General features: G+C 40.0%; 1 protein-coding gene across 1 annotated transcript; it reads right to left on the reverse strand.

Annotated features, from left to right (window-relative positions):
- Nucleotides 1–2,714: 2,714 nt before the first annotated feature.
- LOC136864860 (carboxypeptidase B) lies at nucleotides 2,715–103,073 on the reverse strand. Its single transcript, XM_067142292.2, has 9 exons — nucleotides 102,977–103,073; nucleotides 99,559–99,768; nucleotides 69,427–69,514; nucleotides 63,707–64,012; nucleotides 40,517–40,607; nucleotides 23,323–23,468; nucleotides 17,944–18,000; nucleotides 12,565–12,649; nucleotides 2,715–3,288 (listed from the first exon to the last, which is right to left on the reverse strand). The coding sequence occupies exons 1-9, from the start codon at nucleotides 103,060–103,062 to the stop codon at nucleotides 3,104–3,106; spliced, it is 1,254 nt and encodes a 417-aa protein (XP_066998393.2). The 5' UTR covers nucleotides 103,063–103,073; the 3' UTR covers nucleotides 2,715–3,103.
- Between the last annotated feature and the right edge of the window lie 21,887 nt (nucleotides 103,074–124,960).

A 124,960-nucleotide genomic window follows, 5' to 3' on the forward strand; every position in this document is an offset into this window, starting at 1 on the left:
AAATAACTCAATAAATAAGAATATTACATGCTAAATGAACAGTAAAATCATGTATTTTGTCATTAGAATTTTGTTTTATGATTTTATAAGCAAGCTTGACACCATGGAGTTTTATTTTTAAGACGTGGGAGTGGATTGCCCACAATTGCATAATTTGGCTCAATATGACGACTCATCATTACCAAAGATGACATACGGAGGACCAGATACAGACCGCAAGGATCGCATGTAGCAGCTAAGTAGAAGAAGAAGCCAACTCAGAGGGAAGAATGTAGAGAATATTTATTACAGCTCAATTGTCAGTCACATATAAACCAAGTGCCAAACATGACCGACAGAACTGATTTATTTCATATAAACTGACGAATGATATTTGTGCTAGTCTAAATATATTTGTGTAGGAAGTGACATTGTTTTGAGTGAATTATAACCTCAGCGATAGTTTTGTTAATGCCATAAGAGAGAGTATTACGTATAGATATAAGATTCCAAATCACACGGAAGGGCTATGTTGTTATAATTCAAAGAGTATTGGGAAGAATGCATAATAACGATAGACATGATGACGGCTATATAATGTAAAGAAGACATAGATCCTATGTAAGTTATGGGCAAATGCAGAAGCAATTACGTCGAGGGAGTTGTATTATATGATGAAAAAGAGGTTATTAAGAGGATATGAAATAAGCAGCGATTACGCGGTTATAGAATTGAATTGAATATTTATGGGAATATAAAAGATATGAAGGTGCATGCGTCGGGAATTACTAAGAAAGAACAAGGTATTGTGAAATTAAATGGCACATGAGATAGGATCGTATTGAATAATAATTGTATGGCAAGGTTTATGTCCAGAAGAGAATATACAAGTATGATCACAGCGTATTCCCATCTTAGATAAAAACTCATAGTGATGTACCATAGTCAGCTGATAGCTTCCATTTGGAAACAGATGTTGATATAAGGGAGTGTAATAGGATTAATCGACACATGTAGTTTCCCCTTCCCAAATCAAGTTAAGACTGAGGTCATGATGCAATTCAGTAAATGGCATAACAGAATACCCATATAGGTCAGTTTATAACATAACCAAGGAAGAAAGCACAGTACATATTAGTACATATTTTAATTCTATTAATGTAAGATAGGTCTGGTATATTGGAGTTTACTAGTGTGACATATTAATTTAACATATAAATGATAGGTGTAAATATATTTCATTTGCCAATAATAATTTGATGACAGTAAATAGTGGTTGTATACGAGGAACTTATTGAGCATTCCGAAACCCAAGAAGTCAACGGAGATCATAATAAGATTCCAAATAATAAGATTCCAGATTATGAGATTCCAAATAATAAAATTCAAAATAATAGGATACCAGATAACAAAATTGTCAGATAATAAAAATGTAAAATATTGAAATTCAGCAGTAAACTTCAATCTAGATAATGTAGATCAGATTGTGTTCAGATTGGTCAATCCAAACAGTTTATACCTTAGGTAGGACGATATTCTAATGATGTTAAACTCCAATTTTTCCGATAGAGGAGTAGACCAAAGATTGAATGTGGAAAATAGGTTTAGAGAGTTGAGAATTGTCAGGTTTAAATGATAACTAACCAGTTTAACTGATATGAACGAATATTAAATTAAAAAGAACCTATTTCAATTATGATTATGAAGGAGATAGAATGTAAAATACGTAGGATTATTGTAGAGATGAACAGCCAGCGTTTCAATGATTGTTTATATTATCAAAGAAACTGACTTGTACAGGACTACATTGATCTCTTCCTATATATTTTTTCTTCGAATTATTATGTTTAATAAATAAGTAGAAATAATGATTAACTGGATCTATTATTTTATAAGAATTATGATAGAATAAGATAGATAGAAATAAGGTTTTGCATGTATGGTTTTGATCATTCCCAACGTGTGCCAGATGGAGACGTCCAACGGCAGGATTGTGATTGATGATGTTGTATTCGATACGTCAGGAAGTTGATCTTTCTCGGATCCCACGTGAAATCGAATCAAAGTAGGATATTCCCTGAGAATATGGCTGGGAATCCTTTACGTCGGCCTGGACGCAGGTGGAGTAAACGCCCATGGTTCGAATTTCGGCCAATACTCGTGGGATTTCCAAAATAAAGTAAAAATGTCCTTGCAGTCCGAATTCCTGTAAAAATGGAGATCCAGTGACTACCAAACGTCACTTAAAACTACAAGACTTGCAGAAATGATGCTTAAATTTTACGTCCGTACAAATGTTGCCGTTGGTATAATTTAATTTCATATCCTTTTTTGGTATTCCTGGTCCTGTATTTACTCTAAAATAGCTTGAGAGTTTACTCATAAGGTTGCAAGTGTTGTGAATAATAAAACTAATAATAATAATTGTCATCATCATCATTAGGAGAGGAAAAATGGTAAGTCTGATTAGTTCCTTGCTTTCTTCCAATTTAATTGGTTTCATTTATAGTAAGGATATTGTAGTGACTAATGTTCCAATAGCGTGACTAAAGCCCTGTATACATTTATAGTGCGAAGAATAAGCTACACTAGTAATCATTGTACACAACGTTGTAATGCTGGATATATATATCTTTAATTTAATACAAATGTTCTATTATCAGCAGCTTGAGACCAGAATCATTCATCGGGACAGGACTTACACAGGTCACGAAACAAAAATTGAAGTAATGATACAGTTCTACATAACCTACAAGTAATTGGGAGAAATAGCAATGCTCAACAACGAAACTGCCCACTTTTCATTTCTAATTCATTGGTAGTATCTCCTGTATCAAAGTTCCATATGCTTCACTTTGAAACAGACTGGTAATTTCCAGCAATACACGACACTAATAACCAATAAAATATGTCCCTTCAAGATAAAGTATCAAGGGGATGACCACAATTGTAACTCGTGTATTGCGTGGAATTGCCGAACACATAGTTTAAATTATTAAAGAAGATCGGCAAGTCTGTTCAATTTAAATTCAATGGACAACCAGTAATGTCGACTGACAAATACATAGAAGGAATCGACTTTAGTCCATAGTTCATCAAGGAATAAAATGAAATCTGAGAAGTTTTATCCGTATTGCTTCGCGACGTGTTGCCCAAAGACACGGATGGCTTCGAAGATGGGTACAACGAGTTTTGCAATTTTCTCTTTTGGCATTGTGAAGTCGGTGCCTGGCATCTCAAGGGTATAGGCGTATGTAAGATTTAACGTTGCCTTCATCCAGTCATCACTGCCTCCAGAAGCAATATCATCTGAAAAAAAAAACAAAGAAACTGTTTATATGTAGAATCGTACTCCACATATCTTCGTAATAACAGCAAGATATGAACAGTGTCACAATGTAGAGGTTTATTTATGTTCTGAAGGTGTGTAGAATACCACCGGTGTGTTTCTTTTATATATATATTCATAATTTAGAGATTTTCAGAAACAAATCTTTCTGCAGAAAACTAACCGCTGTCACGTAGAGTTTTGACCTGCATATTCGCTGAGGAAATCTCATCTAATTCAGCTTATTTTTAACGTCATTCATTTTTAATCTACATTCTTGATTTTTAGCTTGACTTCCATCAGCCCACTGGTAACGCATATCAGTTCTGAGCTTTATAGCTTTTACATGTTTAATTTGACTATTGTACACTCTGCCCATTGTTGGCACCCCGTACATTCGGAAAGTTGATGGTTTAATAAATATCTCTTATACCAAGTTCAAGTAGCGCTCTAAGTGAATGTTACTTGAAAATGCTTGTAGAGGAGAGATATGTTCATCATCAATGCTGGAATCCCATCACCCCGCCCGTAGAAGAAAGTTACTTTCATAACCAAACACTGAAATATTCCGGCAATACCCACAAATTTCCTCTGAATACTTACTACCATTGGATACATTTTATGAACATGGCGCGCTCCCATAATTCAATGCCGTTACACGTAACTCTGCCTCCTGAATGTACAGGTACTGCCTTCGTGATATACAGGCCGTACTGTAGCTCTGATGATGTCACGCTTTGGGTGGGACTTGATAGCGAAACGCATCCGCTTCGCTTGAATAACACACTCGTTTAAATCACTTAAGAAACTGTTTAAACCTTATAAAGCCAAAGCTATTCATAAATGTTTGTTGATTCTTACATACAGTGCATATCCTTCCCCGTAACGTTCTATTTTCCGCGTATATCCGTTCGTTTCCGTGACTACAGGCTAACACTTTGAGACATATTCTTCCGATTTCTATCCATTTTCTAGTCAACTGGAACACTGACATCATACACAGTGAGAGAAAACCTGCAACCAATTACCAATACGATATACTACAAATGTACAATATGTCTGTACCACCAATTCACTACCTACATCATAAAATTCAGTTATTGTTAAAAAAATAGATTTTCAAACATCAAATAATGCCTATACAATTATTTTTTTGTTAAATTTTCATGAAATACTCCTGTTCCATTGCCTATGATATGTTGATCAGAAAAATCTCAGCAGACTCATTTCACAATACATTTCTAAATTTCATAAATTGGACTTGAATGTTCAAATAAATAGAATTTAAATAAGCTGTAAGTCTGATTACATAAAAATTTACCTAATATTACCCATGTTTCGACATAATAATAAATGTCAATTCCCCATTTGGGCGAGATACTCTTATTTCCCGCAGGATTTAATCTTCAGGAAAGTGGTTGATACACGGAACTGTGAGGTAATTAACTGTGAATTTCTTCCTAGGAATAGCCTTCTTCCATAACCTAACTCTCTCTTCATCAGAAGGAAATACAAATACTGGAATTCACTTTCCTCGTCTATAATTAGCTTTGCAACAGGCACACAGCAACTCTTAGCATCATGATTTCTCTCACTGATAACATCAGCTCGATTATATACACATCGAGGTTGATTATAAGACACTGAATGCACTAACTCAATGATTTTTACACTGTGGATATAACATTACACAAATAAACTACAAAAACTAGAATACTGCAGAGCGATATCCTTAACCTATAGCCTCACATGAATACACACTCACGCTAAGTTTTCTTCATTAATTAAGGACTTTTCACTTAATAATGCAGTCGATGACGACTCAGCGTCATATATATCTGAGTAAACATGCGGACAAAGTTTAAAGTCAATAAAAAAACGAAGATTTGGCATGTAACTCAACTAACTCACTTGCTGAACTTCGCCCCTAACGATAAGCTGATTGCTTTCCCGCGCTCGCTACAGTACGGCCTGTACATCACGAAGCCAGTGGCACAGGTCACCTTGCAGTTCAGATGACGTCACGCAAAGAGGCAAACTGTTTCCTCCGTCCGACCAGAACAATGCAAAGAAATGATACGTCTGTGCCTTGTAGTTACGAAATATTCACAAATGTTCCATTAATGTTACAGGTTGGGATTTTTATCTTACGTAAATATACCCTGCCGTCATTCAAAGGAAATGAAAACATTAGTGTGTAGTTTCCTGTATAGTTGTATTTTAGTCGCGGTACACACAACTTCTTATTATTGTGACAATTGCGAACTTTCACACACACTGTATTTACACTCACAACACATTTGATATCCCCCCAAAACGTGCTATAAGGTTACAATTCAGTGAATAAATTTCACGAGAAGAATTATGTCTGCTGAATTTACCTTACTTATCAATTGAAGGTAACATACCTAACCTAACTTAAACAGATGTTTACCTAAATCCTGATTATATAAATTTAGAGAACAAGCATGCAATTTATTTTAAAATAAAGGTTTGTCGTTCAACAGCCATAGTTACCCAAAGAATGCTTCCAAATCTTATCTATCAAATTCACAAGTACAAGTCGTAACATTCGTTTAATTCACCTCACCTGATGGGCTTGACGCACTTTCCACAGTACGGCCTCTACACGTAATAGCCAACTTCGCATCGCTAATTTAGTCAAAGTTAACCGTCACGTGAGCCAATAATGTGTGCTGATGACTGACATGGAACAGAGCTCATGTTATGATAGGGTCACTCCCTTCGGCACATTTTCTTTTTTTAACATCCCTGATATGTTAGACCTGTGGTTTTCGTTACTATCCAGGACGTGCGCAAAACCAGTCAAGAAAAGCTGTAAACAAATACAATAAACCACAGCCGATTTGATGCGTCGCTCTAGGTAGGGAACGCAGCGAGGGATCCAGTCGGCCGTGAATAAACATGCATTTACTTCAGCAGTTCGTAGCACACAACGACACTACCTATCGGCATTCTGCTGAATTAACTACGCTCCGATACGGCCGACTGAATCCCTCGCTGCGCTCCTTATACAGGCCTTGACAATCGCTTGTGAAGTTCAGCAAAAAGCTATAATTGGGAAGTTTCTTTATAAGGCCGCTGGAGCGTTGGCGACCTAAGTCACCGACAGGAAGCTGTATACCGCAAATAATCACATTTCCAGTTTCATTTTATATTATTTTGCTGTTGTAAGTGTTGATAATGTGTTCGTAATTAGGTGTTTGTTGGCTTGTTATTGAGAGTTGATAGTTATGCGCAAATTAGTGTATTTTTTATCGTGTAGTGAAGCGATTTGATTTTTTTTAATGTTTTACAAATCTTGGAATATGTGATATTGTTGTGCGCCTTTTTGGCCTTCGAACAGAAATTTGTAAACAAGAAGAAATAATGAGTGGCTCAAAGTGATTTTTGCCGTAACTTCGTCCTAATCAAGAATTCTAATTTATGCGCTAGTTCGTCTATTTTAATTATGTAGTGTAGTGATTTATATTTCTTTAAGTGTATTTGCAAATATTCGAACATGGATTTCTGTGTACCTTTTTGTACTTCAAACAGGAAAAAGAGCAAAGGAAAACTATTATTTCACGAATTCCCTGTTGCCCAGGACAAAACTAAGGAGTGGCTCAAAGCCATTTCTAGCGATAAATTTGTTCTGTTTCTGTTTTGCTGTTATGTTCTGTTTCTTCTGTTGTCTGTAGCCTTCATTTTAAATAGCATGATTATTCATCAGTAGGAAAAAGTACAAGAGTATTGAAGAAAGTTTCTGTACCATCAGTGTTGCCTAACTATCCTATGGCTCATTCCATGTTAAGAAAACAGTATTGCTCTTCCGGACCTACAACGAGTGAACATGCCCCCTCTGAGACACCCATAATTCCTCGCGATTAAAGGATAGTATACTGTACTTTGTAATGCATTATGAAAGATAGATAAAAAGGATGAGGCAGTTTTGCCCGTGAGATATTAAAATAACTATATAACATCGTAGGGATGAAGTACAATGGCGGGAACAGCCATCGCTTCGTTGCCTCGCTTCATTTGCCTTCTATGTTGCTCTGGTACAAGCATCTGTGAACCGCGGGCAGTTCACTTCTGTAGTGAAGTCACGTAGAATGTTTACTTATTGCATGCGTGTTTTTAGGCTGTATATCAGTGCGTTCTTGTCTTGTGTTGAGTGATAGTTATGAGATAAGCCTATGTGTGTAATTTCTTTCTTTAACAGTAATACTGTGGTCTTTTGTAGAGTCATCTACGGTATTCATTTGTTGTGCCTGTTTTCTGGCCTTTATATCAGTGCGTACTTGTCTTATGTTGAGTGAGTGTTATGTGATTAATTAGCCTACTTGTGTGATTTCTTTCTTTTAAAATTAATACCGTGATTTCTTTTGTACAGATGTCGTTTACGGTACTTATTTGTTGCGTGTGTTTTTTAGCCTTTATATCAGTGTAGAGGCCTAATTGTAATCTGGTGAGTGAGTTTCATGTGATTAGCCTACGTATGTGATTTCTTTCTTTTAACATTAATAGTGATTTATTTGCGTTATGGGTAAGAACGTCCATAACAATAAACAGGGAGAGATACTTAGGAAGAAACAAAAGCAAACCATGCTTAACGTACTAAATTACCTTTCTCGAAAGAATCCAGATAAAAGTCTCAGCTGGGTGGTTAAAGAAACTGCTGAACTAACAGGAATTTCTTAGAGGACTGTTTATAAAGTGCGATCAGCAGCCACTACAGGACCTTTGGTTTCTCCGATTAAAACAAGAGAACGTAAAGCACCACAGAAAGACAGCAGGTCAGCCATGTTCAATTTTGTTCACAGTGGTGTAAGGCGTAAGGTGCAGGATATTTTCCTTAAAAAGCAACCTCCAACCTTGCAGCAAGTCCTACAGTCTGTGAAGAATGATAAAGACCTTCCCGAGTTCAAAAGAACAACTTTGTATCGTTTGTTGAGAGACATGGGTTTCCAGTACGAAAAGAAAGGAAATTCGGCTCGGTTGACGGAAAGAGAGGACATTATATCTTGGCGTCACAAGTATCTGTCAACAGTTAAGAAATATCGAGACGAGGGAAGGAACATCTTTTACACTGATGAGTCATGGGTTAACACAGGGCACGCTGTTGGGAAAGAATGGAAAGATAAGAACATTTCAACTCCACGAGATGCTTTTCTGTTAGGACTCTCTTGCGGTCTGAAGTCACCTACAGGTCGTGGTCCACGGTTCGCTGTAGTTCATGCCGGTAATGAGAATGGGTTCGTGCCAGGGGCGAAGTACGTATTTCAGTGCATGAAGATGCTCACGACGAAATGGACGGTGATTGTTATGAGGAGTATTTTAAAGAACGTCTACTACCGAACCTGCCGCCAAACTCTGTCATTGTTCTTGACAATGTCTCCTATCATAGCCGCAAGAAAGAAGCTCTGCCTACGAAGACATGGAAAAAAGAGAACCTGCGGTCATGGCTTCGAGAACGTGGTGTAGTGCATGATGAGAACATGCTGAAAGCAAACTTGATGGCCCTCGTAAACAGTGTGCGATGGAAATACGATCGTCACAGAATCGATGAAATGGCAAGAGAAAGTGGTGTCACGTTTCTTCGCTTACCACCATACCATTGTGAGCTGGACCCTATTGAACTTGTTTGGGCGCAAGTGAAGCACTATGTTGCTATGAACAACACCACGTTCAAAACAAAGGAGATGGAAAGACTAATCGATGAAGGTTTCCTACGCGTGTCTATTGAAAACTGGGCGAACTACGTGAAACACGTGAAAAATACTGAAGCGGACATGTGGAAATCTGATTTGATTCAGGACGAAATGGAGCCCTTCATCATTGCTGTCGGCAGTGAATCTTCGTCCGATTCAGAATGATAGAGGACTTCAGCCTGCAGCGGCAAGGAAGTAACATTCGGTGAGTACCATAAAGTTGTTGTCTAATGGCAGATATTTTACTTTGGTTGTATATTGCATAGTATTTGTGTGTGTTCTGTTATTTTCGTACTGTACAGAAGTTCTTACTGAAGATTTTGATGCTGTGGTGTGCAGCAATATGTCGTGGCATAACTTGTGCCGATACAAAAATTTGCCATTGTTTTGTATGTGCTTGGTTTTGTTATTTAGCTGTTCTTTCTTAAGCGCATTTTAATTACCTCTGTTTTCTTTAAGACCGCAGTTAATTTTTACTATTGTCTTTTGTTAAGCGATACGACAGCACAGTAGAACCCCGCGTTGCCTGGGGAAATTTAATAATAATTGCTGCTTTACGTCCCATTAACTACTTTTACGGATTTTGGAGACGCCAAGGTGCCGAAATTTAGTCCCGCAGGAGTTCTTTTACGTGCCAGTAAATCTACCGATACGAGGCTAACGTATTTGAGCACCTTCAAATACCACCGGACTGAGCCAGGGTCGAACCTGCCTGATTGGAGTCAGAAGGCCAGCGCTTCAACAGTCTGAGCCACTCAGCCCGTCTGAGGAAATTTATGAAATGCAGTTAAATGCATCCTTCACCCTTCGAGGCCATAAAAATATTATTTGTATATTTTCTCCGCCGATTTACCTTACACTTCAATGCTAAGGTTTTTTATGTGCCATAGTTAACCTCTGATTCTGTACAAACCATAAATAGCCCCTGTAAATTCACCGTCCCCTTTAGTTCATACAAATAATTCGCAGCTTAGTTTATTCCGCTTGTTATCTTGAAGTTAAATATTGACTTTCACGGATGTATGTGCCGCCGTTACCCCGTGATAGTGTTGCGCAGAATCGTTCAATATGGCAACTCTGTTGTCATAAGAGCAATATTGTTTTCTTAACGTGGAATGAACCGAAGTTATAAGGTGACTAGTACAAAGAGTCCTAGAAGACAAATTACTAGAACCGCACTACCCTCACTCAAGAAACGCAGAAGAGTTGAAACTGCTCACCTTTTTCAAAATTCTGATGCAAGCTGTTCAACAGCTAATAACGAATGTAAAGGAAATTTTTCAAATGCCACTGTAGAACAACTAGCATAAAGTGAAGATATGCCTGAAGCAGAAATGACATTACAAGTACAAGTATGACTGAAACACCTAAGTTTATATTATAGCTTCCTACAGCACCCTTGAATTATCATTTTCATCTTAGTTTTCCGTTCTATTTTCGGGCATTAATTACCCGTAAATTTTCTTTCATTGAACAATCCTTTAGGTGGAGTCATATTTGCCACATGACAGCAACACAACACATTTTTATCCAAGGGAATCTGAACTTTAACATTTAAAAACTGATAAGTAGGAATCATTACTGCTGTGGCAGTAAGGCCAACATATGAAGTTAAGTATTATCTGGGCAAAAAACAGTTTACCAAGTATTTACTTAAAATACTTCCCTCTCACTGAATTTTTATTGAAAATTCTAGTGCAATGTATGAATGAAATTCATTCTGAAACTCTCTCTCTCTCTCTCTCTCTCTCTCTCTCTCTCTCTCTCTATATATATATATATATATATATATATATATATATATATATAGATATAAATTAAAATTTAAACACGTTCGAGTCAAAATATTTATGTTATCCATACATCTAATATTTAGGTAGAAAAAATAAGACCTTTATGTTTTGACCACGCCTTCTTCCTGACAGCGGCACATGAAGAATTTTAAACTCTAACTGAACAATGGCTCTTAATCTTAAGATTAACATCAGAAGACACAAGTACTGTGGTAAGTTCTGCAATGTTTATCAATGCTATGGATAATAAAAGTGAATTCCTCACAGTTAAGGAACGTCAGTTGGACTACTCCATCTCTCCGCAGTTTCACTTCACGACGTTATTTTGGCAAATAACAACGAAATTAGCCTTTAATGTTAATCATCTTAACAGTATTAGTCAATGTAACATACTGCTTCATTCCTCTAAATTAAGATAAATTGGCAATAAGAGTCAATATCAGAACGTCGGCTGGTCTACTCCATCTCTCCGTAGTTTCATTTCAGGACATTATTTTGGAAAATATCAATGAAAGTAGCCTTTAAGATTAATCATGTTTAACAGTATTAACCTATGTAACATCGGCAATCGAAGTCAATATATTTTCCATAGAGAAGTAGGCCCTATGCATTTCTACTGCAAACTTAGGCCGTCAGCGCCACGTGTTGAGCTGTAAAACCACTCCGATTACAGTGCGTGGACCCGATTGTCAGGGCCAGTAAGGAGCTAGCTAGAGCGACGTATCAAGTCGACCGTGGCTCACATGAAGTAACAACGAAGGAGCATCACCTTCCGGCGGCCCTCGTCCTAGAGTTAACCGCCCTGCGGTACGATAAATGAACGTAAATATCAAGCAGTGCTTTTGTTGGTATCACTGGTTTCTTGCAATTCCGAACCCGAAGTGAGAATGTTCACTGGTAATGGAATCTGAGTCAAGGTTCAGTAAAGCTATTGTAGTGAGCTCCCAGCTGCGGTCAACGGAAATCTTAAGCAAGATGTAATTTCTGGGAAGAAACTATCCTTACATCGATCTGCTTTCAGATCGACTTTGCAGTACGGGAGTAAAGTCTGGATGAACTCAGGCTATGTTACTCGTACGTTAGAAGTAACCAACTGACATAAAAGTAGCGAGAAGGATCGCTGGTACAAACACGTGAAAACAATGACAGAAGGCTGCTCGGAATTAAGGTTTAGTTAAGGCTTCGGCGGTGCGGCCATGTGAAGCGAATGGAAGAGGATAGGTTGTCTGGTAGAATAATGGAAGATAAGGGAAGCACGACGACGATGATTAAACACGAATTTAAATTGAAAGAGTTGTGGAAGTAAACGAGGATTCAGAGCTAGTTGTAAATTGGATTATTGTAGAGTCGCTTAGTTAATCCATAGGGGCTTGTGGACAGAAAGCTGAAAGGCATAATAGTCCTTAAAGATGTATGTATGCTATTTGTTTGTTCGTTTATGTACCTAACGTATACATTAGCTGTGTTCATATGATAATACATCGAGTTTATCATGCAAACTTGTCAGTAAGTTACTAAAACAACAAGATCGTAAGATTCTTGGTTTGGGGGAGATTGAGGACCTTTCGTAGAAATAATTGGAAGGAAAATATTTCTGATTGTTATCTGGAAAAATGTGTTGAGCTCCAAATGCCAGGAATGGCCCTGATGAATGTCATTAATTTACAATACCTATCCTTACAGAGTGAATATCTCTTTAACATTAATTTTGAAATTCATATGTATCTGAAGATTATAATATGTCACCCACCTAGTATCTCATGACAATTGCCCGCCTCTAGACGAGAACCACCAGCGGCGACGTTGGCAGCACTTGCAGCTTCAGCCAGTTTTTTCTGAAACAAGAAACACGTTACCAATCAAATGAAATGTACCTCAGTTCCTGATGATTATGATGATGGTGATGATGTTTGTTGTTTAAAGGGGCCTAACATCTAAGGTCATCGGCCCATGCCTCAGTCCCATCAATAGAAACTTGTGTAAGAACATTTATCCATTTATTTATTTATTTGAATATCCTATATTACCAGTACTTTTCAAGTTCAAAGGCCTCCTACTTGCACCAAAACTCTGAAACGTCTGTTACCCTGCATAGTGTGCAGCTGTATACCGGCAGCTGCTGCAAGGATTCTATAGGGGTCTGTCATCACCACCGAAAATCTGCTGATAGAAGAGCAGCACGACCGGAGAACGTGCGGGCTCGAAGAGTGTCCTTCGGCGCTTGGAAGATTCAAAAACTGCTTGATGCACTGTCAGCCGAGTAAAAAACATGGAAAATAACTACGAAGTTGTTGTTGTGGTGAAGGAACCTCTGGATAATAAGTTCCGGTTGAGGCGTAATATCTAGGGAGATAACTAGCTATTAATGAATAAAATTTGTGTATATTATATTTTATGAGAACTAGTATCTAAACGAATCTTCATTTTACTTTAATAATAAAATGACACTTAATTGTAAACGTATCGCGTGCTGTTATGATTTTTTTGCGTGATTGAATAAATATTCTTTATTTAAAGAGAGTTTACCAAGGATTCTGATTAAAGACACAACAAACACAACAGTTATGAATAAAATTATTTGATGGTATATTTCTTATGTTAGTGACAAATTGATATTTAATAACAAAGTGTTTCTGTATTTGTATTTAAATTTCCGAAAAAACTTGGACTCTTAAAATACACTTCCAGTTATTTTCAATGATTATGACTAATGGGGGAAGGGGGGTGATCTCATGTCATCATTTATAAAATGAGCACTACACTGGAAGTGTATATTTCAGTATTTTATTAAATTATGGCGTTAATGCGTGTCCCAGTGCGCGCGCGCAGCCGCTGGCCTCTATCGGGTGCTAGAGTAAGATACTGTTTCGGGTCGGAAAAGGAGTCGGCTATGTTCGGCTGTGCGTGAAGTCAAAAATGGTGCTAGATGGTGGTGAATCTAAGGCCTCCCAAGAAACCTACAAAGACAGTCAACACGTTGCCTACATGACATACAAGGCCTGGAAATGCTGGCCAGATGATGGGATCGCGGAGAGTTTCAAAATACGCCGCTAGATGTCATCTTTATGGGCTGACCTACACAATGCTCTTAAATGGGAAAGAACACAAGTATGTTGATATTCACCTGATAAACTAATTAAAACGCTCTAAGGAATGGAATTTTCCAAAAATAAATCGGTTTAAATGTGTGGCGACATTTCTAGAAAATAGAACTCAGATAATTAGAGTAGGCGAAGCTTTATCTGACCCTGTAATAATTAAGAGGGGAATTCCTCAAGGCAGTATTATTAGACCTTTGTGTTTTCTTACATACCAGGTGGCTCCCGAACGCCGTACTTCCTACATATAAATGTCCCGCATGCACAAATGATGAATGGGATATCTACCAACTGATTTTCACAGGGGAACTACTGCCAGCGGACAGGTTACGTCAGAATATGAAGAGATAAGAAACGGAGTGTCGCTCGCTGCACGTTACTCAGCGCCACCGGTCTAATGCACTCCTTGCATTAGTAAACTTCGTTTTCCACTGCATACTTCTAGGCTGTTGTGTGGTACAGCCGCACTACATTTGCTGTCTGCATATCGATACTGACTAGTGTGTTCAGCAGCGATGAATAAACAGAGATTATTTTAAACTGGACAACTTGGTCGGAATGGAACAGAAGCTCCAAACAGACGTAGGCCTTCTACACAAGTATTTCGCCGAACAGTGGTTTTGTTTCATACAATCAACTCTTTTATCGAGTGGAATGTCTACACGTGTATAAATTAATAAGTTTTTAAATTTCTTTTACTGCATCTTTGGCGCGTCTACAAACAGTAGCGGCGATGAGGCGGTGGGGCGAGAAGGGACAGTCGCCCCCACCCACTATGTAGAGTAAACATTAAATTTTTATTCCACTTCAGCCAGCTGGAACTAGGAATCATTTAAAAAACCTCGTTGTACAAGCCTTGTTCTCTTATATGCTAAATCTTTCCTTTATTTTCTTTAATTAACATAATTATTGGCGGAAATACGCACAAAACGCCGTTTGTCGCGGCTAACCGATTTGCATAGCGCTACGGCAAGTAGTGGAGACTTTGCACGTGCTGTGAGGAAGGGTAGTAGGGGTACATATTTGTTTGCCAAGGTCGTGGCCAGTGAGTTATAATTCACCCGCTTGCCGCGCGCATTCGTCAGTCTGGCAGTCTCTTTAGTGTCTATTAGTTTCTTAGTGTGTATTCAAATACTAAATGATTTTAATTGCATAATCATGCCGTACTTCTATGTAATTGTACCGGGCGAACTGGCCGTGGGGTTACGGGCGCACAGCTGTGAGCTTGCACTCGGGAGATAGTGGCTTCGAATCCCACTGTCGGCAGCCCTGAAAATGGTTTTCCGTGGTTTCCAGTTTTCATACCAGGCAAATGCTGGGGCTGTACCTTAATTAAGGCCACGGCCACTTCCTTCCCATAAGTTTTATCTGTGTCGGTGCGACTTAAAGTCAATTGTAAAAATAGATATATTTAATTATAATTGTAATTTCAGCGCGAGAGAATACCAACTTTACTTTCACTGGACTAAATTCTTTCGTTTGTATTATGTTATTTTATATGTAAATCTAATTAACCTTCCCCGTGGGTTATTCGTAGTAATATATATATTTTTTTTTTTTTGAGATGTGGATTCACCAGGTCTCACAAACATACTACGGGGAAGGTTAAATACATTTACTTAATAAATAACATAACACAAAGAAATAATTTAGTCCAATGAAAGGAACGTTGGTATTATCTCCCGTTGAAGTACAATTACAACTGAATATTTTTAATTGGCTTTATGTCGCACCGACATATATAGTATTTATGGCGACGATGAGACAGGAAAGGGCTACGCGTGGATAGGAAGCGACCGTGGCATTAAATAAGGTACAGTCCCAGCACTTGCCTGGTGTGAAAATGGGAAACCACGGAAACCATCTTCAAGGCTGCCGACAGTGGGATTCGATACCACTATCTCCCAAGTGCAAGCTCACAGCTGCGCGCCCGTAACCCCACGGCCACCTCGCCCGGTACAATCAAATAGAAGTATGGCATGATAAATAAATAAAAAGTCATTTAGTATTTAAATACACACTAAGAAACTAACGGACACTAAAGAGACTGCCAGACTGATGAATGCGCGCGTCAAGCGGGCGAATTATAACTCCGTGGCCACGACCTTGGCAAAGTAATACGTACCCTTACTACCCTTCCTCACAGCATATGCAAAATCTCCACTACTTGTCGCAGTGCTATACAAATTGATTAGCCGCGACGAACAGCATTTTGTGCGTATTTCCGTCAATAATTATGTTAATAATTAAAGAAAATTAACGAAGAAATAAGCAGATAAGATAACAAGGTTTGTACAAACCGATTTTCTAAAATAATTCCTAGTTCTAGCTGGCTAAACTGGAATAAATTTGTAATGTTTACTCCACAAATCGCCACTACTGTTTGTAGACACGCCAAAGATGCAGAAAAGGAAATCTAATAACTTATTAATTTATACACGTGTAGACATTCCACTCGATAAAAGAGTTGCTTGTATGAAACAGAAACTAATACTGTTCGGTGAAGTACGTGTGTAGAAGGCATATATCTGTTTATAGCTTCTGTTGCATTCCGATCAGATTAACCAGATTAAAATAACGTCTGTGCATTCGTCGCTGCTGAACACACTAGCCATTGCCGATATGCAGACAGCAAATACAGTGTGGCTGTACCATACACCAGCGTAGAACTATGCGGTCGAAAACGATGTTTACTAATGCAAGGGATGCATTAGATCGGTAGCGCTGAGTAACACGCTGCGATCGACATTCCGGTTCTTATATCATATTCTGACGTAACCTGCCCGCTGGCAGTAGCTCCCCTGTGAAAATCAGTTGGTAGACATCCCATTCACCATTTATGCATGCGGGTCATTTATAAGTAGAAAGTACGGCGTTCGGGAGCCACCTGGTATATATCAATGATACGAGAAACGAAGTGAAATCAGATTAAGGCTTTTTGCAGATGATGTTATTCTGTACAGAGAACTAAATGTTACAAGATTGTGAGCAACTGCAAAATGACCTCGATAATGTTGTGAGATGGACATTAGGTAATGATATGATGATAAACGGGGTTAAAAGTCAGGTTGTGAGCTTCACAAATAGGGAAAACCCTTAGTTTTAATTACTGCGTTGATGGAGTTATAAGTTCGTTTTCGGGATCATTTAAGTAGCTAGTTGTTAATATAAGGAAAGATCTTCATTGGGCTAATAACATAAATATGATTGTAATTAAAGGGTACAGATCTCTGCACATGGTTGTGGGGGTATGTAGGGGTTGTACTAAGGATGTAACTCAGAGGGCATCTAAGTCTCTGGTAAGACGCCATCTAGAGTATAGTTCCAGTGTTTGGAACCCTCACCAGGATAATTTGATTCATGAACTGGAAAACAAATTGAAATAAGAGCAGCTCGATTCGTTCTGGGTGATTTCCGACAGAAGAGTAGCATTACAAAAATGTTGCAAAGTTTGGGCTGGGCAGACTTGGGGGAAAGGAGACGAGCTGCTCGACAAAGTGGTATGTTCCGAGCTGTCAGTGGAGAGATGACGTGGAATGACATTAATAGACGAATACGTTTGAATGGTGTCTTTAAAAGCAGTAATGATCACAATATGAAGATAAAGCTGGAATTCAAGTGGACTCGACGTAGACGTTTGAGGCCAACCATCCTATAGTGCAGTAGCAGCTATTTAGATGACACGGTAGTTCCATCCAAATTTCTTTCTTTTATTGTGTATTTGTTCCCGTTCTACCTTTGTCTTTGACTTTGTTAGTTTGTTGAGAAATCTGGCTCAGCCGTAAATGCTATTGATTGTGCTTAAATACCTTGAGAAAAATCTACGTGACTCATATGCGATCAAGGATACTACCCAAAATGTTTGTATGTTTTAAAACCATTCTAAGTGTTAATTATTTTACTGGTGTTTTCAATACTACGGTGTAATATTAAAACATCAGTTTATTCGCACTGTATGCTAATATCTGAAAGAAAACTTAAACGTTAGATTTGTATATGTAGTTCTTAAAAAAACTGTTAGGATTGCTCACCATTTCTGCAGCATCAGAAGCAGATTCCTTTGTATAGCCCCAAGGGTAGATGAATGCCTGTCAACAAATATCAGATTTGTGCGTATATTATTACATGTACTATTTGCTCGGCGAATCTGAAAGAAAGAATCCTCAGACACATATAGCCTATTAACTCAGGTTATGCTCAATACCAGACATCACCAAACACGCAGCGTCATTGCTCAAACCCTGCGAAATTCCGGGCGCAGTTTGTACATGGAAGTACGTGGTTTGCCGGTCAACGGTAACCGATCACGTCAGGTCCAGCATTCCCTCTAATTCCTCCCGCCCACTTCTTACAGAGAGTTTAAGAAAAGGCTCCCTATCGAAAGAATACAAGTTAATTTAAAATGGGAGGGTTATCGTGTATAAAAGAGAAGTTTATAACTCTTAGGTTCCTCAGTTTGCCAAAACTAATTTTGAATCTGAAAAACGAAACATATGGTAGCAAAATTATTCCTGAAAAAGAATCAAATTAATTAAAATAGAATGACATGTTTAATTCCTGAAAGAGCATCATCAGATTCTGTCAAATCACACCAAAAAACCAAACCCCTTGGCACTACAGCCCTTGAAGGGCCTTGGCCTACCAAGCGACCGCTGCTCAGCCCGAAGCCCTGCAGATTACGAGGTGCCGTGTGGTCAGCAGGACGCATCCTCTCAGCCGTTATTCTTGGCTTTCTAGACCGGCGCCGCTATCTCACCGTCAGATAGCTCCTCAATTCTAATCACGTAGGCTGAGTGGACCTCGAACCAGCCCTCAGGTCCAGGTGAAAATCCCAGACATGGCCGGGAATCGAACCCGGAGCCTCCGGGTAAGAGGCAGGCACGCTACCCCTACACCACGGGGCCGGTTCTGTCAAACCACACTCAAATATATTTAGAAATATACATCATTTATGATTTACTATTTAAATCCTTAAAAACTTAAATTTTGGAATCTATCCTAATGAAATCCTCACTGCTCTACACTCTAGCATAGAATGGCAGTGGTTGCAATACTGTTACTCTGCCATTGGCGTGATTGCAGCTGTCTAGTCAGTCCGTTGACCTTCCGCCATGCCGCGCCCTCCGCCCTGGCTAGGTCAATGACACGCTGAAGTTTACTCATAGGTGTTTTATTTTTGGCGCCCCCTAATTCTTCTTCTTCTTATTTTTATTATTATCGTAAATAAAGTTTCTATCGTTGTACGTTTAGGAGAGCACTAAAAGTAAGACACTACAGCGTGTCATTGACCTAGCCAAGGCGGGTGGGGGGCAGTTCTGAAGCCTACCCATAGGTATCACTGACTTGTTTGAGGTTGCCACCTAGGAGTCTATACTGGAACTTCCCTTAGAGAGAAATGTAATGGGGTTAAAGGTTAGCACTTCTTGTTATGTCACTGCTAAGGTTTTCCCATACTTTTTTCTATAACCAGTCAAAAGCCTGACTACCATTATAGAAGGGACTGGCTAATGCCTGCTAAAGATTTTCTTGACTCTTGGATCCTCGGCTGAGTTTCGCATCTCGTATTTAAGGCAGCTGGTGCACTGGGGCAACCGGTAAGATGGGCTTCTGCACCCCAAATATGTAGCTCCAGAAACTTCCAGTGGCTGACGAAAATACTTATTCTCCAGCATGTAAAGTTTAGGGTTACCTTGTCCGATTTTAATGTAGGGATTTGCAAATTTGATTATTTTGGCATCATGTAGTTTTTCAACCAACGTATGTAGCATCCCTAATGGGTGGATGTCTTAAAGGAACCATGATTCTGGACCCTCGTTCACCTTTCCGCAGTCGTGTTTCTTGTGGCTATGATTTCTAAGTTTAACTGTTTCTTTCCTCTTCTCGGCTGTTATACTAATTGTCACAAAGTAGTATGGGGTTATGTTCTATTTCTCTGGGCCTCGTGCCCCATTAGGTATTACAATAAAGTAATGTCATGGGATCGCTTCGTTGGTTTCAGCATCTCCTTTCTCTTTTGTGTTGGCCCATTTTCTAAATTTCATTACTGGTCTTTCTTCAGAGTTTCATTTACTCTTGACCTACACTGTAGTATGAACTTAGCTCGTGTTTACTTAGGATTTCTCACCCCGTTCTTGTAATGGCATTTTGTTACGTTCCTTTGCAAATAAAAGTGCAGCAAGTATTCAACTGTTTCTATACTGGTATTTTAGGTGCGTAGGCCTTCAAAAATGGAAACTGGAATTTCTCTGGTGATTAGTGAGGCTCTGACAGCACTAAACCTGTTATAAAGTGTGCAAAACGTGTTCAGTGTGTTAGGTAAAGTGATCGATCACTCACCATTGTTATCTAATTTCACTTTTTGTCAATAGGAAGGAAAAAAATAGAAACAAAAGACAGAAAGAAAACAGGAGAGAAATAATAAATATATTAGAGTTTTGCTTTATGTGGTCATTTTATTTGTTCATTCCTACGGCCCTGACACCTCTTTCCCCACCACCTGTGGTCCGCCTTAACAATAATAACAAAATATTAATGTCCCGTTAATGTGTATACTGTATACAATACTGTAATTTTGTCTGAAAGGATTTTATGAATGTACCTAGAACACATCTATCATTTATTTCTCAATTAAATACTTCCAAATATCTCACGGTACTGAGACTCGATCCCACAACCATAAGTGAAAATATTCAACTGACTGGTATTAATCCCCATAAACAGGGGTTGAAATTAAGCACGTGATAGAATCTTTCAAATACAATTCGATAATAATAATAATAATAATAATAATAATAATAATAATAATAAAATTAATAATAATAATGTTTGTAGGGGCCGATGACCTTCGATGTTAGGCTCCTTAAAACAACAAGCATCATCATCATCATCATCATCATCATCATCATCATCATCATCATCATCAATAATGTTTGACAAACCTTTAGTCCCGTTTTCTGATACGGGGTGGGGGGAGTGAGATAAGATGAAATTATGCAGCATGTTTTTACCGCCGGATGTCCTTCCTGACCCCAACTTCAGTTGAGGAGCTAATGAAGATGAAATGAATGATAGTGAATGACATTTGGTAAGGAAGTGGAAGGAATCATCTGTGGCATAAATAATGATAATAATAATAATAATAATAATAATAATAATAATAATAATAATAATAATAATAGAGAGAAGTGGACAATTTGGCAGTAATGTAACAATTATGTTGGTTTTGCACTTACGTAAACTTAAATATTTGTCACCTCCATTCAACATATCCTCATAACAATCAAGGTTTTCAGACAAAGGTAAATAGAAAACAAGACTCATTAATTAAACCAAATAGGCAAAGTGTCTTGGGAAGTTCGGCAATAGTATTCGATTAATTTGACAATAGCATTGTTATTTTATCTTGACCACATTTAAACTAAGAATCTGTTGATATTGATTTATGTTTTTGTTTATTAATTTCTTCTTGTACTCATTGCAGTTGAAAATCCATCGGAATCGTTTGACCCCTAGACAAATGTCATGATACCAGTGAAGATATAGTGTACACTGAATTCAGGATTCGCCACGAAAGAAAATCCTGTCTAATCCAGGTTCCACAGCCGACTTCACTGGTTCTTAAAACTTAAGCTTCACTAATATTTTCTCTAACATGTCATAAAATTTCCCAGTAGTTTTCCTTTGCTAGCTGGATCTATAATTACTGAAAAGCGAGTCGTAGCGTTGCTTGAAAGCTACCCATTAACTCCATCCTGCAAATTATTCTTCAGCGTTGAATGGATTCTTACCGTCTCTTTGGTGACCAAGTCACAGGATTCTTTTCGGTCGTCAGGAGCGGACAATCCAAAGCCAGTACCTTGCTGTTCTTTGGTTGAAGTAAGAACCCTTCTTACCGAGCTCGATGGCTACAGTCGCTTAAGTGCGGCCAGTAACCAGTAATCGGGAGATAGTGGATTCGAGCCTCACTGTCGGCAGCCCTGAAGATGGTTTTCCGTGGTTTCCCATTTTCACACCAGGCAAATGCCGGGGCTGTACCTTAATTAAGGCCACGGCCGCTTCCTTCCAATTCCTAGGCCTTCCCTACCCCATCGTCGCCATAAGACATATCTGTGTCGGTGCGACGTAAATGAAAAAAAAATCCTTCTTTATTTCTGGGACATTGTGTGGTCAGGAAGGAACAGTCAGATATTTCTTTAAGGTGTTCAAAGTAATATTGTGCTCTTTTGACTATCAGTAGACTGACCAACCATCAGCTGCCACGTTTCCGACGGCAGATTTTATCTGCCTGAGAATATTTAGAGCAGCATGACTTGCGTTCGTCTGGCATATCTGCCGCACATCATACACCACAATAGCCATTAAGATGTGTTATGTTTACAACAACCAAAGTATTAATCCCTTACAGCACGTGTTCTGGCCCGTAGGTGGCAGGTAATAACAGACTGCATAAATATGGTCTTGGAGCACACAGACAGAAGTGCACCACGCTCTTAAGACAAGTCATATTTATGTGAGGCTCTTATTTCTCTCAGGCACAATTATTAATCTACAAATATTTTGATTTTACTTTGTATCAGATGTGTAATCTCCAAAATGATGTATAAATCACTTCTGCAAAGCTGCTAGCAGCACTACTATTTCAAAAATCACACAAATATTACAAACACCAATTTTGCTTTCAGCCTACTAGGTACCCAAACAGCCACTATAGTTCTCGGAACGCTTCGCAAATAAAAAGACCTACGGTGTTTGAGAGATAGACTACTGTGCTATATTAGTACATACTTCAAACATACAAAATGGGCCGGGAAGATTGGAAATAAATTAAAGCGTAAAATATTGCCGAATTACCCGTACAGACAAATTATTGTTATTTAATAATAATAATAATAATAATAATAATAATAATAATAATAATAATAATAATATGCGTCGAGCTTGATATTGCATGGAAGTGTAACATGGACAATAACACCTACAGAAAGAAAGAAAGAAAGAAAGAAAGAAACAATAGAGGCTTTTGCAGCGTGGGTTATAGAAGAATGCTGAGGTAAGATAGATATATTGGATCACAAATTAAGATAATTAGTGAGAGGAGATTGATTTAGTGAAATCTGACCAGAAGGGAGAGAGAGAGAGATTAATGGGACACGTCTTGAGATACCCAGTTAGTTTTTGAAGGAAGCGCAGGACGCAAGAACAGCCAGCAGGGATAGACCTAGGCATGGATACGACAAACAGATTAGATTAAAATATATACGATGCAGTAACGAAAAAAATGAAATGGTTAGTGCAGGAAAGGATGGCATGGACAGCTTTATCAACTCAGTCCATGGTATGATAACCCAAACAACCATCAATAAGCATGAAGACTGTTACTTACAAGAGTAGAGAGTGCTAGGCATACTCACCCCAGCATAGCTGTGTATCGTCAGGTAGAATTTCACACGATCTTTGTTATGCAAGGCGTAGTCCCGCAGTGCTACAGTTTCAGGCTCGGAGAACGCAGTTGGCCCCAGGTATATTTCACTGCACGGATGTTTGCTGACTCCAATAGCTGCAATATATACGTTGATTAAGTTCTGATGCCGCTCTTTCGCACAACTTAGTGGGGTTGTGTGTTCGAACTGTGTTCTATGGCCGGATGACCTTCTTAACGCCAACACTATGAGGAGGGGTGTATTCACTAGGTGATTGGTAGTGTGGTGTACTGTGTGAATGTGAAGAGGAATGTGTTGAGAAAAATACACCAACACCCAGCTCACGAATCAGAGCATTTAAGCAGACAGGATTAGAATCACCTACCTGATCTGGAATCGAAGCCGGAGCCCTCTAAACCATAGGCGTCAACGTTGATCATTCGGCCAAGGAGACAGAATAAGATAATCATTGATTAAGGAACAGCATTCAAAACCACAGTGATGGCAGTTCTCCAAGCGGTGAGAGAAACGATGCAGGGCAAGTACAGTAAGAGTGTGAATCCACTGATTCAAACAGAGAGTGGTGGTTATTGTTTTAAGAGGTTATAAAGCGTGGCAATAATCCTATTTTAAAAGTAAAACGTGATAGGCCTACGGAGCGCGTGAAAATTAAATCTTTCCTCGGCCTCGCAAACCTAATACCGTCAGGGAGGTCTGATAGGGTAGATGAAAGTGAGGAGCAATACCAGACTCAGCTAGGTGAACCATGGTCGCCAACTCTGCCCCTGAGATCCTCTTTAGTTGCATATTTGGACAGGCAGGATAAATCGTAAATGTATTCTACCAAAGCCACCCTCAAGCGGATTCATACAGAGAGCGGTTGCGACAGCGTCCTTGATTCACCCTGAAGGACATGGGTTCCATTCCCCGCCTGGAAGTCGAAAACATTTAGAAACGAGACTCCCTGTATCTTCCCATACGCCTGGAATTTACTCAGCCTACACTAAAAATGAGTAACTGGACATTTCTAGACACAAGGTGGCCGGGTATAGAGCTAAACGTATGCCGTCTCCTCACAGAATATTGCCGACCTTTGGTGACCACCATAGAGTAATTTTTTCCTTTTTTTTTTCTTTTTTTCCGTATCAGAGTTGCCGTGCCGTAGATGTTGAACGTCTGTCAGAGGTTTTGTGTCCCACGTGCACGCCTTCCTTTCATGATCAGTTATATCCGAATATGTGGTAGTACAGATTGCTTCACATGATTTCCCTGCTCGTGGAGTATGTGGACCCTGAAGATTTTGAAAATTTTGCAGAACTCCTCTTTTCAAAGGTGTACAGGTGGCTCAATGACGATACCTTCCACACTGCATCTGTCTCTTGGAACAGGCCAGGATAAAATATAGCTTCCACCGTAGTCCCAGTGTAATTTATGGCTGTGACAGTATGATATTCGGAACACGGCAGTACATCTGGATGTTATGAAAGCCGCTACACTGAGGGCCAGTTGCGGTGCGCCTGGCCAAGCGAGGAAAGCAATAACAAATCACCTCTCTCCTCAACCTGTATAGTACGCCTCATAATGGTGATACCATCGGTTTTTGCGTTTTTCCCATAACTGCATAAACTTTGGTGGTGCTGTTTGAGGACACAACCAACCTCAGGCTGAAGACTTAATACTCTTTTACAATATATTCAGGTATTATGCCAGCTCGTAACTGAGCTACTTACCTTCATTTTATTCCATTACTTTAGAATAGTACTTCTCAGTAGTGTAATGATTAATACTACTAGCTACCTTCCTAGATGGCCTGGGTTCAATTCCTGGTACTCACAGATATGTAAGAATGGAAGGAGGGCTGGGATGTGGTTAAATTGGAACAGGCAATTCACCTCCTTTCGGGGTGAGCCTGAAAAGAGTTGCACCACCTCGAGACGAGCACACGAGTTCACTTTAAAATATGTAATGCAGTGTATGTGATTTGTTTGTTATTGTGAATAATTTCTTTCATATGGACCATTACTAATGGATGGAGAATCACGCGCCCAAAAGCATATTTGCAACTTAATCGCGGTAGCTTCCTGTATTAAAAATATATAATCAGCTCAATATTTTCATCAAGAATTGTACTTCAGTCGTGGAAATGTCTAACACCAGTCTGATTCTGGGAGAAATGGCCGCCGGGTAAACAACTAACCACTCCATCCGACTTACGAATACCTACAACTTCTCCATAGAGCCTTCTGTCCCTGACTAGACAGAGTACTCCCAGCGAACTTCGTATGACGGGTGGAGACAAGTTTCATGAGGTAATTCTACTCATTCTTAGGCTGTAGCAAGTTAAAAAGCTTTCGGAGGACTGGAAAGTGGCAGTGGTCTGCTCAATTTTCAAGGAGGAGGGCAAAACGCACTGATTGAACTACCGGGGTACCTCTTTGCTTTGCAATGTGTATCAGATCCTTTCCAGTATCCTACTACAGTCTGTCTCACCATGTTTGAGAATCGAGGAAACAACCGCAAGCACGTGTATTTTGAAATACTACTTGTTCCAAAAAAAAAAAACATGCTAGTTGTTTAACGTCGCACCGACACAGATAAGTCTTACGGCGACGATGGGACAGGAAAGGGCTAGGAGTTGGAAGGAAGCGGCCGTGGCCTTAATTAAGGTACAGCCCCAGCATTTGCCTGGTGTGAAAATGGGAAACCACGGAAAACCATTTTCAGGGCTGCCGACAGTGGGGTTCGAACCTACTATCTCCCGAATACTGGATACTGGCCGCACTTAAGCGACTGCAGCTATCGAGCTCGGTCCAAAAAAAAAATTATCTTTCGTTCATTTACTCTTTCGCCTGAACAACAATACTCATTACTAAGACTTCTTTAATCATATAGGATTTAGAACAATTCGATTTTCCACTGTAAGGTTTATAGTAGAGAGACTGAAGGTAAGGACAACCTAACGTTTAGTCATACATAAATATCACGCCAGCCAAAATGCGCTCCTATAAGGTATGCAAACTCATTGAAATAACAGCTGCCTGTTTAAACAGAAACATAATACGTACAACAAATCCACAAAGGAAAATTGATGATGCATTAATGGGTAGCAATAAGACTCACGGTTTACTCGCTATCTTGCAGTTGCTCTATTCTTTCCATGTCATCGGTATCCGTGTCATCAGCCAAGCTGATAACAAACCGTTCAATGACATCCTCCGCAATGCCATCCAGCTTCCACACATTAACTTCCTCCTCATCGATACCGTGTTTAATACAGAATTTCCAGAGGTCGGCGTAAATACTTTCGTCTCCACAATGTCATCCTTTTCAGTAAGAGCACACTGGCGATTTCGCGATACAGAAGTGAAGTTCATCATTTCTAAAAGTCTGTGAAGAGTTGCATGTGAAAAGTTAGGTAATAAATCGTCACTATTAACTGAAGCTAATATTTTATTCAGAGTTGGTATTTAATTTGATTTTTTACGGATAGCGTCTTTTGTAAAACTGCCGTATTTTTCACTCAGCTTTGTCGCTTTATGGGTTTTCTTAGGAGTAACCAGTTAAGTGCTTTCCTAGTACGGTAAATGTTTGCCTTGTAAATGCCAGTTACATCGGCCACTGCACGTGTTACTTCATCCAAAGTACATCCAGGATTTTCTTCATGAAATTTGGAAAACACATTTAACACACACGTCTTCTCGCCACTCGTTAGTGGTTTTCCTTTTTCGTGTTTAATCACAGACTGGTCTGGTTCACAAATGGTTTACAAGTACGACACTTTCTCGCACACACATATACTGAACGGACGTTTCCACCTCCAAGTAATTAAACAGTATACTTGATAAACGTTGTGTATTATTTTTATTCACAATCAACTTAGAACAAGCAAACAAAATGGACACTGCTTTGGATCAGCAGTCACTGAGCTGCTGGGCTCAAGGGTCATGTTTGTGGAACGGATAGTCGTCTCCTGCAAGCTCTTCCGTCAAGTAATTTGCCACCCTGTGTCTGGGAGACGTTACATTCTTGTATATATATGTGGAAACAATAAGGAATACTCAAATCATACTGCTAATAATAAGCAAGAGCATCACATGCCAGGCTTATTACATTTCTTTCTAAACTATGTAAGTTCAGTAACGTTAATTTTTGTACGTTTGTTCATATAGGTAGTGTGTCACTAAAACCAAACCTCGAAAATGTGTACTCCGTCTCTCAAGTATGGTGAGACAGACTGTATTGTGCTTCGAATATATTATCAGAGACTATCTGACTGCTTTCCGATTCAACACATTCACAGCTGACCGAATCTTCAATCTGCGCCTAGTTCTGAAATCGAATTCCACAATGTCCTCATTGATTTTAACAAAGCATAAGACAGTGTCATCCGAGGTACGATTTGAAACGTCATGGATGGGTTTGGAATCCCAGAGAAACGAACTAAGCCACATGGCAATAATGTACGTTGTAGGCTCCAACAGTAGAGTTAAAGCAGGCAACCAGTTGTCTCAGCCATATGAGATTCCATCACCAAATGTACTGACACCATCTGACAGCCTTTCGAAAAGAGAGGGGTTCTGTCCATATCAACGGAGAGTAGAGAGTGCGAAGCAATGCTAAAGTCTCTCTCGCAGGAAATCCATGGCAAGCGATTTCAATGGAGAGGAAACGTGGAGACAATGAGCATCGATCGGGCAATGAGGAAGAAGGTCTAGAGAGGCGGAGGGCATACTCAAGCCCCACAGCCGTGGAGAATCTAGCAGAAAATGGAGAGAACCTCAATAGAACTTGCTGCAATGGACCTGAAGAACGGTTGATAGAATCTGGCGCGATATCGAGCAAAGTAGGGAGGGTTCGAGCGACAAGGAATGCTATCGCTTGCATTAGGCGAGATTCGAACCACAACCACATTCATTAGAAATCAGAGGAATCAGTAGTGATGCACTCGAATATCAGGCCCCCGTATTATTATTATTATTATTATTATTATTATTATTATTATTATTATTATTATTATTATTATTATTATTATTATTATTATTATTGTTGTTGTTAGGCTCATCTTTGAGTTTGAATGCCCGCTATTCCGTATGAGTGTAGTGTAATCTACCAGAGACTGGTCAATTTTGGTATATCATAGAAGTTTTACCTTGGAGCCCAGATGTCCCTAGCAGCAATTTTCTAGTGCTACCTTGTGTCGGGAGATTATAATTACTGAGAATGTTTGTGTTTGGATATTTGGTACCCTAATCACCCTTCAATTGTTTATTTGCTATTTTGGATTTAACATCCTTCCTAAATTCAATTCAACAAATAAAATTATTGAAGACATTATTATTCTAGAACTATCTGCCAGCTCCCTAGAAAAGGTGTTAGTTTTTGAGCTAAGATGTCTTGCTGCAATGTATATTTGAGTGTTCCACGTCACTGAGGAGATCTCCCTCGGGAGATGTTGGGGCGGAGTGCTAGCGAGATAAGTCGGCATAACTAGGTACAGGCAGAATGTTAGCCTAACTAAGCGAATTTTATCTGCGTGTGAAGAAAGGTAAGATTACAGCGTTTCCCCTTAGCAGGTAATGGTTAGGTCAACCTGCATTTACTTTAATTTCTATGTAGGGCTTTCCCTTTTGACTTTACTTTAAATATAGGTTTTCTAGGCTGTCTTCGGACTAATCCTCTAATGGGGATTTTGTAAAATGTGAGTATATACCCTCTTTTCCCTTCTTCAAATTTTATTTTGGGTGACTTTTTCTAAATTGATCTACCTTTTTCTTCGGACTTGAAAAATGACTTACCTTAGTTTCCTAGTAGTATGGCTTAGCCACTGTGTTATCGGGCCTTATGCCCTGTCAGATATTTCCTGTGTACTTGAAAGTAGGAGTGCTTATGTGTTTTCAGCCTCAATTTTTCAAATTTTGTTTTCGGCCTTTCTCATTAACCGATGTTCTCCTGTTTATGGTAGTGTAGTGTGGGCTTCGGCCTCAGCAAACTTTCTGGCTCTTTCGATCCTATCTATGTATGTACCTCCCTCATTATATTAGGGTGGTAAGTGTAATAGTTGCTTTATGTTCTTAAGAGCACGAAGTGTTCTCTTCTCTACGTGTTAGTGGTTTAACACTAAATATTAATGTTATCTCCATCTCCTGGGCCCATAAATGTGTTAGTTGTAAATTATGCTTCTGAGTTTGAGACCCGTTCTATGTAATACTGTTTCATAAGCCACGGATTCTTGATCTGAACTGTATTGACTCTATTTTTCCCTGAGTTATGTAAAGACTAGTCTACATTTTACGCCACTCAAACTTATTCATCTACTAATGTCATTCCACTCCATTTCTCCGCGTACAGCTCGGAACATACCACTTAGTCGAGCAGCTCATCTTCTTTCTCCCAGTTCTTCCCAGCCCAAACTTTTCAACATTTTTGTAACGCTACTCTTTTGTACGAAATCACCCAGAACAAATCGAGCTGCTTTTCTTTGGATTTTTCCAGTTCTTGAATCAAGTAATCCTAGTTGGCGACCACGAGGCTCTTAGCTGAGTCCTGGTATTGTGTCTGCTTACTTGTGCCAGGCTCCTCACTTTCATCTATCCCATCCGATCTCCCTTGGTCAACTCTTGTTCTTTTCAACCCCAGTGGTACTAGTTTGCGAATCCTAGGGAGTCATTTATTTTCACGCCATTCATGGCCCTTGTCTTCCTTTGGCCAGTATCTTCATTATTCGAAGTGTCGGATCCCTTCCATTTTTTATCGCTGATTAGTGTTATATAGAGGATGGCTGCCCAGTTGTACTTCTTCTTAAACTAATAATCAGCACACCACCACTTAAAGGTCAGAGATTTAGAACTAAACGAAACCACAGAGCTAGTTAGCTAGTTGCGAAAATAGAGCTTTGAAGAGACATAGTTAACTCACAGAGAATTATAGACTGAACTGTGAAGGGCATAACCGTCTATAATAAAGATATAGCCTATGTATTCCATTCATGCTTGTATTTTTGCTGAAACCATGCTACTGTATTGTCTTCGTTAACTGACGAAGGCCTAGGCAGTTTTAAGACTTGTGTGTGTTGGTAAACATTGTTTGTGTACATTGTAATGAAATGACCACCTCGGCGACCATTTTGATATTATTAATCGGATGTTGTGGTAGCGTTCTAGTATTCCGGAAATCTTCCATGTTCTTGGTATTACACTATTTCGTTGTAAATGGGTCGAACACTGTCGGGTCATTAAATCCATTTAGTGAGAGTATTTGATATACTATTGAAAAATAAAACGTTCACATATTGTATTATGGTTTGGAACCCTAAATACTTTAAATTATGTTGTAGTGACGAATCATTGTAATTCTTATACGAAATATTTTTTTAATGTATATTGTTGCCTGTTTGATATTACCCTTCTTCATCCCTTTCGATGGTGGTGTGATCGAAACCTTGTCACTCAAATATTCTCCTTTGTTTGTCCCTTGTACCATCCACTAAATCGTCTACGTGGCCCTAAGGAAATTTTTTCTTTTGTAATTATTTCCACTGAGTTTCCAACTATTTCGTTTAGATTGTATGATACTGATACTGCTACGCCAAATTGCGTCTGTAGTTCTCAATTTTCAATTGTTAATTCTGAAATAAATGATGAATATCTAGTTAACTCAGAGCGTCACATGCTCACACTCGTCACACTTCGCATCGTCAATGACGAGAATTTGAAGGAAACCATTATAATATTTTACAAGTTTCTTTACGTCACACGGACACAGAAAGGTTTACGGCGACGATGGGATAGGAAAGGGCTAGGTGTGGGAAGGAAGCGGTCGTGGCCTTAATTACGGTGTGAAAATTAGAAACTACGGAAAACCACCTTTAAGGCTGCCGACAATGGGATTCGAACCCATTATCTCTCGAATGCAAGCTCACAGTGAAGAAAACCATAGAGTTCAAAACCCTTGGATCTCTAATTACATTGTACAACGACTCCACCCTGGACACCCGGATTAAAGTCAATGCAGCATGGCTGAAGTGGAGACAAATTACTGGTGTTCGCTGTGACAACACGATGCCTGAATATCTGATGACATAAATTTATAAAACAGTGGTGCACCCAGTAGCTCTCTAGGAGATGTAACACCGACCTTTGGAAAGAAAACACGCAATGGAGGTGAAAATGTTGTGATGGTCCCTTGGATTGACTTGCTACGACCACGCAACAAACGCATCAAATATTTTGTGTCTCCTCAGTTATGGAAAAAACAGGAGAGGTCCTACTCCGATGGTAAGGTCACGTCATGAGAAAAGACGAAGATCCTGAGGCGAAAATTGCACTCCAACTCATTTCTGGAGGACGTCGACCTAGTGGTAGACCGCTAAAGAGGTGTGTGAAAGAGTAACATCAGGGATGAGATGCACGATATGGATTTCAACCCCGATGACGTCCACAAGAGAGTCCTGTGGAAAAGACGTAGCAGAAAGGCAGAGACCCCATGTAATTAGACAAATGCTGGGAGAGAATAAGATGCAGTGTCATCTGTATAGCATATGCCGTTCATCATAAACAATTACTGTCGTATACATTGTAAAAGAAATGGAAAATCTCAATGTATGTATAATAGATGAATAAAAGGATAATGGCATGTGTACACTTCAATTTTTTGCCCCATACTTCGTTTTAAACTCAGATTACGTATTCCTAAGTCAAAAGGATGTTCAGTTCAATTTATTTCTATTTGTTTGTTTGTTTGTTTGTTTGTTTGTTTGTTTGTGTCTTCACTTGTTTGCTTGCTTGCTTGCTTCACCATCAGGAAAAACGTCTTAACAGATTTTCTTGAAACGGGTATTAAAGTTCTGATTTTTGCTTGGTTGTATTCTACGCTACAGTTTTATATCACGTGATTTATGTACAGTCCGCCTCTGTGGTGTAGTGGTTAGCGTGATTAGCTGCCACCCCCGGAGGTCCGGGTTCGATTCCCGGCTCTGCCACGAAATTTGAAAAGTGGTACGAGGGCTGGAACGGGGTCCACTTAGCCTCGGGAGGTCAACTGAGTAGAGGTGGGTTCGATTCCCACCTCAGCCGTCCTGGAAGTGGTTTTCCGTGGTTTCCCACTTCTCCTCCAGGCAAATGCCGGGATGGTACCTAACTTAAGGCCACGGCCGCTTCCTTCCCTCTTCCTTGCCTCTCCCATCCAATCTTCCCATCCCTCCACAAGGCCCCTGTTCAGCATAGTAGGTGAGGCCGCCTGGGCGAGCTACTGGTCATCCTCTCCAGTTGTATCCCCCGACCCAGAGTCTGAAGCTCCAGGACACTGCCCTCGAGGCGGTAGAGGTGGGATCCCTCGCTGAGTCCGAGGGAAAAACCAACCCTGGAGGGAAAACAGATTACGAACGAACGAACGATTTATGTACAATGGTGTAGCAATATTAGGGGAACCAAAACAGGAAATGTCAATTTTCTCCGATAATATATCATATCGGAAAACTGTACATGAAAAAAGTTGTGCAAAAATGAATATACAAAACTTAAAAATTCATGCGCTTTTACTATATGAGGACTAATGAAGGAAATGTTCTCAATCATTATATTTCTCGCAAACTTCCAGATTCGGAAATGTTAGTCCTATGTAATATGTGTAATTACCAACAATTATAGTAACATCCAATTTCAATTCTCCTAGATCTGACACTTGCTTATCGTACGAACTAAAATAATGAAGATACTTCATGCTATGTTCATCAACGGCGAGCATCGCTGGCGTGGAATTGTTCACTTGTCATGGTAACGAACCAATTGGTGGTTATGTTGATGTCTGGATATTTTTACCATGTGGGTCACTAGCCCCTCTTAATGAGAAACATAATGGGTATGGCTTTCAAACTGGAAGGAAAAACTGTAAGAAGCTATAGAAGCGGGAAGATGTTAGAAAACTAGCCTAGAACGCTCTAATATCGTCGAGGCAGAATAAATCAAAATGTGAGAGCCTGCAATGTCCTAATCTCTTAAAGAACAACAGCATCACACTGGCTGACTTGTGTTGTAAGTTCAGGTATGCTTTGCCTAAACTGTTGTCACTCATTTCCGTTGAATGACATTACTGCTGCAATTTGAAAAACTAACCCGTCAACGACACATAAACACCATCTTATACATGTTAAGGTTGTTGATAGCTCGCTAACAGTTCTTTACTTCGCACCAACCTATGGCCCGAACGTACAGTCACTCAAAAGAAGAATTAACGCATGGCTTTCTACTTTCCTCGCATCATATTTTATTATACTTCATTTAAATTATTAACAAATAATTGTAACAGTATCGGTAATTGATTCAGGCAATCAAGACGTGTTTCAGCTTTTCCACGAATAATCGCCATCGATGAATTTTGGGCCAGGGCATACGAACCAGAACTGAAACATCAGTCCGTGGAGTGGTGACATGCTGGATCACCAAGGAGGCAGAAGGTCCGTCAAAATCCTTTCCCAGTCAAATTGATGGTGATCGTCCCGTATGACGTCAGGGGTGTCATTGTTTGCCACTTTGTTCCACATAGCAGAACAGTGACCATACAGTACTACAGGGACTTCCTGGTGCGACAGGTACGACGTGGCGTTCGGGAGAATTGTCCGGATCTTGTGGACAGTGCAATAATCCTGGACGACAATGCAAAACTACATAAACCAAAGTGTGTAGGTCAGCTACTGAGACGTTGGGGATGGAAAGAATTGGAGCACCCACCGTACTCTCCCGACATTTCGCCCTGTGACTTTGATCTCATTCGAAAGATTAAGGAACCACTACGTGGTAGGCGGTTTGCAATTCGGGAGGACATTGCTAATGCTGTGCGCCAACAGGTGAGCCGATTCACACATGGTGCGGCAAATGCTGAGGCAGATGGTATTCAGCGCCTCCCACATCGTTGGCAGCGTGTGGTGTCAGTAGCAGGGGACTACTTTGAGGGTCTTTAGGCCCAGATTTGTCATGTCAACTTTATGTGTACTGTGTTGTCATTCTTTTGCATCTTTTGCCCTGTATACTACCGAAATACATTAGTGTGTTACGATATTTCAGTGCTATTCATTATCCACACATGTAGTTAACACCTTGTCCTTTCGTCTGTATATGTCACATTTTCCGACCGGACTGGTATCTTCAAGAAAAAAATAGCTGCCATGACGTTTGCCACAACCCTCGTTTGGTCATATGGGAAGTTGTGTTGCATCCGACTGCGCAAAACCCCGACGTTGTGTCTTCGTCTCAGGTACTTTGTGACTTCAAAATCCCCGATGAGCTAAAGCTAGATCAGAAGAGAACAAAGAGAAAGAAAAAAATATATTTTCCCCGCCCACGAAAATGGCCGAAATAATGTGATTAATAATAATTTGATAACTTATTTGAGACAGGATATTTCTGGATCACTGCATTAATTACTACGTAAAAGATCGGCAAGTCATACGCTTCTGATAATATTATAAAGATTTATTAAAATTCAGTAATATTCAAAGTGCTCCACGGAGGATAAGGTGCGCATCAGTGGAGTAGCAATGCTAGCTGTGGAACCGAAAGCAGAAATGAAAATCCCAGAAGAGGCGTCCTTGTTTTAACGAAGATATTAATAATTTTATCAACGATCGAAATAATCTGTCATGGAATTATGAACTACCCGTTTTGACCGCATCACCAATGTCAGAATACCATTAGAACACCAGATTGGATTGGAGACGATTGAACCCACGCACAGCTAGTTGGGGGTAATTTACTTAAGGAATCGTCATCTAGCAGAAGGGGAGAGTCACTAACCAGTGTTCGAGAGAAGCAGACGTCCGGCCGTGTCGCTTGTCTGCAGATATGTACTGTATTTCCTTTGTGCGGAAGTGATAATGAGTTGTACTCGAAGTGTCGTGAAGTAGTACGAAGAACCAATGTGTCTCTTAGATAATCTTGTACGCGTATTATTCGCGAACGGAGAGCGTGGAACTATGTAAATATGTAAATAATGTAGGACAGAGTTGTGACAGAAAAATGGATAGTTGGAACTAGGGAGCTCCCTATCAATTAAATCCCGTATTTACAATACTAAATTATAATTAAAATCACTGTAATCGTAATAGTAGGATACCCATGGTTTGAGCCATAAAAAGGCCCCTGGTGGATGGTTTACGACTACATGTTAATTGCACGGATCACTGGTTCGAAGTTTCATCTTGCGACCTCCATCTGCGAGTTGGTATCTACTGAAGTTGGTATCTACTGGAACTGGCTACTACAAACAAATTTTCCATTAACCGCAGAAAGGAATAACGATATCAAATCTTACCATGGAAGGAAAGGAGCCCGTAGGTTAACAGAGTGAGATCTGTATTTGTCTTCCCTATTTAGTAATATACGTTTCAGTATGGGAATATGCCTTATTTGAACACCAGATTAACTGATAGCTTTCAGCTATGAGCTTGCATCCGGGAGATAGTGGGTTCGAATCCCACTGTCGGCAGCCCTGCAGATGGTTTTCCGTGATTTCATATTTTCACCTCAGGCAAATGCTGGGGCTGTACCTTAATTAAGGCCACGGCCGCTTCCTTACCATTCCTAGGTCTTTCCTATCTCGTCGTCGCCACAAGACCTATCTGTGTCGGTGCGACTTAAAGCAAAATAGCAACAAAAAAGATAGCTTTTTGTCTTATAAAAATACTAGATAGGGACTCCTGGTGACGTGCAGAAGAGTATCGGCTCTAGTCCCAAAGCAAACCCAGGATTATCGTCACAACCAGTTTACCATGAAATACAGCCATATATATATATTCACCAGAGGAGTTGTTTATTGTGAATATATGATTCATTTTACGATGTTCCTTAACAGGTGTGTGTGTGTGTGTGTGTGTGTGTGTGTGTGTGTGTGTGTGTGTGTGTGTGTGTCAGAATTTGAATCCGGGTTCTGTCCCGCAGTTTGGGTTGTTGGTCTGTGCGATGTGGGTTCGAGTGCCGGGCGTAACATTTGTTCGTTTGTATTATCTGTTGCGTCCTGTCCATGTGTATTCGCATTATATGGCGCTATTTAGGATTTCGCTAGGCGACCACTCAAAGTTGGCTCCAGAATTCAGGAGTTCTTCCAATGTCGAAGAAATAGATTAACGATTAACCATCACATTTGCAAATAAATACTCGTATTGAGGAATATTTCAAATTAGTATTAAAGGAGTCGATGTGCTCATCGTATGGTCCAGAAGTAAAAGAAAGATCATTCATCGAACGTGGATTTGAAAAGTGAGCGGAGTTTTACCTCCGATTTTATAGGTATTTTGGCCGACATGTATATTACTGTATTATCATATTCAGGGTTATTACTTTATGAGTGTCCGGCTCCATGGCTAAATAGTTAGCGTGCTGGCCTTTGGCCACAGGGGTCCCGGGTTCGATTCCCGGCAGGGTCGGGAATTTTAACCTTAATTGGTTAATTTCGCCGGCATGGGGGCTGGGTGTATGTGTCGTCTTCATCATCATTTCATCCTCATCATGACGCGCAGGTCGCCTACGGGAGTTAAATCAAAAGACCTGCATCTGGCGAGCCGAACTTGTCCTCGGATACTCCCGGCACTAAAAGCCATACGCCATTTCATTTCATTTCACTTTATTAGTGATTAAATACTGTATGTTCACAAATATTTTTGTGCCATTGCCATCTGACGCCGTCTTGTTAGCATCGTTGTTTCCCCCCCGTTTTGATATGTCTGTAAGTTAGTATTAAAAAAGTACTTTGCCGCGAACGCACCGCGGCTCCGTGAGTACGGATGTTGAAACTACAGGAACGGAGCATTGTGCGGTCTATTCTCACATGGTCAGAGGAGCATTTGTTCACCCATCAGTTTGGAATTATACTTCTTATATTCTTTTCCAGATGAGGTGACATTTGAATCCTGACCGAAAAGGTCCCATATGTTATAGCGATATGGCTTATGGTCCCAATATGTTTAATCTCCCATACATACATACATACATACATACATACATCCATACATATCAATCCGTAAAGAAATTAAATGAAATGGCGTATGGCTTTTAGTGCCGGGAGTGTCCGAGGACAAGTTCGGCTCGCCAGGTGCAGGTCTTTTGATGTGATACCCGTAGACGACCTGCGCGTCCTGATGAGGATGAAATGGTGATGAAGACGACACATACACCCAGCCCCCATGCCAGTGAAATTAACCAATTAAGGTTAAAATTCCCGACCCTGCCAGGAATCGAACCCGGGACCCCTGTGCCCAAATACCAGCACGCTAACCATTTAGCCATGGAGCCGGACATAAATTCGGTGGATACCCAGAACAAATGTTCTATTTATAGGTTCAATTATGTCTGAGAAAAGTGCGCACAACTTGATCAAAAGTATCCGGACACCAATCTGAAATTGCACTTAGAATTTACATGTATCACGTTCCCTATTATTGGACATTAATGTTGGGTGGGTCCACAATTCGCCTTTTTGGGGTCTTTAACTCAGCTGGGAACACTTTCAATGGTGTGTCCGAATATCTGTGGAGGAATGGCAGCCCATTATTCCTAAAGGGCACCGAAACCAGAGAATGTAGTAATGCTGGACGCTGGGGTCTGGAGCGAAGTCGACGTTCTTACTCATCCCAAAGGTGTTCCAATTGGCTCCGGTTGGGACTCTGGGCAGGCCAGTCCATTTCAGGAATGTTATTGTCCACAAACCTTTTCCTCACAGATGCAGCTTTGTGACAGGATGCACTGTCATGCTCTTACAATCGTTGTCTCCGAACTGGTCCTCTACTGTACGCAGTACACAATGATTTAAAATGTTTTCATATCCTTCCACATGAAGAGTTTTCTTAGGCAGAATAAGGGGACCTGACCATAGAAAACACCCCCAAAGCATATCACCACCTCCTCCATACTTCACTGCTGGCACTACAAATGATTGCAGGTACCGTTCTTCAGGCATTCGCCAAATACAAACACTTCCATCGGATTGCCAAGGGTATAGAGTGATTAATCACTCAACATCGCTTGTTTCCAGTCATCCACTATCCTTTACCACTGGCTACAGAAATGTTTGGTTTATCAACAGCAGCTCGACCATTGGACCCCATTTTGTCGAACTCCTGACGCGCAGTCATTGTACTGACTGGACTACTGACAGAACTTGGAACTCACGAGTGATTCCCTCCGCTGATTTCTTACCATTTTTTACAACCACCGTCCGCAATGCTCGAAGATCCCTGCCCGTCATTAAATGAGGTCTGCCTGGTGTTTGGTTTAGCTGCCGTTGTTCATTTGCGGTTGCAATTTAAAATAACATCACTTACAGTCGACTTTGGGCAGCTTTAGAAGAGTTGAAATGTTTGTTACTCAAGTGACAGCCACGTTCGAAGTCACTGAGCTGTCCTGACCGACCAGTTCTGCTGTTACTGCCTCTCTACTGACATACTGGCGGGTTCTCTTCTCGTACACCTACGGTTCAATTACGCATTACATAGGGGTGTCCGGATGTTTTTGGTCAGGTAGCGCACCTGCGAGGAACATACACAACACTGTAACATGCTGCTGCCATAATCTTCGTATCTAGGTTTCTATGCGTTCCTGCGATAATCTTCGTATTCTCGCATCTACGTTTCTACGTGCTCCTGCCATATCTTCGTATCTACATTTCTACAGCATCATCTACTTTCTACCTTAATATTCTAACCTGCTTTTGCCATCTACGCTTCTACGTATTAATTATTTGATGTGATTGACTAAACATTTTCTGCTCACCCGTCTCTCCGCTCCTGTAACTTTCTGCATACTGACTGTCTCTCTGCGTCTACCTTCTACTACCTACGTCATCTGGTACGTCACCAAAACTTCTAGTCTCCGCTTCCTTACGGATATATAACGGACAGCCTCGCTCATCTGGTTAGCCTGGCATCGACTTTTGTACAGTGTATGTGAGTGGAAGGGCTACTGACCTCGTGCGGCTTGTCCGTGCGATGCGTGTTCTTTTTCCGTCCAACTGGAACTCTAATATCGTTGTCTTCGGAACTGAGTGAGCTAAAAATTCCCATGCTATTCTTTGGAAATCTAAATTAACACCTCAGGCGTGCTGTATATTTATATTCTCCAGTTTTTTGGAGGTCTTAATCTGTGCCTCAACTGTTACTATCTGCTGCTGATTTTAATTTTCACGCCGTGTGTTTTGAAAAGTTTTAATGTGGACTAAGAGTGGCCATCGACGACATAATTTGCTCAATTCATTTAATAAGGGCAGTAACGGGTGGATGAACTTTCTTAAGTTTACGTAGTCGGACTCGCACTTTACTCTCCTCTCTTATCCCTGCTATTACTATCCTCCTTTACCTTCCCCCCTTATTTCACGTTGATGTTTTTACCTCGACTGTTAGGTTTTATAAAACACCCTGGAGGTGATATATTTAAAACGTGGCCAAATATTATGCTGTTATGGTAAAATGTCATTTTTCAAAAAGTTTCCGTCTGCTTTCCTGAAAAGAATACTATATGTCGTGATAATGTGTGTACAATTTTGAAAATTGAAAAATTCTTGGCTAGTTGTTCTTTTACTGCCCTCTTATTGTATTCCCACCTTCAAGGTGAATAGTGTAACTTTTTTCTCTTAAAAGAAAATAGGAACATTAATAATGGTCTTCATCCATGCTTATCCCCGATATTTTCTGATCCTATATTATGTGTGTACCGTGCAAAGATATTTATCTAATACAGTTCTTTATCTGCGTTATCAAATGGTCATCTTTTTTATTGTGTGCCTACCACGGATCTCTCCCTCTCTCCCAGTGTAGCTTCCTGTCCCTCTGCTCGTTTCAAATTTTGTTTACATAAAATATTGGTGTGATTACCTATGTAAGAGGAATCGATGACGTATTACCATTGCTTTTGAAACATCCTGTTTTCCAATCAACGGTGATGATTATGTACCATGTATGAAACATAAAGTAAACAATCGCCACAACATCATGCGTTCTTTCTTTCTTCAAGTGACTGTACATTATTTCCATGGTCTTGTGTGAGGATAATTTGAATGTATAAGTCCTATATTGACAAGATTTCCCTTAAATCTAATTTTTTGTGATGGTGATTGTTGTTTTGGAAGGGTAAAGCAACGACATGAGCTTGTTACGATAAACAACGCACGGTTTAAAGTAACTATTGTAGCGGTATATGGTACAAACCTCCCCATTTAATATCGAAGTTCCTGTTAGGATCGACTCCTCGGCATTTGGAGTTTGGAACTTTGGACCGCGTCTTCCGCCACATACGATCCTGGAACATCACAGATGAGCATACATTTCGTCACAACATAAAAGTGTACGGACTTAATATTGAACTAAAGTAGTTAACATAAATAAATAAATAAATTCAAGATTGTCCTCATTTGTAGACTAACAAGGTTATCTTTTCATTTTATTTTAACAATACTCTGTATCCCACTGGGGCTTTATTATGTGCACGTTCTAATTTGCTGCACAGTTACATTTCTTTCCAAATCATTCGGGTTTTCTTACTTTTCGGATTATTGTCTTGGTCTGAATCACTATTCTCTATAACATGTTTGTATTTACTCCCCAATTCATCAAAGTCGGTAAAGTCAGAAAGGTTGTATGTTTGCTAAACAAATACAAATGTTCTACACTCAAACTGATACTGTTTTAGCTGATTGACCATACACGTTTATTAGATAATCGAATATGTGCTGCACTCTAGTGGACATATTCCAAAATATATGGAGTGCATAAAAGTGATATATCCAAAACCTACCATCTTTTCACACCAAAATTATGTTGGGGATATCATTCGAAAGGTTGTAGAAGCTATATAGCCGGAAGGACGGAGCTATCCACTTCTTGTACAAAATAATAAAAATAAACTGAAACATTGTGTATTTCAAAATGCCTTCAGAAAAACTATTATTCTGAAAACTGAAGTTACAGTACATTCTCTATTTAACGGATAATCTGGAGCTTTGTGCGTAAAATCGAAAATCCGTGAAATCGCGAATCTTACGAATTGTATTGACAATAAAAGACTTTCAGTGGTACTTACATACTTTATTGAGAACAAATTTATATGCGTACCGTTCTGTAGTCGATTCGACTTAGAAACGTATTAGGTTCCAGTTGTTTTAGACTTGTATACCGTTCCTTGATAATTATTGATTGAAATTGCTGAAAATGTTTGTAAAAAGCAGTCACCTCTGGATCCGTAATGGGGCACCTGTCCACTTGTTCTATAACCAGCGATAGTGTCGGACCAGCTGAAACTGCTTTTTTATCATCAACACCACCGCTATCTTCTTTTCGTCACTGTCAGCTTTCTGGTCTCCTCGTAGAACAATCTCCTTTACTCTGCGCCACCTTCGTCGATGCCTAGCCATTGCTCAATGTCATTCTCGCTGCAGTTTCCATCAGCTTGCTTTAAAGATCTACGAAACAAGTAAAATCGTATTCTAGTTAACTTCCATTCAATAATAATTCATTTTAAAATAATTTTCATTATCTATTTATTTCTCGGTTTATGTCCGTTAAATCGAGAGTTTACTGTATCTCCTTTCTTCATTGAAGTATTCAATTTCTTTATGATATTGTACTGAGTAGAGCTCTGATATCCATAATAAAATGGATAATGACTCGTAAAACAGGCCTAGTGCACTTGTGCTTTATAAGAAGCAATTTTCATTAGTAAACATGTGTCACTGGTATACTAATCACCTGTAGCCGTTCCGTAAGAGCACACGTATCAAACAAGAACACGTCTAAACCGCGCATCTTCCCTGAACATAGACATAATGTTTAAACTATCACAAATACGATATTCGTAAATAACATTGTTTTCGTCACATAAAGACCGGCATGCTGGGTCGAGGCCTGTAAATGCAATGATCGTTGGTGCTATAATCTTTGCAATCGCTGCAACGTTCTTGAACACCGAATAATGAGGAGAATTCCGGAAAGCTCCTTGGATAATTAGCCATCCCGTAGGTGTAGGGTAACGTGTTTACCTTTTACGTAGAATACTCGGGTACTTTTCCCACTTGGTTCAAGGATTTCAGTTCTGGGCTGAGGGTTGGAACAGTCGCCAGACGTGTGTATTTAAAAACATTAAACCCAGTCAAGAAGCGCAAGCACTAAGGTCAATTTATTTAGTGGATGGCTTTTTGGATACATGCCGAGAAAAATAATTACATTCACCACTATAAACAAACATCTAGTTCTTGGATGTATCTGAAGGAACTCGGAGTTGCCATTATTAATTCCTCATACTCTCCTCCGTAAGCTCTATTTCTGCAGTCTTCCCTAATATGTTGAATGTTTGCCGTGGTGCGCCGCAGTCACGTGCTGGCGAGAATTGCACTCCCCACTTGAATAGTGAGTCTCCACATCTTCGATGCCCTGTTTTCAATCGACTGAGTATTCTCCATACCATGCGAGGTAGATCAAATCCAGGGACCGTCTCAGATATGCAAGGTAACAGCTAATATGTTTCTGGAGCATTTTGAAGCCATTCCCTTCTCCAAGAATCAATGATATTAAATCTGGTGGCATTATTTTCAAGTGGAAGAGGAGGATGTCTTGAACGAAATCTGTTGATTCTGAGGTCAGGAATATCATAATGTAGTTATAGCCCAGGGTTTGCTAAGACCTTAATGCATTCCCAAACCAATGTTTTCTTTCCTTCGAAGATTTCGGGGTGACATGCGACTTAGGACAGGCATCCAGATGGTGGGTGTAGACCTAATTGTTCCTGAAATAATACGCATAGTATTATTAAGTTGGACGTCAATTTTGTTTACATGGACACTGTTCAACCATACTGGTGCACAATATTCGGCCACAGAGTATACCAAGCTCAATGCAGAGGTCCGCAGAATTGTCGCAGATGATCCACACGTGGTTCCACAGAGTTTTTGAATGATGCTATTTCTTGTTCTCGGCTTCTTGGCAGTTTTATGAGGTGTCATTTATAAGACAGGGTTCCTTCTAGCGCAACACCCAAGAATGGCGGTTCGTGATTTGGGTAAGACGTGTACCAACCATATACACTTCCAGTGTTCTATTGGATTCTCTACAATTAAAATGAAAACAAGACACTTCAGTTTTAGCCGCATTAGGACTGAGTCTCCATTTTCGGAAGTATTCTTTTAGTACAGACAGATCAGGTGTCAGTACTTCTTCCATGGTTTCAAACAGAATTCACCTTGTTGCTATGGCCCAGTCGTCAGCATAGCCAAATTTCTTACAGGCTGTTTCTAGCATTTCAGCAATGCAGAGGCTAAATAGCAGAGGGGATAATACTTATCCTTGGGGTAAGCCATTTAGGAGGAACTTCTGCCTGCTAACATTGTTTTCTACGGTAACTTGGAATCCTCTGTTACCAATCATGTTGTCACTGTAATTTTTTGGCATGAACTTATCTTCATCCGCTTATACAGAAAGCCTTGTCTCCATACAGTATCACAGGCTGCTGATAGATCTATAAAAGCCACAGATGTTCTCATATCTTCTGAAAGCCCGCTTCAATGTGTGATGTGAGTGCCAGGATTTGGTCTACACAGCTTCGATTGGGACGAAAGCCGGCTTGTTCTGCAGGTACTGCCGAAAGTATTGTTTGTTCAATCCTATTAGTACTCGTTCCAGAAGTTTATAAATCGCACTAAGTAATGCAATGGGACGAAAACTTTGCGGTGGATCTACAGGTTTGTCTAGTTTTAGGAGAGCAATTATCTTGGGGAGTTTAAGCTCTTGAGGTATGTGTCCTGTTTTTAATAGTGAGGTGAAGAATTTTGCTAGCCATGTCTTCATATACTTACAGACTTTATAAGAAACTCTGGCGGTATACCATCAAAACCAGGAGCTTTCCCGGGTTTTTTATGTCCGTTATTGCTGCTGCAACTTCTTCAGGAGTGATATCACGCAAATATTCAGTGTTACATCAGCTGCTGCTTCAAGCATTTTTAGTTCCCGTTTTATGCGGTTTGTTGTCCCTCGGTGATTTGTTCCTTTTATATCTTTTAACAATGTGCGCAGCAATTTTGTTGCGCGTTATGTGGTTAAAGTGAAATGTTGTCATTCTTACTATGTGGCACTTCAGTACGTGCAGACCATTTGACTGGGCGGCGGACTTGGGGCAGACCAAGGCTCTCAAAGAGCTGCATTTACTGTAGGACTTTGTTTCTTTGGGTAATTACCAGATGATTTAGAAGTGCAATTTTGAGAAATCTTAAAGAATATACAAAATCACTTAATGTATAAAATACAACTTAAAAATTGAATTAAAAAAATAAGAAATGTTAGATCCTTAAAATACCTGTGGGAATCATGGTTATTAGATACCATACAACTTAACCTGCTCCTCTACAAAGAAGGGACAATAGTTACCATTGATGTCGATTATCGTGCACGGATGGGTTCGAAGATCCTCGTGTGTTTAGATTACAAACATATTTCTGTGACAGCTTATTTCGATTGTAATTTCCTACACATAGGTTCTTACGTTTACAAGTGATAACGACGTGTTTGGAGGACGTATTACTTATCCGTAGGCCACTTCTTCATTATATATTTTCATATCGTTCATAAAGAAATTTCCTTATGAGTGAAATATCCTATAATCACGAATATATCGTTCATAAGGAAAGTTCCTTATGAGTGAAATATCTTATCACGAAAAGCGGATAGGATTTTTCCCATTGCATCTTGATAATGGAGATGTTTAGGACTCATAAAAGTGTCATAACACGCTGATAAACCATGGCAATTCCATTTACAAAAATGTATTATAATTGAAAGCAAATTTTGCATATTATCTTAATCATAAACACTTTGCCTGAAAAATGCCATTTAAGCATTTCTAGCATTCTAGGAGGCTCTAGCGTCGGCTGGCGTTGAGTGCGGACAGTATCAATACCAGCAGCCAAATGTTACTTATCAGTTTCCACAACGATGTATGAGGCAAGATGAGTCAGATGTAAAATACTCTACACTGTGTATATACAATGCTGACTTCCGCTGAGTTCATAATCATATATTAAACTACAAGGTTCATATAACAGGGAAATGAAACATTCTGACGAGAATCAAAATACAATTGAATGTGTAAAAATCACCATGCTACAGACAATTCACTACTGCACACATACAGTAAATAAACATTAAATATAATATAATATAATATAATATAATATAATATAATATAATATAATATAATATAATATAATATAATATAATATAATATAATATAATATAATATAATATAATATAATATAATATAATATAATATAAACTCACCCATGTAACTTAGAGCTGTCGATTGTCCGAAACTTTAGAAAGCTTACGCGTCGATTTTGCTAACTTCGCAAATGACTGCTCTTTCCTAATTTCTTTCGTGCGAAAGAAAAAGCGCCACTTGATGAAATGAAAAACTTTGCTGGCATCGATCTCTCTATCCACATCATAGGAAGTACCAGGTAATATAACTGGTGAACGAACTAAAGAAATTGCGGTACACGATTTTGTATGTCTCTTTCTTAACAGCTCTCTATCGTTCATTATATCACTTGTGACTGAATGTAAGTCTAATAAACTCAATAGATTATCTGAGCGAAAGGATGTGTATAAACAAACAAACCTCATGGCGCTATATCTATGATGGGTCTTGATTCATTAAGTGACGGCTACTCAGCCCGAAGACCAGGAGATTACGAGGTGACGAGTGGTCAGCGTGATGAATCTGGTTGACTGTTGCGTGGTGAAATATCTAGAAAAGTTTGTAAAAATATGTGGGACTGCTCCAGGCTTCAAAGTCCATCTTGTTCTCGCCGTTTCAACTTTCTTTCCTTCCATACGTATGAGTCTGTTTTTAACTAGGAAATTATCGGAGAAATGTTTGTCACACACATATGACTTATTTGTTAGTTTAATGTCAGTAATAAGGCTACGGAGCTCCTGAATACGAGCCACTCAGAAGCCGCGGAGCGGGTCACGTGACTGCTGACGTCAGCAGCGCGGGAAATTCGAATTCTACGGGAGGTCATTGACCCCTAGTAGTGTACCTAGGCCGTTTTGAACTCTGCGATCATTAACCCGAGGTCATTGATAATTAGTTTAGTAGTAGAGCAATGACGATTTGCGGATTTTGCATAAGAGAACGAGCCTAACATCCAGTCGCCATTTTGAGGGGCGTAACTTCACTTTATCGCCTAACTGCCCTTCCCGACGCCTAAGAGAGCGAGCCTAACCTCACATCCGCCATCTTGAAGGGGACTATCCTTAGTTTTACGGCTGGGTGCCCTTCCTAACGCCACTTGCACAAGATGGCGGCTATACACAGCTCGTCATAAGACGGCCTAGGGGCGCTTGTGCAAGATGGCGGCTATACACGGCTTCTTATAGATAAAGAGGCCGACCACGGGCGCTTGCGCAAGATGGCACTTATATACGGCTTCTTATGGAAAAAGATGACGGCTATGGGCGATTGCGCAAGATGGCATAGGCTCGTGTGGAGAAAGATGCCGGCTATGGGTGCTTGCGACAGATGGTGGCTATACATGGGCTCTTGTAGAGAAAGATGACGGCTTTGGGCGATTGCGCAAGATGGCTGCTATATATAGGCTCTTATGGAGAAAACATGAAATGACGTATGGCTTTCAGTGCCGAGAGTGTCCGAGGAAATGTTCGGCTCGCCAGCTGCAGGTCTTTTCATTTGACGACCGTGATGAGGATGACATAATGATGAAAACGACACATACACACAGCCCCCGTGCTGGAGAAATTAACCAATGATGGTTAAAATTACCGACCCTGTCGTGAATTGAACCCAGAACCCCTGTAACCAAAGGCCAGCACGCTAACTATTTAGCCATGGAGCCGGACTTATGGAGAAAGAGGCCGACCATGGGCGATTGCAAAAGATGGCGGCTATACATGGGCTCTTATGGAGAAAGATGACGACTATGGGCGAATGCGCAAGATGGGGTCTATACACAGGCTCTTATGGAGAAGGATGCCGACAATGGGCTATTGCACAAGATCGCGACTATACACAGCTTTTTATGAGACAGCTTAGGGGTGATTGCGCAAGATGGCTGCTATACATAGGCTCTTATGGATAAAGATGCCGGATATGGGCAATTGCACAAGATGGCGGCTATACACAGGCTCTTATGGAGAAAGCTAGCTAGAGGCTATTGCGCAAGATGGCAGCTGCTCCTATGAGACGGCTTAAGGGCAATTGCGCTAGATGGCGGCTGCTCTTATGTAGAAACCTGGCTGAGGGTGCCTAGTGCACAAGATGGAGACTATACACTGGCTCTTATGAAGAAAGCTAGCTTAGAGGCTACTGCACAATATGGCGGCTATATATAGTCTGTTATGAAGAATGGTAGCTTAGAGTCTACTGCACAAGATGGCGTCTATACATAGGCTGTTACGACCTCCTCCTCCTCCTCCTCTTCCTCTGTTAAGGCATAGCTTTATGTCTCTATCGAACAAGTTTAAACATGCATTACTATAACGACACGATTTTATGCATATCGACACGTGCTATTATTCGGTTTTCATGCTACAGCATGACGTCATCATAGTTATGCATGTTTAGCCTTGTTCGCTATGAAGGTTGCTTATTGACTGAAAGCTTTATAGATAATATCAGTAAGAATATGTCTTTAGTCTCCGAGATACAATGATAGAGAGTAGAGCGCTTTATTTGAACATGACGAGAACATTAATAGTAGATGTACAAGGCTTCAAAGTAAACGGCAACAAATTTGTGTTTAAAGAGGTGGCTGTGTTGGATTTCAGTGTGTTGTGGCCACCAAAACTTGTCAGTTTAGTATTTAGTCCACCTTTCCCTTACTGTTTGCAAACAGATGAAGATATAAAATGTACTCAATGGATCGAAAAATTTAGGTTTGCAGTGGGAAGAAAAAAGAATACCTTATCGATTTCTACCTTTAATGATGAACGCACATTTTTCAAGAGCACATCTTGTTTTCTTAAAGGGTTGTGAAAAGAAGGAATGGTTGCGTGAGTATCTACCATCATCGTATGAAATTATCGACATGCACGAATTAGTGTGTCCATCATTTAAAACTCTTGTTAAGGAGCATAGTTGAGAAAGAAGTAAACAGTCTTTACAACATGCTGTTTAACTGATTGTGTTGCAGTGCATGCCGGGAGGTGAACAACATATGCGAATTGCAGTATCGAAATAACGTTATTGGAAAGAAAAGCATTTGTAGAGTAAAGACATCCTGTAATTTCTAAATGATACTAATTGTAACACAGTAGTTGAAAAGGCAATCCTAAAGATTTATGCATGGAAAAAGAAACTAAACACTTTTACTGAAGATGAGTTAAATGCATTACCAAAGGCATTTTTGGTTAATGTAGCTGCGAATGCACGAATATTAGGGATAAGGTGCCTCGTGAGTGACTCAAGATCCTGTTTTGTCAGAGCTTCAAACGTGTCGTTTACGTCATGAACAAGTGAGTTTAGGTAGGAGACCTTCTGTGAGACAGTGTCGTACATGTCAACTGATTAAACTGTATCACGGACCGAAAACTAACGAGTTGTCATCGCTTATAAACACTTATCATGGCTGTGAAAAGAGTAAACAAGTTGTCGCAGAAAAAATTGAAGAAACGTGCTGGGAGAAAGGTGAGGAAGCATGCTGGGCATGGGCTCATCAATAAAAAGATTGATCTTCTTCGCTTCGACCTTCATCTTCCTAGTTACGAGTACTGCGGCCCTAGAACACGACTTGACGTTCGCTTGGCACGTGGTGTTCGTCGTATTAATATGTAAGATGCTGCCTGCAGAGAGCATGACCTTGCTTATCGACTAAACAATTCTGAACTAAGACGTGTAGCTGATCAAAATCTGCTTCATAAAGCTATGCTGCGTGTGTCGTTGCCTAGTGCTTCAGTTGCTGAGAAGATAGCAGCACTTGTCGTTGCCGGTGCAATAAAAGTAAAACTGTTACTAGGTAGTGGCAAAGACAGTAAAATAAAGGATTAAACAGATTTACTTGAATAAAACAATGTTTATATGCTATAATAAATATGAATTGTCAAAACATATTGCAGGTGTTGTATAATATTAATCCCATCCTACAGCATGTCCTAAATGATCTAGTAGTAATAATGTTGTTGTGTATTAACTTAGTAGAAAGGAGAGGTAGAGGATCGAGAATTTAAAATACACAAGATTTAAAGTACATCCTCTTTATTAATTCATGAATTAAAGCTGTTATTAAAACCAAGCCATTTAACATACAGCCACGACGTCGAATAACACGTTCAATTAAATAGTGATCAGGATATTTTGTTTTCTGCGCTTCCTCGATGTAGAATCCTCCTTCAATAGGCTGTCCTTTGAGATCGCGAAGTAAATATGTAACTGGATTAGTAAGCTTAACACTCCTGATTTGAAATATTCCAGTGCTCCAGCTGGAAGTGTATCCTTTTGCAAAGATAGACTTGTGTTTGCTGATGCGAACAAAATCACCTTCTTTAAAGTGATCGTGGCGCGGATCAGGTGTTTAAATTACAAGATGAATAGCATCTAGGCGTGGTGTATTCCTTGTAACAAGACGCGGCTTTGTTCCGATAGTGCGATGAGGTGTATCGTTGTAGGTGATACAAGTCTAGGTAGCAGATCAATCCAACGATATGAACCTTGTGCTGTAAATTTTCGCCACATCATTGTTTTGAGTGTACGATTAAAGCGTTCTAAAACACTTGCCTTGAGATTGCTGAACGTAGAGTAGTGCTGAATGCCAAGTAACTTGAGGTAAGAAGAAAAATCCTTTTTGTAAAACTCTTTACCTTGATCAATTTGAAGAAACCTTGGGCAGCGTTTCAATTCTTCAACAATATGTTTCAATGCGTGTTTGACTTGAGCTGCTGTCTTAGAACGCACAGGTTGTGCAAAAGCAAAATTCGAGTATACACCGATAACAGTAAGTAGATACTTATACCCCTTATTGCTGGAGGCATATAAAATCATTTCTAGTAAGTCTTCTTGCCAGAGATCATCTTTTCCTCGTGTAATAACGCGTCTGAGACAGCAGGTGCGACGTGCTGGGTAATGTAACTCATGTGCGAAGCTTACCTTTACAGGTGAGTTCTTATCTTGACGAGCCATAACAAAATAATAGCAGCATGTTGTAATTCTCTCTCTATTTCTAGAATTTCTGATGCGTGTCCTGTGTGACCGGCATCTTTCGATGATCTTAGAAGTTATAATCATTCAACGAGTAAGTTTGGGTCATTCCAGTATCTTACGTCTACATACGGCAAAGACCACGTGCAGTCGGAAACAGCTTAGAAATAAACTCACGATACTTGTAACTCTTATTTGCATTTACAGTTTCTGTTCTCTTGTAATTACGTTGTGTTGCGTCAGTAGCAAAAACTATTGCTTTATATTTTTAAGATCATCTTGTAAAATTATACCCTTGTCAGGTATTCGTGAGAAAAGAAGTTCTAAGAGTCCTTTCCCAAGTTTATAAGTAACACCTTTTACGACTAGTTTGTTGCTATTGATCTTAACATTTGAATTTCCTACCCAGAAAATGTCGACTTTGAAGCGAATACCGTAGGTGGTGTCAGTTTGTCCTGTAAAGAGTTTTTCTATGTAAGGTGCAAAGAGAGATCCATAGGTATCTTGAATAAAAGTGTTAAACTGATTAGATACTCTGGCGTGATCATAACCTCAGACAAAGATGGTAAATCTTGTGTTGATGTAGTAGGTGTTTCAGAAATAACATGAGTAGTTAAAAACTCAACACACTTAGATGGTGAAGTATCGTTAAGACCTTCTTCCTTATCCTCTTCTTGATCTATATCTTGCTACCCCTCTTCCTAATCTTGCGTCTCTTCTTCTTTATGCCTTTCTTGTTTATGCTTCTCTTCTTCTTCATGCTTCTCTTTATCATATGCTGTTTGCATAGAAACAAAACATGAAGTAGACTGCAGCAATTAAGTAGAATTAAAATTTACTTTGAGTGGTGTACCTAGTTGCGTTTTTAAAAATAAATCTGCTTGAATACGTTTAAGCTCTTTAAATTTCCGTCGAATATTGTTTCGAGCATGGCTTTTATGTACGAAGTGAGCTTCATTCTTATCAAACTTTTACGTTTGGATTTAATAACAATGATGAAGTTCGCTTCATCATTAATCAGCAAATATATACACCCTACCATACGAAAGCTACCTTCATACTGAAGGAAGAGTATGTAAGTCAGAATGAAGTGGACCAAACACATCGCAACTAAACAACCATGCTCTGGCTTTTCTCTTTTCTGAAGAGTGATATGAAGTGAATAATGTCGAAATAGATAGAACGAAGAATGTTGGTATTACAAGTGCAATGAAACTCTACCCTTCTTTTTGTGATGAAGAGAGTAATTTTGGCGAATGGCAAGATGGTGTCCAAAAGCTACTAACAACTGGATAATTAATGAGGATGGAACTTTTACAGGTATGTTCTCATCTATTCTTGGCTTCACATAAGACTTTACACGTATTATAATCAACACAAAACAGGAGCTTATTCTGATCCGTGATCGAAGTGACTGCAATTCACTTAAAGCAGCAGAAACACCAGTGGACTCGAAAATTACACTTCATCATATATTGTGGATGATTCCACATGTAACATTATCTGTTTCGATTGCTCAAGATTGTAGAAAATGATACACCAATACCTATACGTTTTCTAAGTTGGGAGCTGCATGTATATACTGTTTTACTACCTACAAACAAGCATAGCTGGGCTCTTAAAACGTCACGTTTTACTGAAAAACCTTTGTATATTATTTTTGGATACCAAACCCATCATTAAATTCAATCACGAAAAAGATAGCTCACTGTTTGATCACTGTAAAATAAGAAATATTAGACTATATCTCAACGGAATTACGTATCTCTACAAAAACATAGACATTAACTTTGAGAAAAACAAATTTGGGATGCTCAATGATATGTTTTGTAAATTCCAATTATCGTATTATCAGAAAGAAATCGTCCGCTATTTTCGCCTCTATAATTTAAAAATAAAGCACCATGTAGTCATGGACTGCTCTTATCACGAGGAATCTATAAAATAATCTCCTGTCGATATTGGTTTAGAATTTGAAACATCTGAAAACATTCCTGCAACACAGTAGCCTATTGCCTTATTATTCATATGAGTGATGTTTCTTACCATCCGCTAACGAATATTGTTACAAGACTACAAATAAGAATAGACCTTTATCATCAACATTAGTGTGTGCTTCGATATCGTACGCTATGGAACAGAAAGAGTACACGGTTGAAAACAAACAAAACTGTCAATGTGCATCCTGTTCGCATGCTCATATGCAACATCTTATTTATATCACATGAACCTTATATGAGATGCCAAACTATCACATGAGTAAGAACCTTATATGAGATCCCAAACTATCTCATTCAATATTTACCCTTACGTACATGATTTTTTGGGACATCCTTCCTCTACACAGCTTTATGTAGAACCTGTCAACGTCATTACAAGGATCGAGGTGAAAATGGTGATGATGATTGTGATGGACCAAATCCGAGGATTGAATACTGTATACAGTGCATGGATGGACTTTTTCCACTTATTTAAGTACATCATGACGATGATTCAGAAAAGGAAAATACACATGAATAACAACAAGGTAAGAACTGCATTATCTTCTTTGTAAAGCATAGCATACCTTGTATATGTATTTATAAATATTTTGTTTAATTTGAATGTTGCAGGATTCATAACAATTTCGGAAGCATGTTCCCTCCTTGCAAAACGCTGTTAAGGAGCAAAACAACCTTGTCAGCATCAAAACGAACACTGTTGTAGTTCATTGTAAATAAATCTTTTATTTCATTCAAAATGTTGTACTTATTGCATTCCTTTGCCCCCTTACACATACTAATTCTACCCATAAAGGCTTGATTGAGTCACCTTGATAACGAACAAGGCTAAATATGCATAACTATGATGACGTCATCGCTGCAGGATGAAAACAGAATAATAGCACGTGCTCACTCTAGCCTTATGCATAAGATCGCATCATTATAGTAAATGCATGTTTAAACTTCTTCGATAGAGACATAAAGTTATGCCTTAACAGAGGAAGAGGAGGAGGAGGAGGTCGTAACAGCCTATGTATAGATGCCATCTTGTGCAGTAGACTCTAAGCTAGCATTCTTCATAACAGACTATATACAGCCGCCATATTGTGCAGTAGCCTCTAAGCTAGCTTTCTTCATAAGAGCCAGTGTATAGTCGCCATCTTGTGCACTAGGCACCCTCAGCCAGGTTTCTACATAAGAGCAGCCGCCATCTAGCGCAAGTGCCCTTAAGCCGTCTCATTGGAGCTGCTGCCATCTTGCGCCTATATATAGCCGCCATCTTTTGCAGTAGCCTCTAAGCTAGCTTTCTTCATAAGAGCCTATGTACAGCCGCCAACTTGTGCAGAAGCCTCTAAGCTAGCTTTCTTCATAAGAGCCTCTGTATAGCCGCCATCTTGTGCAGTAATTCCCCTCAACCAGCTTTCTCCATAAGAGCAGCCGCCATCTTGCAGAGTATCCTCTAAGCTAGCTTTCTCCATAAGAGCCTGTGTATAGCCGCCATCTTGTGCAATCGCCCATAGCAGGTATCTTTCTCAATAAGAGCCTATGTATAGCAGCCATCTTGTGTAATAGCCCCTAAGCCATCTCATAAAAAGCTGTGTATGGTCGCCATCCTGTGCAATCGCCCATGGCCGGCACCTTTCTCCATAAGAGCCTATGTATAGCAGCCATTTTGAGCAATTGCCCATAGCAGTCATCTTTCTCCATTAGAGCCCATGTATAGCCGCTATCTCTTGCAATCGGCCATGGCCGGCATCTTTCTCCAAAAGAGCCTATGTATAGCAGCCATCTTGCGCAACCACCCATTGCCGGCATTTTCTCCTTAAGATCCAATGTATAGCAGCCATCTCGCTCAAGCGCCCCGAGGCCGTCTCATAAGAGCAGCCGCCATCTTGCGCAAGCGCCCCTAGGCCGTCTCGTAAGGAGCTGTGTATAGCCACGATCTTGTGCAATTGGCGTTAGGAAGAGCATCCAGCCGTAAAACTAAGGATAGCCCCTTCAAGATGGCGACTGTGAGATTAGGCTCGCTCTCTTATGCAAAAACCCGCAAATCGTCATTGCTCTACTACTCTACTAGGGGTAAATGACCTCAGGTTAATGAGTGCGGATTTGGAGTCGGCCTAGGTAGACTACTAGGGGACAATGACCTCCCGTAGAATTCAAATTTTCCGCGCTGCTGACGTCAGCAGTCACGTGAGCCGTTCCGCGGCCTCTGATTGGCTCATATTCAGGAGTCCCAAAGCTCTACTAATATATTTTCTCGGAATGACTTTAGCCCATTTAAATAAAGCATCCTTGGCTTTTCGAGGTCTAATTGTCTACCTGCTGTAAATGGCTTGTTGTGTCCAGATTGACATCCGAGAACAAAACCACTCTGCATATTTACTTACACATTTTTGACAGAACTTACAAGGTTATAATTCACTACACAGCACAAACATTAGAAATTCTGTAAAGGCTTATAAATTTTGACCACATCACCACGGATTATCGGAACACATACTTGTATATATTATTTCAGTATCGTTTTTTGGGTCGCATACATTCTTCAAAACCAAGAAATAAGGACTAAAGTAAGCAACAAACCCACTAGCGTTTAGAAATCGATCAGCAACAGTCTGCCGCTGCGCAGCCTGTCGGGAGGTGGAGCAGCTACCCATACTAAAGGTACGGCTAACACGGGAGTCGCGCCACTTTCTATTCTGTACGCTAGGCTTAAACTGTAAATAAATTATTGTAATTTTTGACGCTTTCTCAAGTTAAATAGTAGTTCATAAACAAACTATTCACAGACCTGTCTAAAATTAGAAATGATAGTATTTTAGGTTTACATATTGTAGCCGATCACGACTATGTCAATAGGCATATCATGAGGTCCAACATGAAATATATGCCGTTTTCCGCGTCATTCTACGACATATTTTGTCGCAATGAGCATTTTTCGCCCAGCCCGGGATACGAGCGGCGTTGCGTTAGCTCGGAGGATGCAGGTCTAGTTACGCGTACAGAGGGAGAAAGAGCTCATTGCAGCGGAACCATGAAATCGCGCTCTCTATAGGCCAAGAATGAAGGAAATAGCAAGCCAAGAGCGGAGAACATCTAGGTCAGAAGGCAAAGGCTGTTTGTACAGTGTTTAACCTAAAAACTGGAGATTCTCAGCAATTTTCCTGTATTTTCATGAATACCAACTCAAAATTCACGCGCGTAAATAATGATTATGATAGTAAAATTTTTGATACGAGCTTCTGAAATTTACGAGTGAGGACTCATTGGAATCAGCGTAATTTCTACTTTTTAATTATGTCACAAGATGTAATACTTAATGAAAGTATCGGTAATGACGCACCTTAGTCAGACGCGCCTAATGGAAACCAGATCTTGAACGCCCGTAGCCTGACAGAAGTGAGGGAGTCCCACCTCAGATAATGTCTGGCGCGCAAATTCTCAAGAGAAAGCTTGCAAGATTACTAGAGATTCAGCAATGCGATATACATGAACTTAGATCAGTGTAAAGTAGAATTCAAGAGCTACAAAATGACTATTCACGCGAATATGGGAGATCATTGCTAACGGAGCTAATTTTTGCTTGTGGGCAGCCGGCAAGTCGGCTCTCTATGAAAGAAATCGCCAACCAGCCCCAGTATACACTCTGATGTATTCAACCGCAGTCTTTACGCGTTCGTTGTGAAACTTCGTCTGCCACTGTGAACCTTGTGCTCAGTTACTGTGATTCAGTGCTACTGAAGAATATTGTGTGTTATTCAGTGTTGAATAAATGTATCAGATTGATACATGTCAAACGTAATCAGACCTTACGGTGTGAAATAATTATTGTGGTGTTTGAATAGAGGTGTTTTTAATTTCCATAGAAATTTATTAAGGGAAGGCATATTCGTGAAATCAGTGACGGCTCATAGGAATAATATTTAAAGAGCGGATAAATTCCTGATAATCGCTCAGATGCAGTGAGATGCTGATTATATTCTAATGATAATTATTGGCTGAGATTAAGGCAGATGCATTAGTGGGAGACGTTAATAGAGCTAACAGAAACGTGTTAGATTAGCCAGGAAAGGATGCCTGATTGAACCAGTGTCGCTCATGGTATTACGTCCATTGTAATATATAATTATTGCAATGACGGCAATCATTAATATTGTGTCGTGTGACAATAAAGTGAATTGAGTAGCGACCTCCGTGTCTTAACCGCTACTCGGGTAGTCCATTCAAGTTCATAAGTAGGTCTAGCCATAGTATGATGTTTGAAGACGCATAGACAGTACTTCATTAACCATTTCCCATTTGCCCATATGTAAGTGAGCGATCATGGAACCCAGGATTGGAATCGACCAGAACGCGCCATTGTGCCATTAGTTGCAGAGGGTAATCAACCAGAAACGCGCCAGTGTACCTGCTATCATCTCTTCAGGGACCGTCCAGAACTTCCGACCACAGGAGACAATAGTTCGAGACATCATGTACGTGACCCAGAAGAAGACGAACCGAGGACTATCAGCTAACGAGTCGTCCGTGATGGAGGCTTAAACCCATAGGCGTATCCCCTAATGACATCACGACTACACACAGTAATGTTTAGTACACTTCAGTTTTTCTATGCATGAAAATCATCAAAGCACAAAAAATTTAGAACTTGTATATATAACTTTTCTAGCATGTACGTTTTTTAAGTTTAGGTGAACGTTATACGGGTGTTTCAAGGGGTTAGAACTTTTTATTAATTTGATTTTAATTTGGGTTTTATTCCGTGATTAAGGATCGCAAAGTTATTCCGTGTATTTTTCTTGCATGAATTAGTTTGTAAGGTCCCATAGTGTTTATTTTTGTGTGACGCATTTTAAGGGTGGAATTAATGCTTCGACAGAAGTTATAATTCATTCATAGTTCATAAATTGATATGGGTCTTCAAAATATTTCAAATACAAGATATTTAAATGCTTCATAATTTAATGCATGCGTCCAGTTACTTCCCTTAAATCTTAAGGATGTGGCCATCGGAAGAAGACGGAGATAATGACTCGAGGTACAAACCATGATTTATAGTTACGCGGGTGAATCTGTGTTAATTGTATTACCTGTTCAATGAGAATCTTCTTAATGCGTAAATAATGTGGGTTTAAAATACACGTGTGTAGGGGAGGAATGAGACGGAATATGTGGCAATGTTAGATTGAAAAAATTAGAACGAGAATAATTATAATCAGAGCGATATGATGAATAAGGCTGAATATCGCCGGAGCATGGAGAAATAATATTTGGTAGCCATGAATCAATATGTGCCTGGATAAGGCGAAAGAGGGAATCGAGAATAGATTTTTCGTACGTATGTTGTGCGGACGAAGTGAAAGTAAAACTTTCCCACCTGGCGGATAGAGGTTACCACTCAGAGAAAGATTTATGATACTTAACGCGAAGAAGGCCAGGTCCTTGCGGTGGGTTCACTCGCTTGTCAATGTTTGTGACATTCATATAAGAAGTCTGCCTCGCCTTAACACTGTTTGATTATTCACATGCTGATAATGTATTACCACCAGCGTTGTAGGTTCTATGATTCGATAGATGAAGTGATCCTCCAAATTTATAATTCACATGAGGTCGAAGTGCGGTTTTCAGCTCGCACCTCGAGGTCAAATAACACGCGTTCGATACCGTGCGTATCGACGTCCTTGGATCAACACCAGGAGACATGAAAAGGTCACAATCTCTAAGGTCATGTTTGTGTGTTTGAATTATATTGTATGCGTTTACAGGAGTGCTTCCTTTTCATATGTTTATGTATCGTATTGTTGTGCGGTGATTTACAGGATACCAACGTTGTATGGGGTCTAGTTTGTAATATAGTAGGGTAAGATATTACCCCGGAGAAACACGTATAAGCGATAATGTAATATATAATTAATGTAATTAAGTAAACATTATGTGCGGTAAGTGGCGACATGATTTTCATGGTTAGGGAGGTGTGCGAAACTGTTACTTATCCGAACGTCTCAAAACCATGAGTGTTTTTAATTAATAATGTTCTTCACGAGATATGCAATCCATATGTTTATAATTATGTGTTGTGCAATAATATAACGGATACCTGCGGGTGACGACATCAGGTCACAGGGACATATCCCTGGATAGTACAAAGTGCGATATACAAGTATGTGTTTCATCAAATTGATTTCGTAGTGCCAAAATGATAATTCAGAAGTAATAGGACTGAAATGGGCATACAGGCATTTCCCATATAATTGATCTTCCTTTTATGTAATAACATGGTATTTCTCGTGTACATTGATCTCTTGTGACTATCAGTTTCGTTAAAGTTATGTTTTGAATTGGGAACAAAACATTCTTCTCATTCCAATAGTATAGCATATTCCTCTCAGAGTATAGAACACCCTAGTTTCAATATAATTAAAGTGCCAACTATTTAGAACCGTCCATTAACGCGTATGTTCTTGATCTTAGCCGTTGTGGCAGTGAAAGGGAGGAGGATAGGATTTCGATGCCCGGGAGTGATTTCCGAAGTTGAAACTCAGTTGTTTAAATTAAGCCCTGCCGATTCCGGGAGAGGTGCATAAAATGGCGCGGCCAACGTGGTGCAATTTGTTATGTGGGCAAACGTTATATCCACGGCAAAGTCTATTAAATGGCTTTTCAATGACTACATTCATATTTGCATATTTGATGACTGAGTAACGATAAATGTGTTTCACAAATATATATCCAGATATTGAGGTATGAGTTTTGAATACCGCTATTGTAAATGGGGATACCCCAAGTAAAGTAGTATTACCGAATTGGTAAGGTTAAAAACTGAGCGGATGGAAATATTGAACTTATTCCGAATATTATTTTTGTTAGGAAAGACGAATTCAGATGTAAGGAATCAAAGCGTGTCAGTACAGTACTTACGATAGACGAATATGTCGGATGGTGTGCTTAAGCCACAACCATAGATAATTATCTTAACACGTAATGATATCCAAATGGGTGACAGAAATAGATTAAACTTAAGTCATATAGTATGGAGAAGAAAGGAAAGGTTGTGTATCCAGATTAAATGGAAATGTACACAACAGTCACTCAAGATTTATAGCAGACCCGAGAAAATTATGGAGTTGTGAAATCTCAGGGAGGCAATGAAATGATTCTCTCAATATTGAGGATAAAGTGACTGGGAAGAATTCTTCAAATTCTACTAGTTACGGGTCTCGGCGAAATGTGATACATTTGTAGCAAGTCTTGGTAGGTTAGGGAGTTTAGAGGACGTGTCCCATATTAAATGAATTAGACATCGAGGTTAAGAGGGGGAGCCTCAACTCCTTACTCTCAATTTTCATATGATAAACATTGCAATGTTATCAGTTCAGAGACGAGTAAGCATCTTGCCAATTTCAAGGCTGCTGACATCCAATATTTATTAAAAACACCATGTTTCCGGTATACGTAAATATCGAACCCATTGTATGTCGCGAATTTCGGCATTTTACGAATCACCAAATTAAACTCATTAATTAATATATCGGGATAGTAATAACGGATATCTACATACGACCTGAGAGAGTCACTAATCATTATTAGGAGGCGTGATACAGCTGTTTTGAAGCATATTGCGATTTATTATTTTCAATATTTTCAAAGACGCGCCTAACTAAAATATGCAAATCTAAGTCATGGTATTGAGACAGTGTAGTCATGCTTGATTTTGGGGGTACCGATTTCTCAGATGATGTTGTTACGGATCCGGAAGCGGTGAAGGGGCTACAGGAAATGATGGTCAAAATGACGGCCGAACAGCGTTTCGATAGGCATGATCAGGCAAATGCAGACATGTAGGAACAATTAATAATGTAGGCAAATGTCTCAATCAGCATTCGGAGCGTCTGAATCAGCTAGATAAAGATAATAAGAAGGGCTTGGAACACTAAGAAACAGTATGACAATCTAGCCAAGCGTCTCGACCAACATACTGAACAGGTAGGGCGTCTCACTAAACGTCTAGACGATCAGGAAGCGTTATGTAAAACCCAGGCCGCAAGGTACGAGGAACTTTTAAATACACACACATCACAACATTAACAAAGGTGATAGAGTCCGTGAGTACCCAATTAGGGCAAGTAGAAATTCGTTTGAGCGACGGAATGGGAGAAACAGAAACTAAGATGACCACCCAGGAGGGTAAGGTTGAGAACCTTGAAGCTAAAACGGTTGCAGTAACGAAGGACGTCGAAACCCTACAGATTAAATTAAAGGAACTATCAATAAAATCCGAGGACATCGAGGGATGACTGGTATAGGCCACGGAGGACAATGAGGTTAAATTCAAGCAGTACACGCCTTAACTGACAGACGATTAGACCAGATGAAAGAAGATGTTACCACGAACCTAGGCGGAAAACAACGGGAAATCCGAGACCAGTTGCCAGAATTTGCCAAGCAGAAAGACAAGTGGAGACAGAAGATTCATAAAGTAAGCATCAAGACTGACATGCATGAGGAGCTGATTAAGGAGCTCAGAGAAGATGTGGAGAACTTCAAACTCCTGGAAATGAAGTGAGAGGCCGTACTGACGTCAATCCTCAAGAAACAAGGGAGCCGTGAACATGAAATCCAAGCTGCTAGTTTAGATATGGAGTAATGTGGAGTCATCGCAGATGGGCGGGGAGATTCCAACACGTCTTCTGCCAGGTCTCAGTTCGACTCCGCACGACATGGGCTCGCTGCAGATCTACAAATTTGTACGGATAGCTAACGACGAACCCAAGAAATTCGGGTCTGATGCTCACATGACTCCAAGGGGTTTCTTGCCGAAGTAGATCAGTACTTCCCATGGACAAGCGTTTTAGGTTAGTTGAGCTCTATCTAATCGAACAGCCTCTAATTTGGTTTAAGGAATTCAAGTACTGCTTCGATAGCTATGAAGAGTTCAGGCATCGATTCCCAGAGAAGTACTGGGGAATGGAACCGCAGCAGAACCTACGCCTGGAGCAGTATTCGAGACAATATTCCGCCGCAGGGCAAACGCAATTTTGTGAGTACTTCGTCCACCAGTCATTGCGGATGAAAGAACTAGACAGCCCGCCATCCGAACTAGAACTAATCTCCGCAATAAGGAGGCAACTGTCGCCCGAAGTCCAGAAAATTCTCATTTCGGAAAATGTGAAGACGCCCATTGAAGCCGAACACATCCTGCGTCAATTGGACTAGACGGCGAACGGAGGACACTCACGACAGCGTAAACATGAGGCGATTCATACGATGGATGTGGTTCGAGACGAAGGACAGCCAATACATCGGAACCAAAGGACAAGTACGGAAGAAAATCGAGACAATCGTTCACGAAAGCGTAGGGACGAATTGAACCTTCCGACGTGGGACAGGCCGAGAGAGCGATACCAAGAAGGGTGGAGTTCCCGAAATTATGACTATCGAAGCCACCCAGATAGAAAAACTGGACCAAGATACAGCCAATACAGTCAGTTCAGAAGACCGTACTCCCGATGGAAGGACGAGAGCAAGCTGTTATGGTCAAGACCGAGGACTCAGGACGGCCAGGTATGGAAGGGACAACCCGAGTTTTGACGGTACCTAGAACAATTAAGGAATCAACCAGCAGGCACAGACAAATGCCAATGCCAGAGGCCCATTCAGGAGGTGGCCACGTCAGGGGAGTGTAGAGGAGCCGAGAGCCTTCAATTCCAAGCCCAACCTGCACAAAACCAAGGGATTCTAAATCCTCAAGCAACCGAGTACTTCGCAGGGGACAGAGCTCTAAAAGAATTCCAACTAGGTAGCGAGGAGGTAGAATTTCTCGCCAATAGCTACCATCCGAACGAATAAGTCTGGACGACAGTAACCACAGACTCTTGGGTAGTTCAACCAGAGGACTTATTAGAAGACCCAAGTAAATGTAGCCAGAATGTCACGAGAGAATTTGGACAACTCATGTTCGCCGTAACATGGAAGAGGATGCCGAGACATTGGGAACAGCAAGAGATGGAGGAAATTCGGAACAAATTCGAAAGAATGGTGGCTAATTTGGAAAAGAAAGAGGAAGAAGAACGAACATATCAGGGCGTGGTAGAAACCAAGATTCAGGGAGCCAAAATCAACGAGGAAGTTCGATCTAAATTGAAAGGCATGGAAACACATCGAACCGTTTTTGGGTCACAGCCTGGCAAAATTCTAAATTTCAAATATAATCCCGTGGTCAACAGTCGGGAACCATTTAGGAAAACCCTTACCCTATTCCTGAGAAGCAGCATGCTAAGGTGTGAACCATCGTTAAAGAGATGGAAAAACAAGGTCTAATTCCAAGGACTCCGACACCATTTCTAAATCCGCTGGTTATTGTGGCGAAACCGAAAGCATCTTTGAGGGAATGCTTGGATGCAAGGCCATCAATGTAAGGTTAGTGCCAGAATACGACAGGGCACCCAACATCTAAGATACACTGAAGAGATTTCAACATGTGCAAATCGTCTCCAACGTTGATCTAAGTGCATGTTATCATCATGTAGAATTGTCCAGCGAATCAAAAATTCTCACCAGATTCATGTTCGACCAACAGACGTATGTATACTATCGGTTGAAATTTGGGATCAGAAATGCTAAGTCGGCCTTGATTAGGGCGTTAGACCAAAACCTGAGCGAGAAGGTCAAGAAATATGGTCCGATATGTGGATGACATCCTAATAGCGACGCAAACTCTGGAGGAAAGTTCAGAGCACATGCACCTCGTTCTGGAAGAACTTAATAGAAATAACTTCAAAATTAACCTCGAGAAGTCGCACTTCTGCCAACGAAATATTTTGTTCTTGGGGCACATCATTTCCCCGAACCCTTTCAAAATTAAAGCCATTCAGAACTCTCCTAAACCTACAAGCGTTAAACACGTCCAGCAATTTTTAGGCATCTGCGGATATTTTGCGTACCACTATCCAGCCTACACCAACACGGTTGCACTTCAGAAGGTCTTCCGAAGAAGAACAAGCACTGAAAATAGGATACGGCATGTGAGGAAGCGTTCAACATGTCGAGTGTAAACGAGACAAAGTATAATTGGAAAGTTGAGGTAGACAGAGTGGGAAGGTATGAAGAAGAACAGCAATAAAGGATAGCTTGTCATCAATACAAAAACGTACGTAAAATTGTGGTAACTGTTTGCTACCTACTCAATATACGGTATAACACACGGAAATGAATACTCACATGTGACCGCGAGTACTGGTACCCATCAGGGTTCAGGACTGGGATGATGTGCCAGTCGACCTTCTCTGAGAGTTCTTTGTTGGTCGAGTTCTCCACTAGCTGGTTGATGATGTAGAGAGCCATTGCTGGAGCGACCCACTCGCGAGCGTGGATCCCTGCATCCACCAGGATGATTGGGTTCTTACCACCACCTCCACCGGAGATCTTAATTATCTTCAAGTCACGACCCTCGGTAGTTTGGCCTATCTTGTCTACAGTAACGAGATCTTTGTATTTTTTAGCCAGGGAATTCAAGTACTTCACGATCTGCAACAAAAAAGTGAACAACTCTTCGTAAGGTTATGTATTTCAAAAATAGATGTATAATTTATTACTCATTACATTGAAGTATACCTTTAAACTATTATTCTTCATACAGTATTTTGGTATATACTGTATATAAGTCAAAAAATTAAGAGTTAACTTGTATTATTGTTCGTGAATTTGTTATATCACGAGGTGCCAGAGTGTAAGTCTAATAAACTCAGTATTATAGCTGAGGGAAAGGGAATATATAAACAAACAAACCTCGTGGCACTACATCCACGATGGGTCTTGATCTGTTAAGTGACATTCTAGGAGAATACGAGGTGACGAGTGTTCGGCGTGACGAATTCGGTTGTTGTTATTATTGGCTATCTAGTTTGGCACCGCCTATCTCACCGTCACCAGTCACCAGTGTTCTCACTTAGGCTGAGTGTACCTCGAGCTAGCCCTCAGATCCAGATTCTTTTAAAACCTGATCCGTTGGGGAATCAAACCCGAGCCGCCGAGTAAAAGGAAGGCTCTAGATAACAGGGACGACTTAAAGGAGGTAAACATTTCCTTTTTCTATCAATGCGTGCAGAAAGAATGTTTTGGAGGACTAATAAGAATTCTCAGATATCTAGGTTCCATTTTATAAGTCGTATCTAAAAATTGTAGGTACTATAAGGGGAGGAATAACTTTTGATGTTTTATATTGCATGTCTGCTGTTGAACGGCTGATAATGACGAAGGCAGTTATCTTTCAGATTTTCTAAAATGCTTTGTTGTAGCAAGTTTAGATAAATGTGCGGGTAATTAATTTCTAAATTATCTAGGTTAATTTTGCTCTAATTGATGTTACGAAAACGCCAAGAATACATGTCGAATTGTGAGGACAGGGACCTGTAGCTAGAGGCCTGCACGGATGCGGATATCCGCGGATCTTGGCAGATGCAAACTGTACGACAGTGTGGACAATTTTGCTGATAATTTCGAAATAATGAAGTTTATCGATTTTTCACTCAGGTACTCTGTTATTTTTGCTTGTGGTTAGGCGACCCTTGACAGTGGCATGGAAGAATGGTGATATAGAAAGAGCTTTGAAACCATAAAGCCGTAAATCTGACCTAAGCTTAACTGGCTCCTGCCCAGAGTTAATGAAAGGAACAAAGGTCAGTACGTCAGTAGATGTTGCAAGAGTAAATGTCTCATTAACCTGTGACTGTAGGGGTTCTGGTGTCAGGTACCAGCCCTATTGTAATATGTTAACACATCTATCCGTTCCAATATCTTGCGTGTAATATACTGTAGTTAAATATCTACTATATCCGCGGATATCCAATCGCGGATGCGGATAATCATTCGCGGATTCGCGTGCGGATGCGGAACGGATACGGATAATATTTTGTATATCCCGCAGGACACTACATGTATCATCACTCAGCTCAGAAGAACGAACACCTTACTTATTCCCTATGAACACTGTCGTGGATATTTTATATTTCTGATGATAAATGCTTTAATGTGTGTTATTAGGTTATTGAATCATTGGCTGAAATATTTGTACTAACCCGAATTATAGTTGAAATCATGTAAGGCTTGTTCCTAAGAGGCAAATTAAATGATCCTGAATTGTTACTTATGAAAAGAACGAAACAGAATTTCAATGCAAGTAGCAATACTAAAGACTCAGTTACCGGAGTATATTAATAATGGAAATTAAGTTGAAACCTACACCAACTAGGTTACGAAATACATAATTCTCACGTCCCACTGTTCTACGTACTTATTAATATTATCCTAACAGCTTTTAGTTCTAAAAGAATATAATAAATTAATTACACTTTAACAAGAACCAGTAGTACGTGAACAATACGAAAGCTGGCAATGGTTCAACTCTTCGCAAATTAGGAATATGCTGCCAACATGAGAATTAAAGAACCTCTAAGACGCTGTATCGGCGAGAAAGTTCTCTTCACTGTATTAGTGACTAACATAATGCAACCCAACAATTAGAAAATTGGTACAACCATTAGATTCTGTAGAAGAGGGGCAAGATTAATGAAGTTGAATATATGCTGGTTTTACGCCCGGACGGCCGAGGTTCGAACCCCAGTCGGTTCTGGGATAGAATTTTCACCTGGAAAATCACGTGGCAACAGGAAGGGCAGTTTGGTCGAAACTAGAATAATCCTAGGTGGCTGCGGAGACCATAGAAGTATCTAGATATGATGAAGAAATACTAGATTCTGTAGTACCGCTACCCTTAAGAGCGAAGGTTAAGTGACGCCGACTATATCGCGTCTAACGATGGCATCCGTCCTTTCAGAGATCGTCAGATACTAAGTTTGGAATTCCGGAGAGAAAAGTACTTGCCGCATTAACGAATTGACACAAATAATACCTTACTTCATCGAAATTATCTGCGAGTGGCGGACACGGCAGCTAGTTATACCGACTGGTATTCTACCTCTAGCAGAGGAACAGTACATCCTAGTATTTCCCAAGCCCTGATAAATAAGAGATTTAGTCTTGAAAGGCACGCTGATGCAAGTGGATATTAAAACATGAAAAATGAAAATGAAAATCCACAGTCTGTTTCCAGTCATTCGACGGGGTCAGGAATGGAATGAAGGAAGCCCCTATCTAGCGGCTAGGACAGAAATTGTGCCCGATGCCGAAGCCTGTCGCACTCGTCTACGGCAACGATTAATGAATGATAGATGAAATGAAATGATACTGGAGAGTATTGCTGGAATGAAATATGACAGGGAAAACCGGAGTACCCAGAGAAAATCCTGTCTCACCTCCGCTTTGTACAGTACAAATCTCACATGGAGTGACTGGGATTTAAACCACGGAAATCGAGGCTGGCACGCTGCCGCCTGAGCCACGGAGGCTCTCAAGTGTATGTACTGTAAGAAAATACAGATTTCCTCTGAGCAGGCAGATCATCGGACTGTGTCATCAGCAAGTTCTATCCCCTTATTGTATCCAATCTAAAATATCAGATGTCACCTTTAATTCCAGAAAATCGTGGAGTACTGTAATTTGTAATGTTATCAATCACCACACAATTTCGCAAACATTTAGCAACGGAAACTTTCGTAAGTTGCTTCTCAAATCGTCAACATTGTTGAGATATTAGAACATAATCCGGCATCATCACGTAGAACTGTTCACAATTCAGAATAAAATGAAGCGAAAATACTAATACCCCACATTATATATAGTTAAATGGTTACGAAACGACAGTTTAACAACAACATAATTGATAAAACTATAGCCTATGCGTATTGGCCTAAAACAAGACATTTTTTGGTTTAGAATTGGGAGCATTAACAGAAATATTTTGGTCCTCCTATTAAGAAGGATTTATGCTTCCGGCTGCCAACGTTGTTCACATAACATCTAAGACAAACATAAATATGAAATAAATGCCTAGACTGCCTCCAAGAAAACCATCTGACCAAAAGTATCCGGATACAGGAAACTCTCCTCAAAGTGTTCTTTGGATATTCGCCCACAGTCCAGTAATGGACATTAGTACGGGGTAAACCAATACTTGGCTTTTATTACGGCTCGAACCCTATGAGGGAGACTGCCTACCAGGTCTCAGAACGTCCCTAAGGGAACGGCCGACCATTGCTGTAGCAAACGTAGTTAGTGATGTGGGTTACTGAGGTCTGGATCGAACTCACCGTTCTTATTCACCCCAGGAATGTTCAATAGAATTCAGGTCGGAGCTCTGGGCCACCCAGTTCATTTCACAAACCTTATTGTCCATAAACTATTCACAAACAGACACGCTTTATGGCAGGTAGCATTATCCACATGAAACGCGCAGTGATCATCACCGCATCACCGAACTGGTCGATGTGTCATTATATCCGTCCACCGTCAGCGCGTTCTATAGTATTACGAGAGGATCAAGACCCTTTGATCTCTACATCGAAAAAATTTCATTGTGGGTATTGTATCATTCACCTAGCATTCCCCACACTGGCTTTCAAATGTTACAACGTGATTCATCACTCCAATCTTGTGTCTCCGGTCGTCCACGGATCAGTGGTGGCATTCTTGGCACCGTCTACGGTGACGCTTAGCGTTTACCGGTGAAATGTGCGGTTCAAGCACCTAAATCCTTCTCTCTCCGCACGGTCATAATGGTACATGCACAATTAGTGGTACTGCGGAATTCTATCTCACGATATCATGCTATTTTTCTATACCAAATTCGTAATGCTCCACGATCCCTGACGGCCAGCACACGTTGCGTACCAGGTCGTGGAATATTTTGTGACTGTTTCTTCCCGTTTTCACTTCACGATCACATCCACAACAGCCATCTTGTGCAGGGTGAGATGGGCGGAAATGGTTCTGACAGAACATAACCAGACCAATAACCATTCCATGTTTGAAGTCACTAAACTCAGTTACTCCACCGAATCTGACTTTATGTCGTAGCACTGAACAACATCGAGCACCCTCCCTCTTTTCCTAGCAGCAACGCGGTGTTAGTAACGCGTAGAATTCAGTTTGGGATGTCCAGATTAAATTGACCAGATAGTATAAAGGCGACGCTGTCATCCCATGAACAAGAAAGAAATCATATACACAAATGGTTATATCCTCTCGTACTCGTACGTTCTGATAGCCGGCCTTCATGTGTTCTAACCTGACTACCTGAAGCTGCTGTGTAAATTGACTGCTGTGCGAGCGAAGTGAAGTGAAAGTTGAAACTTGAAAGTCAAGATTACGGAAGGCAAATACTGCCAGCCGAAGACTCGCTGTGAAGACAAGAGTTGTGTAAATAGCCAGTAATTAGCGAAAGGTTGTCATTCATTGTCGGGTATATATTATTTGCGTTACCCTCGATTAAATTTGTTCAGTCAAAGAGTCAGTGTTTTATTCGTAACAACTCCAGTTGAAAAGAGAGATTTGATAATTTTCTTTAATATTTGTCATTCAGTCACTGGACACTGCAATATTTAATTTCATATTCTCCAGGTTTTAATTTAGGTATTCTTCAACCGTCAGGAAGCGTATCCGGCCTTAAGACATACAGCCAGAAGCCAAAATTACCTAATGTGGATGAAGTGACCTCAGAAATAATTGAAGTATTTCGTATTCTCCCGCATCTCATTAGATGGAAAAATAAAATCACTGTTCACAAAATAATGATGTGCTAGTTCAAAAATATGTCTGTGAATAATCTCAAAAACACATATTAAAAGCACATATTTCTGAGCTATGTTATTATTATTATTATTATTATTATTGTTATGAATCCTAATTAATAATAATATTATCATTATTATTATCATAAACGTGTTTACAATTATATTCTTCAGTTTTGTAACGAGGATACAATGGAACATAATTATCTTCAACATAACAAACAGTAGAAACCAGTGTTATAAACTTGGCCTTACCGAATCAAAGTCCAAGTAGTTTTTGAAAAGGTCGCTTCCTGATCTTGCTGTTACTGTCTGGTGGCTTTCTTTCTCGGCTTTCATCAACCTGGAGAAAATCAATATTGATATTACAGTTCTCATTCTACCACTAAAACTTTGAATAAAATATAAACTGTACATCTGTAGTGTATACTGTACCGTTTTCATCGTCCTGATAACGTGAAAAAAACGAAGGTGTTACAATATTTACGTTTGCCATGCACGGTAATGAGATCACAGAGATTATAACAGGGAGAATAGGAACAGGCAGTATGTTCAGGAATTGAGAAAAGAAACCAGAGAAATAAGAGATGGGAAGAAGCGATCGGAGATCGAGACATCAATGGAGATATAGAGGGAGCCGAGAGTTTAGAGCTTCAGGAATATAAAAGAAAAGATAGTGAGGAGCAGGAATTGAATCCAGAAGCCCAATCGTATCAAACGGATTCCCGGAATAAAAAGACGCCGATTTCAATTCAGAGATCAAGAGAAATGATATTTCGGAAAAATTGGGTAGCAAAATTAAAAGTTGGTATATACTGCAAATTGAGGCCTGGGATATCGATCCGGATGATTTACTGGACGAACCGCAAAAGAATAAAAAAGAAAACAAATTGCACTTACCCATTATTACTGCGCAGATAAATGGCTTAAAGACACATTGCTTGATTGATTTCGGGGGCGAGTATAAGTGTAATATCAAAAGCGCTATTTGTTGAAGTCAATCAGGAAGGAAAATTGCCAATTATACCAGCCGCACAAATGAAAACAAGAGGAACTGTACCAGATAAATCTGTCGAGTGTAAAATACAAACTTATTTAAATATCAGGATTGGCAGGTTTATATTTGAGCACCCATTCATGGTTATGAACTAAATAAAATATAATGTGATTCTTGGGGTAGATTTTATAATAACTACAGAAATGACAATAGACCTGAAATAATATTCCAAATTATTAGGGACAATGGGAAGATAACCAAAGAAAGGATAAAATTAGAGGAAAAGGCAGAAGAGACGGAACATACGAAATTTGAAGGTGTTGAGACACAAAAGCAAATGGGAGAAGAAACACCGTTAAATGAGACTGAGGAAATGGAAGAAATTATACATAGTTTGGAGAAGATCTTGATGAATGATGATGAGAAAGAAGAGTCAGACATTCAGAGAAAAATCGCAGAAACAAAGCTGGGTCCTAAAGAAAAGCAGAAACTATATTCGATCATAGAAAAATATTCAGGAATATTTAAAGATAAACCGGGACAAATACCGAACTTTAAATATAAAATCATCGTGAATGACTGGACACCATACAGAGGAAGATTATATGACATACCTGAAAAATATTTCCAGGAAGTGAGGAAGATCATCCAAGAAATGGTAGCTGATGGTATAATCATAAAAACTACCACACTTATTTGAATCCAATAGTCGTTGTAAAAAATAACGGAAAATTAAGAATTTGTCTCGATGTCAGAAAGCTTAATGAAAAATTATACCGGAGTATGACCAGTTTCCAAAAATTAAGGAAATAATAAAAAAAATTAAGGGCATGAAGTATTTTCCAAGTTTAGACTTTACATCTTCGTTTCATCACATACTACTAGAAGAGAAATCTAGACTTCTAACAGGATTCATGTTTGATAACCAAACCTATGCATACTGAAGGTTGCCTTTCGGATTAAAGAACAGCTGCGCAGTATTAATAAGGGCATTAGATAGGAACCTGTTACCTGAGGTGAAAGAGTATGTGATATGTTATGTAGATGACATAGTATTTGCAACGGAGACATTCGACAACCATTGTATCAAACTGAATCAATTGTTAGAAAATTTGGAAAACACAGGCTTCAAAATCAACCTGGCCAAATCGAAATTTTGTCAAGATGAAATATTATTTGTTGGACATGTGATTGACTGAGATGGGGTGAAACCTAATCCGGTTAAAATTCAAGCCATTTGCGGATTTCCTAGACCAACGCGAATAAAGCAGGTCAGACAGTTTCTGGGGATGACTCAGTTCTTTGCGAATCACTGTAAAGGGTACACGGAAGTCGCAGCGCCATTACAGGATTTATTAAAATCAAACAACAAATGGAAATGGAATGATCAAACAGAGGAAGCTTTCGTGGCGATGAAAAGGTTACTGGCAAATAGCATCAAGTTGGGGTGTCCGGACTATACTCGAGAATTTATTATACAAACGGATGCATCTAATATTGGTATAGGTGCATATTTGTACCAAGAGGCACCAGAAGATGGTAAAAATCGAGGATATTTAGCATTTGCAAGACGAAAGTTATGCAGCCATGAGATAAATTATACAACGACTGAGCAGGAGTTGCTAGCAATTGTTTATGCCCTGCAACAGTGGAAAAAGATTGTATACGGATTCCCAGTTACCATCCGTACTGTCCATAAGGCTCTGGAATTCGGTCTTAAGGCAGCAATGCTAAGTGAAAGAATTACACGATGAATCCTATTTGCCCAGCAGTTTAATATCAGAATTGAGTATTGTAGCGGGAAAGATAATGTCCTCGCTGATGCATTAAGTAGAAATTCTGTAGCAAAGGAGGAAAATATATATCAAATTGAATTAGTAAGGTGAGACGAAGAATTTTTGGAAAAACTAAGGGATATATCGGCATGGCAAAGAGCAGATGAGGAACTAATGCTAGAAATTTTAAAGGTTGAACACGTTGACTCTGATGGCAAGAGGCAACAAAATAAAAATAGCAAACATACATTGGAACATGGAATATTAATGCAATATGACGCTAAGTATTTGAATAGGATGAGAATTGTGGTACCCAGATCTTTACAAAAAGGGATAATTTGGCACGTCCATAGAATAATTGGACATGGGGGTATGGAGAAGGTGGTAAGGACAATAATGGAGAGATTCACGTGGGAAGGAATGAGACGAACCATCAGAGATGTGATCAAGACATGTGATACATGTCAAAGGACAAAATATAGCCCTTTCCTAACCAAGCAAGAACCAATTGCAATATTACCAACGACCCCTCGTGAGATTTTTGCAATAGATATTTATGGAAGATTACCAACGGCTGCTAAAGGGAATAAATACATAGTTGTTACAATGGACATCTTTTCGAAATTCACAGTCTTACAGCCAATACAGAGAGCTACAATAAAACAAGTACTGAGAGCCATAAACAAAAATGTAATACCTAAGATGGGAAAACCGAAGAAAATCTTGACTGATAGAGGAACTCAGTTTACATCGAGTGAGTTCCAGGAAGCAATGCAAATTTCGGAATCAAACATGTATATTGTTCAGTACGGCATCCGTCACCCAATCCAGTGGAGCGCTGTATGCGAGAGATCTCTAAATATTGGAGGATATATTGTTCCCAAAATCACTGGAGATGGATTGAAGTAATAAAGATAATTGAGGCATGTATAAACAACACCATCCATGAATCAACTAGCCAGATACCGAGACTCGTACATCTGGATGAACGACCAGCTCGACGATGGGATGATATCATAGCGAAAAACGAAGAACCAAAACCTAGTTGCATGGAGATCAATCAAATAGTAAGCGCCAAATTGAAAGAACAAGCGAACAAACGACGAAGAAGAGTCCGAAACAAGAAGTTCCACCCACCATTCCGGGTTGATGATATGGTAATGATAAGAAAAGTACCAATTTCTAGCGTTTCGGAGCGGATATTCACCAAATTCATTCATTTATATGATGGTCCATATTTGGTAGAGAAGGTGTTTGGAAACAACGCATATATGATTGAAAATTTAGACGGAACATACAAGAATATATACAATGCTTCAAACATGAAACGATATTATGAAGAAGATCAAGAGTAAAGTACAAATAAAAAATCCAAAATATACAGTACGGACGAACGAAATCAGGCCGATGAAAAGCTACATCAATGTAAAAAATGAAATAAATATACTGCGAGCAGCATATTTATTCATCCATGGCGGGAGGATAAAATGTACCGTTTTCATCGTCCTGATAACGAGAAAAAACGAAGGTGTTACAATATTTACGTTTGCCATGCACGGTAATGATATCACAGAGATTATTTAATTGAGCCATACATCTAAAAAAAGGAACGGATATCTGGTTAAATAGGCCGTGATTTCAGAATATATAAAATACGGACGCACAAAATCAAGGAGCCCATGAATGTGACGGCAAAGATGTTCATCTGGCGAATCAAGTATTCCTAGGTCACGAAATTAGTCATAAAGGATCCATGCGGCCGTGATAAAAAATTATAGAAAGTTTTTTAAAATTGTTAAAAAAAGAAGTGAGTGAACAATAAAAAAATTTACGCAAAACTTCGAAGCAAGTTCATCCACGAAGAAAATAGTCCTCGCGGGAAGAAGAAGGGAGAAATATACAGAGCAAGAGCTAACGATCCAGCGCATTGAAGAATTTTTAAAGTTACGCCGATATCCAACCTAATATCGAGGTGGATAAGCAGAAGAAATTGAATAATATTTGGACAGTAGTCGGAATACAAACTGAAGGTCGTCGCGAAATACCAAAACAAATTAGACCTCTCATATGCTGAATGTCTGAATGAAAAAGTAAGAGCTAATTCGATAATTTACTTGTTAAAGTCTGTTACGAGAAATTAACATCGAATTTCTGCTATAATAACCTGCTACAAAACTATAATCTAGCTTCTTTGTAGTATATTTTGAAGGCTATGTTCGTGACATTAATTACGATGCTGGAAATCATTCTTTCACATGTGACTAACGGCTACAACATGAGAGGCTAAATCGGAGATGGGGCTGACTCTCCGACGTAGACCGCCCAACTGTTCCTGCCTGCCCAAGTCTTGATTCTACCGCCTGATGATGACGTAACGGATGTTGGAGACTATCTACGCAGCCCTAAGATGACAACATCGGAGCCCAACCCAGTCATTTAACATCGGCAGTTGCAAGTTAAGTCCAAAGAATTATTTTATAATCTTGTTATTTATGTGTCGTAGACGTAGTATATAATACTTGCAGTAAACTTTGGTGTGTAGATTGTTACGAAGTTCTTCATGATGAAATCTCAGTCGATACTATCTTCGCAATGAGATTATCCTAGTTGATTTATCATTACGGGAGTAGGTATTCTTCAAGTGTATATAATCAATGTCATGATGTAGGAATGCTTAAAGTTAAACAAGGAGAGATTTCAAATGATGTTTTCAACCATTATGGAAATAAAACGACGTACTCAATGTGATATATTCCAACGTAACGTTTTAAGGAAGATAATTAATTTCTGAGTGTTTAGACTTGGTTACGTTTACGCTGCGACTACATGTGAGTAAATATTAACTTATTTTGATTATACATGTGTTTCTTTTACAGAATAACGTGACCATGTACATTACAAGTGAAATTTAACCCAGAAATGCACCGCTGTAGTATATTAACGATATGTTGAGATGATTTGCCGCCTAGATGGAAGTGATTAATGTTTATGTAGGAACGTAAAGTCTTGAACGACGTGTTGATGAGGTTATACGTATAATATTTCGTTGAGATATATTTATGGTTATGAATGACGCGATATTATAATGTTTAATATTGGTATATGGAGAGATAGATATACTTATGAATTTTTGGTAGTAAATACGATGTGTTACTAACCAATAATGTTATTTAACGTATGCGGCATGATTTTAAATAGTAATGCAAGATATATTGGGTTAATGATGCATGTATACAATGAAATACGTCGCAGAATTCGTATGTTGGTTACCGTAAATTGTCTTCAGATTAAATCTCCAAATAAGGAATAAATAAGGGTAAACTTGTTGTCTTCATGGAGAATATGTCAACGTTGAAATGAATGTTATTTGATGTTTGATCTCAAGGCTATATTTTAATGGATAAAGCGACTTCATAATTTGAATCTCTACCACTATTAAATAAATAATGTTACTAAATATATTCCTACGAATTTTATGGTACTTGATTGGACATAGGTGCAACCATAAATCATGATAGGTATAATTTCTGATAGAACTACAATGATAACTGATCATTATACGATACCTACATTTAATTTTAGGATGTAATATGATTATTTTTACCAAATGACATGGTCAAACTGACCAATATTTTTCATTTAATGATCGATATATGTTCGAAATAGCCATTTTGAGCTATTATATATTTGGAACTTACTTGCAACTGCTGACGTTACAACTTTGGAAGATATACATTTTGTTTAGTGAAAAAATATGAATTCAATATCAACGAAAATAGGCATTTTTTAAAAAACAAGAGCTGAGGGACTCTAATTAAGCATATTTATTTTGCATTTTTCTAAGGCTTAGGGACTTGGATTTTTTAACCAATGTTAACTTATCTGCTTATCAATTCATTGTCATTTTTAATTTGAGATACTTAATTTCAAAGAATATCTGACTACATCCTCATCAAATATGACTGGTACTTACGACTTATGTGATTATGAGAATTTTTCTTTGTTTTTTGATGCGGATATTAAGTATTTAGCAAGATCAGATCGTAGATAGTTTAGGTTTATATTTTTCAACAGAAAGAAGAGAAAGGCGATTGATGTAAATGACTGTTATCATATTTTCTTTTATGATTCTAGAATCATGAACAAAATTGTAGATTTATACAATTAAGAGGTTATTATTGAAAATAGGCTGATATAATTATGGTAGATAAGATGATTTTGAATTAATTTAAAAAAAAATTTTTCTTGGATGAATGGACATGAACAACTTAACATCGATTCCGACGGATAGATGGTATTGCTGGTAAATTATTAAAAGGAAATGCGGGTTCCCAGTTGACCTCACGTTAAAAATACTATTTACAGATGCATTTTAATTATCCCTGAGAGGTGTCGCGTGGCAATTTGAAAACTATTTCGATGACAAATGTGACATGTGAAATGAAAATTGCAGCGTTGCTTAAATTTTCTTTATGGCGCGGTCACTGATTTATTCATTGATTAATAGAAGCAAGTATAGCTACCGACACTAAGCATGGTTTTCATAAATGCATTGATCCATTCTACTGATCCGAAGAGATGATAGTCGGAGGAGGGGAAAATAGCCGGAGCATTTGATAGGTCGCCCACGATGGTGCAAGAAAATGATTCCCCGCAGGATGGTGCAATACTATACAATGTATAGCTCCCGCATCTGAAATAAATGTTTACGTTGAACTGTTCCAATGCTTCAAGCCGCAATGTAAATTGTTGATTAAAGCTTAATAATACCTGGAGATTTGAATATTTTCTCTATTTAAAATACGTTTATAAACTTTAATATAAAAGAACAGCAAAGAACTTGGTTATTTTATAAGTCCTTTTAATCTTACTTCATACAAACAAGTCTGTACCGCGTAGAGGCGCGCGGCTGTGAGCTTGCATCCGGGAGATAGTAGGTTCGAATCCCACTATCGGCAGCCCTGAAGATGGTTTTCCGTGTTTTCCCATTTTCACACCAGGCAAATGCTGGGGCTGTACCTTAACTAAGGCCACGGCCGCTTCCTTCCAACTCCTAGGCCTTTCCTATCCCATCGTCGCCATAAGACCTATCGGTGTCGGTGTGACGTAAAGCCCCTAGCAAAAGAAACAAGTCTGTAATAGCAACGGAAGACCTCTCAACCTGGTGTTAATCAAAATAATTGAAGTACAAACGGCACTAGGAAAGTTTTGCTATGTGAGTAAAAACTTTAGACATTTTCAAAATAATTTCTATCACACTCAACACACTTCTCCATACGTCGAAACCAGTCACTGAACCAATTCTGCCACTTTTCTTCGGTTACATTTTCACACTTTTGATCCCATGCTGCCAGAAGCTCCTCGTCGGATGCAAAACACTGCCCTTTCAGCTTCATCTTCACTTCTGGGAAGAGTGCGAAGTCACATGGAACAAGATAAAGACTGTATGGAGGGTGATCAAGCACAGTCAACCCTGATCTGGCAAGAAAATACATTGTTACATTAGCACGATGTGCTGGAGCATTGTCGTGATGCAAAAGCCAAGTGTTGAGCCGTCACCTTGGACGGGACTGCTTGAGAGGCTGGAAGACCTGAGACGGACAAGTCTCACTCTACCACTTCGCAGTAACTGTTCTTTGTGTTTCTAGCACAACCCGAGTGTCAGGATGCCCCCTTTACCGAAGAATACTGCAATCATCCTTTTCTTCACCGATCTTGACTTTCGCACGGTCACAGTAGTACCCTCATTTTCAAACAGCCACACCTTGTTCTGCGATTTTGTTGGGACATCTATACTAATATTATAAAGAGCAAAAATTTGTTTGTTTGTAACGAATAGGCTCAAAAACTACAGAACCGGTTTTAAAAATTACTTCACCTATAGAAAGCTACATTGCCAGTGAGTAACATGGGCTGTATTTTATTTTCAAAACAATTCGAGGTGGGGGGCACGAGGGGGAGATATATAAATAATAGGCCAATATAGGCAAAATATCGAATTTGTCGTATAAGGACGAGACAAAGCTCAATTTACTCCTCTTGACGCAAAGAACAAAACTCGGAAGGCCCAACGGGCCCGAAAACCATGTTTCAAGGCCCTAAAACCAACCGTTACGGAGATATTGGCACCACACTACCCCTGCTCCAGGAATCGGATAAAGTAATGAACTGCCGTAACCATGGCAACGTCAGCTCCAAAATTCGACAGCAGCGAAATTATCTACAATAAATCACCAAACCTAACATGTTACAGACATGAAAAATTGATATTCGGAATCCCCTTTAAAAATAAAAGAACACAAATATTCGTTTTCAGATAATCTACTTAAGGGGGGGGTGTGAAAAGAAGTGAGGAAGGAGTTGAATTATTGATACGAGGATACATATATCTCAAAAAATGAAGATGTTACAGACTCTAAAATTGGTACTTGGAATTACCTTAAAAATTAACACACTCTTTTAGGAAAATCCGCTTAAGGGGGCGAAAAGAATAAGAAAGCGGGTGAATTTTTAAAATTAGTATCTTCTTCTTCTATCGCTTTACCCACACCTGAGGGGTTGCGGGTGCGAACTGTCGAAAAATGTGGATTTGACCCTGTTTTACGGCTGGATGCCCTTCCTGACGGTAACCGTCTGTGTAGAGATGTAATCTATACTTCTAAACTAATATTATATGGGGGAAAAATTTGTATATTTGTAACGGATAGACTCAAAAACTACTGAACCGGTTTTAAAAATTACTTCACCTATAGAAAGCTGCATTGCCAGTGAGTAACATGGGCTGTATTTTATTTTCAAAACAATTCGAGCGGGGCTGAAGGGGGAGATATAAAAATATTAAAATAATAGGCTAAAGTAGGCGAAATCGAATTTGTTGTACAAGGACGAGACAAAGCTCATTTTAAGCCTCTTGACGCAAAAAACACAACTCGGTGAACACTTCGGGCCCGAAAACCATGTTTTAAGGCCCTAAAACCAATCGTTATGGAGATATTGAAACCACACTACCCCTGCTCTAGGAATCGGATAAAGAAACGAACGGCTGTAACCATGGCAACGTCAGCTCCAGGATTCTATAGCAGCTAGATTTTGCATGTACGTTTGGGCATAGATGCCAACCAAAATTGATACATATATGACATACTATCTGGAAAATATAAATTGTTGTGTTAGACGCTCATAGCACTCCTTTGGGCGGGGATGGATAGGGAGTGAAGTATAAAAGTAATAGTCCCGGAGATCTCCGTAGTACAGCGACCAGCGGTTGCCGACGGGCCTCCGTTTTTATGTACTGGCTTAGGTTTCAGCATTTTGCGGAGTCTGTTACCTATAGTTTAAAATATTTTCTATCAAATCATGGGGTAGTAGGATCACTGATGTTATTAGTGCCGATATTTTGGTCCAATTTAACGTTCATTATAACCATGAAAACAATCTATATATTGTACACAATTGTCAAGATTGTGCGCCCATGACTTGAAAAAAATGTCTCAACATTTATACTCAGATTCATCATATGATGTGCGACATAAGTGACAAGCCCTGAGAATTATAATTCTCGATAATTGTCAAGATGGTGCGCCCATGACTTGAAAAAAATGTCTCAACATTTATACTCAGATTCATCATATGATGTGCGACATAAGTGACAAGCCCTGAGAATTATAATTCTCGATAATTATAGTACCTTCTTTTATGCATCGCGTATTTCCTTGATCATTTGTAATAGTTACGAAATGTCGGATCAAACAAATACATTCAATAATATTTATATTTGTGGTACTATCTAGCGGAGGTATACATACACTAAACCTGCAGCTTTGTGAAGGGAGCAGGTATACCTAGGTGGGAATGAAGGAAAAACATGGTAGCAAAAGATCTTAGAGGTCGACGCTAATTAGGAACTAATATTTAGAGGCCCCCATGAATAAAAGGAGAAGAAGACACACTATAATTCCAAACATGGCAAATAATCTCTACGTACTTAAGTAAATACACTAGTGATATAAATATCTAATGAAGTCAGTCACACCGATAGTATGAGTAACTAAAGCCAGGTTCTGATAACCCATACGAAGAATGGGTACTTCTGCTAGTCGTAATAATAAAGACAAGTTTCGTCACCTGTAACAATGCTATTGACGTTACGCGAAATCCCATTTTCAAAACGTTTTAGCACTTTTCGGCCCCATTTCACTCGATGTGCCCTTCGTTCCTCTGAAAGTGAATGGGGCACCCAAAGGGAACAAACCTTTCTAATCGTCGCCATAAGACCTATCTGTGTCGGTGCGACGTAAAGCCCCTAGCAAAAAAAAAAAAAAAAAAAAAAAAAAAAAAACCTTTCTAACATGGAGATGGTGGTGTAGAATTGAATGAATAGCTGGTGCAGGGATGTGGACAGTCTCTTCTACCTGCCGATATGCCAACCGCCTCTTTTGCTGCAACATTTTCTTCACAGCTTCAATGTTTTCCTCAGTCACTGATTCCGACGGTCGCCCAGAAGGTGGATCGTCTTCAACCCCAAAATTTTCCCTATGGAACTCTTTGTACCAGCGGAAAATTGTTCTCCGATGTGGACAGTCTTTCCCCAGCACAGGAGTCATTTCTCCAGACACTGGTCAACTGTTAATCCACGAGCAAAATTACAGCGGACAATTGCGCGATATTCACCTTTAGACCACACTGACATCTTAACTTGCTTTCAATCCCACTTTTTGGTAACAACTGGTGTGAAGTTTGTGCCTTGCTGCCTTCTAGACCGGTTTTCACCCCTCTTTTCATCCCTCACCATAACAGAGGTGTCCAGCCAACCGTTTTTGCGTATTGCAAAACTTTCCTAGTGCCCTTTGTATAACAAGAGGTATGGATCCGTTACTGCCACAAGATCCTCACCATCCCACCGTGTCCACGTGCTAAGACCAATTTACTATCAAGATCATTTAATTTTAAGAGAGCAAACGTTGAAGAACCTTACTGTGGATTCAGAGACTTTAACTGGGAATCGGCTTACGGATGCTCTGATGTAGATGTAGCACGAGATAGATTTTAGAATACGAGGGCTGTAGGTACAGTAGTGGCAACGTAGTCAAGCCATTCACAGGATATGTGTGGCGTTGAAGTGAAGAGTGTCTATTTTACCACTCTAAAGCATGTTTGCAAAAGGTGACCAGCGTTCGCGAATTAAAATCGAGGTCCATGGCAAAAATGCATCAGTATGTTATCGGGAATTATCTGAAGCCTGTGACGAGAATGCATTACCATATAGGACAGTTGCTCGATGGGTCACGGCGTTTCGCGCGAGTCGGAATGAGAGTGCAGATTTGCACCGCACAGGTCGGCCGTCCATGCCTCAAGATCAGATTACATCGTGAGTGGTCTCGTTTCTGTAGACCATGGATGGACTCTACGGGAAGTATCTGTAGCGGTTGGTCTCAGTCACCAAACGGAGTGTCACATACTGATGAAAACCATGACGAAAATTGCGTCCGGTTGGGTTCCACATATTCACCGACGTACAGCAATGGTACAGGTATGCACTGGCTGGCACTCACCTGGACAGATACCGCAACGAATTAGATGCCTTTCTGCAGCGTATTGTCGTAACTACTAAGACGTGGGCACGAGGCTACGAGCCTCCGTCAATCGAATGCATCACCCCGATTTTCCACGTATACAGAAATTTGTACAGCAACCCAGTCGCGTGAAGCTTATGCTGATTGTGACTACTCTTACGCATGCCGTCCCTAAGGGACAAGATAAACTCTCTGTTTCTCTTCCAAAATAAGACAAAAACTTAAAGAGATAGGATATTATAGAAAGCGATAGTATTTTCCATACTATAATAAAGGATGATATCAAGAATTAAGATCCGATATTAAGACCAAAATTGACTACTATTGCCGATTTCTGGAGCGACATCTGCGTCCAGCTATGCGGCACAAACGTCCATGTTTATTGCGAGTGGACACGCGACAACGCGACGAAGTAGGGACGTACTGCGTTATGAATGTTGGTGAAGATGATGACGACATACTGCACTGGTAGAAGGAGAATTAAATCAGTCTGCCTACTCTGTAAGTAATTGCCAGACGTACGTTTGCATTCCAGCAACCATTACAAGGAGGGAAAGACACTTTTTGGAATGCTTTTAAAGATGGAAAATTCTAAATTCCCATAGAGGGAATTAGATACTTTTCACCAATAGAGCATGTCAAAAGCATATCAGATGTAAGGTTTTTCAGGCGTTTGCTCTATTAACCAGCGTTTCGTCTTAGGTCTGACACTAGACTCGTCAGAGTGGGATGTGTCAGACCCTACCCACTGACGCTGGGTGTATGCAGGTGAATTTTCCATTCGGAATTGCTAGGCGGGCAATAATTCCATTGTGGAGATATATCTCCCGTATGCAGGTATCAGATTGTGCCTCATATAAGGTTTCTGATAAGCTCACCTGTCTAATAGTCCTAATTTTAATACCTTCCTTTCTTATTTATTTTTAACTACGACAAAAACAGCTTCGTGATCAGTAATACCATCTATTACTTCGGTTTCTCTATAGAGCTCATCTGGTTTTTATCAGCACCACATCCAAAATATTCTTCCCTCTAGTTGGTTCCATCACTTTCTGAATCAGGTGCTCTTCCCATATTAACTTATTTGCCATTTGTTGTTCATGCTTCCTGTCGTTCGCATTACCTTCCCAATTGACATTTGGTAGATTGAGATCACCCGCTACAATCACGTTCCTTTCCTTATCGTTTCCCACATAGTTGATTATCTTATCAACTAATTCTGAATCAGCGTCAGCGCTAACCTTTCCCGGTCTGTACACTCCAAAGACATCAAGTTGCCTATTATCTTTAGAGATGAGCCTTACACCCAGAATTTCATGTTTTTCATCCTTAACATTTTCGTAGCCTACAAATTCTTCTTTCACCAGAATGAATATTCCCCCTCCTATCTCTACGATACACACTCCAGTTCCGTGAGAATATTTCTGCATCCATTATATAATTTCTCAGCCATGATTCAACTCCTATTACAATATTTGATAAGTATATATCTATTAAATTAATTCGATTCCTTTGTTTACAATGATTCTATAATTGAGCACTAACATTTTTATGTCATCCCTACTTGATTTCCAGTTCCCTGTTCACTTAACACCGCTCCCTAGGCCACCCCGTTTCCCTGAATGTACCTGCCTATAACCCTTCTAAACAAGTTTCCTAGCTTACATGTACCACTGCGGTTTAAGTGAAGGCCATCTGGGCGCAGATCCCTGCCTCTTGCCCACACATTAGGATCCAGAAATCTCACTCCCAGTTTCCCACATACCCACTCTATAGTCTCATTTAAATCCCCAATCACCTTCCAGTCAGTATCCCTTCTACACAGTATTCCACTGATAACAATCTCCGCTTCCTTAAACTTCATCCGTGCTGCATTTACCGGATCCCACACATCCCCAACTATGTTGGTACTGATACCTGCTTGCCTTACGTTGTTAGTACCAACGTGAAACACTACCACCTTCTCCTTTCCCTCTTCCTTCTTTTCTACTTTCCTCAACATCTGCTTCAACCAAGAAGCCTGATTGAAAAGAGGATTGGAGAGGAATTCTATGCCAAATATAATATCAACAGTGAGAAATACGGAAAGAAAATCCGATATTACAAAAAGAAATAATAATAAAAGGAACTACCGGAACCGTGACATCGGGAAGGAACGAGAGGTCTCTTCGTACCTCTAGGTAATGCGCTTGAAGAAGAGAAAGAACCGAACTAAATACTTAATATTTACATTAGCCGAGAGGAATTGGAATTAATAGTCAGAAGCTATATACAAATACTCGTTATCATGAGCGCAAGAAATAAGAATATTACAGGCTCAATGAATAGTATAGACATGTATTCTGTCGTTAGAATTTTATGATTTCATGAACGAGCTTGACACCATGGAGTCTTTTCACGACGTGGGAGTGGATTGCCCGAAATTACATAATTTGGCCCAAGGTAACGACTCATCAATACCAGAGATGACGTACGGAGGACCAGATATCGGCCGCAAGGATCTCATGTAGCATCTGAGAAGAAGAAGCCAACTTAGAGGGGGGGAGAAAGCGAGCTAAGTTTCTTTATTTCAAAATTCTAAGTATCATTAGATAGAGAATTTTTATTACAGCTCAATTGCCACTCACATGTAACACAAGTGCCAAACATGACCAACAGAACTAATTTATTTCATGTAAACTGACGAATGATATTTGTACTAGTCGATATGTATATTGGTGTAGGAAATAACATCATTTTAGGTTAATTCTAACCTCAGCCATAGTTTCATTAATGCCATGAGGAGTGTATTACGTATAGATATAAAATTCTAAATCATACGGGAGGGTTATGTTGTTGTAATTCAAAGAGTATTGGGAATACATGCTGTGTGAAATTTAGATGGATTCTAGGAGGTAATAAAAATGATAGATATGACGACGGCTATATAATGCAAAGAAGTAAATCCTATGTAAGTTGTGGGCAAATACAGAAGCAATATCGTCGAGGGAGTTGTATGATATGATTAAAGAGAGGTTATTAAGAGGATTTGAAATACAGTAAGAAAAGAAGTGATTACGAAGTGATAGAATTGAATTGGATATTTATGGGAATGTAAAATATATGAGGGTGCATGCGTAGGTAATTACAAAGAAAGAAGAAGGTATTGTGAAATTAAATGGTACATGAGGTAGGATCGTAATGAATAATCATTGTATTGCAAGGTTTATGTCCCGAAGAGAACATACAAGTATGATCACAGCTCCTATCTTAAATAAAAACTCATATTAATGTACCATTGTCAGCTGATAGCCTCCCTACTGAAAATAGTAGTTGAAATAAATGAGTATAATAGGATTAATTGACACATTTAGGTTTCCCCTTTCCAAATCAAATTAAAACCGAGGTCATGATGCAATTCAGTAAATGGCATAACAGAATACCTATATAGGTCAGTTTATAATATTACCGAGGAAGAAATCACAATACATATTGGCACATATTTCAATTCCAATGCTAATTTATGGTTAATGTGAGATAGATCTGGCATATTGAAGTTTGCTAGTGTGACATATCAATTTAACGGGTAGGTGTAAATATATTTCATTTCGCAATAATAATTTAGTGACAGCAAATAGTGGTGATATACGAGAAACTTATTGAGGATTCCGAAACCCAAGAAGTCAGCGGAGGTCATTATAAGATTCCAGATAATGAGATTGCAAATAATAAGATTCAAAATTAAGATACCAGATATATAATTACAGGTAATAAAAATACAAGGTTACGTCGCGCATTCCTATCTACGAAATGTCATTGTAAAATTTGTCACAAATGGAACATAATAATTGCTTTTACACAGTTGAAGTCTAAAATTTTCTGTAAATTAAGAAATATTTTATTTTTGGTGAATATTATATATACCTACTTTACTACTTTACAAGTACTTTTGGTGCTACGCTCACAGTAACACACGTATGTCTTTTGTTTGTCTTACACTTTCAACAATTTTGTGTGTGATGTCTGTGTTCACTGAAGTTCTTTGCTTTTCGTTTTATTGCTTCAGGTGTCAATGACATCATTTCCTGAATTGTATCGCGATATGCAAGATTTAATAGGCGACAAAAAGCTATGGCCAATGTACATAAGAAGAATTCTGTTGACTAGTGATTTATTGGTCCAGGGATCATGCTATTTTCGTTCGAACAAAAAAATATATATTGGTCCAGGGATCGTGCTATTTTACTTATCGTGAATGCTATTGACCTCCATTTTGCTGTTTCAACTGGCCGCTCTAGTCATGTGGACAAAGATACCGAGAGTCCATAGACATGGACTCCATTGCATTTCTCGGTGCTAGCCCTGGACTTCAAGAAATTAACAAAAGACGGCACCAGCAGCGAAATATGACATAAAGGAGACCTGTATACAGGCCTTAAGTATGTATTCATATTTCTCTAATAACGACGGTATTTCTTAATTTACCGCAGATTTTTCACTTCATTTAAGTAAAAGCAATTATTATGTTCCATTTGTGACAAATTTTGCAGTGACATTTCGTAGATAGGAATGCGCAATGTAACCAAATTCAAAATAATATAACTGTAAAATAGTGAAATTCAGATAGAAACTTCAGATCTAAATAATGTAGATCAGAACGTGTCCAGATAGGTATATCCAAACAGATTATATTTTAGGTAGTACGTTATGCTAATGATGTAAACTCCAATTTTTTGATAGAGTAGACCAAGGATTCAACGTGGAAAGTAGGTTAGAATGTTCAGAATTGTCAGGTTTAGATGATAACTGACCAGGTTAACTCATATGAACTAATGTTAAAAATTGAAAAGAACCTATTTCAGTTATGATTATGAAGGAGATATAATGTAAAATGCGCAGGATTATTATACAAATGAAGAGCCAACGTTACAATGAGTGTTTACTTTATCAAAGAAAATGACTTGTACAGGACCACATTGTTCTCTTCCCATATATTTTTATTTTTCTTTGAATTATTTTTAATAAATAAGTAGGAATTATGATTAACTGGATCTATTATTTATAAGGATTATGACAGCATAAGATAGATAGAAATAAGGTTTCGCATATACGGTTTTGATTCATTGCCAAAGTGTGTCGGATGGAGACGTCAACCCGCAGGATTGTAATGGATGATGTTGTATTCGATACGTGAGGAAGCTGATCTTTCTCGGATCGCACGTTAAATCGAATCAAACTAGGACATTCCCTGAGAAACTGGCTGGGAATCCTTTACGTCAGCCTGGACGCAGGCGGAGTAGAGTATGGCTAGTAGTAAAATATATTGAACCCTAACCTTTGCTGCAGATTGAGCTACAGCCAAGAATTCTTGTGATTTTCAATGCAGAATGAGCTGTTCTAGTTTGATGCAGAGTGGCAGATGGAGCCCCATTTTGACTACAGTTCTTGACTGTGAGACTACAGTGACCAGATGTCATCTCAACTCTGTTCCCACGGGGAGAGTGATGACGTCATTCCCGCGTGTAGACCGGAGAGACCAACACGGAAGGACTATTTCCACAGCTTTTGAGCCCTTGCGAAAACTAGAGGTAGGAAATTTCTGGGATTGAACATGATACTGCTACAATCCCGTTTCGTCGCCATAAGACCTATCTGTGTCTGTGCGACGTAAAGCAAACATCTACAATCTCACCAGTGAAATTTCATGTCCAAATTTTCAGAAGGAGAAGAAGGACATCTGGAAATACACGCCAAATCCAGCATGAATCTATGACACCGTCATGGCAGGACAGAAATTAGTGCCACTAAAACCGTGCATTTTCATGCTAAAATCAGAGAACTAGAATTATTTCCACACCAGATCCATGAAGGCCAAGTCTTTCCACCCTCGATTAGATATAATTTCACGTGAACAGGTCTGAGTAATAAAACTGTCCCGTGTCTAATTGTTACATCGACAGACAATCCTGGAGAAGGCAGCCGAAGTAATAAAATGGATTGGCCATGTTGGATTTTATGAGTGTTCCAAAGGATTTCAGAGCGAAACCATGCATCTCAGCGCAAGAAAAGAAAAGAACGATTTTCAGACTATAAGTCCAATTTTGGGGACTTAGATTGTGAGCGAGGTGGATAGTAAAAGGGACTTAGCTGCAAAATGCCTTGAAAAATTAAAATGTCGTATGGCTTTTAGTGCCGCGATATCCCAGGACGGGTTCGGCTCGCCAGGTGCAGGTCTTTCCATTTGACTCCCGTAGGCGACCTGCGCGTCGTGATGAGGATGACATGATGATGAAGACAACACATACACCCAGCCCCCGGGCCATTGGAATTAACCAATTAAGGTTAAAATCCCCGACCCGGCCGGGAATCGAACCCGGGACCCTCTGAACCGAAGGCCAGTACGCTGACCGTTCAGCCAACGAGTCGCAATAATCTTAGACTCAGGTTGTGATGTAGAACTCTAACTCTACGGAGGTGTCAGTAACATGAACTTGTGTCTTTAAGTAAAAGTAGTTCATCTACGAATATTTCTATTCAGGGAATAGTTGCATCTAACGTCGACTTTATTACATTCTAAAATCCAGGTTGGAAAATTTCGTTGTCGATCACAAATACTGTGTATTTCATTTAACGCGTATACACTGTGGTGAATAGCGGAAGCTGTGCAACTTACAGTAGCTACGCTAAGCACATAGCTCGTGCGCGTGTTTGAAACGAGTGCGTACTTCAAGATAGAAGATTATCCGTGTGAATTTTAAATGTTAATGTCCTTATTTTCAGGTTTTTAATGTCAAAGCAAGAAATATTATCCATAGATGAAATCCCGAATGAGGGAGATTATGTATTTCCGTGAGAGTACGATTGTCAGGATGACGGTCTAAACCCAAATAGAGAAAGCTAGCAGATCTACGATGGAGGAAGGTCTGTGACTCACCACTACGTAGTATGTGCTTTCCTTTACTAGGTCTCCGTTCCATTTTTGTTTGTGTGGTGTATTTGACCCCTTTTTCTTCAATAATGTAAATATGTGTAACAGCAATGTTTCATTTACATGTGGAATAACTATCGCTGGGTCAGCGATATTTGCGTTCTACTTGTGTCGCTGAGTTTGTGGTTATATCCACGTCAAGACGGTGTATGCTTTTCTTGTATTTTATTTACTTTTATGCCCGAATTGCCAGGGTAAATGTTTCTCTGGAGTCTGGTTAGAAAATGTGAGGAAGACTTTGTTTGTTCCAAAACTTAGATTTGTGACAATTTGGAACTTAATTGTGTAGAGTCATTTCCCATATCAGTATTTGTAAAATTCTGTAATTTTAACCACTTGAGAGAACAGGATTATATTTGCATCTTTCCACAGGCGTTTGTTTTTCGTATGTCTAAGTGTTGTGGACGTGAGAGAAATTTTTAACCTTTCCTTTCGTAAACTTAATGTCATAGGGTGTTGTGGTCACATAGTAATTGGTGTAGCCCAGAGGTGTTTAGCTCGGCGCCCGTTGAAGCTAGCCCAGTACGGCCGGGCTGACGTGACGTACACAATAACCTGGTTTATCCTGCCCTCATTAGTCCGGATTTCCGGTTTATCCGGATTGATTTTCGATTTATTGTGTTATGATTTTTGTATTTTTTTCATTACGAAAATATGTGCACCCTTTGAATAATACTCTACTCTACATACGAAACTATATAGCATACAGATGGAAAACAATATCGACTGCTGTTAGAGATTCTACCGCTGAAGTTTACACCACCTACCTATTCTGGATCGGTCGAAAGTGGTTAAAACTGCCAGGAGTTCAATGCGAGCTTCTTAGGCTATAGAACAAAGTGTAACAGGCATGTCCCCAAAGTAGAGAGACAATAACGTAGAGCAGAGGTCAATTTAACCCAATGAGCAGTACTGCCGTCTAACAAAATTTGCGCCTGAACAGTACCGTCATCTATTCACGTTTCATGTTGAATGTTTTGAAATTATTTCGTGATATCGTACTGGCGGGTTTTTAGAACAAAGTCGGGGTATGTCTGACATGTTCATTGAACATTATTCCGTACTTTTTTTTTTTTTTTTTTTTGCTAGTTGCTTTACGTCGCACCGACACAGATAGGTCTTATAGCGACGATGGGACAGGAAAGGGCTAGGAGTGGGAAGGAAGCGGCCGTGGCCTTAATTAAGGTACAGCCCCAGCATTTTCCTGGTGTGAAAATGGGAAACCACGGAAAACCATTTTCAGGGCTGCCGACAGTGGGGTTCGAACCTACTATCTCCCGAATACTGGATACTGGCCGCACTTAAGCGACTGCACCTATCGAGATCGGTATTCCGTATTTTATCACATCTCGTATGTTCTGTGATGAAGTTCTGTCGAAGCATCCGTAGTTACGTAACCAAAATTCTTACGCGATTGTGCTAAAAATTACGAGAACACCCGTGAACAGTTTTCTATTGTTGTTTCCGTTGAACGCATTGCATAACTATTCCTTGACAACACACATTATTTTCCTTTTCGCCCATCCCGGTTTCCGTAGAAACAACCACTCTCTGATAGTAAACAAATACACGCCCTAATGGCGGGATCGAATCGAGGATGCGAGCTTGCTCCGCAAGATATAACTGATATTTTGACTAACGAGGGGTCTGACGATGAAATTTATATTTATGATAGTGATAGTGATCGTATTATGTCCGATGAGAGTGAAATTGGTTATTCCTCGGAAGACGACGACACGGAAATTGAGGACGAAGCGCAGCGCTCCGCTGTCGCAAAGAAGGCTAAGCTGTCATCTGTTCAAACCAAAGGAAGAAAGTAGAGTTATGTAGGCAGTTTACTTCTTACGCTTTCTGCTCATTTTGATTCATCAAACTTAGGGGTTAGTGATAATCTTCATATGAATGATAATGACAATAATTCAAGATTTGAAGTGTCGATTTTCAAAGAAATTGTTGATCCTAATATTATGAACTTCATAGTGTCAGAAATGAACAAGTACTACTTATTCGTTACGGAATATACAGACGTAAAGGAAAAGTCGAATTTACATAAGTGGCAAGGCAAAACCGAAGACTCTCTATGTTTATCTGGCAATTGTTTTGTTTATTGTTTGTACTGGAAAGGATACAGAAGTTGAACACAATGAAAAACTCGACTGTCTGCGTCAGTACTATATCCTAAAAATATTTTGATAGGTGAATCTGTTGTAAAATAAAGTCAGTGTGTTGTAAAGCGTACCAACTTGATCACATATAGAGAATCATTATATTTTGGTCAATTTTACTATTCCTGTCATTATTTTGAAAAAATATTTTCTACGCCTCTGATTTCAATTAAATTGATGGTATAAGTTATGCACCATAAGTGTAAATTATGTAAATGTATTAATAGATAAAAGTTAGAATGAAAATAACTTAAAATTAATAATTGAAAATTTTCAAGAAAAAACTCGCTTCTGGTGGCCTGTGAGTGTTACCAAAAACTCACTGATCAAAAGGTGTGAATTAGGTTTATTAACATAAACTTAGAGAAAAAAGGTTTGAATATAAGTGTACCGGGGGGTACACCTCAACACCGCTCATTTAAAATGAACGCCTTTATAAACTCCTCTACCGGTCAAAAGGTGAAAATGAAACTACACGAACTTGGAACTTTAATCAGAAGATGTCACCATTGAAATATTAAGTAATTGTTTTGTTGTGAAGTTTCCTAAACTGACTGAATTTCTCCTTGTTTTGATTTGCTATACATCAAGAAGTTTGGACATTTTTCCACAGATGACACTACCAAAAAACCCTGGTGCAAGGTGAAAGAACTTCTAATTTAGAGAAGTTTTGTATTTCTAGGTTGTCCATACGTGAATCGGTGTTCATTTATTTTTGGATTGGCAACACTTCCTTTTCTTTCCGCCAGTTTTGAATCGGACCAATCATAAATTTTGGTAATTAATTTTCAACCAATCCCACATTTCTTGTTCACTTTGAATCTGCCAATAAAAATTAAGAGGGTATGTCCTGATTAGTCTTGAATGATCTTGAACCTTCCCTGAGGGTTAATAAACTGCGGCTTTTCACGTTTCCTGGTCAATTGATCACCGTCTTGATAAGTGTGTGTGTGTGTGTGTGTGTGTGTGTGTGTGTGTTAGGCAGGAGGCGGGGCCACCTCTTTCTTCGCTCAGCAGAAAATCTGTAAGGTAATGGCGAACTTCATTTTTTTTGCTACCTCCGCAGTTTTATTTCAGGGGAAGGTCCGAATCTTTAATTATGTAACCACACTTTTCTAAAATGTAACTTTTTTTGGTTAATGTAAAAACTTCATAAAATCTTTAATTGTAAATCGGGCATAGGGAGTGAGTTACCCTCTCGAGCTCCCCTTCATCTTGATTTGAGGTGTCTGCGATTTAGCAACCTTTTTTCTGTAATGTATTACCGTTATTTACATGCGTGCCACAGCAAGAAGCTGGGGATTAGCCCCTGCTTCATCGGCCGAGAGCCCTATAGGTTTTAATATTTCATTATCCCGGAGCGCAGTTTTCGCGTCCATTCTGTTTGTGTTCGGGCCGTTTATTTAACCTGTTCTTTTTCGCAAAGACCCTGTAGGTTTGGTACTAGATACCCCTGTATAAAATTATTTTCAATTTGTAAGTGATGCCTTGAGAGGCCAGAGACTGTAAGTTTTGATGTAGCCTTGAGTGAGCAGTAAGAAACTGAGAGATTGTTAGCTCTTTTTCAGAATTTTATAAGAGTAACGAGTGATTCTGGGAGGCTTGATATTGTATATAGGGAGCAAGTGCTCGTGAATTAGGGGATTTCTGTCCTTGAATACATGATTCCTTAGCTTGAATTAAAGTGTTTGTAAACTGGATGCGGTATCTCTGAAATTGTAAAACTAGGGGCTTGAAGATCGGAATCTGTAAAATTAACTGATCTTGGATCTTCCTAGTCTTGTTTCAAGATTGCTTTTGTACCTGATCTTCATCGTTATCTAAAATAGTTAAGTTTGAAGTTCTAAAAGAAATATAACCTTCAGTTCAAGTTTTAAATTAATTTCTATTTTGTAGATAGCACCTTCTTTAACCTCTCTCTGCTCCACGGGTAACCCTGTAACAATAAGCACAAAACAAACAAATGGGGAATATGGGGAGTCAAATACTCCCATACATGGTTTGTGAAGATACTCCAATCACAATCAAATCGCTTGACTTATCAATCTGTATCTTATAGAATCTTACACCGTCACGACAGAGGTATCATGAACTGTGATACAATTATTTTTATTTATTGTCAGACAGTGGCAATTAAAACGCTATCCAAAGTATTTCTTTTTAAAGGACTATTTGCAATCATGAGGTGAAATAAACGGCTTTCACGCAATAAAATTATCACGGCTCCTCAGACAAAGTTAAGGTTCTTTGTAAAAAAAAAAAAGAAACATGGCTCCCAACAATCTCCGTAGAGACTGCATCCCCAGGCATCAAGCCGCCAGTGAATCAAGGCTGGCAGAAATGTAAACAAATACAAAACACAAGGAGGTAAGAAAAGGAGTTGCTATAGTTACGTAAACAAATAAACATGAGTCATAAAGCAAGTAAAATGAGAGCAAAATACCGAAATAAACATATTAATCGGCTGAAGAAGCAGGAAACAATAACGAGATAAAATAAGAATAATGACAAGAGCAAGAATTCATAAGATACTGAAAAGTAACACAGGCCCGATAACTACTCCACACCCACACACAGAGAGATAACAAATATGCGAAGCAGAGTGAATAAAAAATATAATATCCAAACACGTTAAGACAAGAATCGTAACAGCATGACATAAATCAGTCAACGGCTCATGAGCTTGATCTGAGAGCACAGATCAGATACTTGGGTCACCGCAAAGAGGCCTGGCTCACCCAGTCAAAACACTTATCGTACAGTAAATAACTTACACCCCGCATAACACGTATTCATATCGAACATCAAGGCGAACATGAATCGTACAGTATCAGCGTTAAACCACAATGCAGAATATAAGCTCGAGCCAAACATCGAAAACATATAGAAATAAAAGGTCTCCAATCAAAAACCACAAACAAACACACACACGAATAATCGGATCGGTTCTACCTTTCGCTCTATGTAGGAACGATTACATAACGAGCAGACATGAAGAAAGGAAGGACAGTGAAATAAGTCTGCAGGAAAATAATAAAAGAATAATACACATAACAGGGATATCTCAGAAAACAAACTAGCACAACTATGGCAAACCAAGAAAGGATAAGTAAGATAAATACCTTGGGATTGGAGAAGTCATATTCATTGACTCTAAACATAGAGAGCCATACAAGATAAAGTTTGAATCTTTTTTGTAGAGCCATTTATACGAGATGAAACCCATCTCGTAAACCAATGTCTCCATCTTTATTTAAAAAGCCATTATTGTTCGACGAACAGAGATGACAGGAATCAAATTTAAAAAGGAAAGCACAACTCACCAGTTTCAATTCTAGAGCAGAGTATTATTATTATTATTATTATTATTATTATTATTATTATTATTATTATTATTATTAGTATTATTATTATTATTATTATTATTATTATTATTATTATTATTATTATTATTATTATTATTATCATCAGTAAACACAGATAAGGTAATCAAGAGGATATCACTATCACCACAAGTGGTTCAAAACCACAATCGCACCCGTAAACTAAAACACTACTTTCAAAGCTTGATAGCGTACAGAATAATCACCACGAAGCACAAGGAAGATTACAAACAAAGGGTCTGGCTACAACTACGAACCAGTATCACCGCACTCATTCAAGTTTTCCGCGCGAAAACGAACTTGCTCACCGCTGCCAACCCTCGCGAAACGCGGGATTCAAGCCAGAGGCCTGTGTTACTTCACCTTTGCCATTTGAATCGACATAGCTGGTCCCAAATGTTACATTTCATTATCATTCATTATTGTTTTTTGTCTTCAAATATAATTAAAAATAGGGCAAACAAGGTCATGAATCATTATTTAATGTCATTATATGCAGCCAGGGCTGGTGCATGCACGTAGAGGGATTTGTGTAGATGCTTGTACTCCTCCAGACTCTGACGAGCTTAAAGTATCTTCCCGCACCCTTCGTCCCTCCGAAACCGTCAAGCAACGTGCTTCCCCTTTACATCTCTCCTCACACCTTCACTACACCCCGCTGTATCCTGGGACGGAAGCCGTGCCTTACTTTCAACCTGAAAACATTTACCAGCGAACTGCGGGCTAAAAATCACTCACCTAAGCTTACTATTACCTAACAGTCTTCCACATTGATGGGAATTTGCAGTTCTACGATGAAATGTAATTTTCTTAGCGTTATTCGAGTCCAAACATCGAGAGAAAATAAGAAAACCCTTTTCGTTCTCTAGGGATGACACCGTCCAGGAGTCCTTACGCACCGACCGCTCCTGCGAGCGAGCATCCTACACTAGATGTGGTAGCCAGTCGCGCAACCTCCCATACCAGCCTGTCAGCGTGATTCCCGTTCTGAAAAGAAATTAGAGTGTGAACGCAAAGTTGAGTGAGATTTTCTCACATAAGAGAAAAGCAGACATCGCACACCAGGTTTTTGTAGATCAATAAATAAATATTTGTGCCTTTGCCAACAGAAATTTAAACACCTGGGTAGATTACACCCTAACGCGTGTGTTTGAGTGTTAAGTCTGCGGCCGCTACCTTCCTAGTCCTACTCCTCTCCTATCCCTCCTAGCGAAAAACGGTAAGAAGTTAGTGCGACGTAAAACTGATTGCCAAACTAGTTACAAAATACCTCTAATAATAGAAAAATGGACAACGTAAAGGGATGCTATGAAACAAGTCAGAGAAGCTTGTTGTAGATATCGTGTTAATGGGCATTCGTTTCACTTGCTATCTTGTTCTAAACAATCATTGGAGTTTAACAGAAATTCTAAATTGTTCTAAGATTGAGTAACTTCCATTTGAAAATATTTTCAGTCGCTGGCAAGCGGCAACAGCAGATCGCCGGGCTGGAAGTTATCTGTCGCCCTTGTTGGCACACTTGCCTGGAGACACCTGATCAAGCAACCGTGGGTGGGTCCAGAAAATAACTCATAGGATATGTTAAACATCTGCTGTCGAGCGTAGACATACTTTAAAGTACAGTTGGCAACAGCAACAACAACAACAACAACAAGAACGTTAAAGGCCCTTTTAAGGGCCTCTATATCTGAAATGGTACTGAAGCACTTTCTTTCTTATGCATTTGCCTGAACACACACTTTCTCCTTGCCTCGCTACATCCCGCACACATCCTGTAACCTTATCTCTAAACCGCTTCCGCGGCGCGCTCCGTAATATTACGGGAAGCGCGGACGTTGAAAGATTTGCCGGGCAGAATTCTAAGTCTTTGTCAATGCTACTGCGCATGCGCGGCTGCTGCAGTATATACGAGCTGACAAGCTGTGACTTGCTTACAAGGACGAGCTGACTGTTGTAGCGGAAGGACGTACGTGCCTCTCACTCTGCTCTCTCCTTGCCAGGCGCTCTGTACTTTTTAAGTGCTAGTCAGGCGGCTGTACTTATTAGTACAACTTCGAAAGAGCTTTAGTCAGAGCTGAGCACTTCTCAGTACTCGCTTTTTCACTTTTCTCTTTCAGGAGGACCAGGACGAAGTCGGACGTGTGGCTTGCATCGGACTACTGGACAGCGGCGGACAACGAGACGCCGGCACCCGAGCCGGAGCTGCATCAGAGGGAGCCGGAGATCGAGATGGAGGCGGAGCCGTACGGGGACGGGTGTGACCCCCCTGACGGCTTCTTCTTCCCCGAAGGCCACACCGACCAGGAGTACGAGGCGCTGCTCGTATACGGGGCCTCGTCCTGGACAGAATGCGGCGCCCTCGCCACGGAGGCAGGATCATATCGACAACCATGTCCGTCGAGAGCTTCCTACCAGGAGGGCTCATCATCAGGCATCACGACCAGCAGCGGATGCGCGACACAGAGAAGGAGCCGTCTACTCTGTTCCAGGTCATCCATCTACCAGGGAGGGACGGCATGCCAGGAATGAACGACGGCGCAGTCAGGAGGCGGCCCGTGACGGAGACCAGGGAGGCCGTCACCCAGACGCCGAGGAGGCTAAGGCATAGGGCGGTTAACACCGACCTAGTCCTGGCCACCCAGCCGGCGACCAGCAACACCACCACGGAGGTGGAGCATGCCGCCCCCTGGCGCAGCGACTGTGCGACCCAGGCTGAGCGGCTCGGTACTGCGAAGTGGACGCAGACCGCTCTACCATGGACCACCTTCTCGAAGTGGACGCAGACCCAGGCCTACCAGGAAGGGCCTGTTACCCAGGCGCAATCCAGAAAAGCGCCCGTGACGGCGGACGGCTGTACAGCAGTGGAGGAAGACGCTCCCTGGCGTTCAGAGGCTGCTGTCCAGGCCCAGCCTACCAGCAAGTCTGTCGAGCTGCAGACCTCAATGTGCGCCCCACAGAACAGGGAACGCAGTCGAGTGCTAGCACCGATCGACACCACCGCCGGCAGCCGGGTGGAAGAAGATGGCGACGCAGTGGAGCCACCCGCTACCCCAGGGTCACCAGGCCGGGAGGAGAGCCACTACGGAGAGGCCCCTTCCACAGCCGAGAAGAGATCCCCGGGAAGAAGACGCCGCCCCAGGACCAGGAGGAAGAAGACGCCGGCCCACCAGGAGAGGGCCACCCAGCCGCAACACATGACTGCTTCCAGGACAGCAGCCGACCGAGGAGCCAGCCAGGAGAGGACCTCGCTGGGTAGCGGCAATCAGGTGAGATCGAAACGCCCCCCTCACCGGCTCTTGCAGTGTTTCCGCTGTTTGAGGTGGGGCCACCGGCAGGAAAGGCGTGGGCTCCAAGTGAGGTGCAACCGCTGTGGTGGTGATCACCACTACACGGCCTGCGCAGCACTTAAGGAGACGCCGGTGTGCGCCAACTGCGCGGGGGCCAACCGGCCTCCCATCGCAGTTGGCCTGTTTACCGGGCCATGGTGCGGGCAGAGAGGAAGGAGGCCCGGTGTCATGACCCACCCCCTTCAGGAGGCCCCCGCCTCGGCGGGCTTGGCCTCATTGTCCGGGATCGGAGACTGGGTACGAGGGACCCCAAGGAGGCGGCGCTGTGCGGCGGGCCCTAGTGGTACTCGACGCATGGCTCCGCAGCTGGCAATGCCCGCGCTAGTCACAGCAGTGCCCAGACGGACTGATCCCCTGGCAGATGGAATGGCAAGGAATAGGTTTGTGACTTGTGCATGATACCTGTTCCCAACTAACACTACCTCTGGACTTTTCCAGCCCACATCCTTGCATGTGCTATCACAAGATGCCAGGTTTTACATATAGGCTATTTCTCTTTTCTGCCTATGTGGTTTTTCCCTGACGCTTCAATACCATACTTCAACACCACCTTACCTAACACAAACTCTTGTCGTGGTAGCGAGTCTAACTCGGAAACCGGCAGATACTCCTTGTATCATTTCCCACTCTTCCCTGCTATCTCTTTCTTACTAAAAACTAATCGCATGTCGGAGGCCATGTAGATTGAGTCGATGGTCACGTGGGAGGAGAGGGCTTCGGGGGCTCCCCGAAGAAAGAAAAAAAAATACTTGCTTACTGCGGCGAGAGCCATGCTACGTTATAGACGTGCATGTTATCCAATGTATAGATTTCCTCGACCTATAGTGAAGAAAAGTGTAATTCATATTGACAGTTATGTTAATGGCGATGGCTATCATGCATTTGAGTTGCATAAGCCAGGAGAATCTGGTGTATTACTTGGTTGGAGGAGTGTAATCAAGCTTTCGAAATAAACGTGGCCCATGAAAGTGGCCGATCTCTGTAAAACGTAATCGCAATCGTAAAAGAAATCCGGGAAGATTCTTGATCATGTCTCCATAAGGCTTAAGCTCACTTTTATTCATAAAAATGACCATCACCATGTTTCCTACCATTAGTATCATCTTAATACAGCTCTCATCTATAATTCCACCTGGTTAAACATACGATATCTCTTGAGAGTTCGGTCGAAATGTTTAATTATGTGGGTCGTCTTATACACAGTTTGTTTGCTACAGACCTAAGTTTCGCAATAAGGACCAGGGAACAAAAAATGCGTCTACTTCCCCCGGTTAGGACTCTTCCAGCGATTATTTCTTCATAATCCCATCAGGAACAACATTTCTTAAGTAAGTGACTCAGTAACGACAGTTGCATACGTTATCTCGGACACCAGTGAAGTACACGTTGGTGATGAACAAGGATGCTCTTATGTACGCCCTTTCCCTGAGGAGAGGGATAGTTACTAGACCTGGCATACGAGGGCTCCCCATCTGGTGCTGGAGTTTGCCTGATTTAGATGTAATACGTCCTGTAGAACAGTATTTGACCTCTGTCTCCACAGGATCTTGAGTAGTAATTCTAGATAGCTCTTGTGCGAGTTTGGACATGGCACCTAGTGTCCTTTGTCTTCTATTGGTAGGTGGTGCTGGTGTAATGGAGGTTGGTATTCGAACCTTATTAATTGTGTAGATAAATGTAGTTTTAGTACAATTGATGTTTATGAAAAGGTATCTGTATTCTTCAGTGTAGTCAATGTCTGAGTTTTCCGATAATAACCTCATGATATTGGCTTGGTATTACTGAAGAACAGGTGGAGCTGCGGGCGGGGTGGCGGGGGGAGTCTACCAAGGAGAATGAAGTTCAGAGACGTCAGTTCTGAGGAGAATGGATTTGGGTCCAGAGGAGAAATACTCACCTGGCTTATGTGGAATTTTTGCTAGGCGGGAGGGGGGGGGGAGTGGGTGCAGTTTAACCTGGTTCTGGGGCTTCATAAGTGATTTGATGGAGACCTTTTAAGTTCACATGAAATGTATGGTGTATTAAAGTCTTTGACACTGTCAACGAGGATTTGAACCATTTTGCATATTCCCTAGGTGGGGTCACATGTGCTCGAAATGGCCGTACCATTTATAATTATTCCAGAAATGCTAATCAAATGAAAGTACCTGACATGCAATTTAAAGCACAGTAGTAACTTACTGTCCAACGTCGGGAAAGATAACATCGTGCGATATGTTGTTCTTATCGAGGAAGGGAACCAACTCGTCCTGAAGCGCGGGGCTGACCATCACATCCCACTGGGGCTCTGGTATGCGCTTCTTGGCCCAAACGTCAAAACCCCGCCGGCCGCTGAATGTCCCAAGGATATCCTTCTGATCTTCTTTGATACCAAGCCGATACACCTTGTACCTACCGACACACACACACACTAGACTTTAAAATACATTCTGCGAGTACTTCGTAGCCCAGAACACTCAAAAATATTAATATTTATAACAGAATAAACAAGAAATTAATATTTAATCACTGTAAGAAATATTAATAATACGAGAAAGTAAAGAGGCGGGTCAAGTAAGTATGTCAAATTAAAATAATAGTAATAACAATAATGTGAAATCAATTACTGTGTGCAGGAATTTTGATTCAACGCCATTTAGGATACCTGACACCGACTGAAGATCTGTATAAACATTGTAATATATTATCACTTCCAAACCTCCGCATAAAGGCTTCTATAATTATGATCTATAAAATTCAAAACAAATTAGTCCGCTCAAACACGTCAGTAATTACCAATTCACAGATTCATAATTATGAAACAAGAATTATTTATAATATTCACTACAATCAGATTCATTCTACTAGTTACGGTCAAAATTCTCTTTGGCATTTTTCTATAACTATGTATAACTCACTTCCAAAAAATATAAAAATGTTACCAACTTTATTTATCTTCAAGAGTAATGTAACTAAATACTTGAAGTAGTATGGTAATTATGTTTAGGAAGCTTTGTCCTATCTTATTTATTACATCATGTTAAATTATATACTTACTGTATTTTATTTTGTAACTACATTGTGAATATACCTGCCATTGTAATGTATTTGTATTGCACCGAAAAGAGCCTTGGCTCAGGTGCCTATATTGAAATGAAATTTTCGACGTTCCATTTTATTCCACTAGACGACAGAAAATACCAAACTCTGTTGAGTAACAAATTGCTGTCTTCTATTTTAGTCGGGTAAAGACCAAAAATATCTCCAAGAATTTTTACATTCCCACGTCGCCCAGCATGGAGTGCGGAATAGAACGCCGTATATTATTTTGAACTCCAGTTAGCTCTGTCGGGTTTCAAACCACGAGCTTATAATTCATAAGCCAACACTCTACCTGTGATCCATGTTTATTCATGATATCAATCAGTGCAGTTTGCTGCAGATAAGATTGTTAACATCAGAAATGTGATCAGCAACACGTCATGTGCAGACTGATCACACCTCCCTAAAGATATGATAATACGAGAGTTGTGGCATAAGTCTCACACTTACACGGCGCCACCATACAACGATAGCATGAAGTACATGGACACAGCACAAGCTGGCGGTACCACTCACAGGGAGATAGGAGTGTAGTAGAAAATCAACTTTCGAGCAGAATGAGTGTGACGGCGCTGTAATGGAACGCTCGCCATACTCACCGGATCTGTCTCCGTGTGATTTTGACCTCATCCACAAAGCGAAGGAAACCTGTTCGTGGGGAAAGGTTTGGAATAGCAGAGGACATTGCCAACGCTGTGAAGCATGAGAATTCAAAATTCACTCATGATGAAGTGATTGGTATTCGATGTCTCCCGCATCGCGGGGAACGTGTTGTCGATAATCTAGGGGAGTACTTTGATGGTTTGTCGTAAAGATTACTGTACTCTGAGTATAAACACAAGAATTTCATGGCATAGAGTTTCCTCACTTTGTATCCTACACCTGATAAACCTACTCGGTATTATAAATACATTCCACAGCACTCACCCTTCCCCTTTCCCATCTGTATATTTCCATTTGTCTGGCAGATCCCGCATTCGTGCTGTATTTGCAATGCCATATGCCCCAATCCTCTACTTGCAAGGAAAGCAATATATGCTTCTTAGATTAAAATAATTCCTTGTTAGTTTTAATTGTAATAACAACGGAAACTAGACCACAGAAACAAGCAAATAAACACCAGGTGAGAGAGACCAGAAATAAACGGATGACAGCAGTAGAGAAATTGCTATGGCAACGCCAGTATGGTTGAGTGAAAGGGTGTGAGAGCAAGATACGCTTTTCACTTCACCGCGAAATGTACTGTATTCCTTGTATTATGTTGTACATCAATACGCTTTGTTAGCGAGCGTTATAGCTCAGTGAATTCGTTGCTAGCTTCGCACAAAGATCTCGTCCCAGCAGTTCTGATTTTATGTAGAACTGCATGTGCCGTCGATCATTCCTTTCGAATGACAGAAATTTTAAAAAAATCCAAGCTCACTTTCAAAGCTCCTTCATGCTTAAAACTCATGACACTAACTCTGAATGGGTCACTCAGTTCCTGTTTGCATTGACACTTCCTGAATGTAGTCTTCACTACGGCCTTTTTGAACAAACCATAGTCATTGTAAAGTAAATATAGTATTGGCATTAAGAACTTTTAATCAAGAATACTTGGTTGAATAAGTTTTCCTAATTTTTGAATATACTCATTTGGTCAATTCTTGAACTGTATTGCGACCCTTGATGTCACGCGTGAATGAGAAACTTTGACAAGAATTCTTGTTCAAGGAAAGTCGGCACAATTTGAGGGCTGAGCGAACGACCTACGTGTTAGTATAATCACCAGGCCCGTACGATGTGGGGTACGTGTCAACCCCATATTTATTAAAAACTAAACAAGAAATGAACAAGAACGACAAGAATGACAGTGAATGTTTGTTTTCGGCGCTATATAATAAACACACATTGTCTCGTGGTATTCTGGCAGAAATATGATCTGAATGGCATAATATTTACAAAGTTATTAATACAAAATATTATAGAACATAAATAAACCACTTTATAGGAATGACCTATGTCAGATACGTTTTTACGACTCAGTTCATTTTCAGATTGCCTGGTTCCGTCGCAAATTAGCATGGTAGACTTTGGTCCGAGGGATCCCGAGTTCGATTCCTGACAGGGGCGGAGATTTTAATCTTCATTGGTTAATTCGTCTGGTTTGGGAACTGTATTTTTGTTCTCTCTTCAACATTAGATAACCTCGTAAGCAGGGCCCCATCCTCACGGAGCTGCAGGTTGACTATGGACGTCTCTCCGGAGGCCGTACGCCATGATTAACGCTTGATTGTGTTAGTGTAACTCAGCATCTACAAGTTTAGTTATGACAAACGTGCTCACGTACACCTTTAGATGTAAGCGTTACTGCTAATATCATTGAATAACCTCACATAAAATTGTTTGCCGAAACAAACTTGATAAACTTACACTCTCATTGCTAACAGTTGAGCTCCATTATTGTTCCATAACCAGAAAGAAATTTATCAGAACTTAGAAGACAAATATCGCAAAGCAGTAATTGTATAGTTCTTACCCTTCGAATGACTTGTACCCTGCATGAACTAAGCAAAAGGTGACAGCCAGGAGACCGAGCTGGAGATACGGCACCCAGGAACTCATGATTACAAGCTTTTAACCTACAAAAAAGAAAGTCAAACAGTAAATTCAAAACTGAAAACGATGTTTATGTCACTTAAAATTAATTACAGATTAAAAGAATTCCATCGTAGTGACCATTGGAAAGGAAAGGAGAGGAATGTTTTAAGGTCACCACGACGCGTAGAATCTCACTTCTGGAACAAGACTAGCATTGTGCCAGCCTCCTTGCTCCTCTTTTATTCCGACTCCGGAGGTACTACGTTGCGAGGTTTTACCGATATCCTCAATGTGCAAAGAGTCAGTGTGCCAAGCGAGGATATTATTCAATCAGCAGCACAACGTGCCGAAATGTATGCCATTAAATATTGCAATCGTTCTACGAATTGCTCTAAAAGAAAACCAATCTTTTGGATTAATGTGATTGTCAAAATTGTGACTAGACCCACGTATCCTCCAGTTTCACGTACAATGCGAGGAACATGCATATGATATCTCATTTCAAAAATTCCACATGCATTAACCGGGTTACTCGTCAATAATGCCCCCAATCTGAAGGATACATGAAAATATTTCCAATAGATGGAATACAGCTTATAACGAAAAGTAAAACTTAGGACATTATTAAACCCAGAACTACATGTACCGGACGAGTTGGCCGTGTGGTTAGGGGCGCGCAGCTGTGAGCTTGCATCCGGCAGATAGTGGGTTCGAACCCCACTGGCGGCAGGTCCGAAGATGGCTTTCCGTGGTTATCCATTTTCACACCAGGCAAATGCTGTGGCTGTACCTCAATTAAGGGCACGGACGCTTCCTTCCCATTCCTAGGCTTTTCCTATACCATCGTCGCCATAAGACCTATCTGCGTCGGTGCGACGTAAAGCAAATAGCAAGTAATTCGTCTTTATTCGTGGCGAAGTTAGGGCTCAAGGTCCTCTCTTACACTTAACTAAAATATTTAAAATAATTAACATACATATAATATTTAAATGCAACACATCTTTTTAAAGTACTATAGTACTAATAGAAAATTTGGAGATTGTAATAAAAAACTATTATAGAATGTACTACATGACAATCTAAATGTACATGATAATAAATATAAAACTAACACTAGTGATAATAAGAGACGGAAACACAGTACAAACCTATAACTAGCAAATATATTTCTAATTTTTATGAAAATATGCTCATTCACGCACTCATTCACACTACACACATCGAAAAGTCAGCTAGAAGTATTCAGAAAGTGATTTCGGCAATCCATCTTAAATCTCCTACGAGAACGCAAATCCCTCGCGGCTGTGACTACAAAGGAGCGGTTGTAGGTCCTGGAGTGACTGAGAGATATTGTTAAACAGGAGACAGATCGTGTATCGTGGTTATGATAGCAGGAGAGGTAATTAAATTTTGATGAGAGATAATTCGGTACACCCGTGTTTAGAACTCCATGCAGAAGGGACAACATGTGGAAACTGCGACTCTCATGAACACGAAGCCATGACAACTCCCTGTAATAAGGTGAAATGTGAGAACCATATCGCAGCTAAAATATGAATCGAATACAGGTGTTTAATCTCCGTTCAAGCATCTTGTTACTGTCTTGAGATATGTCCGTAAGTACAGTGTCGCAGTAGTCTAGAATTGGTAAGATTAGGGACTTTACCAGTTGTATTTTAAGATGTTTTGGAAATATAGTAGAGTAGCGTTTGAGAGGGGAAAGGGATTTCTGCACTTTACGGCAAGTACTGTATTTGTCACTTGTTCAGACCAATTTAGTGTCTCAGTCATTATAACGCCTAAGTTTCTTACTGACGTACAATAGGGCACGACAATATTATTTAAAATAATTGGGGGTTCATGTCTGCTTTTTAACAAGTTAAGGTTTCTTATGCTACCAAATATAATAGCCTGAGTTTTGTTAGGATTTATTAACAAGCTGTTATTTTTCGCACAGTCATTCAGTCGTCGTGAGTCAAAATTTACTCTGTCAATGGCTACATCTATAACTTGTGGATTTGAGTGATAATAAATCTGAACATCATCTGCATAGATATGCTACTTGCTATATTTCCCCTATGTCGTTCACACTAACAACAAATAAAAGTGGGCCCAAAACCAACCCCTGCGGGACACCTATTGCCTTGTTGTGCCATCCTGAGTACATTGTTCCCACTGATACTCGTTGCCGACGGTCAGTGAGGTAGGAGCTAAAAAATTTAAGAGATGTCATATTAAAGTTGAGACTACGAAGTTTCAGCAGTAGTAACCCAGGGCTAACTGTGTCAAAAGCGCTGCTTAGGTCTAGTAGTGTTGCTACAGTCACATATCGTTGGTCTATCGCTTGTCTGATATCGTCCGTAACTCGCAGTAATGCTGTCGCGGTACTATGTCCTTTTTAAAGCCGGAGTGAAACGGGCCAATGAGGGAATTTTGGGTCAGATATACAGTGATTTGTGAATGAATCAGACGTTCGAGTGTTTTTGCGAGGGGTGGCATGATGGACACAGGGCGGTAAGCTGATGGAGAATCCAAGGTATTGTTTTTCGGGGTAGGCCTTATTAGTGCGTCTTTCCAAACGTTAGGGAATACTCCATTGGTCAGGCAGTAGTTGAGTATGTGAGTCAGTATTGTTAGAACGGCCCCGATTATATTTTTGATTAATTCTATCGAGATGCCGTCATTACCTGTCGCACCAGAAGTGATAGAGTCCTATAAATGAGTTTCGTCGTATAAGACTTACGAATTTCTTGAACAAGTGATCTCGTGATATTGACTGTGTATTTAAGTAAAACTTAGAATACGAGAGTTGAATTTGCCAAGTTGACGACCTTATGGACTTGGTTAGTTCGAAGTCTATTTGAACTCTGTCACGATCACGCACGGTAATAAGCATATTAGGAAACCGTGCGTGATAAATTAAAACATACGACTAGTGACAATTTCATGAGTTTTGAGGCATGTTTCCCGTCCATAATAAAATTACGAACTATTCTAAGTATTATTCCAATCGAATATTCAGTGATTAATTGGAATGAGTGTAGTCAATTTTCACGTATCTTCGTGAAACATTCGATCAGTGTCGTGAGAAAAAGACTGACTATTAAGGATATTTTATGGTGATATTAAGTAATATGAACCCTTATCATGAAAAGCCACACATAAAATCCACTTAAGCAGTGGATATTAGGATCCTACAGACTGTTGTAGAAGTTGTGTTATTTTCATTTACTCGTAAATTTAATGGACTGCGACACTCGTTCTAATGTTAAATTTACGTCATAATTTGTGGATATTATGAACTGTTCTAATGTCTAATTTCATGTCATACAGACTGTGTAGCGAAAGACTGTGCTTTCGACTTCATAAGTGATCTCATTTTATTACCACTGAAACTTGACGTGTAGTTCGAACTGTGACATAGACTGTGCTATTTCAAGTCCCATATTCACTGCCATATTATAAAAGTGCAAGTACAAACGGTGCATTTAAACTTATCTCTGTGTGGAATGCAACTCATTATTAAGAAATGACAGTGCTACGTCGTGCAGTATAGTGCCAACTGTACTTTCCCGTGTTCCTATATTTCGTTTTAAAACACCGGAAATCTTGGCGAAGTATCGTAATCTCACACTATTTTGAACGTCGCATCCAGCGTAGGACTGGCGACTTCGAGGGATTATTCGTGGTATCTTCGTGGGATTAAGACGTGGTAACTTCGTGGGATTAAGACGTGGTTCACTGCTGGTGTTAAGTTCGAATCCAGGCTGTACGCTGCAGAAGTTCCAGTCTTCAAGCTCCAGAGCCGTACTTCAACTACTCTTATAAGAAGAACTCAAGTGATATAAGTGTATTTGACATTTTCTTGAGTGAGTAATTACACTTAAGCATTAACTGACTTATTAATTAGACAATCAATCTCAATATTCAACTGTGCTACGCATATTAAGTGAAAAGTGCCTGGTCTAACAAAATAATGTTTGATCCTGTGAATTCCAATCCTAATTCTCGTTTAAATTGTGGAAGGTTATTAACGAGACTTTAGGTCATATTTGAATGAACTTTAGGTTTCTTTCCAAAACAAGTACAACTGGAGATCAATTTTTAAATGAACTTTAGGATGTTCTTTTTGAAATCAGTGTAATCTGAAGTCATTTTTTAACAACCTAATTGAACTGTAGGGCTTGTTCTACGACAAGTGCACAATTTAAAATTTATGTTTAATTTATTTATCTGGACTGTAGGATGTCTGAAACAAGTGACTGAGGATCATTAATTGGACTTTAGGGTTGCTAAAGTAAGTGCAATTTGATATTATGTTTAATGGTTTTAAACAGACTTTAGGCTTGCACCAAAAGTGATTGATTTAATTTTCTTTGTATTCTAAACATCTTGGTCAATTGACAAAGTGATTGAATGAAGATTTATGATCAAAACTTTTATTGTTGAATCTGAATCTATGTGTGAAATCTTAGATTAACTCTAGGGTGTGCTGAAATTATTGAAAGGTGATATTCATTCTGAACCTCATATAAACATCAAGTGGATGTGTAGGACAAAGACTCTCTTTTGTTCGATCGTAACAGCGCATACGATTGAATCATTTAATTTCATTTTGAAGAGATCAATGGGATATTTAATATTTTATGAATGAGAAGCAGGGTTATTTTCTTGAAATTATTAATACAATTTTGTCAAAAAAATTTACCATCTATTATTCGCTTTGCGAAATCATCCTTCTCTGTACCTGCTCCAATAACAACCGTACACAACCTGAGATCCTTTCCATGCTCTTGCCCAACAACTAATTCCCCGTACAGAGACGCTATTCATTAATAGATGGCGCGCAACGTTAGGGCTTCGTTTAGAGTCACGATGAGATATAAAATAGATGATCGGCGCGACGATAAATGTAATAGATAACAACCCGAACGTGAAGGGCTCGATTAAAGTCAGCAATGAGAGGACTCACTTTATTTCATATTCACTTTTTTGATTATTTCGTTTGCAACATGTATAATCTAATTGCAGAAATTGAAGCTCTTCGATTTAGTATCAACGACCAAAGCGCTAAGATAGACAGATCTAACAGTCAAATTGCACAAATAGAGGCGCAAATGGTAGATTCTAATAATCAACTACAAACGCAGATGAACAAATTGAATACTCAAATGGTAGATGCTAACTTCCAACTTCAGAAACAGTTAGTCGACTCTAATACTCAGCTTAACACGCAAATGAAGTCACCTAACAATCAAATGGTAGAATCAAACACTCAACTACAGGCGCAGATGATAGAGTCCAATGGCAAGGTCGAAGACTTGACTTCTAAAATAGACAAGAATTTAGAATCGAACTTTGCAGAGGCTGATAAAGTCATTAATAAAAGGCTCATAGAATCAAGTGCATTAATGGAGCAACGATTTCGTGAAGCCGGAGAACGCCTCGAAAAAAGGTTCACAGATTCCAAGCAAAAGTCGAAGCAACTTTGAAGAATATGAGGGATCAGTTCGTAGAAAATTTAGAATCTGAGAAGGAAGATTTTAAGACGGAAGTAATTAAATCTCTGGGCAAGGATGTACGAACGGTTCTTCCTTCAGTTCAGGCATTCTCCGTGGATCTCAAAGAGCTTCGAACAGAGTTTCAGGAATCACACGGCAACATTTCGCAAGCTGAAGTCAAAGTGGCGCAGGTACAAGAAAACCTTGGAGATGCTCTAAAAACTGATGTGGGTAAATTGAGAAGCGAATACGGACTTACCAAAAGCACTCAAGGAGAGCTAGATAAACGTATTAAGGGACAGCTAGATAGCACTCACACGCAGATAGCTGCTTTCTATAAGGACGTGCAGGTCAATAAAACCGATTTGAGAAACGAAATTAAAAATCTGGACACTTCAATTCAATCTAAAATTGAAAGCATATCCGAGGAAGTTAACTAGATTAAATCAAGGGGTTCTATAACTGACGTCACAAGTGTCGGTACTTCAAGGGAAATATATAGCACGACTACCCTTATTAAGGTACAAGACGATAAACCAGTAAAGTTTTCCGGACGTGATGAATACATCGCCCGAGGATTCTTATTAAACGTTGACGATTACCTTCAAAGAAACAGGGTGGAAAATGACAGGAAACTTAGAGTCGTTTCGAAGCTTCTGGAAGGACGAGCCTTATCCTGGTTTTTGCCTTTTAGAACGGCTTCAAAAATTATGAGGACTTTAAACAGGTACTATTCCAAAGGTTCTGAGATGCCGAAACTCAACATCTTGTTAAAATGATATTGTATGCTAGGAAGTACAATACCTCAGTCAACACCTCAAGGTATTCAGGATACTTTTTAATACAGCTAAAAAATGACAGCTTTTGGATTCTCCTCTGCCCGATGTTGAACTCATCCAAATTTTAACTCTACAGTATCCGCCTCACGTCCAAGAAATATTAGTTGCTGCCAACATAAAAACGCTAGAGCACCTTGATGCTACCTTACGTAGGTTGGATACAGCTAACACCCAATCTGCTCCCAAAAGTAGCAGAGCTAAGGTAGTGAGCGCGAACTCCTTGGAAGTAAAGTCCCAGGAGAGAGACGAACCCAGGCAGAGAGAAGAAAGTAGAATAAATCAGACTACTACACGATTTCGGAATTTCAGACGACAAAGAAATCAATACAGGAATCCTTATCACACACAAAATCCATGGAGGCAACGGGAGAAAACCCCTGAAGAGAATAGAGATTACAGGAGGCAGGAACTAGTAATGAGATGGTGAGATAACCGGGAGTACGTCAGAGAAAAGAATCGTAATTCTGAGGAACCCAGAGTCACATCTCTAGAATATCAAAGGCAGTTTGAACCCAAGGAGCGACGATCACCTGACCCTAAATCTACGGGAGCTATCAAAAAACGTGAAATTTGCAATAAGGAGATTGCCTACAAACGGTGAAGAGGACAAGACATCAAGCAACTGCGCGGCCATAATCAACTATTGGGATGTTGACGACTCAGAGATGTTATTCGAAGACGCACCAACTCCCAGGTAGTTTATTTTCCGTCCGCTACCAGTTATTACGGTACGCGCAGGTAATTTGCACATTACTACACACGTTGACTCAGGGGCTCAAGCTTCTCTGGTTTCTGACAGACTTGTTGATTCTTTAAAAAATCAGAGAAATATTCTATTATTACCTGTAGCGCAAATTAAATCAGGGGAATAGTCCCTGACAAAATTATTAAGTGCAAGTCACAGGCATTCTTGGAATTTAAGATTAACGACCAGTCATTTGAGCATATTTTCCTGGTGGTGTCACGCCTTAATTTCAATTTGTTACTTGGCTCGGATTTCGTGATTAAGTACAAGGGGACGATCGACTATGTTGCCAACCTCGTCAAATTGAAAAATGATTCCGTAGAACTGCAGCTGGTAGGAAGAGAAGATCTGGACACTCAAGAAATTAGAGCCCACTTCGAAGAAGCCGGTGGTGACTAAAATGAGCCCGCTGCTAGCGAAGAAGCGCCAGCCGTAGCTGATAGTAGAGGGGGTGACCGGGAAGAGGACAGAGTAGAGTCCTTGCTTGATGAGAACTCCATTATAGGTCCGGATTATTTGCTCTCTATAGCCAGTGTAGTTGAAGACCCGGAAATCAGAAGTAAATTAGAGGAGGCTAAACGAGAAGTCCTGCAGAAATTTTCCAGTGTTTTCAATGACAAACCAGGCGATATAGCCGGTTATGAATATCATTTAAATGTGACAGACTTATCCCCTTACCAGAAGAAGCCGTATCCAATCCCGGAGATATACAGGGAAGAAGCCAGGAACTTAATACATAAAATGACTGATGATGAATTATTTTGCCTTGTGTGACTAAGTATCTAAATTTTCTGGCAATCGTGCGTAAGCCTAATGGCAATATTAGGATTTGTCTTGATGGTCGTGCTCTCAACGATCGACTTACCTTAGAGTATGACTGTCCTCTATTACTCAAAGACATTATTCTAAGATCCCACGGGATGAATTTTTCAGTTGTCTTGATGGGACTTCTTCGTCCTGTCACATCAAATTAGATGCCGAAAGTAGACTCTTCACAGGCTTATTATTTGAGAATAGGACGTATGTTTTAACTGAATGTCTTTCGGTATTAAGAACTCTGGAACCGTGCTGATTAGGGCATTGGAAAAACACCTGTCTGATGAAGTAAAGATGTTACCATGATTTATGTAGACGAGATTTTGATTGCGTCAGAAACCTTGGAGCAACACATAAAAGATGTAAATCTGGTCTTGAAGGAGTTAAAAGAGAAAAACTTTAAGATAAATGCTCATAAGAGTCAAGTTTTCCAGATTTCAGTGTTGTTTCTGGGACACGTAGTCAATGGTACTGGAATACAGCCCAGTCCAGCTAAAATAAAAAGAATTATTGACTTTCCTAGACCTCGGATCATTCGTAACGTAAGGCAGTTTCTAGGACTCTGTCAATTCTTTTCCAACTTTGCCCAGATTACACCAAGGCTGTGGCGCCTCTTCAAAAGCTTCTCACCAAAAATAACAGGTGGAAATTGACCGAGAAGTGTGAAAAAGCTTTCATCGCCACCAAGGAGATGTTGAAATATTCAGTCACGCTTGTCTACCCAGATTTTTCCCTACCATTCGTTATAGAATGTGATGCTAGTTCTGTGCGAATAGGTGCGGTACTTTATCAGTTATAGTTTGAGGATCCTGATCACCGAGTTTTCATCTCAATGTTGTAGAAAATTGCGACCTCATGAAAAGTTCTACACCATTACTGAACTGGAAGCTTTGGCTATTGTTTCTTCTCTCCAGTATTGGAAAAAGATCATCTATAGATACTCCATCACCATTTTTACAGATCACAAAGCTCTGACGTTTATACTGTCGTCCGACATGACAAATGAAAGAGTTACCCGATGGGCTCATTTCATCCAACAATTTAACTTGACAGTAGTACACAGGCCTGGTCATAAGAATATTCTAGTAGATGCGCTTAGCCACAACCCTACTGATGTCATTCAGGTCTATCAAGTTGATGTGATTAATGACGATGACGAAGAAATTCTTCGTAAGCTGTGCCACTTAGCCCCAATGCAACGAAGGGATGCTATATGTAGGAAAATAATCAGATTTCTCACGGGTTCGATCCCAGCCGACGACGACAATTATCTACGTCTTTAAGGTGTATCTTCGAACTACTGCCTACAGAACGTACTCCTCGTGAAATATATTGATTCAGCTACGACCAATTACAGGATTTATGCGCCGTTGAAAATCAGGAAAACCATCATATGGCGTTGTCATTCGATCTCTGGTCACGCTGGTACTGACAAGGTCGTAAGTCTCATTAAGGAGAGGTTTACTTGGGAGTACCTCAGAAGATATAACAGACGGATTTTGCGGTCTTGTGACCTTTGTCAGCGGGTCAAGCCGAATAATTATTTACTAAAGGAATTTCCTAAACCGCTGATCCCGGAAAAGCCCGGATAAATCGTGGCAATCGACCTGTATGGCCCACTCCGCAAGGCGAACAGGGTCAACAGACATGTTATCGTTGTAGTGGATGTATTTTCTAAACACACCATGCTGTTGCACATACTTAAAGCTAATGCCGGCAACGTTTTGAGGAGGTTCAAACGAGACATAATTCCCGGGATGGGTAAACCTGAATATTTACTAACGGATCACGGAACACAATTCACATCCGTATAATTTCAACGAGCTCTGAAAGAACTAAACATCCGTCACATTATGAACTCTATCAGATACCCTGAAGCTAATCCTGCTGAGAGGATTATGATGGAACTAGCAAAGTTTTGTAGATTTTATTGTAGTGAACACCATTGGAAGTGGATTAAGGTGTTACATATTATGCAAAGAATTGTTAATTCTACTGTGCATGAGTCCTCTAATGATATTCCCCTCAGCTAACATCGAGGAATAAAACCTGAAAGACCGTGGGATAGAGTAATACTAGCTAAGCCTGATGTGATCGTGCCTCAGCAAGTCAGGATTGACAGGGCACTAGCCCGGCTGAGACATGCAGCCGCTATTAGTGAACGGCGCCAGCGCAATAGGAAATTTAGAAGACCCTTAATTCCAGGAGACTTAGTTTTTATTCGCAGACTGGCTACCTCAAATCCAGAGAGGAGAATCTATGCTAAATTGTGTCCATTGTTTGTGGGTCCATATCGTGTCCACACTGTATTAAGAAATGGAGCCTACGAGAAAGTACGACTGGATGGTACTTTCGAGGGAATCTACAACTCATCCAATCTGAAGGAATACATCCCACAAGAGGAGTAAGACTTTGGAAAAAAATCCTTCGAATTTTCTTTTGCTCAGATCGGCAGGAACATATACCAGAAATGCATAAGCCCTGGCACATCCTTTTTATAAAATCTTTCATAATTTAAAAACGGCTGAGTTATAACAGAGGAAACAGCTACGGTAAGGAATGTTCTAGTCTCTACTGCTCCGTACAAGTGTGAGGGAGACAGCGAGAGAGGGAAACAAGGTCAAGTGACGTCAGCGCCACATGTTTTTCACCTCCCATATGGAAAAGTCCAGAAATTATTTTGAAACATTTAAACGGCTTAACACATAAAGATAAGGCATACACCAACGTGAAGTCCGTATTTCAAATGCATTATAATAAACATATTAGATAAATCCATCTATTAGTTTAGAAGATATGGCAAGTAGAAATTTGGCATACGTAACCAATCATCTGTCGCTTGACACGGTGAACTCGCTTCCAGCGGGGTAAAATGCATTATAATAAACATATTAGATAAATCCATCTATTAGTTTAGAAGATATGGCAAGTAGAAATTTGGCATACGTAACCAATCATCTGTCGCTTGACACGGTGAACTCGCTTCCAGCGGGGTACAGTATATGTAGGTTTACGACTTGAGAGAGATAGTTAGTGGAAATGTGCAACTCAATAATGACTGAAGGTCATGCTGCTCCGTCGCGTTGCGCGAGATACGAGTAAGTCATATTGTAAGACTTTGAATTTCATTGTGCGAGATCGTAATAAGTGGAAAACATCAACCGCGTCGTGAACGTGTGAGATATTATAAAGTACTATAAAATTGAGTTTCGTCGTATAAGACTTACGAATTTCTTGAACAAGTGATCTCGTGATATTGACTGTGTATTAAAGTAAAATTTAGAATACGAGTGTTAAGTTTGCCAAGTTGACGCCCTTATGGACTTTGTTAGTTCGATGTACATTTGAACGCCGTCGCGATCACGCACGGTAATAAAAATATTAGGAAACTGTGCGTGATAAATTAAAACATACGACTAGTGACAATTTCATGAGTTTTGAAACTTTTTCTCGTCTATAATAAAATTACGATCATGAACTATTCTAAGTATTATTCCAATCAAATATTCAGTGATTAATAGGACTGAGTGTAGTCAATTTTCACGTATTTTCGTGAAATATTCGATCAGTGTCGTGAGAAAGTGACTGAATATTAAGGACATTCTATGGTTATATTAGGTAATATGAACCCTTATCATGAAAAGCCACACATAAAATCCACTTAAGCAGTGGATATTAGGATCCTACAGACTGTTGTAGAAGTTGTGTTATTTTCATTTACTCGTAAATTTAATGGACTGCGACACTCGTTCTAATGTTGAATTTACGACATAATTTGTGGATATTATGAACTGTGCTAATGTCTAATTTCACGTCATACCAACTGCGTAGTGAAAGACAGTGCTTTCTACTTCGTAAGTGATCTCATTTTATTACCACTGAAACTTGACGTGTAGTTCGAACTGTGACATAGACTGCGCAATTTCAAGTCACATATTCTCTGCCATATTATAAAATTGCAAGTACAAACGGTGCATATAAAATCTCTGCGTGGAATGCAACTCATTATTAAGAAATGACAGTGCTACGTCGTGCAGTATAGTGCCAGTTGAACTTTCTCGTGTTCCTACATTTCGTTTTAAAACACCGGAAATCTTGGCGAAGTATCGTAATCTCACACTATTTTGAATGTCGTATGCAACGTAGGAAGGCGACTTCGAGGGATTATTCGTGGTATATTCGAGGGACTATTCTTGATATCTTTGTAGAATTAAGACGTGGTAACTACGTGGGATTAAGACGTGGTTCACTGCTGGTGCTATGTTCGACTCCAGGCTGCTCGCTGAAGAAGTTCCAGTCATCAAGCTGCAGACCCATACTTCAACTACTCTTATAAGTAGAACTTAGGTGATATAAGTGTATTTGACATTTTCTTGAGTGAGTAATTACACTTAACCATTAACTGACTTATTAATTAGGCACTCAATCATTCTCAATATTCAACTGTGCTACGCATATCAAGTGAAAAGTGAAAGTGAAAAGTGCCTGGTCTAACAAAATAATTGGTGATCGTGTGAATTCCAATCCTACTACTTGTTTAAATTGTGGGAGGTCATTTAACAAGACTTTAGGTGATATTTAAATGAAGAAGTACAACTGGAGGTCAATTTTTAAATGAACTTTAGGATGTTCTTTTGAAATGAATGTAATCTGAAGTCATTTCATAAAACCTAATTGAACTGTATGGTTGTTCTACGACAAGTGCACAATTTATAATTTAAGTTTAATTTATTTATCTGGACTGTAGGATGTCTGAAACAAGTGATTGAAGATAATTAATTGGACTGTAAGGTTGCTCAAGTAAGTGCAATTAGGTATTATGTTTAATGGTTTTAAACAGATTTTAGGCTTTCACCAAAAGTGATTGATTTAATTTTCTTTTAATTCTAAAAATCTTGGTCTATTGACAAAGTTATTGAATGACTCATGATCAAAGTTATTATTTTGGAATCTGAATCTATGTGTAAAATCATAGATGAACTGTAGGGTGTGCTGAAATTATTGAAAGCTGGTATTCATTCTGAATCTCATATAAATATCAAGTGGATGTGTAGGACAAAGAATCTATTTTGTTCGATCGTAACAGCGCATACGATTCAGTCATTTAATTTCATTTCATTTTTAAGAGATCAATGGAAGATTTAATTTCTGATGAATGAGAAGCAGGGTTATTTTCTTGAAATTATTAATAAAATCTTGTCAAAATTCTATTACCATCTATTATTCGCTTTGCGAAATCATCCTTCTCTGTACCTGCTCTATTAGCAACAGTACACAACCTGAGATCCTTTCCTTGCTCTTGCCCAACAACTATATTTCGGTACAGTATGTATGTATGTATGTATGTATGTATGTATGTATGTATGTATGTATGTATGTATGTATGTATGTATGTATGTATGTATGTATGTATGTATGTATGTATGTATGTATGTATGTATGTATGTATGTATGTATGTGTGTATGTATGTATGTAAGCTCATCACGAGAAAACGGCTCAAGTGAATTTAATGAAAATCGGTATTTAAAGTCGGGGAATAAGTCGCTACAAACTTTTTTTAATGATATTTTTTCGTGGCGTCGACATCTAGAGATCTTTTGCCACTACTTGCACCCTATGATATGAAACTGCGTGTAATTGGAGTTGCGGAAGTGTAGAGTGTTGAATGTGAGGAAAGGAACGTTAAGGACGATACACACACCCTGTCCGCTGGCCAGGGATATTAATCATTTACAATTAAAACATTTAATCCGGCCGGGAATCGAACCCGGGGCAGACGCGTTGCCTCCTACACCGCGGGGCCCGACCACTAGAATATTAGCCATTAATAATTTTATTCATGTTGAGAGAAATGGTAGTTTAGGTGAGGAACTAAAATTTAATTCCCAATTATTTATGATATTAGAACTTCCTATCGATAAACACTATATAACTAAACATATATAGCATTAAATATCCAATCATTTACTCTATGTCGTACACATTTTTACCATACCGGCTATGATAAGATATTCATGAATTTGTAATTTGGTTGCTAAGTCCTATCAGCGCCGAGTCACGAGAAAGTGGGTGAAAAGTATTTATTGAAAATCGATATGTAAAGTTGGAGAATAAGGAACTACAGTCCACGCTATAAATAATTGTATTCACCCTGGTTGAAATGGTAGGTTAGGGGAAGGTACCTAAAATTACTTTTTAATTACCTATGTTATTGGTCCTGTCGAAAAAACAAAACGGGAAGTTAAAGAAGAGAGAGATCTAACTCCCTAATTGCTTCCCGCCATTATTCAAGCAGGCTGTTATACTCGGCTGCTTGTTGTTGCTTGTTGTTTTAAGGGGCCTAACATCGAAGGTCATCGGCCCGTTATACTCGGTAAGCAGCAGTAATCCCATCTATCGGAGATGAGTGGCAACAGAGGACACAAAGCACATCTCAACAAACAGTGCTCAATATAATGTTATTATTGATCATTTCTATGAGCTTTATATATTGTAGACCTTCACATTTAATTTTCTTCCGACTCTGTGATGTTAGGGCATCTGATGTAAAGTAAGTCCTATTTCCTTCAAGACTCCCTCTTGTCTTATTCTACAAGCGATCGAGATTCATGGGTTTTTTCTCATTTTTACAGTCATCTTCACAATTTCTCTTCTCGATATGGACCGATGACCATGCGTTTTCACACCTTAAGAAAATCATGACAAAATACATCGCCAGTTAACACGATAGAAATATATTTCCCTGTAAGCAGTGCTCGGCGTTGATATGGACTAAGCAAATTCATCTAAATTCATGAATTATTATTATAGTCGTCCCCCTGTGGGTGAGGGCTGTAAAATAACACCCACGGTACCCTCTGCCTATTGTAAGAGGTGACTAAATGTGGTCCCACAGGCTCTGAAGGGTGGGTTGGCAAGCAAGGGGTGCTTTGCTGAGTCCTGGCATTGCTTTCATTTACTTGTGCCAGGCTCCTCACTTTCATCTATCTTATCCGAACTCCCTTGGTCAACTCCTGTCCATTTCCGACCCCGATAGTATTACGTCTGGAGGCCTACGTAGTCTTTCATTTTCAAGCCCTTCGTGGCCCTTGTCTGTCTTTGGCCGATATCTTCATTCTTCGAAGTGTGAGACCACTTCCATCTTTCTCACTGATTGGTATTATAGAGGATAGTTGCATAGTTGTACTCCCGCTTAACATAATCACCATCACCACCACTTATCATAGCCGATACGGTAAAACTGAATAAGACATAAATGTTCGAAAATTCTGTTCTCTATAACTTTTGTTTTTTCGATAGGACCAATAACATAGGTAATTAAGTCATTTTAGGTACCTTCCCCTAACCTACCATTTCATACATTTTCTGATACACTGGTACCGGTGCGTAACACACTAGTTCATCTTAGCATTCCAGCTATTCGATCCCTAGTCTGTGGCACTGATTGGAATGAGCAGTGTACACATTTAACGGAATAATTGTAGAGGAGTTTTCGCGGATATGCGGTCTGGTCATTCCATATCTGGAACTTTCGACTGTTAGATAGGGAGGGTAGTACTGTTCGTTAAGAGTGAGAATTCGTATTTTTTATTTGAACGAGTATCGTATATGATAATATTGCGTTTAATCGTGACATTCCTACTGACGGCATTATAATGACCTATGTTGTCTTCAGTTGGGAAAACCACAAAGATAGTCTTTCTGAGAATTCCGTAGTGAAGCACGGGTCCGTCATCTAGTTTTTACGTATTATGTGAAGAATGTAACATTTTTGTACATATCTAGGTATTTTTCTAATTGCAGATTGATACCGTATAGACTTTTGAGCTTATGCCGTGTCAAGAAAATAAGGTGAAGTTCTTTACGTTTCGCAGAGAACTGTGCTCTGCGCCGTCAGAAGAAAATCTCGACTGTCCACGAGAAAGGCTTCTTAAACACTGACTCTTTAAATTAAGACGTTATAATAGAAGTTGAAATGGTAGGTTCTTCCGCCACCAGATGGCTCCCCAGACGTGGCATAACTCCAGCGTTCGAAGCGGAAGCTGACCGAACCATCAGAATCAGTCTAATAGTTCACGTACCATGCATAACATGTGTACGTAACATATGACATTGACACAAACCTGGAATGAATGTCAATGTCATACACCTGTCAATGTAATATGTTACCTACACTTCTTATGCATGTTATGTGAACCTCTTAGACAGATTCTGATGGTTCGGCCAGCTTCAGTTTCGAACGCTAGCGCTGTGCCACGTCTAGAGAGCCATCTGGTGGCGAATGAACGTACCATTTCCACTTCTATTATAACGTCTTAATTTTAAGTGTCATTGTTTAAGAAGCCTTTCTCGTGGACAGTCGAGAATTTTTCTGATGACGCGGAGCACAGTTCTCTGCAAAAGGTAAAGAATTTCACCTTATTTTCTTGACACGGCATAAGCCCAAAAGCCTATATGATATCATGTCTTTAAATACGGGCCGTGAAAGCATCAATGGCAACATAGTAGTAGGGCAGTGAGAGTTCATCCCCCCTCCAATCAGACGCTGTGGGGCGGATCACGTGACTGCTGAGTCAGAGCGCGGGTAATTTGAATTCGACGCGCGCGAAATTTTAATTCCATGTGCACTTGATTGTAAACAAAGCCACGTGTTCTTGTTTGTAAACAAATCCACGTGATTTTTGACAGCTGTCAAGGTGACAGCTGCCATCTTTAAACAAGAGAACATCACTAACTTCAGTGCTAGCACCTTGACATGGGCTAAAACTTCATGGCTGCCAACTTATGCACGTGGTGACGGTTAATTTGAAATTCCACGTGCTTGTTTTGACAGCTGTCATCTTTAACCACGTGGGCATAGTAGGCTAACCTACGTAAATGGTTATGCTTTTTTGAATTCTAGGGGGTAGGGGGGCTTAAAGAGGTAGTCCTCTTTCTTCTATCTCCCCTTACCAAAAATAACGGACGGGTGAGTGAGAGATGTGTTCTCTCTCTCCCTAGAGGTCCACCGCCGTAGCGATGTCTCCTCTACAAAAATAATTTTGCCCTGGCCAAGGCACGGCCGCCTCTTACGAGGCAATCGAGGAAAATTTTGACTTGCACCTGTATTTATACCTACGTTCAGCGGGTGGGGGAATGCATAGATCAGCGTGCAGTGCGCGCGCATTATAGCAGATCAATGAGCAGTGGATAGCGGGAGGTGCGCGCGCATATGCGGTGTTTGCACACTCTGGTGGAAGAAGTTTAGTACGATAGTCGATGTGTAAACATATCGATGGGTGAAGGGAAGGTGCGCGTGCATACATGCGATCGTTGTACACTCTGGCGGAAGAAGTTTAGTACGATAGTCGATGTGTATACATATCGATAGGTGAAGGGGAGGTCCGCGCGCACACATGCAATTGTTGTACACTCTGGCGGAAGAAGTTTAGTACAATAGTCGATGTGTATACATATTGACAGACGATCGATGCACGCTCTAGTGGAAAAGAAGTTTAGTCTATGCATCGATGCGCGCCCTGGTGGAATATTTAGTACGATTGAGGAAGAGGGGATTAAGGTAACCTCGTAACTGTACGGTGAGAGATTGTGCTGTCCTGTATAACGCTACGCTGTCGGATACAGAACAGTGAGGAGGGACTGTGCTATTCCCCATAACTGTAAGGAGAAGTGACTATGCTTCCCTCTGTATCGTCTCGCTGTTAGGAGGAGGAACGCCGCTAAGTCTTGACAGAGGAGGAGGTATTGAGCTGTAGGAGGAGGAGGGACTGTGCTGTCTTCTGTATCGTCTCGCTGTTAGGAGGAGGAACGCGGCTAATCCTCGACAGAGGAGGGATTAAGCTGACCTCTATAACTAAGGAGGATAGCCGAGCAAGGTTAAACCACTCGAAGATGGTGTTGAGGAGGAGGAATTTTGATGTCCTCTATAACGTTACGCTGTTGGATATAGATCTGTAGGAGGAGGAGGAGGGACTGTGCTGTCTTCTGTATCGTCTAGCTGTTAGGAGGAGGAACGCGGCTAATCCTCGACAGAGGAGAAGGGATTGAGCTGTAGGAGGAGATTGTGCTGTCTTCTGTATCGTCTCGCTGTTAGGAGGAGGAACGCGGCTAATCCTCGACAGAGGAGAAGGGATTGAGCTGTAGGAGGAGGAGGGACTGTGCTGTCTTCTGTATCGTCTCGCTGTTAGGAGGAGGAACGCGGCAAAATTTGACAGAGGAGGAGTGTTTGAGCTGTAGGAGGAGGAGGGACTGTGCTGTCTTCTGTATCGTCTCGCTGTTAGGAGGAGGAACGCGGCTATGTCTTGACAGAGGAGGAGGGATTAAGCTGTACGAGGAGGAGGGACTGTGCTGTCTTCTGTATCGTCTCGCTGTTAGGAGGAGGAACGCGGCTAATCCTCGACAGAGGAGAAGGGATTGAGCTGTACGAGGAGGAGGGACTGTGCTGTCTTCTGTATCGTCTCGCTGTTAGGAGGAGGAACGCGGCTAATCCTCGACAGAGGAGAAGGGATTGAGCTGTACGAGGAGGAGGGACTGTGCTGTCTTCTGTATCGTCTCGCTGTTAGGAGGAGGAACGCGGCTAATCCTCGACAGAGGAGGGATTAAGCTGACCTCTATAACTAAGGAGGATAGCCGAGCAAGGTTAAACCACTCGAAGATGGTGTTGAGGAGGAGGAATTGTGCTGTCTACTGTATTTTACTGATACTACATTTTTATGTGCATATTGCGCACGTTGATGTTACATACAAGTCCGGGCCCTGCTCATAAACCAGAACTCACACTTCTTCTTCCTATTCTTTTACTACCGCATTTTCTCACACTGGTGGAGTCGCGAGTGCGAACTGCATCGCACATGTGAATTTTGCACTGTTTTACGGCCGGATGTCCTTCCTATCGCCAACCCTATATGAAGGGATGTAATCACTATTACGTGTTTCTGTGGTGGTTGGTAGTGTAGCGTGTTGTGTGAATATGAAGAGGAGAGTGTTAGGACGGACACAAACACCCAGTCCCCGAACCGGAAGAATTAATCAGAAGCGATTAAAATCCCCGACCAGGCCGAGAATCGAACCCGGGATCCTCTGAACCGAAGGTCAGTACGCTGACCATTCAGCCAACAAGTCGGAAAAACCACAGCTCACATTCCTTACAATACATAATCTATCACGCACCACTCACATACCCAGAAAGTTCACGGCCGAAGTGGTGAAGGCGTGTTCGGTTCAGGAATTAGATTTCCATTCCAGGAGCGGCAGATGGTCCTACCTCACAGCCTACGCAAAAACGAGTACGACCTTAATTCTTGAGCGTAAAGACGGCCGGTCAGAGAGCTGACCACTCTATCCCACCTACGATCAATGACATCATGTACATTGCACTCCTCCAAGGCTCTTCATAGCATGTACAGAGATTACTATCAAATTTATTTATTTTAATATCTTACAGTTTATTTCAATTTTTATAATACTCTATAACTGAACAGTTGAAATAAAATTCTACATGGTATCGATTCAGTAGCATATATATAATATATTACACACTTATACAAGTCTGACATTCAAGAGAGCATTCAGTGAATTCTTCAAAATACCCTGACTGACCTAATTTAAATTCATACTTAAGATTCAAAATTCAAAATGTAGTCCATAAGGCAGTAAAATTTTTAAAAAATCAAAAAATGTTATTGTAATATTCCATAAATTTCTCAATTCTACGAAAACCTGGCAGTTTGAAGTTCAGCATCGGTGCCCAACTTTGATCACCGAAAGGAATGAGGTGACACAAATGTTGCAAACTGAATTTTTGTCCTGTTGCTCTTGTTCCTTGGAACTTCAACCAACTGTAGCCCCTAAAGTAGGTTATGTTTGAAATATTGTTTAACTTGAACTTCAAATAAATAAATAAATAAATAAATAAATAAATAAATAAATAAATAAATAAATAAATAAATAAATTGAAATGTCCGTAATGTTTGTGGCGGAGTTCACCAAAGTGGAACCCTCGAGTTTAGATAGAACATGACAATTTTCTCTTTTCCACCAGGGCGTGTATACGAGGCCTTGTACTGGAACATGCACTACCGTCCTTACCTAACCCTCGGTAAACTATTAAAGATGGAGGAACAGCATTTAGGTTCTGTAATAACCTAACTAACTTAAAGTAAACCATGAATACTCGGACATAAGCATAATCTGTACAGGATCACTTCATCGATAGACATAATATAATAAAAAGTTACTCACACTTACTGAATTTGTCCAAAATGATTTAAGATTCTCCTTATAGACAACAAAAACTGGATCTGTAATCAAAATCAAGATCTGCATTAACGGCTGCCCTATCAGTTTTTTACCTAGCCTGTTTTTTTAATTATTTCAGAGAAAATGGAAATTTATCGAACATCTGCCTTGGTCAATTATTACAATCCCTAATTCCTCATCCTATAAACGAATATTGCCCCAGTTTGAAAACTTGAATTTCAATTTTACCTTCACATTAAGATTTTCCCTACTTCTCGTATAAACTTCGCTCAAGCCATCTCTCCGCTGACGGCTCGGGACATACCGCCTTGTCGAGCTGATCGCCTTCTTACTTCCAAGTCCTCTCAACAGAAAGTCTGCAACATTTTCGTAACACTACTCTTGTCGGAAATCGCCCAGAACAAATCGCACTGCTTTCTATTAGATACATTCCAATTCTCAAATAAAGTAATCATTGTGAGGTGTTGGTGGTGATTATTGTTTTAAGAGGAAGTACAACTAGGCAACCATCCTCTATATAACACTAATCAGAGAGAAAGATGGGATCCGACACTTCGAAAAATGAAGGTATCGGCCAAAGAAATACAAGGGCCACGAAGGGCGTGAAAATGAAAAACTCCCTAGCCCTCACAAACCTAATAGCGTCGGGCTCGGAAAAGAACAAGTGTTGACCAAGAGAGGTCGGATAGGATTGATGAAAGTGAGGAGCCTGGCACAAGTAAGTGGAAGCAATGCCAGGACTCAGGACCCCGTGGTCGACAACCCACGCTCCAAAGTTCAGAGTCCCTGGAGCCCCTTTTAGTCGCCTCTTACGACAGGCAGGAGATACCGTGGGTGTTACTTTACCGCCCCCACCCACAGGGGGAAATCATTGTGAGGGCCCCATACACTGAAAACCATACTCTAATTAGGGTCTTACCAGTGACTTATACGCCCTCTCCTTTACATTTTTACTATAACCAATAAATGCCCTCATTCCCATATGGAGAGATCTGTAACCTTTTATTTTTAAAAACCCGTTTATGTGAATACCCCAAAGAAAACCGTTCGGTATATTAACACCTAGGTACTTACGTTGATTCCCATGAGGTTCTTTCTTTCTATCAACGCTGTAATAATTAAACATTTTCTTTTTGGTAAAACCTCGATTCCCTATTCAGCTGGTTTACTGTCTATTGCCCACCTCACACCATTGTCGAGGTCCCTTTTCTGTCGCTCACAAACCTGCAACTTGCTTATTACTCTATGCCAGGGCCTCTAAGGGTGCATGCACTATGCACGGTGCAAAAGACGACTTCGCTTGGTTGACCAGAGTGCAGACCACCACTCCTCGATTTGGGGCAATAGCGCTGTCTCTCTCTTTCCCCACGCCTGTCTCGTTCGCTCCCCCTGTCTCCCTCTTCCTCACTTGCTCCGTAACGCTCCAAATCCGAGCCGAGTTGAGCCGAGCTTAGCCGAGTAACCCAGAGACGAAGCGTTGGTCCGAGCCGAGCCTAGCCGAGCGGGACCGATGCACTGTGCACAGCAACTCTGCGCCGCTGTTTGCACGCGTGAGATTTTGGGCGTTTGAGGGGCCCTGCTTTATGCAGTTTAACATCATCAGCAAAATGTCGTCTTGTGCAACCCTTGTAAGGTAGACCATCCAGTACGAGCGCGCGGCCCATCCACCCGTTAGCCACGTAAGCAAATCAGTCTGTGAAAACTGTCAAGTATGCAACTTTGCCACATCCTAAGCAACTGGCGGTAAAAAAATAAAAAAATA

This window comes from Anabrus simplex, chromosome 1, assembly GCF_040414725.1.
Source record: "Anabrus simplex isolate iqAnaSimp1 chromosome 1, ASM4041472v1, whole genome shotgun sequence".
Classification (NCBI taxonomy): Eukaryota; Metazoa; Arthropoda; class Insecta; order Orthoptera; family Tettigoniidae; genus Anabrus; species Anabrus simplex.

Bases quoted from the DNA above. Each gene is read 5' to 3' on its own strand.
- LOC136864860 (XM_067142292.2), bottom strand. From the start codon at position 103,062: ATGAGTTCCTGGGTGCCGTATCTCCAGCTCGGTCTCCTGGCTGTCACC. The intron at 99,769-102,976 runs GTAAGAACTATA...GTGTGTCGGTAG, and splicing joins GGGTACAAGTCATTCGAAGG to GTACAAGGTGTATCGGCTTG. The intron at 18,001-23,322 runs GTGAGTATGCCT...ATTTGTTGACAG, and splicing joins CGATACACAGCTATGCTGGG to GCATTCATCTACCCTTGGGG.